General features: G+C 52.2%; 2 protein-coding genes, 1 long non-coding RNA gene and 1 pseudogene across 14 annotated transcripts; 3 read left to right on the forward strand and 1 right to left on the reverse strand.

Annotated features, from left to right (window-relative positions):
* The first annotated feature begins 37,404 nt into the window (after positions 1–37,404).
* Positions 37,405–59,471, forward strand: ADAMTS10 (ADAM metallopeptidase with thrombospondin type 1 motif 10). 8 transcript variants are annotated; one of them, XM_088838944.1, is made up of 27 exons: positions 37,418–37,591; positions 39,163–39,303; positions 39,702–39,782; positions 41,182–41,368; positions 41,581–41,927; positions 42,538–42,694; positions 43,865–44,082; positions 45,607–45,690; positions 45,799–45,944; positions 46,292–46,335; positions 46,488–46,593; positions 46,677–46,823; positions 46,976–47,117; positions 51,527–51,703; positions 51,967–52,112; positions 52,205–52,268; positions 52,972–53,074; positions 53,291–53,424; positions 53,521–53,644; positions 54,601–54,681; positions 54,767–54,930; positions 55,046–55,172; positions 55,270–55,399; positions 55,740–55,944; positions 56,199–56,375; positions 56,470–56,629; positions 58,669–59,471. In XM_088838944.1, exons 4-27 carry the CDS (start codon positions 41,281–41,283, stop codon positions 58,776–58,778), a joined length of 3,381 nt encoding a protein of 1,126 aa, XP_088695070.1. In that variant the 5' UTR covers positions 37,418–37,591; positions 39,163–39,303; positions 39,702–39,782; positions 41,182–41,280; the 3' UTR covers positions 58,779–59,471. The 8 variants fall into 8 exon arrangements, with proteins under 8 accessions (XP_055285938.1, XP_055285935.1, XP_088695070.1 ...); XM_055429959.2 differs by having other exon boundaries at positions 39,163–39,261; XM_055429960.2 differs by lacking the exon at positions 39,163–39,303 and having other exon boundaries at positions 37,416–37,591; positions 53,327–53,424.
* LOC129558638 (uncharacterized) lies at positions 42,083–61,322 on the reverse strand. Of its 4 annotated transcripts, none has more exons than XR_016038084.1 (5): positions 60,995–61,322; positions 60,158–60,679; positions 57,783–57,844; positions 44,667–44,782; positions 42,083–42,221 (listed from the first exon to the last, which is right to left on the reverse strand). It is a non-coding gene; the product is annotated as an uncharacterized LOC129558638 (long non-coding RNA). The 4 variants fall into 4 exon arrangements; XR_016038083.1 differs by having other exon boundaries at positions 42,090–42,278; XR_016038082.1 differs by lacking the exons at positions 42,083–42,221; positions 44,667–44,782 and adding an exon at positions 49,461–49,780.
* A 56-nt stretch (positions 61,323–61,378) lies between these two features.
* On the forward strand, positions 61,379–98,152 carry MYO1F (myosin IF). Of its 2 annotated transcripts, none has more exons than XM_055429972.2 (28): positions 61,379–61,525; positions 71,648–71,785; positions 72,253–72,342; positions 72,428–72,522; positions 72,894–72,981; positions 73,103–73,192; positions 75,163–75,294; positions 75,458–75,592; positions 75,859–75,991; positions 76,194–76,390; positions 78,079–78,159; positions 78,253–78,339; positions 79,327–79,413; positions 79,892–80,059; positions 81,453–81,538; positions 84,072–84,153; positions 85,681–85,787; positions 86,269–86,367; positions 86,522–86,666; positions 93,676–93,790; positions 93,886–94,055; positions 94,691–94,836; positions 95,165–95,311; positions 95,498–95,646; positions 96,038–96,121; positions 96,719–96,914; positions 96,995–97,164; positions 97,707–98,152. In XM_055429972.2, the coding sequence occupies exons 1-28, from the start codon at positions 61,523–61,525 to the stop codon at positions 97,781–97,783; spliced, it is 3,297 nt and encodes a 1,098-aa protein (XP_055285947.2). In that variant the 5' UTR covers positions 61,379–61,522; the 3' UTR covers positions 97,784–98,152. The 2 variants fall into 2 exon arrangements, with proteins under 2 accessions (XP_055285947.2, XP_088695074.1); XM_088838948.1 differs by lacking the exon at positions 61,379–61,525 and adding an exon at positions 63,488–63,624.
* Positions 76,821–77,440, forward strand: LOC148777143 (large ribosomal subunit protein uL16-like; annotated as a pseudogene).
* Positions 98,153–101,101: the final 2,949 nt, after the last annotated feature.

Here is a 101,101-nt window from a genome sequence, read left to right on the forward strand (position 1 = left end):
ATCTTCCTGGCTTTTCCCCTACTTCTTCCACTGAGGACAGAGTTTTGAGTTTGTTTAGCACCTCTGAAGAATAGAGGCTGGTGTCCACAGAAGAAAAAAGGGTCCAGGTACTGAAAAGCTGGCAATGGGCAGGGCTGAGATGAACATCCACGCTGTCAGAATGACCCACAGATGGACAGAGTAAAGAGCTTCAGCCAGTTCTGCCTGGGTTCAGATTTTCCCTCCCAGGTGAGTGTGTGGGGGCAAGTCCTGTCACCCCTCTGAGCTTTCAGTGCCTCATTTAAAATGAAGGTAATACTGGCACCTACTTCATCAGTTCTACAAAGAATGAGATCATATGTGTGAAGAGCCAGTACATAAAAACAGTACAAAATGAGGCACGGGGCTATTTTTTATTTGATGGTGGTGGTAGGGTTAGAATCCTCTCCCACTAAGCTTCTGCTGCCAGACCCTAATAGTTATCTGTGTTGAAAACACCCACACAAAATGGAAACAGACCCACCGACCTAGAGGAGAGACTCTGTGGTTGCCAAGGAGGAGGAGGTAGGGGAAGGAAGGATTGAGAGTTTGGGATTAGCAGATGCAAACTATTATATATGGAATGGATAGACTCTTACAGTCCATCCAACACAATGGAATCAGTCTAGAGATGATGAAATTGGACTTCCATTCAAGATGGCAGACCAAGTACACACAGAGACCTCCCTTGTTCCTCCTCCAAACACTTGGACAGAGAAGCGCCAACGTGAACCAGAGATCAAAGCAGAGATGCCCAGTGACAAGGATGCCCCCACCCACGGAAATGTAGGGCCCCCTAATGTATGATGTCAAGGACACACATTCTCAGAAGACGCAGAGGATGGGGGAAGAGATCCTGAAGAGATGAGGAATTCACAACCACTTCATGAAGTTGCCACAAACTCCCCAACTGGAATAATTTACATCTGCAGAAATAGTGATAATCAGTGCAATCTTCATAGAGTTTTACAATGAATAGATAAAGTGATTCAAAAAGATAAAGGAGGGGATACTAACCATAAGACCAGAAAAGGAAGTTATAAAACAAAAGGAAGTAGATATTTTAAAAGAATGAATTGCTCAGCTATGAAAAATATAGTTACTAAGAAAAAAAAAAAAAAAAGCTCAAGACATGGGTTGCCTAGTAGAAGCAGAAACCAAGATCAGATTTGGGAACAGCCTTACCAAGGTCAGATGGAATTTGAGTGGCCAAAATGGAACTAGTACTCCGAGCTCAGCTTTGAAAAGCCCAGAACTGAAGTCTAGCTCAGGGCCTGAGCCCTGAGCCCATCTGTGACTCTCCAAGGGTGTTCTATGGCTCCCCTCTCTCTCATCTGTTTTTCTTTCCTTTCCCTGTAATATAAGGTTGCTGCTGAGCTGAACTTCAAAGTTCCTTCCTGATGAGAAGCAGGGCTTCCATTCTGTGACTGGGCAGGGTGGGAACGAGAGGTATGGAGCAAAGCAAAGCCCTCTCCTCCCAAATTAGAATTTAATTAAACAGAATCTTAATGTCAGAAAAGGAATAGTCAGTATTGGCCATGGGATGCTGGTCTCTGAGCCTCTGACTCTTCATCCATAAAATGGGTTCACTTCACCGACAAAGATCCATCTAGTCAAAGCTATGATTTCTCCAGTTATCACGTACAGATGTGCGAGTTGGACCATAAAGAAGGCTGATCATCAAAGCATTGATTTTTTAAATTGTGGTGCTGAAGAAGACTTTTGAGAGTCCCGTGGACTGTCAATCCTAAAGGAAATCAACCCTGAGCATTCATTGGAAGGACTGATGCTGAAGCTGAAGCTCCAGTACTTTGGCCACCTGATGAGACGAGCTGACTCTCTGGAAAAGACCCTGATGCTGGGAAAGATGGAGCACAGGAGAAGAGGGCGACAGAGGGTGAAATGGTTGGAGGGCATCACCGACTCAACGGACATGAATTTGAGGAAACTCCAGGAGATGGTGTAGGACAGGGAAGGCTGGCATCCTGCAGTCCTTGGGGTCTCAAAGAGTTGAACGGGACTTAGCAACTGAACAACAACAATAAAAATGGGTTCAAGGGACCCTATCACATGCAGATGTTCTGAGAATTAAATAGTAAGTTGTGTGTACAAGACACCTGGCATGTCCAGATGGTCTCACACAGAACACCTTCCTGGAGCTGAGCAAACTCCTTCCTTGAGCCCAAAGACACCCCAGGTAAGAACAAACTACAGTCACTTGGGCTCTCAACCATCAAGACAGGAGAGAGAAAAAAGTTTGAAAGGAAAATTTTAAAGGTGAGGAAAAAAAGATGAATCAAAGAACAGAGAGTAAGCCCATAAATTCCCCACCCATATGGCCAGAAGGAGCCCACAAGCTTTCCCCTTGTTCCATGCTAAGTGGGAAGCTACAAATGACCACAAACTCTCCAGTGGGTGTAAGACTTCTTAACACTTAACGGCAAGAGGTGGCATTCATGTGGGTGATGCACCTCTGGAAAAATGGTTTGCCCCCATCCCTTATAAGAGGAATACTCATTTGTTTTCATTTACACAATGAGATACTGCTTTTTTCCAACTGAAATTGGCAAAGATTTTAAAAAACGATAAAACCCAATGCTAGCAAGGATGCAGTGAGATAGGCACTTCTATATCTAGAAGGTGGAGGTGTCAACTGCTTCCTGGCAAAACAATTAGGCAATATGAAACACGGTTAGGCTTAAACCCTGTCTGAGGAGTAAAAGTGCCCCTTTCTTCCCACCTGGATCACTGCTTCAAGCATCTCCCTATTTTGCCTTCAATAGCCCCAATATCCCTCCTCAAATACACCATTTCAGCCAGTTAGAACCTCTTTCATTTACTGAAAAGATGTTCTCTCATCTCTACATGCTGTTCCTTCTGCCTGAAACATTCTTTCTCTTCCCTCACCAATTCCCTGGCCAAATCTTATTCATCCTTCAGAACTGAGCCTAGATGTTACCTCATACAGACTGACCCCTCTTATCTAGACCAGGAGCATCTTCTGGCTCCCTGTACCCAGGGGCTTTCACCATCACCTCCACAGGGATCACTCTTGAGTCTGCCTCCCCATGTCCACAGATCTCCAGAATTTGTTGTCCTTCAGTTGGTAAGTTGTGTCTGACTCTTTTGTGAACCCATGGACTGTAGCCCACCAGGCTCCTCTGTTCATGGGATTGCCCAGGCAAGAATGCTGGAGTGGGTTGCCATTTCCTTCTCCAGGGAGCTTCCCTATCCAGGGAATCTCCTGCATTGGCAGGCGGATTCTTTACCCCTGAGCCACCAGGGAAAACCCAGTCTCCAGAACAGATGTTCAGTAAATGCAGGAGGAGTGAAATATTTGGAGAAGGGAGAAAATTTTCTAAAAATTCCAGCAGAGGCTATCTCGCGTGGTAATGAGCTGCCTGTCACAAGAGCTATGCAATTGGGGGGGTCAGAAACTGCTTCTCTCAGTCCCTCTCTCTGACTTCTCTACCCTTCCCTGCCCAGATTCAGGGCCCGGGAGTGCCTTCCTCCCCAAGCTGTTCATGTGGCTCTCCTCTGACTCAGAAGGTGACCCAGGGAAGAGAGAGGACTCACAGGGGCTGTTCCCACGGCCCGAGCGCAGCCCAACCCATTCCACCGAAGAGTCGCAAGAGGCTACATCCTCACAGGGTTCAAGGCGCCGAATAGCGCCTCCGGGCCGCGCACTCTCGCTCTGAGAGAACCCGACTTCACAGAAGCTGCCCCGAAACCTACCTCTGAAACCAAAAACCCTGTGCGGGAACTCAGATTTCAAGGCGAAAAATGCAAGGCACTTTGGACTGCGGCCGGCCCTCTCCTCTCCCCTCCCGGGGCGCAGGGAGTGGCCGGAAGCCGTTGGTCCCTCAGTGCCCAGCCCACAAGCCCAGCTGGAGTCCCCGGAGCCAGGAACTGGCAGGAAAGGGGCGGGGAGGATGGGGGAGGGGTGTCAGGAAGCCAGGCTATGGGTTTGATCCTTGAGGTGGCAAGGCACATATCCTGACTTGACACAAATTCCTGGTTTTCGCCAAGCCTGTCTTTTCACCTGTGAAATGGGTACAAGGTTGATGCCTGGGTTGAACAACCCAGGCACACACTTAATTCCAAAAGGTAGTGGGTGTTGTTTGTCAATGCCAAGAGCTTCAGGGAGGCACCCAGGGCCCACAGGGAGCGGTGGGGGGGCCTGATCCAAGGGCAGGTTGGCTGCCTGTGAGTGACAGCCCAATGGAAATTCGCCTCCTTTAAGTCACATGGGAAAAAAATCCATCTCCGGTACCTAAAGCCTTCCACCCCTGGCCAGACAAATCCCTCAGGCTCTGCCTCCCCATCTCTCCAGCCCAAACCAGAACAACCCCAAAAACAAGAGGAACCCCAGCTTCTCAGTGCCTGCCAGGCTGGGGTCTGGCTGCCAGGTAGAAGCTCAAGGCGCCCTCCCCAGCCCGGAGGTGGTGTCACTGGGAGGGGCTGAGGGCACCTGGCCTCAGTCACCACTCACACCATGTCCAACCAACGCCAGGACCCAGCCAGCCCCTGGTCCCACTCAGTCTCCTGCCAGGAGGGTCTCTCTTCCAGGCAGTCAAATCTGCAAGTGACTCTGCAGGTGGCCAGACCCTATCAAGGCCCACTGGGGCCTACACACACCTACGCTGAGCCTAGTAGCTCTGCCTCCCCTGGCTCACCCCACTCAAGCCACACAGGCCTCCTCACTTGTTCCCCCAACACGCCAAGCCTGGTCCTGCCTCAGGGCCTTTGCACAGGCTGTTCCCTCTGCCTGAAATGCTGTTCCTCTAGATACACACGTGGCCCCTCCCCCACCTCCTAATGGGTCTCAGTTCCTCAGCAAGATCTGCCCTGACTCCCCGAGGCTAAGCTGCCACCCACACCCCTATTTATTTTCTCTCTTGCTTTGCGTTTATTGGATGAACTTATCACTCGTTTTGTTGTTGTTCAGTCACTCAGTCGTGAGCAACTCTTTGCGACCCCATGGACTGCAGCACACCAGGCTTCCCCATCCTTCACCTCCCAGAGCTTGCTCAAACTCATGTCCACTGAGTTGGTGATGCCTTCCAACCATCTCGTCCTCTGTCGTCCCCTTCTACTGCCTTCAGTCTTTCCCAGCATCAGGGTCTTTTATCACTCCCTTATTACTTTTTTTTTTGACCACCCAGGAAGTATCTCCCTTACTTTTTCATTACTGACTTATTTGCTTAGTGTCTTTCAGTTTCTAGAATGCCAGCCCCTGGGCACCCTTCTCTGTCCCCAGGGCCTACAACAGCACCTGGCATGACGTACATGCCGAATAATTATTCATATAACTATTTATTGAGTGAATGAACCAACGTGAACAATCTTGTTTCATTCTCATAGCTTTCCTGGAAATCAGGTTCTCCCCTTTTATCCACAGAGGCTCAGAGAGGTACAGCATCTTGCCCAGAGTCACAAAGCAGGTCATGGGTGATCTGGACCCTGAAGCCTACTCTCTGGAGCCTAAGATACAGCTGGGGATGGGGCATGGGAGGTCTCGAGACACCATGAGGCTGTTACACGACTCCTGGCTCGGGATTCAGCATCTGTGGAGCCCCAGGGCCTCCGTCTCTACTGAGCCAAGCCCAGGAGCATAATGAGAGCAGCAGCTTCCAGGCCTGGGAGGCCTGCCCTCCAGGCCAGGGGTACCACTCCTCTGCCATCTCTGCAACTGCCCTCAAAGCAGAGACACCCCACTTTCCCAGCCCCCACCCAGAGCTGGATACTCCGTGGTTCCCAGGGACAGGCTGGAGCTGTCCCTGGGGACCTCAACACAAGCAGTGACAGGACCTGTGACCTCTCTGGGTTCCCTAAACCCTCACTGGCATCATCAGGGGCCCTGTTTGGGTGCCCAACCCTGCCTGTGCTAAGCACTTTACAGTCACTATCTGTTGGAGCAATCTCTTTCACCACAAAAATCAGATTATGCCACTTTCCAGTGAAAAACCCTCAACGAATAAAGACCAAAGCTCCCACGCCCCACCCAGGGGACCCTGCGCAGTCCAGATGGAGCTGGTCCCCTCTAAGCTCCCAGCACACCGGCCTTCTGAGCTCCCCAACCCACCACAGGGTCTTCGCACATGCGGCACTTCTGCCTGACCACCCTTCCCTGGTTCCCCTGGTTGCCCTGTTCTCATCCTAGGATTGCAGCCTCTCTGAGAAGCCCTTGCTGACCTCCCAGGATAGCTCATGTGCCCTGCTCTGCGCCTGCTAAAACAAGGGGTTTCTGCCGCTTAGCCTGCATTACATTCTCTTCTATAACTCATTGACACATCTCTCTTTCTCCTTTGAGACCAGGGCCTGGGTTTCTTCTCCCCAGTGTTTTCCCACCCCCGGGCCAGGCACATAGTAGGCACTTGATAAACAGCGTGTTGAATGAATGAGTGCATGCACTGAATCCTGGCAAACCTCCCAGGCTCCCATTCTACAGGCGAGGAGACCCAGGCTTGATCACCTGAGGCAGTACTAGGGCCCCCGACTTCTCTTTTGCAAAGCCTGCCCCACCCCGAACCCCACAGCATCCTCTCACCTCCCACTCCTGCTTTAGGACAGTGGTTCTAAACCCAGGGGATGTTTGTCAACGTCTGGAGACATTTGTGGTTGTCATCACAAGGGGAGGGCACCTCTGGTATCTAACGGTAGAAGCCGGAGATGCTAAACATACTGTAATACACAGGACAGAAGACTGTCCAGCGCCGGTGTCAATAGTGTGTGGGGAGAAACCCTGCTTTAAGGGAGGTGCCCACATCCAAGCCTGTTTTAGTAAGACTGGGTAGGTCTGGGACTTCCCTGGTGGTCCAGTGGTTGAGAATCCACCTGGCAACTCAGGGGACACAGGTTCAACTCCTGGTGTGAGAAGATCCCACGTGCATTAGAAGCCACAACTACTGAAGCCCACGCACCTGGAGCCCGTGCTCTACAAGAAAAGCCACCACAATGAGAAGTCTGCGTGCCACAGTGAGGAGCAGCCCTCGCTCGCCACAACTAGAGAAAGCCCGCGCACAGCAGCGAAGACCCCATGCAACCAAAAGTTAACTAATTAATTTAAAAAAGAAAAGACCAGGTCTGGTCCCAGGGGCTATTTTATTGGATCAGAAGTGGCGCTGGTCTGGTTGGAACCCTGTGCTATGCTAAGTCGCTTCAGTTGTATCCGACTCTGTGACCCTATGGACTCTAGCCCACCAGGCTCCTCTGTCCATGGGATCCTCCAAGCAAGAATACTGGAGTGAGTTGCCGCGCCCTCCTCCAGGGGATCTTCCCAACCCAGGGATCAAACCTATGGTTCTTACTGTCTCCTGCATTAGCAGGTGGGTTCTTTTCCACTAGCGCCACCTGGGAAGCCTAGGTCCCCAAGACAGAGCTCACCTGGACCCAGCTTCCCAGGTGGCTCACGTGATAAAGAATCTACCTGCCGATGCAAGAGACACAGGTTCAGTCTCTGGGTCAGGAAGATCCCCTGGCGGAGGAAATGGCAACCCACTCCAGTATTCTTGCCTGGAGAATCCCATGGACAGAGGAGCCTTGCAGGCTACAGTCCACGGGGTCTCAAACAGTTGGCTACAACTGAGCACACAATAGTGGTGCTAGTGATAAAGAACCCACCTGCTAATGCAGGTTAGACGCAAAAGACAGAGGGTTGATCCCTGGGTCGGGAAGATCCCCTGGAGGAGGAAATGGCAACCCACCCCAATATTCTTGCCTGGAGAATCCCATGGGCAGAGGAACCTGGCAGGCTGCAGTCCACAGTGTCACACAGAGTCAGACTCAACTAAAGTGACTTAGCATGAGCATATGACAGCAGGCACATGCACCCAGCTTTGTGTATCAAAAGACACTATCCACAGAGTAAAAAGGAGACTCACAAATGGGAAAAAACACTTGCAAACCATGTATCTGATGAAGGATTAATATCCAGAATATATAGAGAACCATGATTCAACAGCAAAACTCGATTAAAAAAATGAACAAAGAGTTTGAAAAGACATTTCTCCCAAGAAGATACATGAATGGTCAATAAGCACAGGAAAAGATGCTCAGCATCAATCATCATTAGGGAAATGCACAGTAAAACCACAATGAAAAAAACCACAATGAGATACCACTTCATACCCATTAGACTTCTATCGAAAGACAGAAAATAATAAGTTGGCTAGGTTGGGGAGAAACTGGAACCCTTGTACCTTGTTGGTGGGAATGCAAAATGGTGCAGCCATTGTGGAAAACAGTCTGGCAGTTCCTCAAAAAATTAAACGTAGAATTATCTATGATCCAGCGATTCCACCTCTGGGTATATATCAAACAGAATTGAAAGCAGAGTGTGCAAGAGATAGTTGTACACCATGCCCATAGCAGCATTATTCACAATATCTAAAAGGTAGGAACTAGCCAAGTGTCTGTTGATAGATGAATGAAAGCATGAAATGGGATCCATACATACAATGGAATATTATTCAGCCTTGAAAAAGGAAGGGGATTCTGACACTTGCAAAACATGGATAAACCTTGAGGACAAGACGCTCAGTGAAAGAACAGACGCAGAAGGACAAACAGTCTGATTCCATTTACAGGAGGTGCCTAAAAGAGTCAGATCCATAGAGACAGAAAGTTGACTCTGGAGACAGGAACTGGGAGACCTTTCATGGGGTGAGAAGAGTTCTGAAGATGGATGAAGTTTATGGGACAAAGCTTGCTCCGGGACGGGAGAAGTTCTCTGAGACACAAACCTCCAGTCCATTTGCTCCAAATGAACGTGCGACTCCACACTCAAGGCCCACCATTAGCCCCCAGGCACCTACTGTGGCCAGATGGTAGCCACATCATCCAGCGTATGGATCGATGTGGACTATGGTGGGACAGAGAAAGAAGAGGAGAAAGAGATGGACAGAGGAAGCAGAGAGGGAAGGAGAGGCAGGGCAGGTGACAGAGCTGATGGCCACCAACCCACAAGCTACAACCCCACACTCCGCAGGCCCCAGCAAACAGTCACCAGCATCTGCAAGCCGCCCGTGTCCGTCCTCCACGGCCGCTGGAACCTCATCGCCAACACGCCAGAGCCCAGGGACCCTCAAATGCTTACAATAACTGGCTCCCCATAGTTATTACCTAGTCAGCCCCACAGCACACCAGCCCTGAGCACAAATACCCACAGGTCTGCACTGCAGCTGGAGCCGCTTCACCACCAGATCCCAGAACACAGTCGCACTCCTGAGAAACAAGCCTGACCCTCCCCTACAGCCAGACCCCTTACAAGACCACCCAACCGTAGACCCTCCCTGGTCCCTGAAGCAGCCTCTTCTGAGACCTCAACCCCCCCACGCAGTCTCCTGCCCACCCACCCCCATGCCCAGGGGGCTTCAGTCTCCCTTAAGGACCCACGTCCTTGGGTCCTTCTTGGATGTGCATGGAGCCCGCGTTTTTACACCCCATTAGAGCTGACCAGGCTGCAGCCAGCCAGACGTCAGCCATCAGCAGTTGCACCATGCGGGGGACAGGAACTGGGTCTGGGGGGCTGCAACACCCAGAGAAGCACACACGACAGGAGGTCAGGAACCCTGTGATGGGAGAAGCGGCAAGAAGCGAGCAGGAAGGTGGGCTTCGGGGAGAAGATGGCTGCAAAATGGCCCCCAAAACGAATGTCAGCCTCATTCAGGGTCTGAAGCCTGATGCCCCCAGACCCGGCTCCACGGGCCTGGTCCTGGACACCACCTGCTCCAGGCAGCCCCTCCCAGTCCCTTCACCAGGACAACACCCTCCACCTTTGCTCCCCGTCATGGGCAACATGGGCAGAGGAGGCAGAGACTAAGAAGGGAGAGGAAGGGGACCCTCGAGTGGGGGAGAAGCCTGTTCTTCCCTGCCCCCACCGGCTGGAGAGTGGGGATTGGATGGGACAGAAGGGACAGTGGCAGAGAGAGAGAGAGACAACCAGGGCAGGGTCACCCAGAGAGAAGCCCGAAGGACCACAGACCCTCACATCCAGAGACCCAGAGAGAGCACGCTAATACAGGGAGAGAGGCACAGTCAGTGCAGGCGCCAGGTAGGAACGCTGTCAGAGGGAGAAAGCGAGAAAGGACCTGGTCGAGAGAGGGGCTGAGATGCCCGGGGGAGGTGGTCCCGGTGTGGGTTTCCGAGCCCCGCCACCAACCTGGTCCCGGGACTTTCACCAGCCTAGTTGGGCCGCTACCTGCCTGCGAGGATCACCTCCGGGTCGCAGCACCCGCGGCGAGTCGCCCGTGAGCCACATCGGCCGCATGGGGCCTCAGAGTCCTCCGCGGAGGAGTCAACCAGGGCTTCCGTAGAAGCGACACCCGGCCCCCGCCTGTAGTTCGTGGCTTTCCCTGCAGGGCTGTGCTCCCCCACACACCTGGTGTCTGCCCAGAGAGCAGGTGCTGTGGGCTGGCTCAGACTGGGGTGGGGGGCAGGGGTATCACCAGGGAGCAACAGCCCCACCAAGAGGGCACATGGGGAAGGGGCACCCGCTGATCTAGTCACTGGGCACCAAGGTTGGAGAGAGTATCGGGCTGAGCAAAGTTAAGGCCTCTCACTTTCAGCCCCTGAAGACTCTTCTAAGTTAGATTAAGGGACACTCTCCTGCTCAAGCACCTTCTGTGGCTCCCCAGTGCCCTGCAGATCTTCTGATTCCTCCCTTTGGACGTAATTTATCCAGGCTTCCCATCAGAAGAAACTGAGGCAAGGAACACCAGGAGAAAGTGTGTCTAGGGACTTCCCTGGCAGTCCAGTGGGTAACACGTTGCCTTCAAATGAAGGGGATGCAGGTTCGATCCCTGGCTGGGGAGCTAAGATCCCACATGACTCATGGCCAGAAAAGAGAGAGAGAGAGAAGAATAAAAACAACAGAAGCAATATTGTTCTGCATTGAAAATGGTCCACGTCAGAAAAAAAATTTTCTTTTTAAAGGGAATGGGAGAGGGCCTTCCCAGGTGGTAATCCAGTGGTTAAGAATCCACTTGAAGTGCAGGGGATGCGGGTTCAGTCCCTGGTTGGGGAGCTAAGATCCCACATGCCACAGAGCAACTAAGCCTGGGTGTCACAACTAGAGCCCGATGCAACCTAACTCATTCACTGTGTGCTCAGTCGCTCAGTCGTGCCCAACTCTTTGCGACCCCATGGAATGTAGCCCACCAGACTCCTCTCTCTATGGAATTTTATAGGCAAAAATACTGGAATGGGGTCCCATTCCCTTCTCCAGGGGATCTTCCCGACCCAAGGATGGAACCTGGGTCTCCGGCATTGCAGGCAGATTCTTTACCGTCTGAACCACCCAGGAAGCCCCCAATTAATTAATTAATTAATTTTTAAAAAGATTGAGAAAGTAGGTCTAAATCTTTCCAGTATGAGTTTTCTGAGCTAGCATCAATAAACAAGAATCAAAAACATTTCAGGAAGGGGAAATAGCTGGACTAAGGCTCAGAGGTAAGGATCAGCAACTCTACATTCAGAGTCCTGGAAGGTGAAGGGACATGGGCAGACCTGCTTGTGGGAAAGATCTCTTATGTGGCCTCTGGAGGGGAATGAACAGACTGCAGAGGCGGGAAGGGGACCTGGAGGGGGCAAAGAATCTGAGGCTCCCTCTGCATTCTCTGTGTGTGTGTTAGTCGCTCAGTCACGTCCAACTCTGACACCCCAAGAACTGTTTTCTCTGTCCTTGGGATTCTCCAGGCAAGAATACGGGAGTGGGTTGCCATCCCCTACTCCAGGGCATCTTCCCTACCCAGGGATCGAACCCGCGTCTCTTATATTGCAGACAGATTATTTACCGTCTGAGCTACCAGTGAAGCCCTTCTCCACCCTCTGTAGGAGCCCAAAACCTGGCCTGATTGAGGCAGAATCATTCCGCGGTGGAATTGAGCAATCCTTGATTTGGAAACAGCGGCGCCTCGTGGGAGAAGTGTGAAACTGCACCCTTATTCTTGGGTTCCTTCACAGACGTTTATTGCAAGCCCAGCGGCCTTGGAATGAAAACGGACATTTTCCAGTCCTGTGGCCACTGCTGATTTTCCCAAATTTGCTGGCACATTGAGTGTAGCACTTTAGCAGCACCATCTTTTAGGATTTGAGAAAGTTCAGCTGAAATTCCACTAGCTTTGTTCATAGTAATGCTTCCTAAGAGCCACTTGCCTTTGCACTCCAGGATGTCTGGCTCTAGGTGAGTGTCCGCACCTTCGTGGTTATCCAAGTCATTAAGATCTTTTCCGTACAGCTCTTCTGTGTATTCTTGCCATCTCTTCTTAATCTCTTCCACTTCTGTCAGGTCCTTTCTGTCCCTTATTGTGCCCATCTTTGCCTTTGGTACCTCCAATTTTATTAAAAAGGTCTCTAGTCTTTCCCATTCTATTGTTTTCCTCTTTTTCTTTGCACTGGTCACTTAAGAAGGTTTCCTTATCTCTCCTTGCTATTCTCTGGAAATCTGCATTCAAGTGGGTATATCTTTTCCTTTCTCCTTTGCCTGTCACTTCTCTTCTTTTCTCAGCTATTTGTAAGGCCTCCTCAGACAACCACTTTGCCTTCTTGCATTCTTCTTGGGAATAGTTTTGGTCACCACCTTCTGTAAATGTTACGAACCTCCATCCATAGTTCTTCAGGCACACCATCTACCAGATCTAGTCCCTTGAATCTATTAGTCACTTCCAGTGTATAATCATAAGGGATTTGATTTAGGTCATACCTGAATGGCCTAGTAGTTTTCCCTACTTTCTTCAATTTAAGTCTGAATTTTGCAAAAACGAGCTGATAATCTGAGCAACAGTCAGCTTCAGGTCTTGTTTTTGCTGACTGTATAGAGCTTCTCCATCTTTGGCTGCAAAGAATATAATCAGTCTTATTTCAGTGTTGACCATCTGGTGATGTCCATGTGTAGAGTCATTTCTTGTGTTGTTGGAAGAGGGTGTTTGCTATGCCCACTGTGTTCTCTGTTAGCCATCGCCCTGCTTCATTCTGTACTGCAAGGCCAAACTTGCCTGTTACTCCAGGTAGCTCTTGACTTCCTACTTTTGAATTCCAGTCCCCTATGATGAAAGCAAAAGAAAGAAAGAAAGTGAAGTCACTCAGTCATGTCTGACTCTTTGCAACCCCGTGAACTCTAGCCTACCAGGCTCCTCCATCCATGGGATTCTCCAGGTAAGAATACTGGAGTGGGTTGTCATTTCCTATGATGAAAAGGACATCTTTTATTTGGGGTATTATTTCTAGGAGGTCTTGTAGGTCTTCACAGAATTGTTTAACTTAAGCTTCTTCAGCATTAGAGGTTGGGGCATAGACTAGGATTCTTGTGATGTTGAATGGTTTGCCTTGGAAACGAACAGAGATCATTCTGTTGTTTTTGAAACTGCACCCAAGTACTGCATTTCAGACTCTTTTGTTGACTATGAGGGCTGTTCCATTTCTTCTAAGGGAATCTTGCCCACAGTAGTAGATATAACGGTCATCTATACTAAATTTGTCACTCCCATCCATTTTAGTTCACTGATTCCTAACATGTTGATGTTCACTCTTGCCATCTCTTGCTTGACCACATCCAATTTACCTTGATTCATGGACCTAACATTCCAGGTTCCTAGGCAATATTGTACTTTACAGCATCAGACTTAAGTTTCACCACCAGACATATCCACGTCTGGGCATCATTTCCACTTTGGTTCAGGCTCTTCATTCCTTCTGGAGCTGTTTCTTTGCTCTTGCCCAGTAGTATATTGGACACCTACCAACCTAGGGGGCTCATCTTTCAGTGTCATATCTTTTTGCCTTGTCATACTGAAAAGAGATGGAAACACCAGACCGCCTTACCTGTCTCCTGAGAAACCTATATACCGAACAAGAAGCACCATTTAGAACTGGAGACGAAACAAAGACTGGTTCAAAACTGGGAAAGGAGTCTATCAAGGGTGTATATTGTCACCTTGCTTATTTAACTTCTATGCAGAGTACATCATGCGAAATACCAGACTGGATGAAGCACAAGCTGGAATCAAGATTGCCCAGGAGAAATATCAACAACCTCAGATATGCAGATGAAGTGAAAGTGAAGTCACTCAATCGTGTCCGACTCTGCAACCTTAGGGACTATAGCCCGCCAGGCTCCTCCATCCATGGGATTGTCCAGGCAAGAATACTGGAGCGGATTGCCATTTCCTCCTGCAGGGGATCTTCCCAACCCAGGGATCAAACGGGTCTCCCACATTGTGGGCAGACTCTTTACCATCTGAGCCACCAGGGAATCCCTCAGATATGCAGATGATACCATTTTAATGGCAAAAAGTAAAGAACTAAAGAGCCTCCTGATAAGGGTGAAAAAGGAGAGTGAAAAAGCTGGCTTAAAACTCAACATTCCAAAAACAAAGATCATGGCACCTGGTCCCATCACTTCATGGCAAATAGATTGGGGGAAACAGTGACAGATTTCATTTTCTTGGGCTCTAAAATTACTGTGGATGGTGGCTGCAACCATGAAATTAAAAGCTGCCTGATTCTTGGAAGAAAAACTGTGACAAACCTAGATAGCACAATAAAAAGCAGAGACATCACTTTGCCGACAAAGGTCTATATAGTCAAGCTATGGTTTTTCCAGTGGTCATGTACAGATGTGAGAATTCAACCATAAAGAAGGCTGAGCATCAAAGAATTTTTGCTTTCAAACTGTGGTGCTGGAGAAGACTCTTGAGAGTCCCTTGAACAGCAAGATCAAACCAGTCAATCCCAAAGGAAATCAACCCTGAATATTCATTGGAAGGACTGATGCTGAAGCTGAGGCTCCAATACTTTGGCCACCTGATGCGAAGAGCTAACCCATTGGAAAAGACCACATGCTGGGAAAGACTGAAGGCAGGAGGAGAAGAGGGCAACAGAGGATGAGGTGGTTGCATAGCATCATTGACTCGATGGACATCGGTTTCAGCAAACGCAGGGAAATAGAGAACGACAGGCAAGTCTGGCGTGCTGCAGTCCATGGGGTCAAAAAGAGTCAGACACAACTTAGCGACTGAACAACAACAGCAGTCTTCCTTGTGTATTATTCTTTTTTCTAAGTTATGAATTGTTATAAATATTGTTGCTCAGTAAGTGAAGGCTAAATGATATAATGTTCAGACTCTCTTTGGAGGGAAACACACAAGCTCCTGAAAGAGCAGCCACTAACTGTCTTATAATAACCACACAAAGACATCAGTGTTGTCAATAGGTTAAGTTTCAGTGCCAGAAAATCTACTTCCTTCATCATATAACCACTGAGTTCAGTTCAGTTCAGTCGCTTGGTCATGTCTGACTCTCTACGACCCCATGGATTGCAGCATGCCAGGCCTCCCTGTCCATCACCAAATCCTGGGGTGACGCCATCCAACCATCTCAACCTCCGTCATCCCCTTCTTCTCCCACCTTCAAACTTTCCCAGCACCAGGGTCTTTTCAAATGAATCCATACTTCGCATCAAGTGGCCAAAGTATTAGAGTTTCAGTTTCGGCATCAGTCCTTCCAATGAATACTCAGGGCTGATTTCCTTTAGAATGGACTGGTTGGATCTCCTTGCAGTCCAAGAGACTCTCAAAAGTCTTCTCCAACACCACAGTTCAAAAGCATCAATTCTTCAGTGCTCAGCTTTCTTTATAATCCAACTCTCACACCCATACATGACCACTGGAAAAACCATAGCTTTGACTAGACAGACCTTTGTTGCCAAAGTAATGTCTCTGCTTTTTAATATGCTGTCTAGGTTAGTCATAACTTTTCTTCCAAGGACTAAGTGCCCTTTAATTTCCTAGCTGTAGTCACCATCTACTATGATTTTGGAGCACCCCCAAAAATAAACTCTGTCACTGTTTCCACTGTTTCCCCATCTATTTGCCATGAAGTGATGGGACCAGATGCCATGATCTTAGTTTTCTGAATGTTGAGCTTCAAGCCAACCTTTTCACTCTCCTCTTTCATTTTCATCAAGAGGCTTTTCAGTTCCTCTTCACTTTCTGCCATAAGGGTGGTGTCATCTGCATATCTGAGGTTATTGATATTTCTCCCAGCAATCTTGATTCCAGCTTGTGCTTCTTCCAGCCCAGCGTTCCTCATGATGTACTCTGCATATAAGTTAAATAAGCAGGGTGACAATATACAGCCTTGACGTACTCCTTTTCCTATTTGGAACCAGTCTGTTGTTCCATGTCCAGTTCTGATTGTTGCTTCCTGACCTGCATACAGGTTTCTCAAGAGGCAGGTCAGATGGTCTGGTATTCCCATCTCTTTCAGAATTTTCCACAGTTTGTTGTGACCCACACAGTCAAAGGCTTTGGCATAGTCAATAAAGCAGAAGTAGATGTTTTTCTGGAATTCTCTTGCTTTTTCCATGATCCAACGGATGTTGGCAATTTGATCTCTGGTTCCTTTGCCTTTTCTAAAACCAGCTTGAACATCTGGAAGTTCACAATTCACGTACTATTGAAACCTGGCTTGGAGAAGTTTGAGCATTACTTTGCTAGTGTGTGAGATGAGTGCAGTTATGCTGTAGTTTGAGCATTCTTTGGCATTGCCTTTCTTTGGAACTGGAATGAAGACTGACCTTTTCCAGTCCTGTGGCCACTGCTGAGTTTTCCAAATTTGCTGGCATATTGAGTGCAGCACTTTCACAGCATCATCTTTCAGGATTTGAAATAGCTCAGCTGGAATTCCATCACCTCCACTAGCTTTGTTCGTAGTGATGCTTCCTAAGGCTCACTTGACTTAACATTCCAGGATGTCTGGCTCAAGGTCAGTGATCACACCATCGTAATTATCTGGGTCATGAAGACCTTTTTTGTATAGTTCTTCTGTGTATTCTTGCCACCTCTTCTTAATATTTTCTGCTTCTGTCAGGTCTATACAATTTCTGTCCTTTATTGTGCCCATCTTTGCGTGAAATGTTCCCTTGATATCCCTAATTTTCTTGAAGAGATCACTACACTTTCCCATTATATTGTTTTCCTCTATTTCTTTGCACTGATCACTGAGGAAGGCTTTCTTATCTCTCCTTGCTATTCTTTGGAACTCTGCATTCAAATGCATATATCTTTCCTTTTCTCCTTTGCCTTTCGCTTCCCTTCTTTTCACAGCTATTTCTAAGGCCTCCTCAGACAACTATTTTGCCTTTTTGCATTTTTTCCTTGGCGATGGTCTTGATCCCTGTCTCCTGTACAATGTCACGGACCTCCCTGCGTAGTTCATCAGGCACTCTGTCTATCAGATCTAGTACCTTGAATCTATTTCTCACTTCCACTGTATAATCATAAGGGATTTGATTTAGGTCATACCTGAATGGTTTGGAATCAAGATTGCCGGGAGAAATAGCCATAACCTCAGATATGCAGATGACACTACCCTTATGGCAGAAAGTGAGAAACTAAAAAGCCTCTTGATGAAAGTGAAAGAGGAGAGTGAAAAAGTTGGCTTGAAGCTCAACATTCAGAAAACTAAGATCATGGTATTTGGTCCCATCACTTCATGGGAAATAGATGGGGAAACAGTGTCAGACTTTATTTTGGGGGCTCCAAAATCACTGCAGATGCTGATTGCAGCCATGAAATTAAAAGACGCTTACTCCTTGGAAGGAAAGTTATGACCAACCTAGATAGCATATTAAAAAGCAGAGACATTACTTTGCCAACAAAGGTCCGTCTAGTCAAGGCTATGGTTTTTCCAGTGGTCGTGTATGGATGTGAGAGTTGGACTGTGAAGAAAGCCGAAGAATTAATGCTTTTGGACTGTGGTGTTGGAGAAGACTCTTGAGAGTTCCTTGGACTGCAAGGAGATCCAACCAGTCCATTCTAAAGGAGATCAGTCCTGGGTGTTCATTGGAAGGACTGATGCTAAAGCTGAAGCTCCAATACTTTGGCCACCTCATGCGACGAGTTGACTCACTGGAAAACTCTCTGATGCTGGGAGGGACTGGGGGCAGGAGGAGAAGGGAACGACAGAGAATGAGATGGCTGGATGGCATCTCCGACTCGATGGACATGAGTTTGAGTGAACTCCAGGAGTTGGTGATGGACAAGGAGGCCTGGCATGCTGTGATTCATGGGGTTGCAAAGAGTCAGACACGACTGAGCGACTGAACTGAACTGAATGGTTTGGTGGTTTTCCCTACTTTCTTCAATTCAACCACTAGGTGGCAGGAATTCTTTATCTGACCCAAACTTCACTTAAGCTAGAAGTACAGGCTAAGGAATCCATTTGTACATTTACTTCGAAAAAAACCGAAACACTATTATCTTTATCTTGCAAATCATTATCTCAATTTTGCAGATGAGGAAACCAAGGCATAAGGAGATTACATCTCTTGCTGATAAGGGATGGAGCCAGGGCTTGCATCCAGGCAGACTCTGCAACTGATAATTACACTGGACTGACACCCAGCTCTATCAGATTTTTTGTGTAACCCTGAGTAAGGTTGCTATGCTCTTGGCCTCTGTTTCTTTTCATGTAAAATGAAAGAACCAAACTAAAATCGAAAGTTACCAACCTGGAATGAACAATCATGATGACATATAACTGTCCGAGAGACACAGACGTAGATGCCAAGGGGGAGAGATGGGGGTGGGGTGGATTGGGAGACTGGCCTTGACATATATACATTACTGACACTGTGTATAAAATAGATAACTAATGAGAACCTATTGCATAGTTCAGACAACTCTACCCAGTGCTCTGCGGTAACCAAAATGGGAAGAGAATCCAGAAACAAGGGATATACATGTGCAAATAGTTGATTCACTGTTATATGGTGGGAACTAATATGGACTTCACAGGAGGCACTAGAGGGAAAGGACCTGGCTGCCAGTGCAGGAGACATAAGAACTGTGGGCTCCATCTCTGGGAGTAGCATAGCAACCCACCGGAATATTCTTGCCTGGAAAATCCCATGGACAAAGGATCCTGGAGGGCTACAGTTCATAGAGTCGCAAAGAGTTGGACATGACTGAAGCAACTGAGCACACACACACAGAAACTAACACAACACTGAAAAGCAACTATATTCCATATGTGTATGGCCAAGTCTCTTCATTATTCACCCGAAATTATCACAATATTGTTAATCAGTTGTACCCCAATACAAAATGTTTTTGGTGTTTAAAAAAATATTTTAAAAACTAAAAAATAAAGCAACTATACTCCAATTAAAATATTTTGAATTTTGGAGTAAATATATTTGGAGGTGGGGGGAGCTGGGGTCAATGGATTGGAGGTGGTCTTTCAATTCAATTAGATTTCCAAATACATCTGTGGTCCAGAGAAGGTTCAGAAACATTGCAAGATATTCTCTTCAGTTCTTATTCCAGGTGTCAGGTTCCTATTCAAATTGATACCAAATGCTACAATTACAATTGTGCAGAAATCAAGCAAACCTTACAGAGAACAGTCTCAGTGCCAATATGGTCTGGTCCATGACACAGCAGTACTGAACTGTGGTCAAGGCCAAGCATGACCCTGGTCTTAATTTCAGGCTTGAGTAGAACGTTTTTTTCTAACACACCCTGTATTCTTATCTTGGAACTCAACTAGTTCTGGGCTTGTCCCCTGTGTCATGGTGGGGGGGTGGGTACAGCGAGGGGGGTTGTTCTCACCCTGCCCCATGCAAGGTTCTGTTGCTACAGCTTTAACCTCTGAGCCCTACGTCCATATCCACACCCAGAACAAGCAGCTAGTGATGATCATGTGCTGCATGCTGAGTTGCTGTAGCCCACCAGGCTCTTTTCTCCATGGTATTTTCCAAGCAAGAATACCGGAGTGGGTTGCCATGTCCTCCCCCAGGGGATCTTCCTGACCCAGAAATGGAATCCATGTCTCTTACATCTCCTGCATTGGCAGGCGGGTTCTTCACCACTAGCACCATCCAGCAAGCCCCAGTGATGATCACAGGATAACTACCAAAAAAAGTCTACAGCAGATTCTGTCTGAAGCAGCCCTTACCTAGTTTTCCAGGAGTCTGAAGTGAAGTGAAGTGAAAGTCATTCAGTCATGTCCGACTCTTTGCGACCCCATGGACTATGGGGCTGCTGCTGCTGCTAAGTCGCTTCAGTCGTGTCCGACTCTGTGCAACCCCATAGACGGCAGCCCACCAGGTTCTGCCATCCCTGGGATTCTCCAAGCAAGAACACTGGAGTGGGTTGCCACTTTCTTCTCCAATGCATGAAAGTGAAAAATGGAAGTGAAGTAGCTCAGTCGTGTCCAACTCTTTGTGACGTCACAGACTGCAGCCTACGAGGTTCCTCCGTCCATGGAATTCTCCAGTCCAGAATACTGGAGTGGGTAGCCTTTCCCTTCTCCAGGGGATCTTCCCAACCCAGGGATCAAACCCAGGTCTCCCGCCTTGCAGGCGGATTCTTTTCCAGCTGAGCCACAAGGGAAGCCCAAGAATACTGGAGTGGGTAGCCTATCCCTTCTAAAGCAGATCTTCCTGACCCAGAAATCAGACCAGAATTTTCTGCATTGCAGGTGGATTCTTTACCAACTAAGCTAGCAGTCCTGGAGTCTGACTCATCGTAAATGTTTCTGGTGGCTTGATGTTTCCCCGGAATAAGCTGCTATATCTCACAGCTGCTTACCGCCCACCCCCACCCTCACCAGCCTCCTCTCTGTTCTGTGCCTGCTCCTATCTGCTCCTGCCTTGACTTCCAACAGCCAACTTTGGTCTTCCTACCTGCCTCAAGATCTTCAAACCAACCTGACATCCAAAGCACCTATAGCTGTTCACAGCCACTGGCCTTAGGTGTGCCCCGCGAGATCCCCCTCTGCCATGACAGCCCAGTTCACTGTAAGTTGCTCATAAACTCTGCTGTGTGGTGCGAGAAGCGTGCAGACTTTTCCTCTGAGCAGTGGAATTTATGCCAAGCAGCATCTTGCCGGAAACTCAAACCCTGCAAAAGTCTTTGGGATGGCAGGATCCCAGGAAGAGCACCCCATCTTGCAGGGGAAGGGGTGGGGCACCCACAGGCAATCAGGTAAGTATGCAGAGATCCCACGTGGGTGGTCTGTGAGAAATCAAGAAAACAGAACTGGTTCTCCTAAAGGGTTGGCCCTGGGGAAGGTGGGTTCCGCGGGGCAGAAACTCAGGCCAAGAAGCAAGCAGGAGAACACAGGCCCTGGGAATTCGCAGAACTCTACAGGGCAGGCTTGGGCTCCCTGCAGGTTGTGGAACTGAGGCAGGTACCAAATCTCTGAGGCCTGAGTAACCCTGGCTGACATCTGGGTAACAGCCGTTACACAAAAGAGCCGGTCCCAGCCAGAGAGCAGTAACCCCAACAGGGCTTTCACACACCCAGTGCGGTGTGTTTTTTTGTTTGTGTTTTGGGTTGTTTTTTTTTAATAGGTTTAGAGAGATTCTTTCACAACAACAAGCTCACTAGGAGCCACTCGACTCAGCTGCAGGGCAGACACACCCTGAGACACACATGTCCACCATATATAACGATAACCTAATGTTTCACGTGTGGGCAGCATGCATCAGATTCTGCACTATCTCTTTACACATAGTAACTTATGCAATTCTTTTCTTTTAAGGAACCATTTTTTTTTAAATATTTATTTCTTTATTTGACTGAGCCGGGTCTTCATTGCAGCACATGGGGTCTTCAGTCTTCACTGGGGCATGCAAAGTCTTAGTTAAGAGTGTGTGGGATCCAGTTCCCTGACCAGCAATCAAACTCAGAGTCCCCTCCATTGGGAGCAAGGAGTCTTAGCCACCACTGGCTCATCATCAGGGAAGTCCTTCAATCATACAATTCTTTTTTTAATATTTTAGCTTTAATTTTATTATTTGGCTGTGCTGGACACGGATTTTCTCTAGTTGGGGTGAGGGGTGGGGGTCCACTCTTCCTTGCGGTGCGCAGGCTTCACATTGCGGTGGATTTTCTTGTTGCAGAGCATGGGCTCTGGGCTTCCCCAGTGGCTCAGTGGGTAAAGAATCCACCTGCAATGCAGAAGACATGGGTTCAGTCCCTGGGTTGGGAAGATCCCTGAAGAAGGGCATGGCAACCCACTTCAGTATTCTTGCCTGGAGGATCCCATGGACAGAGGAGCCTGGCGGGCTACAGTCCATGGTGTCGAAAAGAGTCGGACACAACTGAGTGACTAACACACATGGGCTCTAGGCGTACGGGCTTCAGTAGCTGCAGCGCACAGGCCTGTGGCTTGCTGGCTTAGTTGCTCCGCGGCATGTGGAATCCTCCCAGACCAGGGATTGAACCCATGTCCCCTGCAATGGCAGGAGAGTCTTAAACACTGGAACACCAGGGAAGATGCTAATTCATATAATTCTTATAACAACTGCTTAGAGTCAATGCTGTCATCATCCCCATAGCAGGCAGGGACTTGCTTCAACACCCTCCCAGGTTGAAAGCCCAAGCCCCTCTTCCTTGCGCCAGACACCTGCATGACCTCCATGCCCGCTCCCGGCCCTCACCTCCTCTCATTTCCCTCCTCGCTCATCCTGTCTCACCCACGTGAACTCACGGAGCTAACTCCTGCCTCAGGGCCTTTACACATGCTTCTCCCTCTGCCCGGGAGGGGGGCTTCCCAGTGGGTAAAGAATTCATCTGCCAAAGCAGGCAGACGTGAATTTGACCCCTGGGCCGGGAAGATCCCCTGGAGGAGGGAGGAGGGCCTAGATGCCTCCACTGGTCCCCACACCCCAGTCCCTGGAGCCAATCATTCCTTAGATGAATGCATGTTGAATTCTTTTTTTATTTTCTCTCTTTTAAAAAAATCTTAATTGGTGGGCAATTACTTTACAATATTGTGAGGCTTTTTGCATACATCAACATGAATCGGCATTGGCACACAAGTGTCCCCTCGCCTCTGAACTCCCCTTCCACACCCGTTCCCTGCCCCATCCCTCCACGTGTCACAGAGCACCAGCTTTGGGTGCCCTGGTCATAAGTCAAACTGTTGAGTTCTCACTGTGTTTCAGACCTGGTGTCGAGGACAGGGGACGAAGAAGCAATCATGGTCTCTGCCCTCTTGAAGATAACACTCCAGGGGAGAGGCAGGAGTGCAATGAACATGGAAGAGACAAAAATCATAATGGCAGATTGAGGTGGGTACCACCAAAGAAATCAGTGCAAGGGAAGACAGGTGGCTGTAGCCCAGGGTCATCTTCTCTGAGGGTGGTAGAGCTCACTGTTTAAAAAGCCAGAGGTGAGGCTTCCCTGGTGGTCCAGTGGCTAAGAATCCGCCTGCCAATGCAGAGGACACAGGTTCAATCCCTGGTGGGGGAACTAAGATCCCACATGAAGGGGGCAGGAGGTCGAGAGGGGTTGAGGCGGAGTGGGAGGGTGGGGGCAACTAGGACCACGCCCCACAACTACTGAGCACACATGCCCGTACTCCACACCTAGAGAAGCCGCCACAGTGAGAAGCCAGACCACCTCAACTAGAGAAAGCCAGCATGCAGCAACGAAGACCCAGTGCAACCAAAAGTAAATAATAGAAAAATAAACAAATGAAGGAACTTCCTCTAAAATAAAATAAAAAGGAATGAAATGATGATACACCAAGACCAGCAGTGAAACTCCAGTGCATTCTGCTAAGGAAACTAAGCCAGACTCGAAAGGCTGTGTGTTGTGTGATTGTGTGTGTACCGTATCCTGGAAAAGGCAAACTGTAGTAGCAGAGCTCAGACCAATGGTTGCCAGAGGCTGTGTATGGGGCCATATTCTGTATCTTGACTGAGGTGGTGTTTTTACAACTGTTGTTGTTCTGTTGTTAAGTCATGTCCAACTCTTTGCTACAGCATGGACTTCAGCACGCCAGGCTCCCCTATCCTTCACTATCTCCCAGAGTTTGCTCAAACTCATGTCCACTGAGTCAAGGATGCCACCCAACCATCTCATCCTCTGCTGCCCCCTTCTCCTTCTGCCCTCAATCTTTCTCAGCATCAGAGTCTTTTCCAGTGAATCAACTCTTCGCATCAGGTGGCCAAAGTATTGGAGCTTCAGCTTCAGCAACAGTCCTTCCAACGAATATTCGGGGTTAATTTCCTTTGGGATTGACCGATTTGATTTCCTTGGTGTCTAAGGGACTTTCAAGAGTCTTTCCCAGCACCACAACTTGAAAGCATAAATTCTTCAGCACTTAGCCTTCTTTTATGGTCCAACTCTCACATCCGTATGTGACTCAGGGAAAATCATAGCTTTGACTATATGGACCTTTGTCAGCAAAGTGATATCTCTGCTTTTTAATACACTATCTAGCTTTGTCATAGCTTTTCTTTCAAGGATCAAGTGCCTTTTAATTTCATGGCTGCAGTCACCGTCCGCAGTGATTTTGGAGCCCAAGAATATAAAATCTGCCACTGTTTGCACTTTTTCCCCATCTATATTTGCCATTGTACAACTATATGTATTTGCCAAATATCAGAACTGTATACTAAAATGGATGGATTTTAGTGTGTGTAAGTTACTCTTTACTTTTTTTTCATGAAAGGGGGGGGAACAGCCAGTAGGAAATAATAACTGAATAGGAAAGCACGGGCTATCTACTCCACAGACCCACTTCCTCTCCCCCATCCTCCTGTCCAGGCTCATAGTCTGTTCCTGGTCAGACGCTGTTACCTTGACTGGCTGTGCTTATGCTTGGCCGCTCAGTCGTGTCTGACTCTGCGACCCCATGGACTGTAACCCAGCAAGATCCTCTGTCCATGGGATTTTTCAAGCGGAATACAGGAGTGGGTTGCCATTGCCCTCCTCTCGGGGATCTTCCCGATCCAGGGATCGAACCTGTGTTTCCTGTGTCTCCTGCATTGCAGGTAGATTCTTTACCCGCCAAGCCATCGGGAAAGCCCTCCAGCTAAATGGCTAGGGCCATCCTCTTGCCCTGCTCATTCTCCTTGCCCTTCTTGTTGCTAATTCCCATGGGTGCTGGTGAATACTCTCTCTTGCTTGAGACTCAAAGCTCTCTAGGGTCTTTATGCAACTTCTCCAGCTTGCCTCCTCCATCACTGACAGCTCCTGTTCTGTCTCCTCCCCCAACTCCTCAACACGCCTCCCTCAAAACTGGGCCATCCTGTTTGTGGCTTCACAAATTACCAACATACCAGCCATACCCAGCTCCTCCACACCCCATCCTGGTGTCTCTTGAGTTAAATTTGTACTGACATCACCTCCTTAGTTGCCCATGACATATTTCTATTAATATGACCTGGGATCCAGATTTGACTCACATTGTGCCTTGTGGTTAGCCAAACTCCAAATCTGTTTCCCACATAATCTGTGCTTTGAAGTTTCAAGATAATGTTTGCCAAGTCTTCCCTGAACTTTCCTTGCTCAAAAACCTCTCATGGGATTAAAGACCTAGAGTTAAGAGTTAAAACTATAAAACTCTTAGAAGAAAATATTGGGGAGATTCCTAGTAACATTGTGAGAAATCATGATGTTGAATTTGGCAACCGTTTCACCTATCAATGTGCCTGCTCAGTTGCTGAATCCTGTCCAACTCTTTGTGATCCCCATGTACTGTAGCCCATCAGGTTCCTCTGCCTATGGGAAGTTCCAGGCAAGAATACTGGAGTGGGTAGCCATACCCTTCTCCAGAGGATATTCCCAACCCAAGGATCGAACCCCGGTCTCCTGCATCTCCTGCATTGGCCAGTGAATTCTATACCACTGAGCCACCTGGGAACGCCAGTGTGTCAAAATATAACATTAAAAGCACGGGCAACAAAAGGCAAAAGTAGATAACTTGAACTTCAACAAAACTGAGAACTTTTGTGCATCAAGAAACACAAGAAAGCAAAAAGACGACCTACAAAATGTGAGAAAATATTTCCAAATCATATTCCTGACAAGGAATTAATATCCAGGCTATATAATGAACTCTCACAGTTTGACAACAATAACAAAAATTGAAAACTGGTCAAAGAACTTGAACAGACATTTCTTCAAAGATGGCCAATAAGCACATGAAGAGATGTGTAACAACATTAGTCATTAGGAAAATGCAAATCAAAACCACGATAGGATACAACCTCACATCTACTAGGATGGCAATTTAAGAAGGAGAGAGAGAGAAGGCAAGTATTGACGGTAATGTGAAAGAGGAGAGTGAAAAAGCTAACTTAAAAGTCACCTAAGATCATGGCATCCGGTCCCATCACTTCATGGCAAATAGATGGGGAAACAATGGAAACAGTGACAGACTTTATTTTTGGGGGCTCCAAAATCACTGAAGATGGTGACTGCAGCCGTGAAATCAAAAGATGCTTGCTCCTTGGAAGAAAAACTATAACCAACCTAGACAGCATATTAAAAGCATATTACTTGCCTACAAAGGTCTGTCTAGTTAAAACTATGGTTTTTCCAGTAATCAAGTATGGATGTGAGAGTTGGACCATAAAAAAAGCTGAGCGCCAAAGAATTGATGCTTTTGAACTGTGGTGTTAGAGAAGACTCTTGAGAGTCCCTTGGACTGCAAGGAGATCCAACTAGTCAATCCGAAAGGAAATCAGTCCTGAATATTCATTGGAAGGACTGATTCTGTAGCTGAAGTTCCAATACTTTGGCCAGCTGATGCAAAGAACTGACTCCTTAGAAAAAACCGTGATGCTGGGAAAGATTGAAGGCAGGAGAAAGGGATGAGAGAGGATGAGATGGTTGGATGGCATCACCGACTCTATAGACATGAGTTAGAGCAAGCTCTAGGAGTTGGTGATGGACAAGGAAGCCGGCTGTGCTGCAGTCCATGGGTCACAAAGAGTCGGACACGACTGGGCGAGTGAACTAACTGACTGATGTGAATATGGAGAAACTAAAACCCTCACACATTGCTGGTGAGAATGGAAAACGGAAAACCATGGAAAACAGTTTGGTGGTTCTTCAAAGAAATAAACTGAGAGTTACCCTATGACCCAGTAATTCTACTCTCAAGTATATACTGGAAGGAATAGAAAGCAGGAACTCCAAAAAATATATATCTGGTGACTTTCCTGGTGTTGCAATGGTTAAGATGTTATCACTGCAAGGGGTACGGATTTGATCCCTGGTCAGGGAACTAAGATCCCTCATGCTGTATATGACTGTGCATAGCAGCATAACTCACAGTAATCAAAAGGTGGAAACAACCCAAGGGTCCTTCAACAGATGACTGGGTAAATAAAGTGTGGTCCATCCATACAATGGAATAGTATTCAGCTTCCAGAAAGAATGAAATTCTGACACATACTACACCACAGTTAAATGCTGTAAATATGTAAAGTGGAAGAAGCCAGACATAAAGAGCAAATATTATATGATTCCTGGTGCTAGTGGTAAAGAATCTGCCAGTGCAGGAGATGCAAGAGACGAAGATTTGATCCCTGGGTCAGGAAGATCCCTTGGAGTATTCTGGGCCTTCCTAGTGGCTCATTTGATAAAGAATCTGCCTGAAATGCAGGAGACCCAGGTTCGATCCCTGGGTCGGGAAGATCCCCTGAAGAAGGAAATGACAACCCACTCCAGTATTCTTGCCTGAGAAATCCCATGGATCTCTGTCTGCCTGGCAGGCTACAATCCGTGGGGTTGCAAAGAGGCAGACTCGACTGAGTGGCTCACACACACACACACCACTTACATGAGGTCCCTAGAAGTGTCAGATTCACAAAGATGGAAAGTAGGATGGGGGGACCAGGGGGTGGGGGAGGGGATGAGGAATCAGTGTTTAATGGAGACAGTTTGAGTTTGGGAAGATGAGAAAGTCCTGGAACCACAGAGTGGGGATGGTTGCTTGGCACTGAGAATGTACAAAACACCAGTGAATTGCGCACTTAAAATAGTTACATTGGTAAATATTAAGTTAAAATAGCTAAATGCGATTTTACCACAATTTAAAATTTTTTTGATTCCCTGGAGGTCCAGTGATTGAGACTCTGCCTTCTAAGGCAAGGGGCACTGGTTCAACCCCTGATTGGGGAACTAAGGTCCCACCTGCCTCAGTGTGCAGCCAAAAAAAAAACTTATTTTAAGAGCCTGCAGTGACTCCCTCTTATCACTTCATTGACTCTTAAACACCTCAACCCTCTGCTCCAGCCAGCTCCTGCCCTCCCTCTAACACCCGCTCCCCCCACCTTTGTCCAGGCGGTGCCCTCCCTCCCCCTCTCTCTGTCTTCCCGGATCAACCAGCCCTGCCTTGCAAGCTCACAGACCTGCTCCCTCCTGGAGAATGAGGGCAAGGCAGTGAGGTAGGGGTTTGTCCTAGGATCTGAGAGCATCGGTGTCGGGGCAGGAAGTTGAAGCAGGAAACCATCCTTAGTGTATAGTTGGAGACCCTGCTCCCCAAGACGGCCACAGATGCAACTTGAGAGGCCAGCGGTGGAGAAGGCAGAGACCTGGAGTGGCTGAGCCCCGGGGTCCCCACAGCCAGAGGTGGTGGGAGACGCCAAAGTGGGTGGGCAGAAGGAGGTGGAAGGTGAAAGGCGGGCGGCTGACCTGCCAGAAGGGCCGCAGAAGGGGCCCGGGCACAGGGCTAGCGGTTGGACCGAGGGGGAACCAGGCCAGCAGGGCGTGTTTACTTTCTGTGGCCTCCCACTGTGACCCGGGATTGGGGGCCCGCGGGGGACCAGATGTTTCTCTCCTGAGCTAATCGCTGGGCTTCATCCCAGGGGACTCTGCCGGTTTCCCAGAAGACACGCCCCCCTGGAGAGCCCTCCGACACCGGAGCCGCGATCCGGTTCGCAATCCTGCCTCTCCGCCCCGCCCCGCAAGGAGCCCGTTCCGCCCCGCAAGTCCCCCCCCACCCAGTCCCGCCTGGGCTGACCCCGTCCAGCCTCGTCCTGAGCTCCTAATTTGGCTGCCAGAGTTTGCAACCCCGCCGGGCCACCCCAGAGAGAGCTGCGGGATGCCAGCCTTGTTCTCAGGTCCTGGGAAGAAGAGGAGGAGGAGGAGGAAAACTTTGATGCTCGGCCAGAGCCTGTGCCTGAAATTCCGCCATTCAAGTTTCCCCTTTGGGTTAAAGCAGTTATTTCCTTTAACTATTTCAGAAAAAAACCCTCCAGTCCCCCCACAAAGTGCTTCCGAGGTGGGGGGGAAATGCCAAGGGGGCACATAGGCTGTGGAAAGCTGTAAGTGAATGAACGGCTCTGAGACCTGTGAGGAATGGCCCCATTTAGCTCTGCTAATCGCCACACTTGGCTCCAGCACAAAACATGCTCTGGACGTCCACAGCCCCAATTAAATGCCCACTGAGACAGCCAGGAGGGGCGGGGAGCCATCAAACTTCAGAGAGAGGAGGTCAGTTTGACTGGACCTGGAGGCAGGGAATGTGGGGAACAAAAGCCCCGAGAGCTACCCTCACTGAGAGACCAGAAACGACCCCACCTTGATCCTCGCTCCAGCCCCTGGCTCTCTGATCAAACCCTCAGTCCTGCGCCCGAGATCTCAGATTCCCCCAGTGCCCCCTGCTGTCCCTACACCCACGTGGCCATGGCGGGGGCCATGCTGCCCATCCAAGGCATGGCAGGCGTTGTCAGTGACCCAAATGCCATGAGGGCACGTTATAAAGACCTATGGCAGCAGTTAGGCTTTAATGAACACCCTCATCTCTTATTCCTGACTCCAGCACAGACAGATATGGATTCGAATTGTGGATGGAACATGATCGATCAGGGAAGAATTAGCAGCTGTGTGATCCTGGGGCCACAAATTAAATCAGTTGTCAGACCTCATCTGGAAAATGGGGCCAGCAAATGAGTCCATCACTGGATGATGATGGGGGCTCTGTGAGATACGGAATCTGCTCTTGTGCTTTTTCACCCTTCGGTGGAGTCTCCTGTCCCTTTTCTACCCACAGCCCTCCAGGGCTCCCACCTCTCTTGGGGTAAATGCCCAAGTCTTTTCCCTTCTTCCTCTCCCAACCTCAGTCACTCATGCTCCAGACACATGTCCAACTCCTGTGACCCATGGACTCTAGCCTGCCAGGCTCCTCTGCCCATAGATTTCCCAGGCAAGAATACTGGCGTGGGTGGCCATTCCCTTTTTCAGGGGATCTTCCCGACCCAGAGATCGAACCCCAGTCTCCTGCATTGCAGGCAGATTCTTTACCACCTGAGCCACACATTGGCCTCTTAATGATCCCAGAACAAGTCAGGCACATAGTCCAACCTGAGGACATTTGCACCAGCTGTTACCTCTGCCCGGAACACTCTTGCCCCAGATCTCCCGCACTTTCATCAGGTCCTGTTCAAATGTCACCTCCTCCAGGAAGCCATCCATGATGTTCCACACTGAAATAGCCCCTGGACTAGGTTGGATAGTTGTTGTTGTTATTATTATTTAATTGCTCAGTTGTGTCTGACTCTTTGCTACCCCATGGACTGCAGCGCACCAGGCTTCCCTGTCCTTCACTATCTCCGGGAGTTTGCTCAAATTCATGTCCATTGAGTCGATGATGCCATTCAACCATCCCATCCTCTGTCACTCCCTTCTCCTCTTAAACATGTGGCTTCTAAGTCAGGCCTGCAGGAGGCCAGACTCCCACTGATGGCCAAGACAGGAGGTTTTGCCAGGAGAGAGGTTGTCGATGGCCAGCCTGGCTGGATGGGGGACAGGCAGGCCAGAGGGTGGTCAGGCACGTGGTTCTACGAGTCTAGACAGACTCCTAGACGAGCAGGAAGGCCATCCCAGCCATTCAAGACACTCACATTGTCACACACTAGCCTTTCTGAGCCTCCGGGTTCCTCTCTGATAATGGTTGTTGATGGAAGTGCCAGTGGGGCAGGATTTTAAATGTTCACTAATGATTGTCTGATGCGAGGGGTTTTCCAGTTATCAAGGCTCTTCCTTCATTTCAGTAACAGCTAGGAAGATACCTTGGAGAAGGAAATGGCAACCCACTCCAGTATTTCTTCCTGGGAAATTCCCTGGACAGAGGAGCCTGGTGGGCTCCAGCCCGTGGGGTCAGAGTCAGACACGAATGAGTGATCAAATCACCCCCACCACTACTGGGTTCTGCTCTAAGTGGTACAAGGATGGCCACTCACCTGGGTAAGCCAGGGGGCAGGATGGAAGTCCAGGACAAGAAAGGAGGCTGCACTTGAAGTTTACATCAAAGTGAGAAAGTGCTTGAGTAGGATCGCCCCCCACCGGCTCTGACGGTGGCAGAGGAGGACAGCTGAGACTTCTGTGTCCCAGGAGCAGAGGGGAAACTGAGGCCAGCCCTCAAATCAACACTCTAGGATCAAGAGTGATGTCCCTCACACACATGCACACTAAGTTGCTTCAGTCGTGTCCAACTCTTTGCGACCCCATGGACTGTAGCCCACCAGGCTCCTCTGTCCATGAGATTTTCCAGGCAAGAACACTGCAGTGGGTTGCCATTTCCTTCTCCAGGGCATCTTCCCAATCCAGGGATCGGACTGGCGAGTCTTACATCTCCTGCATTGGCAGCTGGATTCTTTGCTACTAGCAGACGGGCAAGGGACCTGTGTTGGGGGTGACTGTGCTGGGGAGGCAGTGGGAGGGAAAACCTCCAGGGCTTATTGGAAAGTGAGGGGGAGGGTGGGGAGGGCGTGTCATGTTTAAAGGACAGACTTTGGGGGTTTGAAGTTGTTTTTTTTCCTGCAGCTTTTTAAAAGTATGACAGTGCTTTTTAAAAAATAATTTTATTTATTTATCTATTGACTTTTGGCTGTGCTGGGTCTCCATTGCTGTGCGGGCTTTTCTCTGTAGAGAGCAGGGGCTACTCTCCAGCTGTGCTAATTGTGGTCCTCAGGCTTCTCACTGAGGTGGCTTCTCTTGTTTCGGAGCACAGGCTCTAGGGTGCACAGACTTCAGTAGTTGTGACCCTGGGGATCTAGAGCACAGGCTCAACAGTGATGGCACACAGGCTTAGCTTCTGTGTGGCATGTGGGATCTTCCCACCAGGGATTGAACCTATGTCCCCTGTATTGGCAGGTGGATTCTTTACCACTGAGCCCCCAGGGAATCCCTCCCCCAGCTTAATGAGACATAACTGACATGTAACATCATGTAAGTTTAAGGTGTACAACTCCAATAATGTGATACAATTCTATGACATTAGCTAACACTTCCACCACAACACATGATTACCATTTCTTTCCTGCAGTGAGAACACTGATGGTCTGCTCTCTAAGCAACTTGCAAGTACTCAGTACAGAGTTTCCTGCAGTCATCATGCTGTCCACCACGTCCCCAGGGCTTATTCATCTTCTAATCAGAAGTTACCCCCTTTGACCAACCTCTCCCCTTTCCCCAAGCCCCAGCCCCTGGCAACCACTATTCTACTTCAAATCTACACAGAAGTGAGGCTGTACAGTATTTGTCTTTCTCTATCTGACTTTCAGGGAGGAGTTTGAGTAAATATTCACTCCAGACACAGGAGGGATCCAACATGCCCTTCCCTCTCCTACCCCAAGCTCTGCGCTTGCTGTGTCCTCAGCCTGAACACTCTTACCTCTTCGATTGCCTAGTCGTTCTACAGATCTCTTACTGAATGTGGTCTCCAGAACTTGTCAGTGGTCAAGAATCGGCCTTCCAATGCAGGGGACATGGGTTCAATCCCCAGGCAGGGAACTAAGACCCCACATGCCATGGAGCAATTAGAAAGAAGCCTGCATGCTGCAGAGAAGATCCTGCATGCCATAATTAAGACCTGACACAGCAAATAGATACTTTAAAAAAGAAGAAAAAAATCAACTTTCAATTTAAAATATATATGACTATGTATGGCTGAGTCCATTTGCTGTTCACCTGAAACTATCACAACATTGTTTGTGAACTGGCTATACCTCAGTACAAAATAAAAAGGTTAAAAAAGTAAATCTGTATTAAAAAAAAATTGTGGTTTCCTCTGGAAAGCCTTTCCTGACCCTCCAACTTAGAAGCAGATGGTCCTTTTGTCAGTTTCAGCTGATCTTGAGCAGGTGCGATTTGTCTCAACATTTAAGGGGATACCAACCATGTGGCTGGGAAAAATATCTGGCAGGCGAGCTACAAATGGGGGCTCCAGACCCCATGATCCTGTTAGGGGGAAGCACACTGATTGAAACAGTCCACCCTGGCCAGGCACCATAGTAACCATTTGCATAAGTTGACAGAAGATCCCGGTAAGGAACAAGGAACTAAGAAGCCTCCACCAACTGGAAGAGTTCGGGAAAGGTCAAAAGGAGACACCACATGTCCGACCACCTCCCAGAATCCTTCTCTCTGGCATCCATCTTGGCTGAACAAAGCGTGCACCACCAGGAAGGACTCTGAGTCAGAATGATTGGCTAAAGACAGCCCGAAAACTAATCCCATCACCATAAAACCCGAGACTGCGAGCCACGTGGCAGAGCTGTTCTCCTGGGTTCCCTTACCCTACTGCTCTCCACCCGGTGCCCTTTCCCAATAAAATGTCTTGCTTTGTCAGCATATGTGTCTCCTCAGACAATTCATTTCCAAGTGTTAGACAAGAGCCCAGTTTAGGGCCCTGGAAGGGGTCCCCCTTCCTGCAACAATCCCACTCTTCCACCTCGAAGCTCACCTGCCTTCCCTCTAGATGCTGCTGCTGCTAAGTCGCTTCAGTCGTGTCCGACTCTGTGTGACCCCATAGATGGCAGCCCATCAGGCTCCCCCGTCCCTGGGATTCTCCAGGCAACAACACTGGAGTGGGTTGCCACCTCCGTCTCCAATGCATAAAAGGAAAAGAGAAAGTGAAGTCGCTCAGTCGTGTCCGACTTCTAGCGACCCCATGGACTGCAGCCTACCAGGCTCCTCCGTCCATGGGATTTTCCAGGCAAGAGTACTGGAGTGGCTTGCCATTGCCTTCTCCGCCTTCCCTCTAGGTTGTCAGTTAACCGGTGATTGGTACCTTGGTTCTATTCTGGTTCTGCCACTCCTCAGTGAGCAACCTTGAGCAAGATACTCAGCCTCTCCGTGGCTCAGTTTTCTCAGCTGGGAAATGGCTAGGATAATAGTGCCCACTCCCCTGGGCTGATGTGAAATTAAAACGATGCTCCAGCATCGCGGGCATCGTCATTATCTTCCGGGTTCCTACAGTCCAACGGCAACAATGAGGATCCACTGCGCCCTCCTGTGGCAGCACTCGAGTACTGCATCCCTCCAGGCCCAACTCATTACATCACTCCGGATTCTAAAGGTTGCAAGTTACCCAAAAAAAAAAATCTTTTAAATCAGTCCAAGCTGCTTTAAATCAAAAGAGGATGTACTGGCCATAACAACCTCTGCACTTGCTGTGCCCTCTTCCAAGAATGCCCTCACTCCCCGCCCCCACTTCCTCCTGTTTAACATTCAAACCACAATGTCAATGCCACCTCCACAGGGAGCCTTTTGCCAGCTCCCTGTTTAGTCAGTACTAAGCACCAGCTCTGGGCCAGATCCTGTTCCAGGCACGAGGGATACAGCTGTGGACCACACAAATGAAGATTCCGTCCTCAGAGCTGACATTCTGATGAGAAATATTGAGAATCAACAAATACAAGTATTCCATAAAGTCAGGCGGTGACTCACGCTGAGAGAAAAATGTCAGGAAATGGGAGAGGAGGAGTGGGGGAGGGAGTAATTTTGACGTGAGAGGGGGCACAGTGCAGGTCTCACTTGAGGGGGCTATACCTGAGATTAGACTTGAAGAATAAGATGCAGTGGGCATCCCAAGCACGTGGTGGTTGTCCAGTCACAAAGTCCTGTCTGACTCTTTGCAGTTCCATGAACTGCAGCACGCCAAGGCTTCTCTGTCCTTCACTATCTTCCAGAGTTTGTTCCAAGCAGAGAGAACAGTAAGTGCAAAGGCCCTGAGGCAGGTCAGTTACCTCTGGGGGATGGAGATTGTCATTGCTCCTGGCTGTGTTCCCAGTACCTAGAACAGCATCTAGCACAAAATAGTGCGTATTAAAGATTCCATGACTGAAAGTCCAGCTATGGGTTTCAGGAACAGCTAGTTCGGGGCTGAAATGAGGGCCCTGAGGCTATCACCCTCCTCACCTGGTGGCCCCAGTCATTGTTTGTTTTTAGTTGAAGCAGTTGACTTAGGCTTCCCTGGTGGCCCAGGGGTAAGGAATCTGCCTGCCAATGCAGGCGACGTGGGTTCAGTTCCAGGGTCTGGAAGATCCCCTGGAGAAGGAAATGGCAACCCACTCCAGTATTCTTGCCTGGGAAATCCCATGGTTAGAGGAGACTGGCGGGCTACAGTCCATGGGGTTGCAAAGAGTCAGTCATGACTCAGTGACTCGGTAACAACAACATAGTTGATTTACAGTGCTGTGTTAATTTCTGCTATTCAGCAAAGCAATTCAGTTATACATACATACATTCTTTTTCATATTCTTTTCCACTATGGTTTATCACAGGATATTGAATATAGTTTCCTGTGCTGTACAGTAGGACCTTGCTGTATATCAATCCTATACATAACAGTTTGAATCTACTAATCCCAAACCCCACTCCTTCTCTCCCCCATCCCCTTCTCCCTTGGCAGTCACAAGTCTGTTGGCTTCAGTCTTCGAAGATGTCTCTCCTGTTGTCTAAGATAGGGATGTTGTTCAGTCGGCAAGTCATGTCTGATCCTTTGCAACCCCATGGACTGCAATGCGCCAGGCCTCGCTGTCCCTCACAGTCTCTCGGAGTTTGCCCAAGTTCATGTCCACTGAGTTCATGTTCCCTAAGATAGGGACTCAGGTTCAATGCTACAAGTCTGTTTCCCAGGATTCCATGCAAAAGCCCTGACATAGCGTATTAAGGGAGGTTTTCGAGCACATCCTCCCATCAGTCCAGGAACCCAGGAGATGGGATGTGGGTGTGGCTTACAGCCAAGTTACAGGCTCTACCCAGACCACACCTAGTGGGGAGAGGGAGCGCCCAGAGGACATGTGGGCCTGTGGCATGGATGCAAAGAGCCAGTTTCCCAGATAATTATGAGGTTTTACAGCTAGTAAGTGGCCGAGCCTGGGAGCTCTCCTGGCTGAAAGCAGCTCAGAAATTCTCGGTGCTGTCTGGTGGCCACCCATCAGCCGACCGACTAAGGGCCTGTGGCTGGACCAGACTGGGCTGAAAGGAGGAGCTTCTAGCATCAGGGCAAACAGAGAAGAAAAAGGCAGCTGCCCCCCCACTTCGGATGGAGAAAGAGATAAACAGAAGGCAGTTCAGGGCGGGCTCCCAACAGGCCCACGAGGGGAACAGAGGGTCAGGCTGGCAGAGCCAGAGAGGGCTCATTTAGATTTGCTCCTCCCTGCCAAGAGTGGGTAGCAAACAGGAGGATGGGCTGCCCCTCCCCTCTGGCGGGGTGGGTCGTGGTGGGGGAACAGGATGGGATGGAGGTGGAGGGTCAACTTGGTGGGAGCTCCAGGAGGGCTGTGGTATTTACAGAGCACCTACTGTATGCAGGAGCCCTGATATGTCATTTCAAGTTCAAGGCAAAAACAAGTTTGCTATGGAGAGAACCCCTCCCCCAGCGGCCCTGTAAAGGCTACTACCGTCCCCCTCAGCCACCCAGGGATGAGGAAGCCGAGGAGGCCAAGGGCAAGCCCAGCCCAGCCTCTGCATAGCTCCCTGGGGGCCAGGCCTGGAAAATACCTGGAATGGTGAGGTCTAGGGGTCACCGCCTCTTTCGTTCGGTCCGAGAGCTCCAGCCTCCTGGACGGGCGCCCAGAGGCCTGAGGGGGAGCCGGTCACGTAGGGTTCGAATCCCAACCTTGCTCTGACCTTCCAGGTCACCCCTGTTCGTGCATTAGCTCATCTATAGCACACTGACCCAGGGGTGTCCAAGACCCACAGGACCCCTCCTCTCAGAGAGCGTTCACTCGCCCCACACTGTCTGGCCTCAGTTTCCTCCTCTGTAAAATGGGCCCAGTCAGGCCACGCCCAGGCTTAGGGCTGGTCAAACTCCCAGAGGGGAGAGCTGGGAGGGCGGGAGCAGGTTGAGAGGGATCCAGCCTCCCTGGGCACTGTGCCTGGCACACGGGAGGCGCCCAATAAATGCTTGCTTGAGCGAGGAGGAGCCTTCAATAAATAACAGCTGTTGTGGACGCTGTGGATGCTGGCGAGGGAGTGGGCCCTCCCCTCCCCTTCGCTGTTCCCCCTTCCCTGCCTCTGATCCCCCTACCCGATTTTGCCTCCTCCCCCTTGCCCCGCCTCTTTCCCTTCCGTCTCCCTCTCCCCCGACCACCCCCCTGCTCCCCTTTCCCCGTTTCCCTTACCCCTACCCAATTCTCCCTCCCTCCCGATACCCTGACCCTAGTCTTCCTCCCCTCCCCCATGCCTCCACCCCCTCCGCCCCCAGCCCCCGCCCACTATCCCCGCCCCCCCGTGCCACCCCTCCCCCACCCTCCCCGCCCCCACGGCGGGGCGCCGGGCCGGGCGCGGCCGCCCGGGCTCCCGGGGCCCTGGCTCGGGGCCAGCCCACGGCCCAGGCCGGGCGGCGGCGGGCGGGGTCCTGGCGGCGCGCGGTTTGGGGGTTTTTTATAACCCTGGCAGGCGGCTCAGGAAGTGCCGTCCCCGCGCCCCCTCCCCCGGCCACGCCGCCGCGCTCGCTCCCTCCCTTCCTGCGCGCGGGCCGGCGAGACCGCGGCGGGACGGCAGGCGGAGGCCCGGGCGGGCGGCCGCGGGTAACGGAGCGGGCGGGGCGCGGCGGGCCGGGGGCTGCGGGCGACCCTGTGTGTCCGCGTCGCAGCCCGGGGGTGGCCCTGGGCCGCGGGAAGGGGGACGTCGGGCCGCGGGGGCCGCGGCGATGTGTGCTGTCCCCGAGCGTGTGCGACAGGCAACGCGCCCCTGAGGTCCTGGGAGCTCCTGTCTGGGTTTGTTTGCTCCGTGTGTGCGTGTGTGGATGCGGATATCCACGTCTGTATAAATGCCGTGTGTCAGCGCCTGTGTGCCTACGTGAAAACCTGAATGTCTGGCTGTGTTTGAACTTGTGTGTGATGTGTGATGTGGGTGTTGTGTGTCTGCGGAAGTGTGAGTGTAAGCCAGTGTGTGCACGGAGTTCAGTGTCTCCTGGGTGAGTGTCCGGATGAGTGTGTATTTGCACACGTCTGCCGGCGTGTCTCCCTGTGTGTGTCAGGGTGTAAGGAGTGTGTCAGCGCCTGTGGGTACATACATCTGGTGGGTCTCAAGGTTTGCAGGACTGTGTGAGTGTGTTCCTGGTCCGTTCTGAGTGTGTACGTGTCTGTGCACGTAGGCCCGGGTGTGTGTGTGTGAATGAGTGTGTGTGCACATAGATCTGGGGAGTGTGCGTTTGTGTCTCGGGTGTTGGGATGTATGAGTGTGTACTAAGTCGGGGGGGGATGTCTTGTGGGTCTGGGGTGTCTGTCTGGTTGTTGGTCCCCTGCTGCACAGGTATGGTCACCCTCAAGTCTCTGTATATGTATGTGTGTGTGTGTGTCTGGGTGTGGGAGGGGTGCCGCCCACTTCCCCTGAACTGGTTACTGGGGCCTCGGAGGTCTGTCTCCAGTATCTCCAGCCAGGGGCTCAGGGCCTTTAATTAGCGGCTGGCTGCGTACCCACCGGGTGCCTGGGTGCCGTCCTCCTCCCGGGCTGGGCCTTTGTCTGCTCTCCTCTCCAGGCAGGGACTCCTGCCTGGCCTCTGCCCCGGGGGCAGCCTCCATCTCAGCCTTGGCCTCCACGGGGAGGCTCTGTGGCCCTGGCTCCCAGCTCGGCCCTGGAGTCTGGGTGTAGAGCAGCGGGGGTCCCCCCAGGATCCCCAGGATGGGATGGAGTCTCCGTAGAGGCGGTTTCCGTCCGGCATTTCCTCCCCCAGCCTCCAGCGAGCTGGCACCCTCCCCCACGCCGGCCACCTCCCTCCTGCCTTCCAGGAGGAGGAGCTGGGGGGAAGGCCAGGCCTGGGTACACACACACACACAAACACACTCCTGCCGCCGCGCGCAGGGTCACGTGGGCAGACACACACAGTCACATGGGCAATCACCACACACAAAGTCACACAGTCACAGATGTGGGATCACCCCCTACATGCAGCCTGGGGGAGACCCCCTGCTGGCATCCTGTTGCCCCCACCCCTAGAGGCTCCGGCCCAGGAATCCTCTACCTGTCCCCAGGCCTCCTCTTTACCCCGCCCCAGAGCCACCAATCTGTTCATGGCCGCCCCCCCCACAGGCTGTCCCCTCTATTACGGATGCTGGCCTCCCCCTGGTAGACACCTTAGACCTGTACCCTCTTCCAGGCTCCTCCCCCCGACACCCGACCCCACCCCACCCATCACCTGTGCTGGGTCCTCCACTCTCTCCACTACACCTCCTCAAGCTGGAAGCACCAGAGGCGGGTGAGGTTGTTGGGGGGAGGGGCCCAGCTTCAGAGGCAGGAGGTGAGGACTGTACCAGGCCGGCAGTGCGAGGGGGAGGAGGAGGAGGAGAGAGACAGGACTGGGGGGAGCCAAGGGGCTCCAGCCTCATTTGCAGTGAGAATGCTGCCACCTGGACATGGGGAGGTGGTTAAGGCAGGAAGGGGCTCAAGGGACCCCCACACAGGGAGGGCTTTATTCCCAGAGCTAGTCAGGGATGGAATAGGAGAGGAGATGGGGGTAGGGTGGGAGCGGGGGACAGAAGTGGGGGAGGAGGGAACTTTGGGGGAACAGGGGCTAGGAACCGAGGGCAGGTGAAAGCCAAAGGGAGGTTGACCAGGGCTGGGGAGAAGGTGTCCTCAGTGACCCCGAACGGCAGCCCCAGCTCCACTCTCCTCACTGCCCCTTCCCACCCTGTCCAGGCTCCCAGAAGAGGCACTGAGGCCTAGAGGGACCCACACACAAGGGTTCGACTCCGCGCCACCAACCGAAGCCCCCAAAAGGTAAAGAGGAGGGGGAGAAAGAAGGCCCCGGGGTGAGCATCAGCCTGTCTGCACAGAGCAGCACACACACGGAGAGTGAGCCCCCATCACTGGGTTGGGGGCTCCAATCAGAAGAGGGGGGGGTCAGCTTCTAAGTCAGCATCGCTCCGGCTTCACCCCTCAGGAGCTGAACTGCCCTGTTTGGGGATCAACTCTGAGACTTGGCCAGGCTGCAAAGAAAACAAGGCAGTGTGTCATTTAGGGGCAGATTGCACAGAGGAGGGGGCGGAGGGCTTGGCACCGGGTGGTGGCCCAGAGCGCTGTCTGTGGCAGGCTGGCCTAGGGTAAATGCTGGACAAACAGACCTGCCCCGCAGGCTTGAAGCTTCGAGGAAGAATCGGAAGTGAGAGGGAGCGGGACTAAGGGCCAGGCTAGAAGGGTAGGGTGGAGGAGAGGTCGCGGGAACAGAGACCAGGACGGGAACAGAGACCAGGACGCAGGGTGGGGTGAGAGGTGCCGCCCCTGGCAGAGAATCCCAAGGCAGGACCCCTCACTCAAGGTGGAACCAAGCACTGGCCTTGGGTTTCATCTGGGTTGAAAATTCATGCTGACCAACCTTCACATGTGTCCCAGGCCAGTCTCCCTCTCCCCGTGTGGCCCTCCTGCACTGGCCCTCGGGGTCATGGGTCCGCACCAAGCTTCATCTTGCCCCTGGGACCTTTGCCCCTGCTGCCCCTCCTCCTGGCACACCCTCTCCTGTCTCTTCATCCTCCGACCTCCACTTCCAAGCCTCTCAGTTATTTCACATAAAGAACACGCCCTGATCTGAATCATGTGCCTCTTCATTTACTGGTCTGTCATCTTGCTCCTGGGAGACAGGCCCCTGTGTTGAAGTGGGGGAGTGGGGCAGGGACTGTATTCATATTATCCATGGACTGTACCCTGCCAGGCTCCTCTGTCCATGAGATTCTCCAGGCAAGAATACTGGAGTGGGTTGCCGTGCCCTTCTCCAGGGGATCTTCCCAACCCAGGATTGAACCTGTGTCTCCTGCATTGCAGGCAGATTCTTTACCGCCTGAGCCACCAAGGAAGCCTATATTATGTACAGTCACCACCTGATGAATGAATCCTAAGGGTTATCATGGAGATGAATGTGCTTGGCCAGTAGCCAGCACATAGTAGGTGCTTGTGGAGTCAAGATCCTCGGCTGTCCTAAGAGGATAAGGGGGATGCTGGGGGCGTGGAGGGCAGGGGAGGGAGTTTACTGAGCTAGAGATGCATTCAGAGTCTTCAAACCTGGAGTGGGGAGAGGGTTGCTTGCAGGTGTCCTTGTCCACCTGGCAAGGGACCTTGGCACTGCTCCAGCTGGCAGTAGAGCCAGGTCCCCCCCAACCCAGCTCCCCACCCTTTCGCCTCCCAGGAGCCCGGTGATGCTGCCCAGGCTGTGAACAAGGAAGGCAGCGCTGCGTGGGCTGCCAGCAGCCGGGGCTGGGGAGAGACATGTGGACACGTGGCCTCTATGGCTCCCGCCTGCCAGATCCTCCACTGGGCCCTCGCCCTGGGGCTGGGCCTCGCATTCGAGGTCACACACGCCTTCCGGTCTCAAGGTAGGCCCAATCCAGGGTTGGGGGTGGCGGTGGGAACTGAACGGGGATCGTGGCGGGTGGGGAGGCCCTGGGGTCGGTGAGGCCCGAGTCTTGCGGCCAGTGACCCAGATTCAGGGGACACTGAAGCCAGCCTCACTCACCCTGCAGCCAAGCAGGCAGGACACAGGGCTCCTTCCCGGGGCCCACCCCAGGCCTCTGACCCTCACCCATAGATGAGTTCCTGTCCAGTCTAGACAGCTATGAGATCGCCTTCCCCACCCGAGTGGACCACAACGGGGCACTGCTGGCCTTCTCGCCCCCGGCCCCCCGGAGGCAGCGTCGGGGCACGGGACCTCAAGCAGAGTCCCGTCTCTTCTACAAGGTGGCCGCACCCAGCACCCACTTCCTGCTAAACCTGACCCACAGCCCTCGCCTCCTGGCGGGGCACGTGTCTGTGGAATACTGGACTCGAGAAGGCCTGGCCTGGCAGAGGGCTGCCCGGCCCCACTGCCTCTACGCGGGCCACCTGCAGGGCCAGGCCAGCAGCTCCCACGTGGCCATCAGCACCTGCGGGGGCCTGGTGAGTGGAGGGTTCTGGGAGATAGGGCGGAATGCCTACAAGCTTGGGAGTTAAGAAAAACACTTATATAGGTCACAGGACGAATCCCAGTGGCAGGGGATTTTTTTATTCCGATTTTTTTTTCCTCTCTTTCTTCCTTTCTGTCTTTATTCGGCTGCGCCAGGTCTTAGTTGAAGCACATGGGGTCTTCAGTCTTCATCGTGCGCGCCGGATCTCTAGTGGCAGCATGCAAGCTCTTAGTTGTTCCATGTGGGATCTGGTTTCCTGACCAGGGATCGAACACGGGTCCCCTGCCTTGGAAGTGCAGAGTCTTAGCTCCTGGACCACCAGGGAAGTCCCCCTCAGTGGGAGCTGTTGAAACATTTTGAGCTAACTAAGAGGATTAGCTATTTTAAGATGCAGCTAAAGCAGTACTTAGAAGAAAATGTGTAGCCTTAGGTCAGGCTGAAAGTTAATGAGCTGAACATCCATCTGAAGAAACTGAAAAGGCAGTAGCAACGTAAACCAAGTAAAATAGAAGGAATGAAGTCATAATGACAGAGATAGGGTCCCAGGGGTCCTGGGAACCAGAACCTGACCGAACCTTCTGTCCCACTTTCCCAACCCCCAGCACGGCCTGATTGTGGCAGATGAAGAAGAATACCTAATCGAGCCCCTGCAAGGGGGTCCCAAGGGGCACCAGGGACCGGAGGAGAGTGGCCCCCACGTGGTATATAAGCGTTCCTCTCTGCGTCACCCTCACCTGGACACAGCCTGTGGAGTGAGAGGTACAGCTGTCTGTCTGGGGCTGGGCAGAGGCACTGCGCAATACCTGTGCCTCAAAATAGAGGTGCATGCCGGCGTCCCTCCATCTGGAAGGTCAGCTGCATGCAGGGAGCAATACTGACAGTCAGAAGGGCAGTAGGCAGTGGAACAGCCCGTCTGTCACTTCCAGAGTCCGATGGCCCAACAGTGAGTGAGAAAGGCAGTTGGATAGCCAGCCAGGTGCTGTAAAACCATCCATCTGTGGGATTATCATCTGATCAGATAGTTAAGCAGAGGAATAGCGGTAGCGGATACTGGAGCAGTTGTACAATGGAAAATGTCAGGAGAATTAACCACCATTGGGAAGATCAGATTTCAAGGGGACAGTTATAACACCAGATATTTGGGGGATGGGAAAGGAAGTAAAGTGTTAGTTGCTCAGTTGTGTCCAGCGCATTACAACCCTATGGACTATAGCCTGCCAAACTGCTTAGTCCGTGGAATTCTCCAGGCAAGAATACTGGAGTGGGTAGCCTTTCCCATCTCCAGGGGAATCTTCCCGACCCAGGGATCGAACCCAGGTCTTCCACATTGTGGGCAGATTCTTTACTGTCTTGAGCCATTGGGGGAGCCAGCTAGACAACATGGATTCACCAGGATAGTCATAGAGCTTAAAAAAAAAAAAATCTCTGTCCAGTGAAAATACAGAACCACTGGAATGTCGTTAGTTGCATATCTGCCAGTCTTAAAGCAGCATATTGTGGCAGACACACAAGCACAGTGGGCTGCACTTACTGAAAAGTGGTGTCACAGATGCATGGTCAATGAGATGGGTGGTCAGAAAAGACCATCAGGCAGGGGCATTATTTTCCAGCCAGACAGCTGGGCTGCAGGGTGAGTAAAAAGTTGCCCAGTCAGAAGGCCAGGGAGCCATACCAGCACGCAGTTCTGGCAGTAGAGCAGGCTGCTACACACCTCTCTTTGGGCAGTAGAATTGTTGGGAAGTTGCATGGTCATGTTGATCGTCATGGAATGCCAGGTGGCTATTCGACCAATGAGTTTGGCAGTGGGGCAGCCTCACCATTGTAGAACCAAGAGCAAAAGAATGAGGTGTTTGACAGCCAGATGAACCGTCAGACAGGGACTCGGACAGCTAGAGCAAGCAGCAGAATGACCGGAAATTGCCCATCCAGATGAGAAACCGTGGAAGGGGCGGCCGTGGTGGCTGCGCACCCTGAAACCGCCACCTGCCCGGCCCCTTGGGAATGAAACAGAGCGTGGCCAACCAGGCCTGAAGCGCTCCGTCAGCCGAGAGCGCTACGTGGAGACCCTGGTGGTGGCTGACAAGATGATGGTGGCCTACCACGGGCGCCGGGATGTGGAACAGTATGTGCTGGCCATCATGAACATTGTAAGTGCCTCCCCCTCCCTGGGCATGGACCCCCAAAAATGTAGGGACCACCTCCAGAGTCAGGACAAGGGCTCTCACCATCCCCCCATCACTGATCAAATGCCAGTGAAGCAGAATGGGAAGGGGACAGGGTGAGTCAGAAAGAAAGCCTGTTAGCGACAAGTCCCAGGGACGGGGGAGCCTGGTGGGCTTCCGTCTATGGGGTCACACAGAGTCAGACACGACTGAAGTGACTTAGCAGCAGCAGCAGCAGCAGCCTAGCACGGTGGCTAGCAGCATGAACTCAGGAGCTAGCCAACCTGGCCTTAAATTTCAGCTTTGCCAATCTTTGACTATGTGCCCTTGGGCAAGCTACTTTGCCTCTCTGCCTTGGTTTACCCACCTGTAAAATGGGTTTAATAATAGTACCAACTTCATAAGGCTAAGTGGATGCAGTGAATTGCTAAAGTGCTCACAGATGCACCTAACTCATAGTACTTAGCCTATAATTGCTTGCTGTATAAAATTAAACAGGCAACTTGCAGGTACTTGTTGAGGTTAGCGGTACACTTATGGGCGTGCATCTCTCTGCATGCAGGGCTTACCTGAGCGCCTTCCTGTAAATTCATACAAGGTGAACCGGCTGACTCACACTCAGAGTCGGCGCCCATCTTGGGTCTTGATCAAGACTCTGGACCTGTCTGAGCCTCAGTTCCTGCCTCTGTAAAATGGGATTATAATAGTACCTGTCACAAAAGTGTGGTGGGAGGAAAGACAGCTAGACAACTTGGCACGTAGTCAGGGTTTGATGAGTGATGCTGTTGTTCCACTGAAGCAAAAAGGGAAGAGAGAAAGTTTAGCACAGACAGATGGCCTGTTACGTAGACATAATATCATGCCTAACCCCACTGTTTTCTGCCCAGGCTCTGCCTCCCTTCCTTGGGCTTCCAAGTTTCCTCAAACCTGCCAGGGTTTCTGGGGAGTTTCCACATGGGATGGTGATGGCTCAGGGCTTCAAGGTCATTGTACAGAGTGGCTTCCGTCATCCACCTCCCCTCTGACCACTTCCTCCTTCTCTCTGACCACTGTCTCCAGCCTCCACACACCCACTTTCCAGTGGTGATGCTCAAATCGTGCCTTCAGACAGTATGGAATGAGGCCAGACGTGCACATCTTTCAGGCCGCCTCTGGGCAGAAGCAGCTGTTGGGTGGGCATCGAGGCTGGAGGACAAGTAGACAGGCTGAGCTGGGGGCTTGAGTCAGAAAGACAAACGCGAGCAGGCAGGCTTAGCCAGACTGGAGTTCCACTTTCGGCACCTACAAGCTGTGCGTCCTGACCTCCCTGAGCATCGGGTGGCTTATCTGTAAAATGGGAATACTCATACCCAGTCCTGTGAAGATCTGGGCAGCAGGCATAGCCTGAGCCGCAGCACACAGTAAGGCACTTGATTGACACAAGCCACAAGCCGTTGTCCTCATTTCTCTTCTTGTTTCCTATTCTGGGCCCCTCTTAAGACTCGGTCTCTCTTGTTTCTTGGAGGTCAGGTTGCCAAACTTTTCCAGGACTCGAGTCTGGGAAACATCGTTAATATCCTGGTAACACGCCTCATCCTGCTCACGGAGGACCAGGTGCGGGGGAGCGGGAGGTTCCCCACCTTCCACCACCACAGAATTCAGCTCTGCCTGCATTGCCCCTGGGTGGCTGGTACCCGTGTACCTCACTCTGTCCATCCTCAGCCCACCCTGGAGATTACCCACCACGCCGGGAAGTCCCTGGACAGCTTTTGTAAGTGGCAGAAGTCCATAGTGAATCGCAGCGGCCACGGCAATGCCATTCCGGAGAACGGCGTGGCCAACCATGACACGGCAGTGCTCATCACGCGGTGAGGGGCAAGGAAGGCTCTGAGGGGAGGAGCGAATGGTCCAGGGGATTGCCCAGATCCAAGCAGAGGTCACTTCTGCTGGGAGATGGGGGAGACCAGGACTGTCCAGTCGCCCTGTTGGGGAGCCAGGGAAGGGGAGGGGCTGCTGCGAGCCTGAGAATGTGGGGAGACAGGTGGGATCTATTTGGGCACTGATGCATCCTTCACTCTGTCCTTTGGTCAGTCAGCCACTCATGCACCCCAGCATCTCCAAGACTGGCTGGGAGAAGAGCATGAGAGGGGCAGGGTGGGGGGGCAGCCCTTAGGGAGGCAGCCCAGCCTCCTGACTCCCCCGTCTCCTCCCACAGCTATGACATCTGCATCTACAAGAACAAACCCTGCGGCACATTAGGTACCCGGGTCCCCTGGGTTTCAGGCACCTCTGAAGGCAGTGGGCTGGGTGACACTGGCCCCGGTGGGGGTGGGGACCTGGCAGAGCGGACAGAGCCGACAGACACAGCCCTGAGCCCCCAGCCCCACCCCACCCCCACGCCCATTCCCCAGGCCTGGCCCCTGTGGGCGGCATGTGCGAGCGAGAGAGAAGCTGTAGCATTAACGAAGATATCGGCCTGGCCACCGCATTCACCATCGCCCACGAGATCGGACACACGTGAGGCCGGGGACACGGGAGGTGGCAGGCAGGAGGAGTGTCGCCCGACACCTGATGGAGCTGCTCGCTGCCCCTGTCCCCAGGTTTGGCATGAACCACGACGGCGTGGGCAACAGCTGCGGGGCCCGTGGCCAGGACCCAGCGAAGCTCATGGCGGCTCACATCACCATGAAGACCAACCCATTTGTGTGGTCCTCCTGTAGCCGCGACTACATCACCAGCTTTCTGGAGTGAGGATCTGCCTGCCCAGGGTCTCACACTCATGTTGGGGGGAAAGGGGCTGCCTCCGAGGAGGGTGATATGCTCAGGGCTGCTCCCCAGGGGCCCCTGTGCGCTTGGCCTGCAGCCCTCCAGTATGACAGCCGCTCTCTTCTCTCCACAGTTCGGGCCTGGGGCTCTGCCTGAACAACCGGCCCCCCAGACAGGACTTCGTGTACCCAACTGTGGCCCCTGGCCAGGCCTACGACGCGGATGAGCAGTGCCGCTTCCAGCATGGAGTCAAATCGCGTCAGTGTAAATACGGGGTAGAGAGAGCCTTCCTGCTTTCCTTCCTGGGAGGGGAGGGGGCCCGCCACCACCAGGGTCAGGGGTGGGGTGGGGACAGGGGGTGGGGATGGGAGAGCTGGGAAGGGATATGAGCCTCAGTGGCGGGTTCGGGGACAGATATGGATGGGGGTGTTATATAAATGTCACACGCGATCTCAGTGCTCAAGGACAAGAATGGGATCCCCTTGGTTCTCCAGACCCCTGTTTTGGGGGCTGAGCTAGGGAGAACCTAGGGGGTACCCCTTCTGTTGCAGCAGGACCAAAGTCCCAAGATCCCTAACGGGGCCATTTTTAACCAAACATCCAGACTTGGTGGAAATAGTTTCCCAGGGGATGAACCATCTTTCCCACTTGGCAAAAAAATGGGACAGAGGCTTCCCGGGACGCCCTGTCTTCATTCCCTGCATCCCCCGCTGACTGGTTCACAAGACCTCTTGGCCCCAGTCCTTAGCTGGACAAGCTCTGAGCCTCCTGGTCATGCCCCGGTCTTTCTTGAGGCTTAGGCTAGCCCCCGAAGCCCCATCCACAGAAAGAGAAGTGAGCTGGGGGTGCCCTCCCAGCTTCTCCCAGGAAATTGGTGCCCCACTGGCTTCCCTCTTCAGCCACCAGGGACCCCTGGCTCATCTAGGGCCTGCCCCTCCCCTGCCCACCTTCCCCAACTCCCTGAACATGCTCCCCAACTCGTTACAGCCTCACCCCAGGTGCAGCCCTTTGCATCTTCAAGACTCAAAAAGATCAGTTTGAATGTCCAAGCTGAGGTTGTGTCAACTCAAAACAGGGAGCAGGGAGGTATTAAAAGCCCTCACCTTATTCCAGCGCAAGACAGGGAAAGAAACCCTCAATCCATTAAATCTTTTTAAAGATTTATTTTATTTACTTATTTAGTTGTTTTTGGCCGTGCCAGGTCTTTGCTGCTGCGTGCAAGCTTTCTCTAGTTGCAGAAGGTGGTGGCTACTCTTCATTGCAGTGTGCCAGCTTTTCATTCCAGTGGCTTCTCTTGTTGCAGAGCACAGGCTCTAGGCACATGGGCTTCAGTAGCTGTGGCTCCCAGGCTGTAGAGTGGTGGCTCAGTAGTTGTTGTGCATGGGCTTAGCTGCCACATGGCATGTGGGGTCTTCCCAGACCAGAGATCAAACCCATGTCTCCAGCATTGGCAGGCGGATTCTCAACCACTGTACCGCCAGGGAAGCCCCTTGATCCATTTATATTTAACTCACTCTTGCCACCCCACTCTACCCAACTTGGCTCCCTCTAGTGAATTGCTAAAGAATTCGGAAGCCACTTGAGCCTCTGCTGTGTCCCAGGTGTCCTAAGTGTGACAGCGATGGCAGACACTCACTGCATGCTCACTGCAGGTCCAGCGTGCCATCCCTATCATCTCAGTTAAACTCCTGACAATCCCGACAGCCACGCGTTGCAGGGGGAGGGACTGAGGCATGGAAGAATGCCTTACCCAAAGTCACAGTTAGAGAACACAGTGGAGCTGGGATTTGAGTCGAGGTTTTTTTCCTGAAGCCAAATGTTATAATGAGGTAGGGAGGTGGAGGAAGTGCCAGATTATCAAGCACAGACCACTGCTGGTTGTATGTTGAATAGACTTTTCCATTTATTTTTCCAAGGAACGTCTTCTGGGCCCTCCTGGCAAAGGGATAAATAATTGACTGCATGTAACTCAGTTAATACGTGTAAAGAGCTGGGCCTGATGCATGGTCCGGAGGTAGTCGTGGCCTTTATTACTCCGTAACAAGGTGTTTGTGCGAGCCCTTTCATATTGACTCAGTCGTCACATGCCTCTCAGCCATATGTAGGCAAGGCCCATCTTACGGACAAGGCCCAGAGAGGGGCAATGTGTTGCAAATCGTGGTGGAGTTAAAGTCTCCCAGAGTTAAATGAGACGCAGGACTCGTTTCTTACAGACCGTGGCACCTCCTTGTGGAAAGGAGGATGAGCAGAGCTGTACTAGGCAGTTCTCTTTAAGAGGTGTCAGAAGTGGGATCTGTCATATTTTAACAAATGGCCAGGAGAATGTAACCCAAGTGAAGCCAGAAAACCAGGCTGAGGTGGTTTTTTAAAATAATTTTATTTATTTATTTTTGGCTGTGCTGGGTCTTCATTGCTGTGCGGGCTTTTCTGTAGTTGCAGCAAGCGGGAGCAACTGTTTGCTGCAGTGCCCAGGATTCTCACTGAAGGAGCTTCTCTTGTGGTAGAGCACAGGCTCTGGGGTGAATGGGCTTCAGTGATTGCTGCACATGGGCTCAGAAGTTGCACCTCCCGGGAACAATAGTTGTGACACACTGGCTTAGTTGTCCCGAGGCATGTGGGATCTTCCCGGACTAGGGATCGAACCCATGACTTCTGCATTGGCAGGCAGATTCTTTACCACTGAGCCACCAGAGAAGCCCCAGGCTGAGTCTTTAGATGAGAAGTATCCCCTGAGGGAGCAGGTTTGAGGACCACCTTTTAAGCTTCTCATATGTGTGCAGCTGTCTCTTGGAGGCTGACCTAGGAAACATCCCTTCCTCCAGCCGTTGATGGGTCCAATCCCAAAGCTTCAAAGCTTGGGAGGATCGGGCTCAAAGAGAAGATTACATGTGATTGTAAAATGAGGCAAGAAGGATTTCCACATCTCAGAGGCAAGACTCTGGGAAATGAACAGGATGTAGGTGAGAGGGTCAGATTTGGCCACACCTGAACCCAGTAAGGCTTGTCCAGGGATATTAATTAACCTGGACCTAAAGGGTCAGAATGGCTCCCTGGGACTGATCCAGCTTCCTGCCATGGACAGGACCTGCTGCCAGAGTCTTTGTGTTGTGTGTTTAGTCACTCAGTCGTGTCCAACTCTTTGTGACCCTTTGGACTGTAGCCCATCAGGCCCTTCTGTCCATGGGATTTTTCAGGCAAGAGTACCGGAGTGGGTTGCCAGGGTCTGGGCCAGCCCAAATAAGACTCAGGAAGAAGATGGGCTGATTTTTCACTGAGAACTAGAGCAGCTTTCCACACAAACCCAGCCTGGCCTTATCCCCTCTCAACCTTTCATAGATTAAAACTTTGGGGAGCTTCCCCAGTTTAGGTTGGGGAAACAATAAGAACCACCTGCTGGGGGAGTAAAAAGTTAGGGGCGGGGCCCTTGACCTGAGCCATCATCAAGCCTGCATTTTTCAGAACCACAGCTCTTGAGGTAGGCTGCATTCAGTTCAGTTCAGTTCAGTTCAGTCACTCAGTCGTGTCCGACTCTCCACGACCCCATGAATCACAGCACACCAGGCCTCCCTGTCCATCACCAACTCCCGGAGTTCACTCAAACCCATGTCCACAGAGTCGGTGATGCCATGCAGCCACCTCGTCCTCTGCCGCCCCCGTCTGTCGCCCACTCTAAAAAGAAATCCAGCATCCTTCCTCATTATTCCTCAGCCAGCCCCAAGTTTCCTGCTAGAACCTTGGGAGGTGCCAGGGGCTGAACTCCCGAGAAGATCCCCTGGGGAAGGAAATGGCAACCCACTCCAGTATTCTTGCCCGGAAATCCCATGGATAGAAGGGCCTCCGTGCTAAGTCACTTCAGTTGTGTCCAACTATTTGTGAACCCGTGGACTGCAGCCTGTCAGGCTCCTCTGCCCATGGGATTCTCCAGGCAAGAATACTGGATTGCCATGCCCTCCTCCAGGGAATCTTACCAACCCAGGGATCGACCTGTGTCTTTAACATCTAACCTGCTTTGGCAGGCAGGATTTTTACTGCTAGTGCCATCTGGAAAGCCCAATTCATGGGCTTCGGCTACAATCCATGGGGTCTCAAGAGTGGGACAGGACTTAGCTTCTAAAGAAGGGGCTGAACTACAGATTAGATCGTAGACCCTGAGATCAATTGAAGCTCTGGGATAGAATCCAGATTGCCTCCTTAGTAGCTATGTGACCTCTAGCAAGTGACCCTACCTCTCTGATCTTGGTTTTCGCGCAGTAAAATGGAGAGTATAGTGCCTAAGGGAGTTTGAGGCTCTCGTAGGTGTTTGATAGGACTTCCCTTGTAGCTCAGCTGGTGAAGAATCTGCCTGCAGTGAGGGAGACCTGGGTTTGATCCCTGGGTTGAGAAGATCCTCTGGAGAAGGGAAAGGCTACCCACTCCAATATTCTGGCCTGGAGAATTCCATGGACTGTATGTATAGTCCATGGGGTCGTGAAGAGTCGGACGGAACTGAGTGACATTCACTTTCACTAGGTGTTTAATAAGTGCTGCTTATAGCCCGAGAAGAGGTCCCCTCCTATACCCTGCCAGTAGTTGCAAAAAGAAACCCAGGAAAGGAAGGCTGGAGCCCCACTGCGCCGGTCGCCTGGGTTCTCCCAAGGAAGGTGGGAGGGAGGGTCCGAGCCTGAGCGGGCACCTTGGCCCGCAGGAGGTCTGCAGCGAGTTGTGGTGTCTGAGCAAGAGCAACCGGTGCATCACCAACAGCATCCCGGCCGCCGAGGGCACGTTGTGCCAAACACACACCATCGACAAGGGGGTGAGCCTCGACCGGCCTGGGCCACCGCCGGGGCCCTCCATCGGCTTTGGCCACGCCCACTGCCTGCAGGTCCCGCCCCCTTTCCCAGGCTACGCCCTGCATGCTTGGCCCAATACTAGCTCCGCCCACTGCTGGGGACTGTGCGCTTAGTCCACGCCCCCAAAGTACCCTGTACTATCCCGGTCTACGGACCACACCTCCATCCTTCCCCTTTCCCCCCAGCCCCGGAGGGCTTAGCGCTCCGGCTGTGGGGCTGGGGAGGGGTGGGGATGATCGCCAAGGCCTCGAGATGCAGAGTCCGACCCACCCCCGCTTCCTCATCCCACCCGCAGTGGTGCTACAAGCGGGTCTGCGTCCCATTTGGGTCGCGGCCGGAGGGCGTGGACGGCGCCTGGGGCCCGTGGACCCCGTGGGGCGACTGCAGCCGGACGTGCGGCGGCGGCGTGTCCTCCTCCAGCCGACACTGCGACAGCCCCAGGTCAGCCCCCAGGCCCTTCTGCCAGAAGAGGCGGGCGGCCCCTGCCCCCTATTCCCCCTGCCCCATTTCTCTCCTGTCCGCCCCGCTTCCAGGCCAACCATCGGGGGCAAGTACTGCCTGGGCGAGAGACGGAGGCACCGCTCCTGCAACACCGAGGTGAGTTCCCCCAGGACCTCAAGCCGGGTAACCTAGGCCCCTCTGACATGAGAAAAGAAAGGCATAAGTCAGTTACCAATGAGCTCTGACCGGGTGGCCACCATCTCCTTTGGAACCTGCAGCAGCCACCCGCTCCTCTCCCTGCCCTCCCCACACCTGTCCTGGGTCCCAGCTCCTTCCAGCTCACACATTTGCCGTAGATGCATCTCCCACCTGGAAATAATTGCTTGGCCCTGACAACCCTCTCCAGCCACAACGGGCCCCTTCCTTTACTGCCCAATTCTACTCCCCCCTCAAAGCCCCACCCCTGCCCCAAAGCTGACCCTGTGCTCCTTGCCAATCCAGTGGCCAAGTTTTTATTGCATTCCTTTCTGACCAGGGACCACCATCTCCTGTCCAAAACTCCCAGCCACAAGTCCCACACACTCATGAAGAGTGTGCTTGACTCCTTTCTAGGCCCGCTCTCTCAAGAAAGGCCCCATGGTCTGAAACCAGAAACCCAGGTGTCATTCTTAGCTTGCCCACAAACTCGAATGAGTCACCTACTCCCATTGCAGAGGCACCTGTCCCTCGGGCCTCCTCCCTGGCTTCCCTGCCTCCAGTCTCAGAGCATGCGTTCTCCAACCCTGGGGCCTCTGCCCTAACTACATCCCCCCACACTCCGTACCTGGCCTCCTGACTTTTCCCTTCTGATGCCCCCCAGGACTGTCCCCCAGGCTCCCAGGACTTCAGGGAAATGCAGTGCTCTGAATTTGACAGCGTCCCCTTTCGTGGAAAATTCTACACATGGAAGACGTACCGGGGAGGTGAGCGGGGGACTGAGAAGGTCGTGGGATGGAGGGGGACAGCCGCAGGTGGAGGCAGGATCATGGGTTTTGTCTTGAGCAGCCCCTCTCCCAAGGAACCAGAGTGCCATGAGTGCCTGGACTAAACAGCGGGGACCTCCACTTCCTCTGCTCAGCCTGCCCATCCTCGTTGGGTCTGGGGTCTGGCCTTTGGTCTGATGGGGCTGTGCCCCCCAGGGGGCGTGAAGGCCTGCTCTCTCACATGCCTAGCAGAAGGCTTCAACTTCTACACGGAGAGGGCAGCAGCTGTGGTGGACGGGACTCCCTGCCGCCCGGACACAGTGGACATTTGTGTCAGCGGCGAGTGCAAGGTGGAGGGGACTCCCAGACAGAGGGCAGGGGAGGCGGGTGGCTGGAGGTGGGAGGTGGCTCCCTGACACCCCCTCCCCCACCACTGCCCTCCCCAGCACGTAGGTTGCGACCGAGTCCTGGGCTCCGACCTACGGGAGGATAAGTGCCGAGTGTGCGGGGGTGATGGGAGTGCCTGCGAGACCATCGAGGGGGTCTTCAGCCCAGCCTTGCTTGGGACTGGTGAGAGACCCCAACTTCCCTCCCACACTCCCCCATTTGGCAGCTGGGGGCACAGCTCACCCCAAAAGATTCAGGAGTAGTGCCCCAGGTCACAGTCTGAAACTGGCTTGGGCTCTGGTGCCTATACCTTCACAATGAAAGCATCCCAGGGGATAAGTACCTAAATCTCTCCCATGCCCCATCCTGAGAGTCTCATGCCATCTTGAGGAGCCAGGAGCATGACGCTCCAAGGGGGCTGAGGGGCTGTCTGTGCTAGACCGCAAAGCTTACTAGGGGCAAGTGTAGCTGCAGGGTGTGTTGAACTTGAGGGCTTCCCAGCCTTGGGCCGAAGGAAAGAGACCCCAGGGAGTGTTTGGGGGGCAGTGAGAGTGGAAAAGTGTTAAGGGTCCAAACAGGCACTGAAAGCCAAGTGTGGCTTCCAGGGGACAATGTGGGGGTCCAGGCAGGTAAACCAGTATGCATGGGGGATGCAGGTGGGCAAGGATAGAGGGTCCACAGGGGCCCAAGATCATCCAGGTCGTAAATGACAGAGCCCACTGCAACCTGACTCTGACTGCTAAAACCATCAAGTCACCATACGTGGCTCAGGAACCCCATGGTACCCCCCTTCCCTCTGCCCAAAGCTCAGTCCTGCTGTTTGTCTTAGGGTGGGGGTGGGCTGGACCATTTTAGTGGTTTGAAAGGTAAGAAAGTTGGAGTTCAAATCCCAGCTGAACCACTTCCTAGCTATAAAACGTGGGCAAGCTGTTTCATCTCTTTGAGCCTCAGTTTTGTCATCTGTAAAGTGGGTATGATGACGTGTCTACTTCACAGACCCAGAGACACAGTGGGCGTCTCTGTAAGCGCTTAGCACAGTAATGGCTAACTGCTGTCATCAGGGACCAGAAGTAGTGGGTGGGGTGGGCAGGCAGGTACAGGGACGACCAAGCCAGTGACACCTGAACTTCCCTGTCCAGGGTACGAGGAGGTCGTCTGGATCCCCAAAGGCTCCGTCCACATTTTCATCCAGAACTTGAACCTCTCCCTCAGTCACCTGGGTGAGTCTGAGGTGGGAGAATGAGGACTGGGGGTTAGCGGGGGTATCAGTGTGGCTGGGGTTCTGACCTCTCTGCTGTCCCCCAGCCCTGAAGGGAGACCAGGAGTCCCTGCTGCTGGAGGGGCTACCTGGGACCCCCCAGCCCCACCGCCTGCCCCTGGCCGGAACCACCTTCCAGCTCCGACAAGGGCCAGATCAGACCCAGAGCCTAGAAGCCCTGGGACCCATTAACGCATCTCTCATCGTCATGGTAACGGCAGGGCTGGGAGCACAGTGCAGGAGGACGTTAGCATCCTTTTGGGACCTCAAACTTGGCTTCTATTTGATTCTCCCCTGCCCCCCGCCCCCCACCGCTGCGACCCCAGGTACTGACACAAACCGAACTGCCAGCCCTCCGCTACCGTTTCAATGCACCCATTGCCCGTGACGCACTGCCTCCCTACTCCTGGCACTACGCGCCCTGGACCAAGTGCTCCGCCCAGTGTGCCGGCGGTGAGACCCAGGAGTGGGATGGGATGGGGCAGGTTCTGGTCACCAGGCTGACCTTCCGGGCCAGGCAGGGCTGAGCGGGCCTGTCACCCGCCCCCAGGCAGCCAGGTGCAGGCTGTGGAGTGCCGAAATCAGCTGGACAGCTCCGCCGTGGCCCCCCACCACTGCAGCGCCCACAGCAAGCTGCCCAAGAGGCAGCGCGCCTGCAACACGGAGCCCTGCCCACCTGAGTGAGTGCCGGCGGGGATGCAGGGTCGGGGAGACAAGCTCCTGGGATCAGAGTCGTCAAGGCTCCCTAAGGTGCAGTCAGGGGTGTCCCAGAGTCAGAGCAGTGGTGCTCCCTGGTCAAGTCCAGGTCATCGTCTCCCCTTGGGGTGATGTGCCTCCCTGCCCCCAGTGAGGGTCCAGAGTAAAGATGTTCTGAGTTTGGGTTGTGGGGTGGCGGGAGCAGCAGGCATTCCGGTGCCAGTTTCCATAAGGATGCTGGTTGTTAGGCAGGAGGACCCGCTAGTGCCCCGAGGTCAGGGTGCTGTCCTGCCCACTGTCTCAGACCGCCCCCTCCCCCCACAGCTGGGTGGTAGGGAACTGGTCGCGCTGCAGCCGCAGTTGTGATGCAGGCGTGCGCAGCCGCTCCGTCGTGTGCCAGCGCCGCGTGTCGGCGGCCGAGGAGAAGGCGCTGGACGACAGCGCTTGCCCGCAGCCACGCCCCCCAGTACTGGAAGCCTGCCACGGCCCCGCCTGCCCTCCGGAGTGGGCCGCCCTCGACTGGTCGGAGGTCAGCCGCCCCTTCCCGCCCGCAGCCCACCCACTACTTCCTAGGCAGAACAGGGAGGGGCCGGGGTGGCCCCACGTCGGGCGCCGCCCCCTCAGGCGCCTCCCCACTCCCGCTGGCCCTAGTGGGCCCCCCGTGATTAGTCCAAAGTTAGCTATGCCGTCCTCCGTTCCCATTGAATCAGCATCCTCCCCAGTCCTTGTTCAAGCGGGGAGCAGAGCGCCCATTGAGCATGAAACGCCCCCTCCCAACTGCAGTGCACCCCCAGCTGCGGGCCGGGCCTCCGCCACCGCGTGGTCCTCTGTAAGAGCGCAGATCACCGCGCCACGCTGCCCCCCGCGCATTGCCAGCCCGCGGCCAAGCCACCAGCCACCATGCGCTGCAACCTGCGCCGCTGCCCTCCGGCCCGCTGGGTGGCGGGGGAGTGGGGCGAGGTAGGCGCGTGCACCCTGCTGAGCGGGGACCCGGGACAGGGGCGGCAGGGTGGGCAACGGTGCCAGGCTTCCGCTCATCGGCGACTCCCCACAGTGCTCGGCGCAATGCGGCTTCGGGCAGCAGCAGCGCCCCGTGCGCTGTTCCAGCCACACCGGGCAGCCCTCGCGCGAGTGCGCCGAGGCCCTGCGGCCACCCGCCACACAGCAGTGCGAGGCCAAGTGTGACAGCACGCCCCCGGGGGACGGCTTGGAAGGTTTGTGGGGCTGGGGAGCCGAGGGGCACCGGGAGGGCCCTGTCCAGAGGATGCCATAGATAGGAGAGCTGAGGGTCCTGACCCTTGTCCCTAGAGTGCCTCCAAACACTGACATCCCTTTCTCTGTCACCTCAAGACCATCTTTCTGCCTGCCAACGTGTACTGGGTACCACTGTGTGCCAGGCGTTGTAGGAACCTGATTTTTCTGGGGGCCCAGATCCAGCTCATTCCTTCAACCACGTCCTTAACTCTAACCCTCCCTGTTCATCTCCATCTGTGACATTTGCAGTTGTTCACTTGCTAAGTTGTGTCTGACTCTTTGCGACGCCATGGAAAAATTGCCCTCCACTCTTCCCCAGTGTGAGCTTCTCTTGTGGTTCAGACTGGTAAAGAATCCGCCTGCAATGCAGCAGACCCAGGTTCGATCCCTGGGTGGAGAAGATCCCCTGGAGAAGGCAATGGCAACCTACTCCAGTGTTCTTGCCTAGAAAACTCCATGAAGAGAGGAGCCTGGCAGGCTACAGTCCACAGGGTCACAAAGAGTTGGACAAGACAGCGACTAACACTAACACTTTTATTTCCCCAGTAGCATATTGAATACCTTCTGATCTGGGGGGCTTATTTCCTGTGTCCTCTGTCTTTTTGCCTTTTCAAACTGTTCATGGGGTTCTCACGGCAAGAATACTGGAGTGGGTTGCCATTTCCTCCTCTAATGGGCCACGTTTTGTCAGAACTCTTCAGGATGACCTGTCCATCTTGGGTGGCCCTGCACAGCATAACTCATAACTTCATTGTTATGCAAACCCCTTCACCATGACAAGGCTGTGATCCATGAAAGGGATCTACTACATTATCTGCCTGATGTTTTTCTTTCAATCAGTTTCTCAGCCTCAGGCACTATTGATGTTTGGGGCCAGATGGTTCCTTGTCTCAGGGGCTGCCCTGTGCATTGTCAACGGTTCAGCATCCCTGAGCCTGCAAAATGCCAATGGTACCCCTCCTCCCAGTGATGAAAACCAAAAAATGCCTCCAGTCATCTCCAAATATTCCCTGGGAGGCAAAACCGCCTCCCTTGGAAACCACTGCTCTAAACATACCCATCTCTTTCTACCTAAGTAAATGTATGTTTCATAGAGAGCTATGGGTCACTTACTGCAGGCACTGGAACCAAACTGCCTGGATTCATCTTCCATCTCTGTGTCTCGGTTTTCTTATCTGTCAAGAGGAGGAGGAGTGGTGGTATGTGTGAATATATTCACTGGAGGTAATACCACCTTAAGCTGCTTCTGCTGCTAAGTCGCGTCAGTCGCGTCTGACTCCGTGCGACCCCATGGACTGCAGCCCACCAGGCTCCTCCGTCCATGGGACTTTCCAGGCAAGAGTACTGCAGTGGGGTGCCATTGCCTTCCCCAATGCATAAAAGTGAAAAGTGAAAGTGAAGTCGCTCAGTCGTGTCCGACTCCTAGCGACCCCATGGACTGCAGCCTACCAGGCTCCTCCGTCCGTGGGATTTTTCAGGCAAGAGTACCGGAGTGGGGCGGCAGTGCCTTCTCCGTACCACCTTAAGGAGAGAGACTAAATCCACTTGAAGCCCTTAATTATTAGCCCAGGCTCTGTCATACGTCAGTGACTGCTAAGTGGGAACCCTGGTCCATTGTCAGGAACAGACTGTCAGTTACCCTTGAACACAGAATACACATATACCCTGAGAGGAAGGACCACACTGGAGTTCAAGGTCCCCAGTGTGTTACAAAGGGAAACGAGCAAGGGTTATATACGCCAAACAGGTAATTGGAGAAGGAACACTTTTCTCGTGATTTTAACACGGTGTCTAAGCCCCAGACCTGCACTCTCTTTCAAAATTCTCCAAAGAGCCTAGTGACATGGTTACTGTTAGAAGCCCCCCCTTTGAGAGCTGAGAAGCCAAGGCACAGAGAAGCTAGGAAGCGGTGTGCAGCCATTGGTCGCACCGCTATGGGGGAGGGGGCAGGCGCTGAGACCAGATTCCCCTCCCCTTCTTCTTCTGCCGCCCCTTTCAGAGTGCAAGGATGTGAACAAGGTCGCCTACTGCCCCCTGGTGCTGAAATTTCAGTTCTGCAGCAGAGCCTACTTCCGCCAGATGTGCTGCAAAACCTGCCAGGGCCGCTAGAGGGCGCTCGGCCTTCGGAGCGAGCTCTGGATGTGCGCGGGCTGGGGGTGGGGGGAACCAGGCCTGCAGCTGACCAGCCTGAAGGTGCCCGAGGCGGCAGGAACTGGGAGTGAATGGTGAGATGAAGCTGGAAGTTATTTATTGGGAACTCCTGCAGGGCTCCTGACTGGGGTGGGGGGGGCGGTGAGGGAATGGAGAGAGGCTGGCCACGCCCACGGCCCCTCCGGAGTCTGCGCACCTCCGCGTTCACAGAGACCCCCCCCCGCAGGGTGAGCTTGAGTTGGGAACAGTTGCTCTCCCTAGAACTCTGGCCACCCACCTTTAGGGAGCCGCCCTACACAACACCCGCCTTTGATCGGAATATGTACTGTGAAGAGTGGGGGTGGGGAAGGGGTCAGCCGGTGCCCTGCCCCCCCCAGCACTGCCCTGCCCCTCCATTCTGAGCTGGGGGGGAAATCTATGTCCGCTCTGGGGGAGGGGATTAGCACCACCTCCCTGACACCCTGCCCCCGACCAGACCAGCTAGAGGGGGGAGGCAGAGCTGGGAAGACCCACCCCATTCTCTGCCTTGCCGGCCCCAGGGGGACCCCGTCATCCAGGCCACCCCCATGATGGTGCTACAGGCCTTGCCCTGGGGCCCACACACCCCCTCACCAGGAAGCCCTACATCAATAAAGTTCTGTCTTGTGTAGATTTCCGTGCCTGGCTGTGTGTGTGTGCGCGCGGCGCGCGCGCGAATGGGTCCCATTCAGCTATCCCCTAGCCCTGGAAGCGGCCACACCCCCTCACAGATCGGCCCCAACAGCCCAAAGGGGACTTGTACCAACACAGACTAGAGCTCAGTAACTTTAGGTCAAAAACACAGTTGCTTCTTGGACTTCCTTGGTGGTTCAGTGGTTGAGCGTCCGCCTGCCAATGCAAGGGACACAGGTTGGATCCCTGGTCCGGGAAGATTCCACATGCCCGTGGGCCAACTAACCCCGTGCACCACAACTCCTGAGCCCGGGCTAGAGTCTAAGTGCTGCAACTACAGAAGCGGAGCGGCCCCATACTCTGCAAGAGAAGCTACCGCAATGATAAGCCCACACACAGTAAGGAAGAGCAGCCCCCACTCGCCGCAACTAGAGGAAGCAGGGTGCAGCAAGAAGACCCAACAGAACCTAAAATAATCCTTTTTTTTAAATACAGCTTCTCACAGAGACTCCCAAAGCAACGCAATCTGGCACCTGTTACCCCAGCCACCACACTCCCTGTCACTCTGCGTCTCCAGTCGCACTGGACTCCTGAAATTTCCTCGGAGTCCCCACCATCTTCCCATCTTAGGGCCTTTGCTAGAGCTGTTTTCCTCTGCCAGGTGTACCCTCCCCTTCCCCCTTCACCTGGTTAACTCCGGCTCACTTCGCGGTCTCAGCAAAAAGAAGTCGCCTCCTCCCAGAAGCCTCCCCTGACGCCCTCAACAAGGTGGGGGCGGGGGTGTCGTCCAGACTGTTCACCTCTAGTGCCCCGGAGACATTGCTGAGGTTTGTAGGCACCAAGAGCGTCGGTCGAGAAACGGGCTGCTCCCCAGAAGTGGCCACTAGGGGGCCCCGCGGCACTCCAGTCTCCGCGCAGGATGCGGTGTGTCTCCTGGAGCGCGGGGATACCCGGGTGTGCAAGCCTTCCTGCCAGGCTCTCCCAGGGTCGGTTTCTGCCTCCCCACTGTGTGGCAGACGACAGCCTCTCGGAACTGCCATTTCCTCAAACGTCAGGAGGAGACCAGCACGTGGCCTGCTGGTCTCCCAACCATCAGGAGATGCGCCAACATTTGATGGATGCCATGTGCCTCCCTGGTGGCTCAGACGGTCAAGAATCTGACGGCGGTGCTGGAGACCCGGGTTCGATCCCTGGGTTGGGAAGATCCCCTGGAGAAGGAAATGGCAACCCACTCCAGTCCTCTTGCCTGGGAAATCTCATGGACAGAGAGGCCTGGCGGGCTACAGTCCATGGGGTCACAAAGAGTCAGACATGACTGAGTGACTAATACCGATGTGCACACCAGGCGCCCCGGGCAGGATCCCCAGCCCCACCGCCGCCGTTTTAAGATGAGAAAATGAAGAGGACCGGGGCGGGGGGCAGTCATTAATTCTAGACGTAACATCCAAAGTCTGGGACCTTCCAAGTGCTCCTGGCTCTCGGGACCCTCCACTCCCACTGCTCTCTCCCTGGCAGAAACGCACCTGATTCCCAAGGTCCCTCCTGGAAGAAGGACCAGCGGAAGCGGCTTCGGAAGTGGCAGTTTGCCCCAGGATGCCCAGAGCAGATACACATCTCAAGAGGGTCTGGAAGACTCCTGAGCAGCCCAGGACAGAGCAGTCAGTCCGCAGCCAGCTGACCCTTGTCCTGCCTGCTGCAGCCGCGTCCCCCAGGGACGGGGGTCAGAGACGCGGTTTCCTGGGGTCTGGCAGCTGCTGCCTTCCATCCTTAACCTCTCCCTTCAGGCTCCGGGCCCCAGACCAGCAGCTCCCTCGGGCCCCGTCTGGGCGCTCTCCCCGCCCCCAGGCTCAGCTTCCCTCCCCGGTAGCCGCGGGCCCCTCCCGCCAAAGGAAGTGAGAAGGGGGCTGTTGTAAGAGGAACTAGGGCTGGGAGTCTGCCGGAGGAGCAGGAGCAGGGCCATGCCCCAGCCGCCCCCAGGAGCTTCCTGAGCCTGCACCCCTCCCACGATCCCTCCAGGCACCTCCCCAGGGACCCAGACACCAGCCCCCACCATGGTAAGTCATTCAGGGTGGGCCCTGAAGTGCAGCAGTCGGGGGCACCAGTCAGATGGAAGTGCCTAGAGGCCATCACCAGAAAGTGGGACCATGGGAATGGGCACAGCAGACCCTTTGGGATTCTGCAGTACAGCTCAGGTGCTCCAAGCATCCCACACCGGTCACCAAGCTCCCATTGGATGGTGGACAGAGATGCCAGGGTGGGGATGGGGCACCAAGGATGGAGCAGTAACCGGAGGACAGAAGATGGTTTTGAAGGCTCACACAGTGCCTGCAGGTGCAGGGACAGACCCCTTTCCTGGGGCGTGGGGAACCCAGGTCCCAGTCGAGTTTGGTGCCCCATCTCCCTGTGTGGCCTTGGGCCAGTCACTTCCCCCTCTGCGGGCCTCAGTTCCCACGCATGTCATATTTGGAAGTCTCTCAGGATGTGAAAGGTGTCTGGGGGATCCTCTCCATTGGAACCCTCAGAGGGTCTTGGGATCCAGCCTCTCTGAGTCCACCACAGTTGGGAGAGAAAGCTGGGTCAAACAGGTGGTGGGTTGCCATGACACTGGCATGCCGGCATCCCAGTGTGGGTGACAGGGTGGTTTGGCAGTAGTCATCACAGAAGCGGGGGTGGGTGAGATGAAACCTGCCCACCCCACCACGGGTCCCTTCTGCTGGAGGCTGGCGGGGAAAAAACACTGCTCCCAGAAGCATCACCACCTGGCGAGACTGAAGTCTGATGATGACTGTTGTGATAAGGTTGTGGAGAGGGTCGTGATCTCGATCTAGATCCAGCAGCCTCACGTCACACGCGTGAAGAGGAGACTTGGCTGGCTATAAATGTCACACCTCCGTCCCCCGCAGCCAAAGTTCCATGGCTCTGCAAGCCACTTCAGCTTTCATTTTTTGTCAACCTGTCCATGAGGGCGTGTGGCTGGGGACAGTCACAGAGCTAAGAGCAACAAGTGCAGGGTTCCTGGCAGCCGTCACAATGTGGAGGCAGGAATTGCGAGATCACCCTGTCTCAGAAAGCCAGTGATAAATGGGGCATCACGGGCCATGGACCCCTCTGGTTAACCCGCAAGCAAACCATCAACTGGAGCTCTGGGCTTGAGATGGAAGCCCTTCCAAGACGGAGCCAGGCCAGGAAGACTCCTTGATCAAAGAAACACAGGAAATAATTTGCTACTTGAGAGAAAAGCAACCCCTCCCAAGGAAACCATGTGAAATGCTGAGTCAGTGATTTGCTTGGCCAGCTGGGTCTGGGAAGGGAGAAACTCACCCAAGAGGATCACGAATTAAAAAAAAAAAGAGTGGAATTTATCCATGAGGTTAATACCTCTGTCTAGAGGTGCTGACATCTTCCTGGAGGAGTGCTGGATGCCAGAAAGAGTGTTGAAGGAGTCAGTGAAATGATGTTCAAGTGCTTCACAGAGCACATAATGTGCTCCATACACAGTAGAAGCCATTGTGGGTGTTGCATATTCATGGTGGGGGTTAGCCACGGTGATGGATGGATGTGGCGTCATTCTTGGTTCCTGCAGGAGAGTTGGGTTGTTGATGTCATTGTTCATGATGGCTGTCGTTGCCATCATGATGGCTGTCCGTTCATGATGGATGGCCGTTGTCCCATGTTGGTGGTGTGGTGGTGGTAGTGATGGCTGATTTTAGTGCCAGCTAGTGTTGAATATTGGTGGCTGGCAGTTGCTTGTTTTCCGCTGGAGGGTTGATCTCTAGAATAACGGCAGTTGGTCATCGTTTGAAGTTGGATGGTGACAGTGATGTTCGTTAGCTGTTGGTCATTCATTGATGATTTGGGTGACGGTCTTGGGACTGGTGGTGGTTGGTTTGTAAAGGGGTATGACTGAATGCTGAACTTCCTAGGTGGCTCAGTGGTAAAGAATCCGTCTGCCAACACAGGACACTGCGTTCGATCCCTGGGTCGGGGAGATCCCCTGGAGAAGGAAATCGCAACCCACTCCAGTATTCTTGTCTGGAAAATCCCATTTACGGAGAAGCCTGGCAGGCTACAGTCCACAGAGTCTCAGAAGAGTCTGTGACCACCAGTTACAATTTAGTGACTAGACAACAACGACACCGCTGCTTCAATGGTGGTAGGTTACATGTGGCTGTTGGCGGCTACTGTTGTGATCGTGGCTGTTACTGTTGATGGTGATTGGTTATTACGGGTTGCTGGTGCCGGTGGTAATGAGTGCTGATGGTGGTGAGTGATGGTAAGGAAATGGGTGGTGGAATTCTTCGTTCTTCTGTTTGATGTTAGCTGGCATTAAGGTTATCAGCAGTTTCAGTTCGACTTCGGCTCAGGGGCAGGTAAAGGCAGCAATTGGTTGTCCTCAGCTGATAATGGTGGTGACATGAGGGTAATGGTGGTTGTTTTGAAAGTACAGACGTGAAGCTGGGAGGCCAGTAATGTGGCTGCTTGATCCAGGAGCAGCAGTCATGGGGATGGACAGGTGAAGGAAAAAATTCTAGAAGTACAAGGATCCCCAGATGTTGGAGAATGGCCTCTGGTTAGGGCCAGAAAAGCCTGAGACACCCCTCCCAAGGGAGGGGGAGACCTGAGAGCCGTTGTAGGTGAGAATGTTGTTTGCATGGGGTAGAGATACAGGGTGTGTCCCCAGAGCCCCACAGAGCAGGACCCAGGCTCTAAGGGCACAGCAGGGGGCCAGGGTGGGGCCAGGGGCTGAGGGCGGCTCCAGCAGCCACTGCCACAGCAGCTTCACCTCACCACTGGCTGGCAACCACAGCACGCAGGACCCCGGCGAGGAAGGAAGTGGCTGTTTCGTTGTTCTCTCCAGTCTGGGGCTCTGCTCATCACCACCCAGGAGCAGGAAGGCCAGAGCAGTTGGTGCAGATTGCAAAAGCTCACTCCTCCAGCCCTTCCTCCTGGCCCTGTGTCCCGAGCCTGTGGGGATTGGCCAGCTTAAGGCTGCTGCTGCTGCCACTGGCGATGGGGAGAGAAACTAGTGTTTCCTCTTGACAAGCTTCGCCTCGTTGAATCGGCACAGCCGCCCACGAGGCCCATAGTCCTCAATATTCCCATTTGCCCGATGAGCAAATAGAGGCAGGGAAGTTTGGCTAGCGACCGGACAACCCAAGATAGTAGAGGATTTCAACCAGTGATCCCCAAGATCACACTTTGAACAGCCACCTTGATCGACAACCTCTTCCTCCTCCTTCCAGCTGAGACGCCACCTGGGGGTGTGGGCTGACTCCTATAGTCTAATTTTTAATTCAAGCAACTAGAATCCTGGTGTCCCACACACACCCAAGGCCTTCTGGCCCATCGCTCCTGCTGCCGCCACTGACAACATTCTGAAACATTCATGTTTCAAGGTCTGTCTCCTACAGGAAGCCTGCTCTGATTGCCTCAGCCTCCTACAGGAAGCTCTCTCTTATTGCCTCAGTTCTTCGTGCAGTCTGATTGGGATCACTGTCTCCCGTGGACAGCTCGCTTCTGAGCTACTCAAGAGCAGAGTCTAGGCCTGGTCCCCACAGACCTCCATGCACAGTAGGAGTTCAGAACGTGTTTTCACTACAGGGCTCCGATGCCCCAGCCCTTGGTTCTCCCTTCTTTGGCACTAGGGAAGCTGCAACCCCATGCCTTTGCTGTAAGTTGCAAGGGGGAGCCTCTCTGAAGAGCTGAAGTTAGAAACTATGTTCTCTTCTTCCGTCCCAGTCACCTTGCACCCCTGACTATCTATCTTTCACAAGAACTCCAGCCTGTTGAGTCATATCTGACTTGTGGTCAATTCTGACCACAAGCACTCTGTTACATCCTCACCCCCAAGGGAGGAACAAACAGCTTCAACTTGACCCTCGGAGACTTGGGGGACACAGAGAGATGGATACCAATGACACAGGGTAGGAGGCAATCTTATCACAATGACACTTGATTTATTTATTCATTCAACAAGTGTACGTTGACCAGTTCCTCTATATTATCAAACACTGACCACTTTCACTAAATGCTCTTGGGGACACTGGCTGCCATTTCCTGAGGCAACCCAGCGGATCTTTTCTCAGCACTGGCTTGTTTATTTTCCCCAGCAATCCCACGGAGGAGATTTATCATGGCACCCATTCTACAGATGGGGCAACTGAGGCTTGGAGAAGGGAAGTGGCCTCCCTGGGGTCCCATAGCCAAGTGTCAAGCCAGGCCTCACACCCAGTCCATCCCTTGTCAAAATTCTCGACTCTCCTCCCTCACACTGCACCCTCTTGAGCAAAACGTCTCTCTGCGCCGCAAACAGCCCATGGTTTTTTTGTGTGATCGTGTAGAACTCGGCTGGATCCGGGGGTCCCGGTTTCCTGGGGCTGGACACAGAAGGAGGGGCTGCTAGAGGCAGAGGCCCACTCCACTGGGTGGGGAAAGGAGGGAGGCACAGGAAGAGGAACCAAGTTCTCGGGGCCAGGAGAGCCAGCTAGACACAGCCGGCCTCAGGGCCTATGACCTCAGAGAAAGGAAGTGGCCTGGAGTCTCAGCTGAGCCCGAGGGGGTCCCAAGAGCAAGGGGATCAGGATGACCCCAAAGAGGAAACCGTGGACAGGACCATGCGAGTCTCCTCCCCATCCTCATCTGACCTATAGCACCAACCCTGGCCATTCCCGATGTAGACCCGGCTTCCCTTTCTGCTGTGTGACCCTAGGGAGGACACCTAACCTCTCTCTCTGGGCCATAGTTTTCTCTTTCACAAAATGGATCTAATCAGAGTGCTGACCCAGGCGTGTGCCCAGAGGATGTGATGAGATAATTCACTGGAAAAGCTTAGACCAGAGTCTAGCACAAAATAAGTGCCAATTGGGGTGTGAATTTTGTTATCTATTGTTGTTCCCTGTTACCATAGTTACCACCCACGCTCCACCCTTTGAGGTCAGAGAGAGAATCCACTTCCAGTTTGCCCACCTAACCTCCCCACCCCCACTCAGGGAAAGGGCAGCCTCAGCAGGTCCCTGAATGACACCACTTCATCCCCTGTATTTAAAATTTCATCGGCTCTTCTCACCAACACACCAGTTGGTCTCCTTATGTTAAAAACAGAAAATACACTCCCCTGACCCCTCTTCCCCGACAAAGCCTCTTTCCCTCTTCCCCTTCTTGGCCAGACTCTCCAAAAGCAATCCTCTCTCCCTTCTGTACCTCCTGACCTCCCAAGTTGACTCCTGACTCCGAGGTGACCATGGGGGACCCTCTGAGCCTCCAGTGAGCGTGAAGTTCTTTAGCAGCTGGGGTTCCGGTCGACAGCTTCTTGCTTCTCCCAACCGGCCACCCCCGGTCCCGGCTGCCTCCACACTCAGCCTCTGCCGTGGGCATGCTTGCTGACCCCTCCTCGCTGCCGTTTCCGAAACCTTGTCCCCCCACCTGCCCTTCCTGCTGTGTCCTGGGGCTCAGAGCATCACACCCAGTCGTTGCTGCTGCTCAGTCGCTGTCGTGTCCGACTCTTAGCGACCCCATGGACTGTACCTGCCAGGCTCCTCCGTCCATGGGGTTTTCCAGGCAAGAATACTAGAGTGAGTTGCCATCTCCTTCTCCAGGGGATCTTCCCAACCCAGGGAGAGAACCCACGTCTCCTGTATCAGCAGGCGGATTCTTTACCACTGAGCCACCTGGGAAGCCCATCACACCCAGCACCCGTTTCTTGTACCAAACATCTTAGCAGGCCCCTTGAAACACTGAAATGAAATTCACATGCAGCAAAACACACTAACTTCCATCTTTCAGAAACATTGAATGTGGTCCCCTGCAAGGCCGGGAGAGAGTCAATTAGAATAAAATGTGCACGGAAAGATGTAAGTGCTCAGGCCAGTGGCCCAAGAACGCTCACTGGAGTGGCCAGGTGCTCACACCTCAACACAGGCGTGTCTCAGCCAGCGGGACAGCCCCACCCCCACCCCAAGTAGGACACATTAACCTCACGAGCGTCGTAAGCTTCTAAACATTGGATGCTCCCTTCTTTCTCTTAAATTAATTAATTTACTCATTTATGGCTTCACTGGGTCTTTGTTGTTGCTTGTGGGCTTTCTCCAGTTGCAGTGAGCAGGGACTAATCTTCACTGAGGTGCACAGGCTTCCCCTTGTGGTGGCTTTTCTTGTTGCAGAACACGAGCTCTAGGGTGTGCAGACTTTACCAGTTGTAGAGCAAGGTTAGTTGCCCCACCGCAAGCGGGATCTTAGTTCCCAGATCAGGGATCAAACCTGTGTCTCCTGCATTGATAAGTGGATTCTTAACCATTGGACAACCAAGGAAGTCCTCCAACAATTCTTAAAGCACCCACCAGGAGCAGTATACCCCCAGATAGCACTCAGAACATCCAGATCGGGGATGGGGTTATGGAGAGGGATGTCCAGAAAGTTGGCAGATATAGAGGGAGCACTTGACCTGGCCTGGAATCAGGGAGGTCTTCTCGGAGGAGGTGTCACCTGAGCCATGTCTAAAGGGAAAGATTGGCTTTTTTATTTTGGCTGCACTGAGTCTTTGCTGTTGCATGTACGCTTTCTCTAGTTACCACAAGCGGGGGTTACTCACTAGTTGGGGTACAAGGCCTTCTCTTTGTGGTGGCTTCTCTTGTTGCAGAGCACAGGCTCTAGGCACACAGGCTTCAGTAGTTGCAGCAAGCAGACTCAGGAGTTGTGGTGCATGGGCTGAGTTGCTCCGCAGCATGTGGGATCTTCCCAGCCAGGGATTGAACCTGTGTCCCCTGCATTGGTTGGTGGGTTATTAACCACTGGACCGGTAGGAAAGTCCCTAGATTGGCATTATTAACCAGGCAGGAAGGATGTTCTGGGCAGAGGGCTCAACATCTGCGAAGACTTGGAGGCAAGGTAGTGAGGAACTGAAAGAGTTCTTCCCGAAGTCCTAGGTTACTGGCGCAGACTAGGTGCTCAAGAAATCTCTGTGGAGTGGCTGCATGGTGATGGCAGTGATGGGAAGCCGCCAACAGAGAGATGGGGTCATAATTGCCATTGGAAAAATTCCCACTTGGGACTTCCCTGGTGGTCCAGTGGTTAAGACTGCACTTCCAATGCAGGGGGCATGTGTTAAATGCCTAGTCAGGGAACCAAGGTCGCAAATCTGCGTGGCACAGCCAATAAATAAATTAAATAACAGTAAGTATAATAAAATAGTGTTGTTTTTTAAAAAAAAGAAAGAAAAACTCACTCTCAATAATCAGGCCAGAAGCAGTCTCAGGGGTTCCAGCCCTGCCCCTTCTTCCCCACTACCCTCCCCAGAACATTCCTTCGTCTGCTTTCTCTTCCTGCTTCAGTCACACCTCTGCATTTGCCCTGGCAGCTCCCTCTGTCCCTGTACTTGATCAAAACCCTTCTCAGCTTTCACATACCGTCCCCAAAGCCCCCTGGAGCCCAGCCACTCACGAATGTAGATGCAAAAACCTGGCCTTTGATGTCAGATGACCCCAGATTTGAACCCCACATCCTTGGAACCAGGTTAGCTGCATCCTTAGTCAAGGGTCAAATCCCTCTCAGGCCCCAGTCTCCTTCCCAGGCTTTACCACACTGAGCTATGACGATTGCCGATAGTATGGGTGACACTTTGCATGGCTGAGCCCCTTCGCTGTTCACCTGAAACTTTCACAACATTGTTTGTTAATCAGCTATACCCCAATGCAAAATAAGTTTTAAAAAAAACTGGCAACACCTGCCTCCAGCATCGGGCATGTCATAGATGCTTGGTGAACGCTAATTCTGTCAAGTGTCCTTCTTCCGGGAACCCACCCCTTCCCCAATTTGTTCCCCCAAAGCAGTGAATCTCTCTTATCAACCCTGGGAAGTAAGGCTGTTTCTCCCATTTTACAGATGAAGTCACTGAGGCTCAGAGCAATGTTAGGTCACACAGCCAGGTTCAGAACCCAGATCTACCCCACACCCCAAACTGGGCTCATTTAATGTCTCTGGATATTCTTCCATGAATCCCCCCCACCCCCACCTCAGGGACTGTCAGCATGACCAGAATCTGAGCTAGCACCTCCCCTGCTCAGGAACCTTCTATGGCTCCCCAGTGTCCCCTGGGGAGCACTGGGGAGAGACTGGCTTCTCATCTACCTCTGCCCTGGAGTTGCCCACGCTGACCCTCCCACTTGATCTCTGCCTGAATCCCCTCCCAGATGGGCCCAGCACACCATCTCCATTCCCCTAGCAAATCCTGGTCATCTTTGAAGACCTGACTTTGGTTCCCAGTATCTTTGCTCTTGAGTTTCCCAAGTGGTGGTAAAGAACCTGCCTGCCAATCCAGGGGACATAAGGAATGCGGGTTCGATCCCTGGGTCTGGAAGATCCCCTGGAGGAGGGCATGGGAACCCACTCCAATAATCTTGTCTGGAGACTCCCATGGACAGAGGACCTGGTGAGCTACGGTCCATAGAGTTGCAAAGAGTCGGACAGGACTGAAGCGTCTTGTCACATATGCATGTTTGCTCCTGGGGGCTTCCTCTGAAGCTGGGTTTCTTTCTTTGCCCTTGTCCCTTGCGAGGTCCTCCCTGCGGGGGCTGAGAAAGGACTCAGTCCAAATCCCTGTCCTCCAGGAGCTCCAGGTCTGGGGCGGGTGTGGGGATTCCTGCAGGAGGGACACCTTGTCTGAGCTTGAGTTACCAGCTAGGAGAGCTCCAAGTCGCCACCACTCTGTGCGCCAATCCTTCCGTGACAGGGTATATTGAATGGAGGCAGAGAGAGCCTGAGAGAGCCAGTGTGCTGAAGGGTTTAAGGTGCTGGATGAGCTCAGCTGGGCTAAAAGGAGAGAGCATTCCTGGCAGGCTTCCTGGAGGAGGAGTTTAAATGGGGAACCTGTGTCGGAGTCTCCGCCTTGGGGCCTAAGGAAGGTGTCAGCTGATGAAAAGCTGAGGGAGAGAATTAAAAGGGAAAGTGGGAGCTTGGAATGTGCCAGAACTGCCTCTCTAAGGATGGAGACCACGGTAGAGGTGGTGGGAAGGCAGGGGCAGCTGAGGACAAACGTCATAGCAGGCACTGAGGCAGAGATCACAGACACACGGTGACTGAGAGGATCTCAGGGGGATGGGCTAGGAGGACCCCAAGGTAGGAGGAAGCAAGTGGGGGGAGAAGGTCATCTTGAGGTGCAAATGTTGCTGTTGTTGTTCAGTCACTCGGTCGTGTCCGATTTCTTTGCGACCCCATGGACTGCAGCTCGCCAGGCTTTCCTGTCCTTTGTTATCCCCCACCCCAGCGTTTGTTCAAACTCATATCTGTTGAGTTGGTGATGCCATCCAACCAACTCATCCTCTGCTGCACCCCTCTCCTTTTGCTTTCAATCTTTCTTAGATCAGAGTCTTTTCCAATGAGTCAGCTCTTCACATCAGGTGGCCAAGTGTTGAAGCTTCAGCTTCAGCATCAGTCCTTCCAATGAATATTCAGGGTTGATATCCTTTAGGGTTGACTAGTTTGATCTCCTTGCTGTCCAAAGGATTCTCAAGAATCTTCTCCAGCACCACAGTTCGAAAGCATCAATTCTTCAGGACTCACCCTTCTTTATGGTCCAACTCTCACATCCATACATGACTATTGGAAAAACCATAACTTGACTATATGGAACTTTGCCAACAAAGTGATGTCTCTGCTTTTTAATACACTGTTCATCATAGCTTTTCTTCCAAGGAGCAAGCGTCTTGGGTCAAATGCCAGGGAGAAGTCAGGAACTCAGCCTGGGCCAAGGGAGGGAGAGATGGGCTGGAGATGTGAAAGAGAGAGGGTGGGTGAGCTCCCCCATCAAGCCTTCCCTGATCCCCTCCTCCCCTCTCACAGTCGCCAGATCCCCAAGCACACTCTGTCCCACTGAACCAGGCATCACCCTCTGCACCATGGCAACGGGATACAAAGAGGAGGGATGCTGGTACCAAAAGAGAGCGGGCTGAGGGACACATCCAAGCTGTCGTTCTGTCTGTCCTCTTTGGGAACTAGACCTTGTCTCCCTCTCCTGCCGTCCCTGAGATGGGGAAGGAGGGAGGCAGGTGGCAGGTGGGCAAGGGGACAGCATCAGAAGCTGATGATGTAGGTGAGCCAGGTGGGAAGGGGAGGAGTGCTGAGGCACCAGCCCCCACCACGCCCCCTGCAGGGGCTCACCGGCACCCCACCGCCCCCACCCCCAGGGCAGCAAGGAGCGCTTCCACTGGCAGAGCCACAATGTGAAGCAGAGCGGCGTGGACGACATGGTGCTTCTACCCCAGATCACTGAGGACGCCATCGTGGGCAACCTCCGCAAGCGCTTCATGGATGACTACATCTTTGTACCCTGGGCCGTGGGCGGGGTGGGCGGATGCGGGACTCAGGAACAGGAGGATGGCTGACCAGAGGATGGAGGGATCATGGGTGGATAAGGGCAGGGGAGGATGAGAGAGAGGCTGTAGCACGGAAGGGCCACACATACCTGAGCGCAGGAGCAGAGTGGGGATAAACAGCAAGAGCGCGGGGCGCCAGGACACAGGGGACGGCGGAGAGGCAGTGGGGCTCCCGCTGCGGGTGGCCGTGGCTCTCGCTGCTCCCCCTGCTCTGGGGTAAGTCAGGCACAGCACCCTCCGCTCCCCTCTTCCTGGATCCAGCTCAGTTTTTTCCTAAGACACCTGGAGTATCTCCATCTCTTCCTCCAAGCCACGGGGCTCTAGGAGGCCCCAAGGGAGCAGGAGGAGGGGACAGGGCCCCTTGAGGGACACAGCTTACCAGGACACTGCATGGCCCTTAACCACCTCCCCCCCAGACTTACATTGGCTCCGTGCTCATCTCCGTAAACCCCTTCAAGCAGATGCCCTACTTCACAGACCGCGAGATCGACCTCTACCAAGGCGCGGTGAGGCGGGGGCCGGGTGGGAGCCACAGCCCCCAGGCCTCCCCCCGACCTTAGACTTAGGCTGAGCCCTGATCTCTCCCACCAGGCCCAGTATGAGAATCCCCCACACATCTATGCCCTCACCGACAATATGTACCGGAACATGCTTATAGATTGCGAGAACCAGTGTGTCATCATCAGGTACAGAGTGGGAACCCCAGACCCTCCTCCCCAAGGTCCCCTCAAACAGCATCACCACCCTAGGGAGATTTAATTGGAATTCCTGATCCAAACGGAGCCCTGCTGTCCCTCTCCACCCCCAGCCCCACTCTACTTAGCCTCTCACCATCTGATCCATGATGTATTTCATGCGTTCATTCTGTTATTGCCCACCTGTTCCATCCAAGTGTCAGGATATCTAGATCCATCTTGTTCACCATGGTAGCCCCAATAGCCTGGGCTATTGCTTGGCACCCAATAGGCGTCAATGAATGAACGATCAGAGCCCCAGCTGGAAAGGGCACTTCCTCCACCCCCGGCCACTCATCATCCTTTCCCTCACCCATCCTCAGTGGAGAGAGTGGAGCTGGGAAGACAGTGGCGGCCAAATACATCATGGGCTACATCTCCAAGGTGTCGGGCGGAGGCGAGAAGGTGCAGGTAAGGCAAAACAGGGAGAGGGGCTGGGTCTCCCCACACAGGATTTCATCCCCTCACCTCCAAACTCCCACGCCCCACCTCAGTCTGACCTCTTCCTGCCCCCACCTGCCTCTTTCCCCAGCACGTGAAAGATATCATCCTTCAATCAAACCCACTGCTGGAAGCCTTTGGCAATGCCAAGACAGTGCGCAACAATAATTCCAGTCGCTTTGTGAGTCTCCGTGGCCTCTACACTGTTTGTCTCTCTGTCTCTTTCCTTTACCTATATGCTCAAGAGTAAAGGAAATACCTGCTCCTCAATGGGAGACTGGCTTCCTGTTCATGATCCCTCTGAAAAAAAAGTCCCCCATCAGCAGCTCTGTGGAGGCCATGACGTGTTCGTGTACCATTCTTGAGTTCTCCTCCCCTGGCTGCGACTAGGCCACGTCTGTTGCTATTTGCACTTCAGGTCCCGTTTACTACCTCATGCATTCCTTCTTTCACCAAATGCTTCTTGGAGTCCTTCTTTGTGTCAGGTGCTCTGCTGAGCCTAATGAAAGACAGGACAGGTAAACGGATTTGGGTTTGTCATCATTTTCTGTCACTGGATGTGTGGCTTGGACAAAAAAAACAACAATGTAACCTTGTGGGTCTCCTCTGTTGGAATGGGATGGTGTGGTGGCTTAGATGGTAAAGAAACTCCCTGCACTTCAGGAAACCCAAGTTTGATCCCTGAATCGGGAAGATTCCCTGGAGGAAGGAATGGCTGTCTACTCCGGTATTTTTGCCTGGAGAATCCCATGGACAGAGGAGCCTGGTGGGCTACAGTCTGTGGGGTTGCAAAGAGTTGGACACGACTGAGTGACTGACGCTTTCACTTTCATAGACTTCAATAATTTCAGTAAATGCTTAAACATGGAAATAGCTTAATGAATTCTGACACTAATGAGATTTTTTCCCTAGATATTATTATCTATAATATTAATTATATTTTACTTTCTAATATATTTTAATATAATTATATTTGAAGTATTTTCTCCAACATTTTATTTTAAAAATGTTCATATACATGGAAAAGCTAAACACTATAGTGAACATGTGTATGCTCATCTCCTAGATCCACCACTAATATTTTACTATTCTTGCTTAATCATATGTGCATCGATCCACTTTTTTTATGCACTGTAAACTAAAACATCATAACTTTCCCTCAAACACTGAAGCATGCAGATGATTAATCAGAGTCCAATATAAATTTGCAGCTCTCTTTCATTGCTTTTAAAGTTAAATTTGCATACAGCAAAATATGTCAATTTAAAGGGGACTATTCATTAATTTAGACAAGTACATATACCCATGCAACCGACACTCCTATCAGTATACAGAATATCACCATCTCTGCAGAAAGTCCCCTCTTGTCTCTTTCTAATCAACCTCTACCTCTACCTTACCCAAGAAGAAGTCACCCTAATTTTATTTTTTGCACCATAGATTAGTTTCAGCAGTTTTAGAATTTCATACGAATAGAATCACACAATCTGTACTTTTAGACTACTAATATACAGCAAGACATGGATGAACCGCAAGAACATGTAATTCTATTCTATTTTATTCTATTGCTGCTGTTGTGCTGTCATGCCCAACTCTTTTGCAACCCCATGGACTGTAACCCTCCAGGCTCCTCTGTCTGTGGGATTTCCCAGGCAAGAATACTGGAGTGGGTTGCCACTTCCTTCTCCAGGGGATCTTTCCAATCCCCTGGATCGGACCAGGGGCTGAACCTGAGGCACTTATGTCTCCTGCATGGCAGGCAGATTCTTTACCACTGGTCCTACCTGGGAAGTCCCTTATTTTATATAGTTTTGGCTCAGATGGTAAAGAATCCACATGCCATGCAGGAGACCCGGGTTCGATTCTTGGGTTGGGAAGATTCCCTGGAGAAGGGAATGGCAACAGGGTTAGAGGTCCCAGGTTAGGGCTTGAATCAGCAGGGAGAGAGGAAAAGGTATTCCTGGCCCAGGAGCCATTTTAAGCAAAGGCTGGAGGGAAGGAGCTGGTGAGAAGAACAGTAAGTTGGAGTTGGGAGAGAAGAGCTACTTGAGGTCACTTGGGGAAGAAGGCTCATAAGACCCATCCCCAGTCCTTCCTCACCAGTAGCCCTGGGACCCTGGGCGGGGACTGACGTGGCTTTCTTGGGTTCAGGGCAAGTACTTTGAGATCCAGTTCAGCCGAGGTGGGGAGCCGGATGGGGGCAAGATCTCCAACTTCCTGCTGGAGAAATCCCGCGTGGTCATGCAGAATGAAAACGAGAGGAATTTCCACATCTACTACCAGGTGCAAGGAAGGTGGCCGCGGGGCTGGGGCAGAGGGAGCCTCACTGGAGCTCAGGGGGATACCACGGGAGGGTCGGTGTTTGGAGCCCATGATGGTGAGGACTACGGCTTAGGAGGGCTGCACCCATCCACCACCACGTGAACGAGCTTCACTCACCCTCCAGCTGCTGGAAGGGGCCTCTCAGGAGCAGCGGCAGAACTTGGGGCTCATGACTCCCGACTACTATTACTACCTCAACCAGTCAGACACCTACAAGGTGGACGGCACCGATGACCGGAGCGACTTCAGTGAGACTCTGGTGAGCACCGTTGCCACTTCAGCCCCGGGAAACCTTCTTGTGTTACAAATTGGGAAACCAAGGCCCAGAGAGGGACAGGGAGTTGCCCAAGGTCACACAGCAAAAAAAAAAAAAAAAAAACCAGGAGAGGGGTCCAGGTGTCCTGACCGTCCCCCCACCCCCCACCCCCGCCCCGCACGTTTGTGCTGTGGCCACTGAAGCCTAACCTGCAGGTCGGCTGGAGGTCGGGCTTGGCACCACAGGCTCTGTCCCCCATGTGCCTACAGAGTGCCATGCAAGTCATCGGGATCCCAGCCAACATCCAAGAGCTGGTCCTGCAGCTGGTGGCGGGCATCTTGCATTTGGGAAACATCAGCTTCTGCGAAGACGGGAATTACGCCCGGGTGGAGAGCTCAGACCGTGAGTGTGGGTGCTGCAGAGGGTGTGGTGGTGGCGTGTGTGTGTGTGAACTGCTTCCTCCCAGTTGTGGCCTCCGGAAGCTGAGGACCTAAGTGGAGAAGATCGATGTCATGGGGCAAAAATGGGGAGAGATGGGAGCCCCCGTGTGAGGCCCTAGAACCCAAACGGCTGCTTCCTTTCTCCCCACCCCACCACCTGGTAGTCCTGGCCTTCCCCGCCTACCTCCTGGGCATTGACAGCGGGCGGCTGCAGGAGAAACTGACCAGCCGCAAGATGGACAGCCGCTGGGGCGGACGCAGCGAGTCCATTGACGTGACCCTGAACGTGGAGCAGGCAGCCTACACACGGGATGCTCTGGCCAAGGGGCTCTACTCCCGTCTCTTTGACTTCCTCGTGGAGGCAAGTGGAGCTCTGAGAACAGGGGTGGGGAAGAGGGGCTCTGGGGCAGCACCAGGCCCAGGGCTTGGACCAGCTAAGAGCGGGAGTGGGGAGTGTCTTGAGTGTCATGACCTCACTAATGCCCAGCTTTGGGAGGTACCACATAGGGCAGGAGGTGATTTGATGGGAGATTTAAGGTCTTCCTTAAAAACTAATCTGTGGGCTTCCCTGGTGGCTCAGACAGTAAAGAATCTGCCTACAAAGGAGTGAGACTTGGGTTTGATCCCTGGGTAGGAAAGATCCCCTGGAGAAGGGAATCGCAACGCACTCCAGTATTCTTGCCTAGAGAATCCCATGAACAGAGGAGCCTGATGGGCTACAGTCTATAGGGTCACAAAAGAGTTGGACACAACTGAGCGACTAATACTTTCAATTTCACTTTGGTTGTGGCATGCAGCCCAAGCAGGAAGGGGCTATCGGAAATGTCCAGGCCTGGAACAAGATGGGGGCTGCTGGAATAGAGGGGGTGGGTGCCTTAGGGAGAGCCATGAGGGCGGCTGTCAGAAGGACAAAGTGATGGGCCAGGTGGTGGTGGATGAGAACAGGATGCGTCAAGGTCAAGAACGGTGACTAAACGTGCAACGATTACAAACAGCAGCCTCCTTGGTAGTGTAGGTGGCCTGTTGCCTAAGAGGTCTTGGGAGACAGTCCTTTCTAGGGGACATTCATGATGGACATGCTGCCCCCCAGTCTAGGCTCCAGACAGGTGTGTGAGGTGCCTTTGGAAAGCCCCAGGGCCCAGTGGCCAAGGTCCACCCTGGCCAAGTCATGAAGTCCATCCGCACTAAGCTGCAGAATAAGAAGCATATGTTTGAGGCCCTCCACAGGGCCAAGTTCAAGTTCCCTGGCTGCCAGAAATCCATATCTCCTAGAAGTGAGGATTTACTAAGTTTAATGCAGATGAATTTGGAAACATGGTGGCAGAAAAGCGGCTCATTCCAGATGGCTGTGGGATCAAATATACCCCTAATCACCCCCCCCCTGGACAAATGGTGGGTCCTGTGCTCATGAGAGCCTGGGTGCTGTCCCCTCCTTACTTGGCTGTGCTAAGTCGCCTCAGTCATGCCTGACTCTTTGCGACCCTTTGGACTGTAGCCCACCAGGCTCCTATGTCCATGGGATTTTCCAGGCAAGAATATGGAGTGAGTTGCCAGATCCTCCTCCAGGAGGTCTTCCCAACACAGGGATCAAACCTGTCTCTTGCACTGATAGATTCTAGCGCCACCTGGGAAGCCCACTCTTTACTCATGCCCACCAGTAAATCCCACTTTCCTGTCAAAAAAAGAGAAAAGGATTGTGACTGTAGTAGCCAACACTCCATAGCAATTAATGCATGCCAGATATGGTTCCATTCTTCATGCATCGATTTGTTTAATTCTTAAGAAAAAGCCCTCTAAGAGAGATGATACTGTGAACCCATTTTAAAGATGAGCAAATAGCGGTACAAAGTGGTTAAGGGGCAGAGCCAGCTCCCAAGGCAGGAACCCTAATGTCCTAACACCTGGTTTCTTGTAGGAATGACGGACAGGGGTGAGGGTAGGCACAGTGATGGGGAAGGCAGGAGAGACACTGGTGGGAGGGGACAAGAGCATTTCAAGAAGAGTTGCAGGCCTGTGTAGCCACTCACCTAGTGTCCCTGTGCATCACAGGCCATCAACCGTGCCATGCAGAAGCCCCAGGAGGAGTACAGTATTGGCGTGCTTGACATCTACGGCTTTGAGATATTCCAGGTATGACCCTGTGGCCAACCCACGACCACCCTGGGGGAGGGGGACCTCCAGCATCAGCCCACTGAGGGAGGCACACTTTTCCTCCCTTGGCAGAAAAATGGCTTTGAGCAGTTCTGCATCAACTTTGTCAACGAGAAACTGCAGCAGATCTTTATTGAACTCACTCTGAAGGCTGAACAGGTGGGCAAAGGAAGACAACTGGCCAGGGCCAGGGGTCACTGGGGAGGAGGTGTGGGACCATGAAGGTTGCCAAGCAACCAGGGACACCCCAGCCCCGCATGGGCACTTCTCTCTGCTGACATGTCCAAGTTCCTTCTTCACAGGAGCTTTTCTACCTCTAAAGCTCTGATGAGGGCTGGAGCACTGCCTCTTTGTAAAAACCTTCAGTGGGCTTCCTGGTGGCTCAGACAGTAAAGAATCTGCCTGCCAATACAGGAGACATGGGTTCGATCCCTGGGTCAGGAAGATCCCCTGGAGGAGAGCATGACTACCCACTCCAGTATTCTTGCCTGGAGAATCCCATGGACAGAGGAGCCTGGCGGGCTATAGTCCATGGGGTTGCAAAGAGTCGGACACAAGTGAGCAGCACCTGCTGTGTAGCAGGCACTGTTTGCAGTGCTGAGAAGACCCCCATGAATGGACATGAATGGACAAAATCCTGCCATCTTCATTCTACCCATCCTGCAGAGGCAGGGCCTGAGACTAGGATTCAGGGCAAATACTAGGAGATGACCGAAGAAGTGAGAAAGGGATTTTTAAAAATTATTTATTTATTTTTGGCTACACCACACTGCATGTGAGATCTTAGACTCCCACCGGGGATTGAACCCATACTCCCTGCTGTGGAAGAGCAGAGTCTTAACCACTGGCCTTTCAGGCTCTGAAAGGGATTTTTTTTTTTTAAGAGCCAAATGGGATGTATTCATGAAAAGATCACACTTCAGGCAACTGGGGCTCAATTCTGGGACCCCAGGGGGAAGGTCTGACCTCCAGGGAAATGAGATTTGTTATCGGAGACAGTCCTAAGTGATGAGATGGGAGGGACAAGTTATAGGGGGGACATCTGTCACACTTCCTCCACCCATGCTTGTGAAGCTAACATTCTAGAAACACTCACATCCCTGCCCAGATGCCCGGTCCCATCCCTGCCCCCTTTGCCACCCCCAGGAGGAGTACGTACAGGAGGGTATCCGCTGGACCCCCATCCAGTACTTCAACAACAAAATCGTCTGTGACCTCATCGAAAACAAGCTGGTGAGGGCTGAGCCAGATTTGGGGGTTCTCGCTGGGTCCCAGTCAGAACTGGGCTTGGGAAATCACTGTGCCCCTGAGCTGGGCTTGGAAGAGCTGGGAGAACCCTGGAGGTTCTGGGCCCCCATACACCCTTCTAACCCACGCTCCCCCTTAGGCAGATGGAGCCCCACGGACATACCCATCAGCCACCACGTCCATTCACTCTGCTCACCTGTCACTTATTCACTCCACAGACATCGCCCCCAAGGCAGGCTGCGGGGGAGAGAGGGGTCAAAGTTGACAGGTCCCCCTTCATCTCCATCTGGGGAAAAGATAGAGGCATGGATCCCTTATGGGGTTCCCCACTCCATCCTGTACCAGTGAGCTTCCATAGCATCCCCACACATCGGAGCTTCCCATCACTTCCGCTCCCTCTCAGGAGCGGCAAGGGGTTGGGGCCAGGCCGGGCTGAGCCCTTCCCCACCTCCTCACCCCACAGAGCCCCCCAGGCATCATGAGCGTCCTGGACGACGTGTGCGCCACCATGCACGCCACGGGCGGCGGCGCCGACCAGACGCTGCTGCAGAAGCTGCAGGCAGCCGTGGGCAACCACGAGCACTTCAACAGCTGGAGCGCAGGCTTCGTCATCCACCACTACGCGGGCAAGGTGCGCCCCGCCCCCCGTCCCTCGGATCCTCAGACTCCGCCCCTCAGGCCCGACCCCACCCATCAGACCTCGCCCCTCGGACACGCCCCCTAAGACCCAACCCCGCCCATCAGATCCCGCTCCCTCGGGTCCCGCCCGTCAGGCCCCGCCCCTCAGACACCCTCACACACACCTCCAGAGGCTTCCCGCTGCAGCCTCCCAATCTCCCAACAGAAGGAATCTACCCAGACACCAGCCAGTGCTAAAGAACACTGATCACCTTCTCAAGCCTTCCCCCTACTGACCAAAAATACGATCCCCACCTCCCACTGACCCCCAGGAATTGGCCTAGCCCACCCACTATTATGGCCTTTCAGCAGGGCTGGTAAACCCACTGTCCACTCCCCCATAAAGGCCACATTGCTCCCAACTAACAGGACAGCGACCCCTACCCCTTACAGACTTCTTGGGTGGCTCAGTGGTAAAGAATCTGCCTGCCATTGCGAGAGAAACGCCAACCCACCACACACCTTACAGGACACAAACTCCCTCCCATCAACCCCAAATTAGGCAGCAGAGCCCCCTAAGCCCCAATCTGAGCTATAAGCCCCAGTGTCCCCCTGACCCAGAACATGGTCCCCCTTCTTCTGATCCCAACTTGGAGATCCCTGGATCGTGCTTCAACCTACCGCCTCAGACAGACCCCCTACAGACAGACCCCGACCCAAAGTTTCAGAAACCCACTGTCCTCCCACCCTGGCCAAGACTGCACACTCTCTTTGACCTTATCATGGGCAGTAAACAGCCCCAGTGGTTCCCTGACTGTGCTGCAGCCCACCATTCCTAAAGTGGGCTGGGGCTCCGTGCTTCTCATCCTGAGAGTAGCTGGACCAGAACTGTAGGAAGCTTGCACCTTGGATGGCAGACCCAGTCTACAAGCCAGGCTGAAACCCCCCCACCCACCCACCAAACTCCAGCCAGTGCTATAACCCTTCTGACACAATCCCCCAGGCCCCCAATCGAGCAGAACAGAGGCTCAGTGTGACCTCTTGATTCCAAATTAATTAGCAGACACCCAGGGACTGCTTCCTCCTACCCAGATTACAGCCCCTCACTCCCCAAACTGAGCCATAACTGTCACCTCCTCCTTCCTCTGATCCCGCCTGCACCTCCCTCCCACAATCTGGACTGTAACCCTCCATCTTCTCTCCCCTCTGAACCAGACTGCTGTCCTAACCCTCCCATCTCACCTTGAATATGAGACCTCCAGGCCCCCCTCAACCAGATCCATGCGGTTCCCGACTGCCTAATATGAACCACAGATACTGCCCAGTCTTCTCACCAGAGATGGACCCCCATGGGACCCCCATCCCTCACTTGAGATTCTCACTACCCCCATGCCACCTTCCTCCAGGTCTCCTATGACGTCAGCGGCTTCTGTGAAAGGAACCGTGATGTCCTCTTCTCTGACCTCATAGAGTTGATGCAGACCAGTGAGCAGTGAGTGGTCTCCGGCGTGGAGGTCTCTGGGCAACTCCCCGTGGGGATGGGGGAGGCCCGGGGACCACCTCACCTTCCCCAGAGCTCCCATCACTCCATAGAGTTTGTGGGGGCAGCTGTTTCTAGTGAATTTTGTTGTTCAATGGCTCAGTCGCTTCTGATTCTTCATGACCCCATGAACTGCAGCATGCCAGGCTCCCCTGTCATTCACTGTCTCCCGGAGTTTGTTCAAATCCATGTCCATTGAGTCTGCTATCCAACCATCTCATCCTCTGCCACCCCCTTCTCCTGCCCTCAATCAGATACCCTGATGCTGGGTATCTTCCAGTGAGTCAGCTCTTTGCATCAAGTGGCCAAAGTATTAGAGCTTCAGCTTCAGCATCAGTCCTTCTAATGAATGCTTAGGGTTGATTTTCTTTAGGATTGACTGGTTTATCTCCTTGCAGTCCAAGAAACTCTCAGGAGACTTCTCCAGCACCACAGTTTGAAAGCAAATGGAATATAGTACAGGATGAATGTTCTAAAACAGTGGTTCGTAAAGTGCTGATAGTGTGGTTTCTAGAATGGTAACATGAGCATCTTCTGATACAAACAGAATCTCAGGCTCCACCATAAACTGAATGACTCAGAGTCTGCATTTTAACAAGATCCCAGGAGCCACATGTACGTTCGAGTTTGGGAACCACTGATTTAGAGCAATGCTGTCCAATATTATTCCACATCCAATAAAACTGAATCTACACATATACTTATTTTTAAATGGCCCGATTCAGATATAAATTGCATACCATTAAATGCATCCATTTTTAGAATGATTTTTAATAAATGTACAGAATTGTACAGCCATCTCCACAATCCAATTTGAAACATGTACTTTACCCACAAAGATCCCTCATGCAAAACTGCAGTCAAATCCCCATTCCTATCACTTGTGTGGGCTTCCCTGGTGGCTCAGCAGTAAAGGAACCCTCCTGCAATGCAAGAGACACAGGGGTTTGATCCCTGGGTAGGGGGAGAAGATCCGCTGAAGGAGGAAATGGCAACCCACTCCAGTATTCTTGCCTGGAGAATCCCATGTACAGAGGAGCCTGGTCCATAGGATCTCAAAGAGTTGGACATGACTGAGCACGCATGTGTGCAAACACATAGTCGGCATCTACTAAGCGGTCCACTCATTCTAGATTATAGCCCTCAGGGAAGATCTCATCAAAGAGGAATGTAACAATGGATATAACAATGTTGCCAAACCAAACTCAGGCCTGCCCACTGGACTCACTGCAAAGTCAACCTCCCAACACTAGGAGGTGGTGAAGGAAAGAACAGCATTAATTGCAGGTCCAAGCCAGGAGAACAGGTAGCTCTACTCAAAAGACCCCAAACTCCCTGAGGGTTTTCAGGGAAGGATCTTTACAGATAGAGTGAGAGAAAGGGTCACAGGGTGTGATCCTTTCACAATTTTCTGATCAGTTGATGGTAAGGTAACAGGGTGATGTTTCAGGAATCTTAATCATCAACCTGGTTCCAGCTGGTCTGGGGTCTACATGCCGGTGGTCAGAATTTATTTAACTTCTTCTACCTGGCAGGGGTTTTAATATCTGCAAAACAGCTTACGGATATGGCTCAGGTTATTCTCTATAGCCCTTTGTTGTTAGTCTCCAAGTCATGTCCAGCTCTTTGCGACCCCATGGAACTGTAACCCCCAGCCTCCTCTGTCCATGCGATTTCCCAGGCAAGAATATTGGAGTGGGTTGTCATTTTTTTCGCTCCAGGGAATCTTCCCAATCCAGAGATTGAACCCTTGAACCCTCATGATTGAACCCTTGAACCGATGAGCCACCAAAGAAGCCCTCTACGCCCACTGAGGAAGAATTGAAAGTCTTTAACTTTCTTTTACAGCTAAATTATCATTATTTTGTCCAGCTTGACTGCTTTCCTTTGTTTCTGTATTTTCTCACTTTTCTGATTAAATTTGCCCTTTGGATTTCGGAGAAGGCCTAGGAGGCTAAAGCTTTCCGAAAGAAAATAGGCGGGGGACATGGGAAGGAGGAGGAATTGTCTGTCTTTGGGAAGTTCCCCTCAAGGGTCCTGCTCAGTTTCACGAAAGTGAATTTAACCAATCCCCTGTTGATGGACACTGAGGTTGTGCCCATCCGTGGCAATCACCCATGGGGCTGCAGTAGCAAGGTCCTTGTCTGTACTTCCCTGCACGCATGTGCAAGCCTCTGCCTGTAAGACGGTTCCTCCAAGGGGACCTACCTGTGATGCCAGAGACGCCATATCACTTAGTCGAACTGTTTTATCTTACTTGCTGCCCAAGTCATGCACAGTCATGGAGGAAAAAGTAACAGTGCAAATAAATCAAGGAACCAAAAGGATGAAACCCGCCCTCTGGTTCTCATCACACCCGCCAACATTCAGGGAGAACCCCATGTACAGCACGATCTCTGGGTCCCAGACACCTCAACAGCCCCACCTCCAGGAAGGCACCCAAGGTTCACCTGCACCTCCAAACTCCGTCTCTTCCCCCACCCAGGGCCTTCCTCCGGATGCTCTTTCCTGAGAAGCTGGATGTGGAAAAGAAGGGCCGCCCCAGCACTGCCGGTTCCAAGATCAAGGTGGGCACGGGGAGGGACAGGTCCAGTTCTGTCATTCCTATGTCCATCTCTCCCCATCGCAGAGCCTCTGCCCCTCCCTCTGGCATCTTCTATTCAACAAGGGCTTCTTCCAGTGCTAGGGTTGGGGAGCTTGGACCAGCTTCCTTAATGTCCTCCTAACCCCCTAAATCCAGACATGAACCATTATCCTAATGAATTTTTTTTTTTTTTGGTCTTTTGGTCATTTGTCACTTTCTTCTTCATTATGGTAAAATATACATAAATTGAAAGTGTTAGTTGCTCAGTTGTGTTCAATTCTTTGGGATCCCATGGACTGTCACCAACCAGGCTCCCCTGTCCATGGGATTCTTTTCCAGGCAAGAATATTGGAGTGGGTCACCATTCCCTTCTCCAGGCGATCTTCCTGACCCAGGGATTGAACCCACACCTCCTACATTGTCAGGAGGATTCTTTACCATCTGAGCCTTAACCATTTTTAAGTGTACATCTCAGCGGCATGAAGGACATTCACATTGTTGTGCAACCATCCCCACCATCGATCCCCAGAACTTTCTCACCTTCCCAAACTGAAACTTTGTCCCCACTAATCACTAACTCCCCATCCTCTTCCCCAGCCCCTGGCACCTGCCATCCTGCTTTCTGTCTCTATGGGTGTAACTCTTCTGGGGACTTCCTATAAATGGAACTGGACACTTACGTGGCTGGTTTATTTCACTGAGCATAATATCTTCAAGGTTCATGCATGTGTCAGAATTTCCTCCCTTTTTAAGGCTGAATAATATACTATGGATATAATGTATATTTTCTTATCCGTTCCTCCACTGGCGGACACTTGGGCTGTTTTTACCTTTTGGCTATTGTGAAAAGTGCTTTTATGAACATGGATGTACCATAATAATACTTTAATAACAGTATATTGGGCACTTCTCAGTGCTGGCAGCAAACACGAGATACTTTATAGACGAGAGATTAGTGCCACCCGGCAGATGGGAGGCCAAGACTCAGCGAGGCGCAGTCACCAGCCCAGATTGCAGCAGGACTGTGGCCCACGCCGAGGTCTCTCCTACCACGCCTCCAGTCTTCCTCCTTGCAGCAAAGTCCTTTCTAGTCTCCTCTGCAGGACTACCTCTCAGGCACATGCGTGTGATTCTCTGCTTTTAAAACACCTGTGCCCCAAAGGACAGGCAGATATAACCAGGGAGTGTGTGCTCCCACGTGCTCAGCTATTCCATCAACAAACCTTCGCTGAGCACTTACTCTGAGCCTTGGCTAAGCAGTGAGTGTGGCAGACATGAGAGCTCCTGGTTTGGGGTTCAAGGGTCAGGGACACACACAGGATATGAACCCCATGTGGTACACGCTAACAAAGCCACATAGGACCCAGGGATACCTGAGTCCATCAGGTGCCACCCCCACGTTCCTGTGCAGCATGTCTCTGTCTCTTGGGGCTGTATTCAGAATGGGAAGAGAGAGGGGCCAAAGGATCCCATCTGTGCCCCCCATCCCCATCTTCTATCCCCCCCTTAGAAACAAGCCAATGACCTGGTGTCCACGCTGAAGAGATGCACGCCTCACTACATCCGATGCATCAAGCCCAACGAGACCAAGAGGCCCCGCGACTGGGAGGAGAACAGGTGACCCCCCCACACCCCAGCTAAGCCAGTCCACACTGCCTGTCCCCGAGACTGACCCTCCCACGCAAACCTCGCCCCCCACCCAGGGTCATGGAATCCATCACAGGTCTCACCCAGGTTAACCCCTAAGATCAGCACAAAACCCCTCAGGGCCCCGGGGTTACACCTAGCACTGACCGAGGTCCCCAGGGAGGATCCCAGACTGTCTGTGGAACTAATAATACAGTCTCCCTCATTCCCCAGACCACAGGACCCACCCCTAGAACTGACCCTAAAACTGACCACGCAGCAAACATCGACCCCTCCCCCTAGAACCCATGCCCCCAGGGCACAGAACTAACTCCCAAGTGGACCCTTGGACCAGCACTGAACCCCCTCCCTAGACCTCAGAACTCAGCCCTTAAACTGCTCCCAGCATGAATCCAGACAGCCCCGGAGCGGTGAGGCCACCACCAGGGGACTCAGGCTGCCCTCTCCCCAGGGTCAAGCACCAGGTGGAGTACCTCGGCCTGAAGGAGAACATCAGGGTGCGCCGCGCGGGCTTCGCCTACCGCCGCCAGTTCGCCAAGTTCCTGCAGAGGTGAGGCATCCCTGCCACACTCACCCACCGCCCGCCCACCCCACCACTGCCCCGCCCCCCGCCCACTCCAGTTGCCCCGCCCCCCGCCCGCCGCTCCGCCCACCCTCCCCGCAGCCCCGCCAGCCTCTCAGACCCTCCCCCGCCCTGGCCGCAGGTACGCCATTCTGACCCCAGAGACGTGGCCGTATTGGCGCGGGGACGAGCGTCAGGGGGTCCAGCACTTGCTGCGGGCAGTCAACATGGATCCGGACCAGTACCAGATGGGGAGCACCAAGGTCTTCGTTAAGAACCCCGAGTCCGTAAGTGTGTGGGAGAGACAAGCAGACACCAGCATCACTTGCATGGTCCTGTTCTTCAGGCGCTTGGGTGGCCGTGGGCACGTTTCCTCCCCGCCACCCTCAAGCCTCGGTCTCTCCATTTGGAAATTGGGGAGAGTCCTAGTCACCCTGCAGGATCAACGTAAGAACTGGACAAGATGGGGAGTCCGAGACACAGTGCTCAAGAAAACTAAATTAGTGGGGCTTCCCCGTGGTTCAGTGGTTAAGACGCTGAGCTTCCAATGCAGGGGGTGCAGGTTTGATCCCGAGTGGAGGAACTAGGATCCTTCATGCCATTGGGCATGGCAAAAAAAAAAAAAAAAAAATTAGCTAGAGGGTCCTTGGGGCCAGGAAGCTGCTAGAGAACACACAGCCACCCGCGGTGATCGCCCCTTGGGAAGGACCAGAATGTCTTTTTGTCCCTTCCTCTGCTCTTTCCTCCCTCTCCTATCATCGTCATCCCTTCTTTGCCTTCCTTCCTCTCGTCCCGTTTTGTCTCTTTTCTTATTTCATTCCTTCATTCATGAGTACCTGGACCAGAGATTCAGGTCAAGTGGCAATTTTCTTAGTTTATTTTTATGTATTCTTTGCCTACGCCACACAGCATGCAGAATCTTAGTGCCCTGATCAGGGAGCGAACCCATGCACCCTGCAATGGAAGTGCAGATTCTTAACCACTGGCCTGCCAGGTAGGTCCCAAAGTGGCAGTTTTCTTGTTATAAGACAAACTTCATTTCACATCCTCCAATATAGCAATAATCCTTCTAGCATACTGTCATCAGTTTCTAGCCTTTTATCAAAAGGCTGGAAGCACCCCAAACTTTATGCTGCCTTTATTTTCAGGAGCAAAAGCAGCAATGACAATAAGTTCTAGGGATCTAACGTACAGGGCAGTGTGGTGATTAAGGCTGGCTGCTGCTGCTGCTGCTAAGTCACTTCAGTCGTGTCCGACTCTGTGTGACCCCATAGACAGAAGCCCACTGGGCTCCCCCTTCCCTGGGATTCTCCAGGCAAGAACACTGGAGTGGGTTGCCATGTACTGTATTATATACTGGGGGCTTCCCAGGTGGCTCAGACGGTAAAGAATCTGCCTGCAATGTGAGACCTGGGTTCGATCCCTGGGTCGGGAAGATCCCCTGGAAGAGGTCATAGCAACCCACTCCAGTATTCTTGCCTGGAGAATCCCCAGGGACAGAGGAGCCTGGCGGGCTACAGTCCACCTCATCGCAAAGAGTCGGACATGACTGAGTGACTGAGCACAGCACATTAAATACTGGAAATTTGCTTAGGGAGGAGATCTTCAATGTTCTTGCCACAAGAAAGACATGGTAATTATGTGACAGGACAGAAGGGTTAGCTAACCTATAGTGGTAATCCTTTTGCAACATAATATGTGTATCAGATCAACATATATCTGTACACTTTAAACTTACACAGTGCTGTATGTCAGTTATAGCTCAAAAAAGCTGGAAGGGGGCAAGTTTTTAAAAAAGCAGCAGTGACAAGAATAACAGAAAGCAAGGTGAAGAAGGCCCTAAGGGCCTGTCTGGCCACCTGCTTTGGTGTGAGGTCTGGAAAGTACACAGAGAGATGACCATCTCAGTGAACTGCGCTGGTTCACCAGACTTCCAAAGGAATCTTAGGTTCCAGAGAAGCTGGAGCACGGGGGCAAGGTGTGCTGGGGGTGTGGGCCAGGCCCAGCTGGATGCCCATCACCTGCATAATCATGTCACCTGCTCCATAGCCTCTCAAGGACTTTATGAATACAACCAGGGGACTGTCTGCATGATTCCCTTGATGTTACTGTAACTTACAAGTAACTGTTCTCTCAGCAAAGCAAAAACATAACACAGTGGGGTGGAGGCTCTAGAGATTCCATAGCTACAAAAAGAGTCTCTTTCTTGGAAGGTCCAGATTCTTCATCCCCCAGATATATTGGCATCTACCTCTAGAGCTTTTCACTATGGATGTACTTTGCTCCAAAGAATAAAAACAGTGTAGAATCACATTCAAAATAGATATTGTTAGTGACAGAAACTTGGGCTGCTCTGGTGGCTCAGATGGTAAGGAATCTGCCTGCAAAGCAGTGAGACCTGGCTTTGATCCCTGGGCTGAAGGGAATGGCTACCCACTCCAGTAAACAGTACAAACCAAAACTGTCTGAGGCTAAACTGCACGTGAAAGAATTTAAGTGTTAACACATAAGAAAAAGAAGAGAGAGGGAGGAGTAGAAAAAAAGAGGAAAATGGGAGGGTGAAAGAGAGAAAGAGAATCCATTTTGCTGGTTATGGGCAAATTGGAATATATGACTTTGAAAGGAAAAGATAAAAATTGTCACACGCACACAAAAAGACAAAAGAATGCTCAGTTCAGTTGCATCCGATTCTTTGTGACCCCATGAACTGCAGCACACCAGGCCTCCTTGTCCATCACCAACTCCCAGAATTTGCTCAAACTCATATCCATAGAATCAGTGATGCCATCCAACTATCTCATCCTCTGTCATCCCCTTCTCCTCCTGCCTTCAATCTTTCCCAGCATCAGGGTCTTTTCCAATGAGTCAGGTCTTCCCATCAGGTGGCCAAAGTATTGGAGTTTCAGCTTCAATATCAGTCCTTCCAATGAACACCCAGGACTGATTTCCTTTAGGATTGACTGGTTGGATCTCCTTGCTGTCCAAGAGACTCTCAAGAGTCTTCTCCAACACCACAGTTCAAAAGCATCAATTCTTCAGTGCTCAGCCTTCTTTATGGTCCAACTCTCACATCCGTTCATGACTACTGGAAGAACAATAGCCTTAACTATGTGGACCTTTGTGGCAAAGTAATGTCTCTGATTTTTAATATGCTGTCTAGGTTTGTCATAGCTTTTCTTCCAAGGAGCAAGTGTCTCTTAACTTCATGGCTGCAGTATGAAAAGAATGCTAGCACTGGCTAAGACAATAGAAGGTAAAATCAAATTTTGACCAAAATAGTACTCTGGACATTTTGAGGAGGGAAAGGTGAACTAGCTGGAAATAATGAAGCTCATAAATGTAAAAGCTTGGTGGGGAAGTTTTTTAAATTTATTTAATTTTTGGCCCCACGCTGCAGCATGTCGATTCCTAGTTCCCCAACCAGGGATCAAACCCACACCCCCTGCATTGGCAGGTAGAATCTTAACCACTGGACCACTGGGGAGGTCCCTGGTGGGAAAGTCTCGTAAGAAAAAAAACAGAGACTAAAAATTTGCACAGGAAAAAAACAAAAAAAACTAATCCTCATGAAAATAATTTCAGTAAAATGGAAACAGTTTAACTGTGTTTTCTCAAAAATTGATCAAAGAATTAAGTTAATTAATGGAGTTGGAGGTTTTCTCAACTACAGATGCACTTATTTAGAGTTGGGTCTTGTTTCTTGTAATCAAGAATTCAAAATGCCTCAAATGTTTTATATACCTATTGGTGACCCATTATCCTAAGCTTCCCAGGGCTGCTGTAAGAGAGTACCACAAACTCGCTGGCTTAACCTAGTAAAACTTTATTTTCTCACGTTTCTGGAGGCTTGTGCTTATGCTCAGTCATGTCCAACTCTTTGCAACCCCGTGGACTGTAGCCCACCAGGCTCCTCTGTCCATCAGATTCTCCAGGCAAGAATACCAGAGTGGGTTGCCATTTCCTCCTCCAGGGGATCTTCCAAACCCAGAAATCAAAGCCGAGTCTCCCGCATTGCAGGCAGATTCTTTACCTTTGAGCCACCTGGGAAGCCCATTTCTGTAAGCTAGAAATCCAAAATCAAGGGCTATGAGCCCTCTGAAAGTGCCAGGGAAGAATCTTTGCTTCTCCCTAAATTCTGATGGTTGTCAGCAATCCTTGCCATTCCTTGGTATACAGATATATCATACCTATATTGTTGGTGTAGTCTCTGCCTCTGGCATCACATGGCCTTCTTCTCTGTTTATCTGGGTCCAAATTTCCCTCTTTTTTATTTTTTGACACACCATGGAGCATGTGGGATCATAGTTCCCTGGCCAGGGATCAAACCCACACCCCTTGCATTGGAAGCATGGATTCTTAACCACTGGACCACCAGGGAAGTCCCTTCTTCTTATAAGAACACCAGTTAGATTGGATTTTAGATTCACCCTACTCCAGTCTGCTGCTGCTAAGTCCAACCTCATGCTAACTTGATTACCTCTGCAAAGACCCTCTTTCCACATAAAGTCACATTTGCAAGTTCCCACCAAGTGCACATAAGTTTGGGGAGAACTCTATTCAATGCACTACACCAGGTCAAGCTCAGATCTGGGGTGTGTGTGTCATCCACCTTGAGCATACACACCCCTGCCCTTAGCAGCATGAAAAGAGATGCCTTTAATACTGTGGAGAAAGATTTATTTCCCAAGCTGAAACCAAACTCTCTTCCCTGGGCAGAAATAACAAGGTTGGAAGACACTTGTCCTGGTTGACTGGTCTGCCCCTAGTCCTGCATGGCTGGTCTCCCTTTACTCAGACCTGCCATTCCCTCAGCAAACTACAGAGTGCATGTACATGCCCTCCAGACACCCTGTACAGGCATTACTTCACAAGATTTCCACACAGACTCCTGGATCCACAGAGTACTGGTCTGAGAAACAAAAGAATATGTAAATACCACTCATTGGAAAAGGCCCTGATGCTGGAAAAGATTGAGGGCAGGAGGAAGAGGGGACGACAGAGGATGAGATGCTTAGATAGGCATGAATTTGAGCACTCTCTGGGAGACATTGGAGGACAGAGGAGCCTGGTGTGCTGCAGTCCATGGGGTCCCAAAGCATCAGACAGGACTTAGTGACTGAACAACAAAATACCCCTCAATCGCCTGCAACCTGTCAGCCTGAGATGATGTTTTTTTCTCTCTGGTGAGAAAGAAGACCCACTTTTTATGATCAGTTATAAACACTGTTGACTTAATAGTCACAACCGAAAAGTTGAGAGTTATGTTTTATTCGGTGGGAATTTTTAGAACTTAAGTCCGGGAGACAGAATCTCAAGTAACCCTGAGAGAACTGCTCCAAGGAGTTAGGGGCAGGAGTCAGGTTACATAGAAGTTTGCAACAAAGGGCAGGTAGTCTGAACGTCAAAAGTATTTTGTGAATTAAAGAAAACCAGACACCCCAAGTGAAGGAATTTAGCGCTTTTCTATGTATGGGAAGATGCCAGAGTCTGGGCTCACTGAAATCACTCCTTTCATATGCATCTCAAGCTATCTGGGGCCAGTACCCAGTGTTTTCATATCCAGAGTCCCTCAGTGCTCAATGCAGGGAATGGCTACAGCCTGGTGACTCTCAGGTCACACAGGTATTCTCCTTCCTGAGTGCCGTTAGGCCTCAGGTATTCACATTTGGACGGCCAGAATCACTGATGACTGAAATCCTTGTTTACTGACATGGCAGGAAATACTCCATTTCTCAACACTCACAGATCTACAAGCCTTCCACGATATTATATATTTTTAAAGTGAGCTTGAACCAAGTACCGGCAGAATTCTTTAATTCCTGCCAGGGAAGTCTGGGGTTTCTAGGAGACTTTAGTCATCATTGTCATCAAAATGGCAGTCAGGCTTTCAGCCGTGATGTGATGTTTGTGTATTTGAGAAAACCCTCTGGCTGAAGTGCTAATTATTTTTTTCTAAATAAAGCCCAACTTTATTTTCAATTATTTTCCCATCGTCACTGATTGACCATGCTGTCCTTTTTGTCACTAAATTTCCATTTGAACTACAGTGTTTCCCAGCCATCTGTCGAGGTCCAAGTTTGTTCTATTCTTTGATCAACACTCCATTGTTTTTATTACTGTTATTGCTGTTCATTATCTTACTCTTTGTGACGACAGCATGCCAGGCTCCCCTGTCCTCCACTATCTGCCAGTTTGCTCAAATTCATGTGCGTTGAGGCAGTGATGCTATCTAACCATCTCATCCTCTACTGCCACCTTCTCCTTTTGCCTTCAATCTTGCCCAGCATCAGGGTCTTTTCCAATGACACTTTGCAGCAGGTGGCCAGAGTATTGGAGGTTCAGCTTCAGCATCAGTCCTTCCAATGAATATTCAGGGTTCATTTCCTTTAGGATTGACTGGCTTGATCTCTCTGCTGTCCAAGGGATCCTCAAGAATCTTCTCCAGCACAATTTGAAAGCATCAATTCTCCACTGCTTACCCTTCTTTATGGTCCAGCTCTCACATCCATACATGACTATGGGAAAAACCATAGCTGTGACTATATGGGCCTTTGTCGGAAAAGTGATGTCTCTGCTTTATAATATGCTGTCTAGATTTGTCATAGTTTTCCTTCAAGGAGCAAGCATCTTTTATTCCTGTAGATTTATAATATTTTATCCCATAGGTTCCTTTCCTGATATAGTCACTGGTTATTATTCCAGGTGACTTGCTCTAATAATTTATTCTCTATATCCCCTCTGGGTGGAGACTCTTAAAATTCAAATTTTCTCTGCTTTTCTATCAAAGCTTCCTTTCAGGGGCTCCCATGGATGGGTGGGCAGGTTGTATACTGTACAACCACATGGTCACTATCACATCAACAGGCCTGTCTGTCCAATTTTCATATTTACAGTACTTTTATTGGTTTTCCAAGATGCACATTGGTTAATGTCTAACATCTCTGAAATGGATATGGACCTCCCACAGATGGTAGGCCATAGCTTAATAAGGGTGAAAAGTCATGATGTTATAATATTTCTGGCAAGACCACATAGGTGGTAAGTAGCAGAGCAGGGATTTAAACCCAGCAAGACAAATCTACAGTTGTAATTTAATGCAGAAGTTATGCTACATATTGAGAGGGATTCCTGGGTCTGGTCATTTGAAAGAAGACAACATTTTTTGTCCATAATGTAAAAGCACGTGTGCAGGTGTCTGTCAGCAAAAGCACATGGGTGGGGTGGAAACTCAGAGGAAACTGGAAACTGTGCCCCCCGGGGAAATGCCAGGACCCACCAGCCCTCCTTCTTGTCCAGCTCTTCCTTCTAGAGGAGATGCGAGAGCGCAAGTTCGATGGCTTTGCCCGCACCATCCAGAAGGCCTGGCGGCGCCATGTGGCAGTCCGGAAGTATGAGGAGATGCGGGAGGAAGGTGAGAGGCTGCAGGTGGGAAGCTGGGGCTGAGGACGGATTGGCTTGGGGGAGCCAAACCATGACCTCTGTCCCCCCGACCCTGTGCCCCCACAGCTTCCAACATCCTGCTGAACAAGAAGGAGCGGAGACGCAACAGCATCAATAGGAACTTTGTTGGGGACTACCTGGGGCTGGAGGAGCGGCCAGAGCTGCGTCAGTTCCTAGGAAAGAGAGAGCGTGTGGACTTTGCTGACTCAGTCAACAAGTATGACCGACGCTTCAAGGTGAGGCAGTAGCAGGCGGGGATATCCAGGACCCTGCCAATGCCCCCCAGAGGCACTCGTGCACCTTGCCCAAACACACCTGCCCAAGGATACAGGCTCAACTAACGTAGAGACGGCTGTCCCTCAGATATACCACTGTATATAGCCCAGACACACTTGTCCATCAGATGTATCCTCACCGGGTCAGACACATCTGTCCAGAACTGCAAGCTCACCTTGTTCAGAAGCTCTGACCACAGGACGACCTTCACTTATCCAAGACACACCTATCCATTAAGTATCCTCTCACACAGTCTAGACAGGCCTCTCAATTAAACACACCTTCACCTAGCACAGATATACCTGTGTATAGGTAAACTCTCATCAGGCCTGGACATCCATATCCAGCAAACATACCTTCACCTATCCTGTACCTGTTCATTGCCCACACACTCTTTCTAGCCAGCATAACCTTATTTAACCTGTTTCTTAAAAAAAGTAGCCACTCATATAACTTCATGCAGAGGGACCCTCCCCTGACCTGTCCTTCACCTGACCTGCTGGCACTACCCCTCTGCCTGGGCTGATGCCTTGAGGCCAGGCTGCCCATGCCCAGAGCTCCTGGCACCAGCCGCTCTGGTCTTGCATCCTCATAGCCCATCAAGAGGGACTTGATCCTGACACCCAAGTGTGTGTATGTGATCGGGAGGGAGAAGGTGAAGAAGGGGCCTGAGAAGGGCCAGGTGCGTGAAGTCCTGAAGAAGAAGCTGGAGATCCAGGCGCTCCGGGGAGTTTCTCTCAGGTGAGGCCCCCCACTAGCACCCTTCATCATCAGCTGCCCTCCTGTCACCCCATCTGTTGCCCAGAACATGTTACCTTCTATACCTGCAACTTTCTCTTGGTCCTGTCACCTTCACTTGCCCTCGCATTCACGGTCATTTGCCAACAGCACCTGTCCCCTCCCCTGACTCTTCTCTATTACCACCTTTTCCAGCTCCTTGCCACCTCTCCCGTTTGCCCCCACCTGTGTCACCCCTCATTTGCCCCTCCCCTGTTGCATCTCAAATATCAGCCCTTCTGCCAGCCTCACCTGTCACTCTCACCTGCTTTGCCTCCCGCCCCTCCCCCAGCACACGGCAGGATGACTTCTTCATCCTCCAAGAAGACGCGGCCGACAGTTTCTTGGAGAGCATCTTCAAGACTGAGTTCGTCAGCCTCCTGTGCAAGCGCTTCGAGGAGGCGGTGCGGAGGCCCCTGGCCCTCACCTTCAGCGACACGTACGACCGCCACCGCCCGCACCATCCTCGGGCTGGGCTTGGCACAGCGCTCCCTCCCCGGCCTCAGGACCGAAATGCGCCCTTGCCTTGACCCCTCCCATCTCAGCCCGGGCTGCGAGGATGGGATGAGGTGGTGACCCCTGCTTGGCGGGTGGGGACAACCACAGCTTCCTCCTCTCCTCACAGACTACAGTTCCGGGTGAAGAAGGAGGGCTGGGGCGGAGGTGGCACCCGAAGCGTCACTTTCTCGCGTGGTTCCGGCGACGTGGCGGTGCTCAAGGCTAGCGGCAAAGCCCTCACAGTGAGCGTGGGTGACGGACTGCCCAAAAGCTCCAGTGAGTCTGCGCAGAACCAGGAGATTGGAGAACAAGAGGCTGGCCCTGTAGGGGGTGGGATCAGAGACAGGGACCAATCAAGACCGTGGGGCGGAGCCAGTGAGGGAGGTCAACAGTGGGTAATAGACGAGGCCACGCGTGTGTCAGTTGCAGAATGGGAAGATATCTTTGGAGAGGGAGGGCCCAAAAACCAATGAGGGGTGGGTCCTGGAGAGGCGGGGCCAATTATTGGGTGGAACCAATCAGTGTTCCCGTAACTAAGGGGCTCTGTCCTGATGAGAGCCAGTGAGTTAGGGGGCAGGGCCCGGAGTAAACCGGACTCGGGGGTGGGGCCAATAATCTAGTGTGGCCACCACTCAAATCCCTATATCTTTTCCCCTTTCTCTTTCAGAACCTACACGGAAGGGGATGGCCCAGGGAAAATCTAGAAGGCCGGGCCACACCCCTACCCGGGCAGCTCCCGGGCCCCCCAGAGGTGAAGAGACACCTGCCACTAAATGTCTTCCTTGCCTCTTGTGGGCTCCAAGGCCTAAGACAGACCTCCTGTCAACTGGATCTTACAAACAGTGGACCCACTCTCTTCTTTTTTGTCCAGAACTCTCTCTAGCTCCCCATCTCCCATAGAATAAAGGCTAAGCTTAGTTTGGTATTCAAAAACCCTTCAGATTCTGACCCCAGCTAACCACTGACCTATTCTCTTCTCCCGTCTTAAACTCCTGTCATGCAAGCTACATCTTATTTTGCCAATTTACCAAATTTTGTCTTCCCTCCAGGCCTTTGCTTGAGCTGTTTGCTCTGCCTGTCTCCCAACTCCTATTCCATATGAACTCCTGTTCATCCTCTAAGACCCATCCACAAAAGCCCTCCTACAAAAGTAGGTGGGGGAAAATCTTACCCCTGGCAGAGTCTCAATCTATGCTTTCCTAACCCCAGGGTCTCTTTCTCCAGGCCAGTCCTTTTCATACAGGGTTGAGAGTAGCTGCCTCTTCCCTCAGGGAACTTGGAGCTAAGTCCTCCTCAAATGCTGCTAGCATCACCCTGACAAATGTTCCCATCCTTACTCTTGCTGCAGGCCTGGACCGCAATGGGGTGCCTCCCTCTGCCAGAAGGAGCCCCCTGCCCATGGAGATCACATCTGGAGGGGGCTCCCAGCGGCCACCGCGGGGCCCTCCGTCCTCAGCCTTGGGGGCCAGCAGACGCCCACGGGCACGGCCCCCCTCGGAACACAACACAGAATTCCTCAATGTGCCTGATCAGGGCGTGGCTGGGTAGGTGGTGTGGGAGGGCAGCCCCAGGAATGGGATGGGGAGTGTCTGCAGCTGTGACGAGTGCCCTCATGTGCCCACAGCATGCAGAGGAAGCGCAGCGTGGGACAGCGACCTGTGCCTGGTGTAGGCCGACCTAAGCCCCAGCCACGGACGCATGGCCCCAGGTGCCGGGCACTGTACCAGTATGTCGGCCAAGATGTGGATGAGCTGAGCTTCAATGTGAATGAGGTCATCGAGATCCTTATGGAAGGTGTGTGTGCCAGGGCAGAAACAGAAGGACCCCTCCAAGGTCTGGAGGTTACTTCCTAAGCAACCCTGGAAGCCTGGCCTCACTGCATCACACCCAATACCCCTGCCTCATTTTTCCAACCTGTCAAGCATTAGGGCCAATAGCAGACCTACCTTGTGAGTTGGAAATGGGCCTTGTCTGGATGGCCCAGGCCACCTCCTACTTTGCCCCTGGGTTGCACCTAGAGGAGCTTCAACAGCACCCTCTGCAGGTGGGTGGGGGAACATCTTAGGAGTTATTCCTGGGTCCCCCGTGGGGATCATGGGGAGGGACCTATATAAGAAGGATGAGGGAATAGCACTAGTGGATGGTCTAGAAAATGAAAGTGTGAGCCAGCGACAAGGCAAATGCACGTGCAGCTCCATCCCTTCTTTCTGTCTTAGAGAAGACAGTCTCTGCCCTATGCCGGGCCAGTGAAGACAAGACAGACAGACACAGAGCCAGCATGAAGGCTTTCTCTAGGGCGAGCTGGGCATGGGATCATATCTTTTCCTCTCCCACAGATTCATCAGGCTGGTGGAAAGGCCGGCTGCATGGCCAGGAGGGCCTCTTCCCCGGAAACTATGTGGAGAAGATCTGAGTGGGGCAGGGGCCTGGGACCCTGCCCTCCCATCGGCCCGCCTGGATCCTGCAACATGGGTCTCATTTCCCTTGGCTGCATTGGCCAGAAGGTCCAGTTCTGTGACCTCCAGCCCAGCCTAACCCAGGTCCTGGGTCTAGGGGTCACCACTGGAGCCCCTGTCCCCCGCCCTGGACCCTGGCCTCCTGCAAGTCATACCTGTTTCCTCCTGTGTCAAATAGGGCTAACAGGACCTACCTCACAGCTGCCTTGTGAGTAGGATATGAGCTGTGTCCCAGGGGCAAAGAGCCAAGCACATTTGGGGGGACCTTGACAAGCTTGACTTCCCTCCTCTCGTAAACAAGGCAATAAATGTTTGCTGAATGAAAATATGAATTAACTTACTGAGCACCAACAAGGACTGCCTTCTCATAACCCTATGAGGTAGGATCAGCAAACAACCCCGTCTTACAGATGGAAAAATAGAGGCTCAGGGAAGTTTAGTCACTCACCCAAGATTCCAAAGAGCCAAGTCTTGAACTCGGATACACTCCCATCCCTCACAAAGCTTGAGTTTGTCTCACTTGCTGGCTTCCAAAAGCTACATGCCAGCTCTCCTGCAGAAAATGTTCTGGTGAGTCCTGTCAGCTTCTGAATCTACACACCTCCCCAGTACCAAACCCAGCTGGGACCCCGAGGAAGGGGACAGGTCCCATATGTCCCCCCATAATCCACTCAGAGTCATCCCTGGACCCTGCCCCCACCCCATGTCTCTTTCCTTAGCTCTCACTCACCTGGATTATGGACGGGTTCTGACATTTGAGGGCTTTCTGCAGTTATGTCATGGTGAAGGAGGGGTCAGCCTGGCTACCTGTCCACCCCTTCCAGCTGTCCCGAAACCAGTGCTGGAGTCTGAGCCTTTCAAACCTCCCCACATGTGCAGATGAATCCTTGGATCTGAGCCTAAGGATTTTGACTTTCTAAATGAACACCCACTCTGTGCTCAGCCCCACAGAAAGCAGTCTGTCTGGGAGAGATGGAACCAGATAAGTGAGGTCAGGACTGAGCCAGAGAAGGGACTGGGGCTAGAGCAGGGGACAGGGGTGCAGAGAGAGAGTAGGCGTTGCTGGAGGAGCCAAGAAGGATGAAAGGGTCAGCAGATCTTGATGGTAAATACTACACAGAGTGATCTACGCTGTGATGGAAGGACTCCAGATGGAAGACACCTACCCACCTGGAGGATGGGAGATAGGTATCAAAGAAAAACTGGTCAGAAGAGCCTTCTTCAGGATCCACACCTACCTGGAAAGCTGAGCGTGGCTGGAGAAAAAAAAAAATCCCAGTTGTGCAACTGTGCCTCAACAGCCCTGCTATTAGTCAGTCATTACACAAACATTTAACCTGTCTCTTGTATTGGGGGCTTCCCTGGTGGCTCAGACAGTAAAGAATCTGCTTGCAATGCGGGAGACCCAGGTTTGATTCCTGGGTCAGGAAGATCCCCTGTAGAAGGGAATGGCAACCCATTCCAGTATTCTTGCCAGGAGAATCCCATGGATAGAGGAGCCTGATGGGGTATAGTCCATAGTGTCACAAAGAGTCAGACATGACTGAGTGACTTTCGCTTTCACACTTCACGATCTCTTGAATGTCCCTGGTTCCCTCTATCTATGATTTTTGCCCCTCCACTGCCCGGCTACCACTGTGCATGTCTCTCAGCAACACTTAGATTGGGGCACAGACTGTGGGAGGACTGTGTGAGCCACAACATCATCAGCTGGGCATTTCCTGGTGTTGAAGGGGAATGAAGGCTTCTGTCTCCTGTCTCTGCTTCAGAACTCACCATGCAGGCTGCCCCTCTTCCCAATAAGAGGTATAGCCCTGAGGCCCAACTGCAATAGCCATCACCACGTTTGCAGGAAGTAGGGCTATTCCCTGGGGATGAAAAGGAGAGTAGGTTTGACATCTTCTAGCAGCTGCTGCTGCTAAGTAACTTCAGTCGTGTCCAACTCTGTGCAACCCCATAGATAGTAGTCCACCAGGCTCTGCCGTCTCTGGGATTCTCCAGGCAAGAACACTGGAGTGGGCTGCCATTTCCTTCTCCATCTTCTAGCAGACATCATCTCAAATCTAGGTTATAGCATGTTCTGACTGCAAACCTATCATTTTAGCCCCACCCATTCAGCAACATCCTGTTGACTCTGTTACAAAGTTTCTTAAATCAGGCCCCTCCTCTCCCTTTCTTGGTTCTGTGTCCTTTCTGAGACCTCACTCCACCCTTCCCCAGATTGCACCAACACCCCCCCCAGCCCCGTGCGCAAATACACGCACACACGCACACACACCTCCACCCTTCCTAAAAAGGATTTTTTAATGAGTTTTTAACCATATTAATGATAAATCAAAAGAAAATTGTTTTTTAAAATTCAGACAGCCCAAAAGTGTGAAAAATCTGTCTTCCCTCTCACTGCAAAATTCCTGTCCGTTCCCCCTCCACCCCAGTTTGCTGATGTTTCCTCCCAATGATATTCTTGGCATATAAAAGCAGATAGGTACATATTATCGGAGTAGAAAATGGAAACCCCCTCCAGCATCCTTGCCTGCAAAATTCCATGGTCAGAAGAGTCTGGCGGGCTACAGTCCATGGGGTCTCAAAGAGTTGGACATGACTGAGTCATTAAGCACTCACAGGCACATTTTATGTAGTAGACAGAAATACATTGTATATAAAGCCAACACTTGCCTAGAACTCTCGAATGCTTAAATAATGTATTCCAGAGATCTTAGATCAAAGATCCACTTTACTGTCCCAACAATGATGCATCTTCCAAATGACACCCAGCAATCAGATGGTGTACCTCCCCCTGCTAAAAATTCATTGGCTAGAATAGAGACCACACACCTCTCTTTCCACAGTTCACTAGGTCACTGAATGACCTTTCTTGAACCATGTCTACGTTCTGATCCTCACTCCCTGCCTCTCTCTGGCTCCAGCAGTGAGCTGATCACTTCATTGTTTCTTGAAAAAGATAAGCTTGTCACTCCCCAACTCAGACCACTTGCACCAGCTATTCTTTCTTCCCACAACGATATGGCCTCCAGAACTTCCATTGGATAACTCCCTCCTGACAATCAGGCAACAGCTCAGAAGTCATCTCACAGAGAAACTTCCCTGGCCCGTGACCATCACATCCTTCTGGGCTTTTGTCCCCCCTTTATTGTGCTCAGCCACTCAGTCACCACTGACTCTTTGCAACCCCATGGACTGTAGCCTGCTAGGCTCCTCTGTCTATGGGATTCTCCCCAGCAAGAATACTGGAGCGGGTTGCCATTTCCTCCTCT

This window comes from Moschus berezovskii, chromosome 8 (assembly GCF_049115385.1).
Source record: "Moschus berezovskii isolate FMDL1 chromosome 8, NW_MosBer_1.0, whole genome shotgun sequence".
NCBI lineage: Eukaryota > Metazoa > Chordata > Mammalia > Artiodactyla > Moschidae > Moschus > Moschus berezovskii.

Coding starts and splice junctions, on each gene's coding strand:
- ADAMTS10 (XM_088838944.1), top strand. CDS start 41,281: ATGGCTCCCGCCTGCCAGATCCTCCACTGGGCCCTCGCCCTGGGGCTG. Junction 56,376..56,469: donor TGGCGGGGGAGTGGGGCGAG/GTAGGCGCGTGC, acceptor GACTCCCCACAG/TGCTCGGCGCAATGCGGCTT. Junction 56,630..58,668: donor CCCGGGGGACGGCTTGGAAG/GTTTGTGGGGCT, acceptor CGCCCCTTTCAG/AGTGCAAGGATGTGAACAAG.
- MYO1F (XM_088838948.1), top strand. Junction 72,343..72,427: donor TCGACCTCTACCAAGGCGCG/GTGAGGCGGGGG, acceptor CTCTCCCACCAG/GCCCAGTATGAGAATCCCCC. Junction 93,791..93,885: donor TGAGGAGATGCGGGAGGAAG/GTGAGAGGCTGC, acceptor GTGCCCCCACAG/CTTCCAACATCCTGCTGAAC.